Genomic DNA, 144,179 nt, shown 5'->3' with positions numbered 1-144,179 from the left:
TTTCCTGTAATGGTCTCTACGTGTTGAAGTGCTGTGTAGGCCCCAAACAGGTACTTCTCTAGGGGCGTGTATCTCTTCTGTGCCCCTGTAAGTTGTTTGGACCAAAATCCAATGGGTATTGCTCTCAGTCCCTTCTTTTCATTTGGCTGCCACAGACTCCAAGATATTGTACCATCCTGCTCCACTACATCCAGCTGAAATGATACTCCTTGCCTCACAGGTCCCAATCCTTGATGCTGCAAAATGGCTTCTTTAGCAGCCAGGAATGCGGTCCGCTGCTCTGAACCCCATGTGAACTCAGTCTTTTTCCTTGTGACATTGTATATAGGCCTCAGAATCAGTCCAAGATGTGGGATGAATGATCTCCAGAATCCCACAACTCCAATGAACTTCTGTGCCTCCTTTTTGGTAGTAGGTGGCAACAATGCCTGGATAGTTTGCACAACTGTCTCTGGAATTTTCCTCTGTGGCCCAGTCCACATCATTCCCAGGAATTTCACCTCTGTGGCAGGTCCTTGGACTTTGTCTCTGTTGATAGCCCACCCTCTGTTCTCCATGTGCTGTATCAGCAGGTGCAGTGCTTCAGTTACATCTTCCTTTGTTCCAGAGATCATGATGTCATCAATGTAGTGAAACACAGCGACTTTCAGATTTAGGGTGCTTAAATCTCGGGCAATCAGTCCATGACAAATCATTGGAGAATGAAGGTATCCTTGAGGAAGAACAGTGAAAGTGTACTGGCGGCCATTCCACACAAAGGAAAACTGGTTCTGACACTCTGGGTCTATTGAAATCGAAAAGAAAGCATTAGCCAGGTCTATCACAGCATGATATTCTCCTGCCTCTTTAGCAATTTTCTCAATGATTGAGATCATATCCGGTACAGCTGACTTTAATGGAGGTGCCACTTTGTTTAGACCTCAGTCTGAATAGACTGACCTTGAAGTACATCCATCCCAAGAATATTTTCAGGTAACTCTGATACCAAAACATTTGTCCAAAATCCTGGTCCCTTGCCAATAGCCAATTTCACGCTTGTCCTAACTGCTGGTGTGGTTTGCCCTCCCAAACCTTCTACATAAATCACTTCTCCTTTGTGATGGGAAGGATCTCCTTGCAAAAGTGTAACTTCAGCTCCAGTATCCACTAAAGCCATGACATGTGTAGGAGGAGACGACTTCCCCCACCATACAGTGACAGGTGCATATGGGCGTCGGTCTCCTGCTGTCACTGTTCTTATTGCTATTACAGGAGACCCACCTTCCCTTCATAAAGGATAAGGAACCTCCCAATCCCCTTTTCTAATTCTCTCTAACTCCTCCCCAGGATAAAGGGATTTGGGTTTGGGTTCATGTTCAGTTTTGGGAATGGGTTTGGGACTAACAGCAGGGGTCTGTTCTGTTGTCTCTAAATCTAGGCTGATGTTATCTTCACTAGGAGTAGTGTTTCTAACCCTGACAGTTTTCCCCACTAAATGTTTCCACCGCTTCAAAATTTCTGCAGTAGAGATGCCATCTATCTCACTTTTAGGTACTCCTGCCTTTAATAGGTCTACCCACATTTGTTTCCTAGAGATAACTAGCCTGGTTTTCTCTTCACCTCCTGTCTTCTCTCCCACATTCCCTTTCTTCTCTTTAAAAGTCCTTTTCAGCCTGTTCTCTGCCTGTCTGACCTTATCTACTGCCCTGACAGGTTTTGTTTTAGTCTCCTCTAGCTCCCCCAACTGGCTTAAAAGGGTTGTTGCTTCATGAATTTTGCTGTTTAAACCCAGGCCTCCCAGCAAAGACAATAAAGGAGCCCTGAGATTAAATGGTGCAGACTTCATTAGCTTAGAGCGCAGAGCAGACGTGAAGGGTTCCCTATCTGGACCCATCCATTCTGGAAATGTATTTAATCCGGTTATACAACCCATCTCACGTAACCTGGAAATACCTTCTCCTAATGTTCTCCACGAGTAGGTATTTTCCAGGTCACTAGGATTAGCGTACACTCGGACTATACCATCTCTCACGAGGTCTAAGAGTGAAAAATTCACACTAAACTCTCGGGCTTTTCGCATGGCCTGACGCAATTGTGGATCATGGGTTAACACTCCCAAAGCCACTGCTTCCTTGCCTGACAAAACAACACTGTCCGCCCCTTCATCCCACAAACGTAAGAGCCAACTCAATAGGGGTTCCCCGGACCTTTGTTTGTATTGTTTTGCCAGCTCATGGAGTTCAGTTTGTGTAAACTCCCTGACTTCTTCAAATTCAACATCACTGGGGTTGCGATAATGCACCTCCCCATCTGCCATATCCTCTCTATCATGTTAACTTTTCCTATGCTTAGTAATGAGAGGTCTGGCACACTTTTTCTTTCCCATTTGATGATCATCATCAGAAACATCAAATTCTATCTCCTCATCCTCACTATCATTGGAGGAGACATCCTCACAATCCCAGTTTTGGGATGTGACAATGGCACGTACCCTGGCTTTACTAACAGGTTTACGTCCCTTTCTTTTCCTTAAGGCATTAATTGATTTGGTCATGAGGGCTGCACACCGCTCTTGCAAATCATCAGCCCTACTAGCAGTTGAACGCACACACTCTGAAGCAACTGCTAGCTGGTCTTTCAATAACTTAACTTCTGCCTCTGCCTTCTCCCTTCTCTGTGATTCTGTATAGAGAGCATGAAGAAAATACCAGCCCACTGTGGAAACTGTCCTCTTCTCTGCTTTACTTAAATCCAACCCCTTAAGGCTAAAATCTACAAAATGATCTGAGATTTTATCACCCCAAGTCTTATTCAAAGGAGAAGCATACTTTGCAAATTCTTTAGCAAGAGACTCCCACTCATTGTCTATGGCCCAGATAGGTAAACTGTACATTTCCTTCTGGACACCAGAAACCTCTGCAGCCTTGCTTTTCCTAAACAGATTACGCAGCATTTTTTACCTAGCACAAGCTACACAACACACCACAGAAAACAGGTCTGTTTCAGTTGAATTCATAGCGCATATCGCGGACGAGCCCCCAATGTTTTGCGTGCGTTTATCTAGCGCGGTTACTTTGCGGTACAAACAAGGAAATTTAGACCTTTGTGGTGTATAAATATGCTTTACTATGCAAAAACAATCTGTACATACAAAACTATTACAATATTTAGGAGCATAATACAAGACTAGCAGATACAGATAAAGATAAATCAAATATACTTAACTAAAAGAAGTATGCAGCCATGGAGTCTCATTCCAATGCACATGGCTCAGGGAAGTCAGGTTTAGCTTCTTGCTTCATGGATGTTCCTGTGTGAGACTGACTTCTTGCAGCTTTGAGCAGTCATTTAGACTTGTGATTAAGGTATATACCATCCCACCAAACCAACACCATTTGTCCTGAGGACAAAAGAGCTGTTTATCCATTGTACAGTGACTTTGAAGGGGGGGGGGTAGGCTTGGCCAAACTTCCTTTCCAAATCTTTACAAAAGAAAGGTATCATTTAGTGAGTCACTGTTAAATATGCAATTTACACAACATACCTCTAGCATCATATACTACGTTCTTTGCTGTCAGTTCAACCCATGTGAGCTCATGTTTGCGGCCTAAACAGACCGCCACCAACTTGGGTATACTGTCAATGCCTACTGTACCTCTAGCCATCATGTACTACATTCTTTGCTGTCAGTTCAACCCATGTGAGCTCATGTTTGCGGCCTAAACAGACCGCCACCAACTTGTGTATACTGTGAACGCCTACTGTACCTCTAGCCATCATATACTACGTTCTTTGCTGTCAGTTCAACCCATGTGAGCTCATGTTTGCGGCCTAAACAGCCCGCCACCAACTTGTGTATACTGTGAACGCCTACTGTACCTCTAGCCATCATATACTATGTTCTTTACTGTCAGTTCAACCCATGTGACCTCATTTTTGCGGCCTATACAGCCCGCCACCAACGTGTGTATACTGTGAACGCCTACTGTACCTCTAGCAATCATATACTATGTTCTTTGCTGTCAGTTCAACCCATGTTAGCTAATTTTTGCAGCCTAAACAGCCCACCACCAACTTGTGTATACTGTGAACGCCTACTGTACCTCTAGCAATCATATACTACGTTCTTTGCTGTCAGTTCAGCCCATGTGAGCTCATGTTTGCGGCCTAAACAGCCCGCCACCAACGTGTGTATACTGTGAACGCCTACTGTACCTCTAGCAATCATATACTATGTTCTCTGCTGTCAGTTCAACCCATGTTAGCTAATTTTTGCAGCCTATACAGCCCGCCACCAACTTGTGTATACTGTGAAAGTCTACTGTACCTCTAGCAATCATATACTACATTCTTTGCTGTCAGTTCAACCCATGTGAGCTCATGTTTGCGGCCTAAACAGACCGCCACCAACTTGTGTATACTGTGAACGCCTACTGTACCTCTAGCCATCATATACTACGTTCTTTGCTGTCAGTTCAACCCATGTGAGCTCATGTTTGCGGCCTAAACAGACCGCCACCAACTTGGGTATACTGTCAACGCCTACTGTACCTCTAGCCATCATGTACTACATTCTTTGCTGTCAGTTCAACCCATGTGAGCTCATGTTTGTGGCCTAAACAGACCGCCACCAACTTGTGTATACTGTGAACGCCTACTGTACCTCTAGCCATCATATACTACGTTCTTTGCTGTCAGTTCAACCCATGTGAGCTCATGTTTGCGGCCTAAACAGCCCGCCACCAACTTGTGTATACTGTGAACGCCTACTGTACCTCTAGCCATCATATACTATGTTCTTTACTGTCAGTTCAACCCATGTGAGCTCATGTTTGCGGCCTAAACAGCCCGCCACCAACTTGTGTATACTGTGAACGCCTGCTGTACCTCTAGCAATCATATACTACGTTCTTTGCTGTTAGTTCAACCCATGTGACCTAATTTTTGCGGCCTATACAGCCCGCCACCAACTTGTGTATACTGTGAACGCCTACTGTACCTCTAGCAATCATATACTACGTTCTTTGCTGTCAGTTCAACTCATGTGAGCTCATGTTTGCGGCCTAAACAGCCCACCACCAACTTGTGTATACTGTGAACGCCTACTGTACCTCTAGCAATCATATACTACGTTCTTTGCTGTCAGTTCAGCCCATGTGAGCTCATGTTTGCGGCCTAAACAGCCCGCCACCAACGTGTGTATACTGTGAAAGTCTACTGTACCTCTAGCAATCATATACTACGTTCTTTGCTGTCAGTTCAACCCATGTGAGCTCATGTTTGCGGCCTAAACAGACCGCCACCAACTTGTGTATACTGTCAACGCCTACTGTACCTCTAGCCATCATATACTACGTTCTTTGCTGTCAGTTCAACCCATGTGAGCTCATGTTTGCGGCCTAAACAGACCGCCACCAACTTGTGTATACTGTGAACGCCTACTGTACCTCTAGCCATCATATACTACGTTCTTTGCTGTCAGTTCAACCCATGTGAGCTCATGTTTGCGGCCTAAACAGCCCGCCACCAACTTGTGTATACTGTGAACGCCTACTGTACCTCTAGCAATCATATACTACGTTCTTTGCTGTCAGTTCAACCCATGTGACCTCATTTTTGGGGCCTATACAGCCCGCCACCAACTTGTGTATACTGTGAATGCCTACTGTACCTCTAGCAATCATATACTACGTTCTTTGCTGTCAGTTCAACCCATGTGAGCTCATTTTTGTGGCCTAAACAGCCCGCCACCAACGTGTGTATACTGTGAACGCCTACTGTACCTCTAGCCATCATATACTATGTTCTTTACTGTCTGTTCAACCCATGTGAGCTCATGTGTGCGGCCTAAACAGCCCGCCACCAACTTGTGTATACAGTGAATGCCTACTGTACCTCTAGCAATCATATACTACGTTCTTTGCTGTCAGTTCAACCCATGTGAGCTCATTTTTGCGGCCTATACAGCCCGCCACCAATTTGTGTATACTGTGAACGCCTACTGTACCTCTAGCCATCATATACTATGTTCTTTACTGTCAGTTCAACCCATGTGAGCTCATGTTTGCGGCCTAAACAGACCGCTACCAACTTGTGTATACTGTGAACGCCTACTGTACCTCTAGCAATCATATACTACGTTCTTTGCTGTCAGTTCAACCCATGTGAGCTCATGTTTGCGGCCTAAACAGCCCGCCACCAACTTGTGTATACTGTCAACGCCTACTGGACCTCTAGCCATCATATACTACATTCTTTACTGTCAGTTCAACCCATGTGAGCTCATGTTTGCGGCTTAAACAGACCGCCACCAACTTGTGTATACTGTGAACGCCTACTGTACCTCTAGCCATCATATACTACGTTCTTTGCTGTCAGTTCAACCCATGTGAGCTCATGTTTGCGGCCTAAACAGCCCGCCACCAACTTGTGTATACTGTGAATGCCTACTGTACCTCTAGCGATCATATACTACGTTCTTTGCTGTCAGTTCAACCCATGTGAGCTCATGTTTGCGGCCTAAACAGCCTGCCACCAACTTGTGTATACTGTGAACGCCTACTGTACCTCTAGCCATTATATACTATGTTCTTTACTGTCAGTTCAACCCATGTGAGCTCATGTTTGCGGCCTAAACAGCCTGCCACCAACTTGTGTATACTGTGAACGCCTACTGTACCTCTAGCAATCATATACTACGTTCTTTGCTGTCAGTTCAACCCATGTGACCTCATTTTTGCGGCCTATACAGCCCGCCACCAACTTGTGTATACTGTGAATGCCTACTGTACCTCTAGCAATCATATACTACGTTCTTTGCTGTCAGTTCAACCCATGTGAGCTCATTTTTGCGGCCTATACAGCCCGCCACCAACTTGTGTATACTGTGAACGCCTACTGTACCTCTAGCCATCATATACTATGTTCTTTTTTTTTTTTTTTTTTTTTTAACTCAACATTTTATTGTTTTTCAAATACATTACATACTTATCTACAATACATCGACAACATTTACATCACCACTTCGCCCAGCCTCCCCCCCATCCCAGCAAGAAATAAACAAGACACACATAAAAAAAAAAAAAAAGAAAAAAAAAAAAAAACCCCTTCCTTTAGAGGATGCACACCATGTGATTCCCTTAGTGCACTCTGGCCTTCTGCCCAAGAGAAAAAAAAAAAAAAAGAAGGGATCAAAATACCTTCTTCAATTTCCATTAGTGCACTTTGACCTTCGGCCCGACAGGCAGAAGGAAGTTTGTACTCTCCCAACAGTGAATAGGAACATAATGTAACACAAAAACAAAAACAACAAAAACATAAGAGGAGGGGAGGTGGAACCCTTCCCTACTCCCCCCCATGTCATATACCGTGAACATTTCACTCAGTTCGTGGGACCACACACCAAAACACATTAATTGACCCCCCATGTCACCAGACCGCACAAATCCAAACTCATCCGTGAACTACTACCAAAAAAAAAAAAACCACAAGCGCCGACAAAGAAATCGTTCCTCCTCGGCACAAGGAAAAAAGTCCTCCCCCTTCCTCTCCCCCCGTCCTTGACGGAGGGAGAGAGGAAGAGAGGAGAAGAAAAAAAAAAAAGGGATGGGGGGAGAAAAATCCCTATCCCAGACAAGACATACACAACATATATTCCGGATAACCCGCCTAATTGTCAAACCTCCCAGAGCTACCTCCTCCACTGTCACACCAGGTATAGAGAGAGCAAGACAGAAGATCGCGGGAGAAAGGAGGAAAGAAGAAAAAAAAAAAAAATTAAGAAAGTTAAAATTAAAATAAAAATGACCTCTCACCCGCCCTCTCCAGCCCACCTCCCCCTCCCCCCCCCCGCGCCCGCCCCCCTAACCTACTGCCTGTAAGTATTCCTCTGAGCATGTGAACAGCGTCCAGGGTTGCCATCGTACCCTATGTCGCTCTTCCATACTTAACCGTGCTGCAGTTAATGATTCCATCCTCTGAATCTCCCTTATTTTGGAGAGCCACAAGCGTACTGTTGGGCTCTGTGTCTGTCCCCACATAGCTGGTATACAAGCCTTCGCTGCGTTCAATAAATGTATCAAAATAGAATTTCTATATCTTTTAATAGAGTTACTCGTACAATGTAGTAGGCACAATGCCGGATCTTCTCTTACCTTAATTATTGTTAATTTCTCAATTATTCGGGCCACCTCGTTCCAAAACTCCCCAATTGCTGAGCATGACCAAAACATGTGTAACAAAGTCCCCCCCACTTCTCCGCATCGCCAACATTTGTCCGAGTGTTTTCGATCCATTTTGTGCAGGATCCTCGGCACCCTATACCATCTGGTTAATACTTTATAACTAATCTCCTGATATCTGCTGGCAATTGATGCTTTATGAGCGAGTCTCAGGATTTTGTTTACTTGTTGTTGATTGAGAGAGACAGCAAGATCTTTCTCCCATTTCTGCACAAAACTCGGGCGGTGTAAGTCCTGTGTACCCCCTAAAAGCGAGTACATGTAAGATAGTACATGCGGAATTCGCTCCCCACCCTCACATATAGACTCAAATGGTGTTAATGACCTTGGGATATACCCCCTATTTTGTAACTGTTTACAATAGTGTCTGATTTGGAATGCACTAAAAATGTCCAACTTCCCTTCGGGCCATGTCATTATCTCTTCAGTAGTTGGTGGGTCACTTTGAGTCCATACGTCCCTCAGACGTGCTCTACCTGCCTTGGCTAGCTCTATGATTTTCCCATTGGTATTCCCAGGGATAAAAGAGGAATTTCCTACCAACGGCGTCAAGGGTGAGATCGAAGGTGCTACTGCTTGATGGTTTTGTAGTTTTGTTGCTATATGTAGCGTTGCCCCTATTGTCGGGTGGGAAAGTATTTTATCTGTTTTCAGAATGGGAGTCCATGGGGCCAATGGTGTAGGAGAATTCATAATCTCTCTTTCCATGTGTGCCCACTGTTTGTGTGATTGGTTACAGTGCCAATCATACACCCTCATAAGATGGGCTGCCCTATAGTACCGTAACAGGTCAGGCAATCCCACCCCTCCCTTTGCCTTCGGGAGGGTTAAGATCTGCATCCCTATACGGGGAGATTTTTTAGCCCAGATAAAATTTTGAAATAATCTTTTAACCTGAACAAAGAAAGCCATTGGTATTGTAATTGGCACAGCTTGTATAACGTACAAAAGTCGGGGCAACACATTCATTTTTAAAGCACTACATCGGCCGAACCATGACAATACCAATGTCTGCCATTTCTGTACATCAGTCCTCAGTGTCTTCAGAAGTGGGGAGAAATTTACCTCAAACAAATCCGAAGGATTTGAAGTGATATGTATTCCTAAGTATTCTATTGATTGATTATTCCACTGGAAAGGATCTTATATTTTCCTGCAGGTATGGAGACGTTTAATGCCGATGATTTAGATATGTTTATTTTAAAAAAGGATACCTCTCCATATTTACTGATAGCGTCTAGTATTTGTGGGAGTGTTTTTTCGGGTTCTGTCACAAAAAATAGCAGATCGTCTGCATACGCTGCCACCTTGTGTTGTCCCTTTGCCACATTCGGTCCCGCTATTTCCACATTTTGACGTATATTCCATAAAAGGGGCTCTAGCGCAAGAATAAAAATCAATGGGGACAGAGGGCATCCCTGGCGAGTGCCGTTTTTAATCTGAAAGAAGTCAGAATTCCACCCATTTACCCTAACCGCCGCCGAGGGCCTAGAATACAATGCCATGATGTAAGTCAACATTCTTTCTCCTAGGCCAATATGAATCAGGGTGGCCCTGATAAAATTCCAGGCCACCCTGTCAAAAGCCTTCTCGGCGTCTACGGCCAACAGCATCATTGGCACTTTCCGTCGTTGCGCATTGTATATTAGGTCCACTGCTCGGGTGGTGTTGTCCCTCGCCTCCCTTGTAGGGACAAACCCCACCTGATCATAATGGATTAGGCTCGGTATGTATGGAAGAAGCCGGTTCGCAATCATCCTTGCGAATAACTTGGTATACAAATTCAGCAAGGAGATTGGACGGTAGCTTCCACATATCGTTGCATCCTTCCCTTCTTTGTGGATAAGGGTGATGTACGCCCGTAGTGAATCTATTGGCATACTTCCTCCCTCCCCAATATAATTCAAATGCGCTAATAGAGGAGCTTTTAGGATCTCAAAAAATTGCTTATAATTTAGAAAAGAAAAACCGTCTGGGCCAGGGGCTTTGTGTGGTTTTGTTTGCGAAAAGGCCAACTTAAGCTCTTCCTCTGAAATCCTCTCCTCCATCACGCTCGCCTGGTCCGGGTCCAATGCCCGCATGTCCGAATTTTTGATATATTTGATCGCCTCATCTAAGCCAGCCCCCCCCCCCCCCCTCTGGCTGGCTCCGAGGAGGCGATGTCATATAGTCCTTGATAAAATCTGCTGAATTCCTCTGCAATTTCTGCTATTCCAGATATTTTTTGTCCCCCCTTTACACGTATATGGTTGATTACCGTTCGTTTCTGCGGTCCCCTTAAGGCTCGGGCCAACATCGCCCCCGGTTTGTCTGAATATTCATAGAAATGTCTTTTTTGTGCCACTAAAGATCTCATAACTTTCTCATATAGCAATTCATTGAGTTTTTCCCTGGCCTTCGTTAGGGGCGACAGTTGTATCTTCGCTACTGTTTTTTTATGCACTAAACTCAAAATCTCTATCTGAGCCAACAACTCAGCAATCTCTCTCTCTTTTTCACGTTTGCGTTTGGTACCCAACCGTATCATCACTCCTCTGATGACACACTTGTGTGCCTCCCAAATGCTCGATGGCGTCGCTTGCTCACTCGTGTTTTCCTGGAAATACCTTTCTAATTGTGTCTGAATCTCCGTTTTTGTGTCCACTGATTGTACTAAGAGTTCATTCAATCTCCATGTCGGTGGCCTTTTTGGGCCTGCTTCAAAATTTATTGTGATATGAATAGGCGAGTGATCCGACATGGAGAAAGATCCAATCTGAGACGACACTACTCTGGATAGCTCTGTCTGTGAAATCAAAATCCGATCAATCCTAGAATATCTATTATGTATTGGGGAGAAATACGTATAGTCTTTCTCCTCTGGATGCATAATTCTCCAGGGGTCAATTAAATTAAGCAGGGACAACTCCCTGCTGAGTTTTTTCAACCGAGCGTATGGTAAATGTGACGTTCCCATTGACGTATCCAACATAGGCTCGGCCGCGTAATTGAAATCCCCACCCATAATTAGCGTACCTTCTTGGAATTCAAGGATTATTGGTGTCAGAAGTAGTAAAAATGCCAGCTGGCTACTGTTAGGGAAGTATGTATTTACCAAAGTGATCATTTTATTCCCAATCTTGCCTTTTAACATTAAATATCTTCCCTGTGGATCTGAGCGCGTGTCGATATGGGTCCAAGCAACCTCTTTTGCTATAATAATGCTAACTCCCTTTGACTTTGCTATTGGGGATGGGGCATGGTATGCCCATGGGAAGTTCTTATTGTGTAACCTCGGAATTTTTTCATATTTAAAGTATGTTTCTTGAATAAATGCAATCTGTGTTCGACTGCGTCTCATATCCAGCAGCAATCGTGATCTTTTTTCGGGGGTCGAAAGCCCCCTGACATTTAGGGACGTAATTTTAGTACCTTGCATTCCTCCACCTACTTACCTGGTCCTTCCCTGTCTTATTTATGTTCCTGTCTTACTAAACCGGCAGGAATCTCACGACTCCCCTCCCACTAAAACTCCACTATATAGTACAGAGGGGACTAGGGCGGGAGAGGGAAGAAGGAGAGAGAGAGGGAAGGGACAAGAGAAGAGAAAACCGGGAAAAAGCAAAAACAAAAAAAAAAAAAAAAAAAGTGGGGTGGGCCCCCCCTATCCTCCTTCCCCGCTACCCTCCGCCTTCCGCTCCCCCCACTACCGGTGTGTCAGTGTGTTTGACTAACTTTGGTCTACTCTTGACCTTGCGTACCAAGACGCGTCCTATTTGGGCGGGCAATCAAGATGTGCGCCGTGAGGAGGACTTCTTTCTACCTTTACAAACAACACAACATCCACACAAAAAAAAAAAAAAAAGGAGGAAAAAAAAAAAGCAAAGACAAAAAGAAGAAAAAAAAAAAAAAAAAAAACAAGGGACAAAAATCATAACAACGGACCTCCGAGGGTCCGTGCGTCCCTGGGCGTCCGCCCTTCTCACACAACTGTATCGGGTGGGTTTGGATTTGGGGTGTTCTGGATGGGTATCATGCTGCGCTTAATAATAGATTATATCTCAACTCACCCCATTGTCATATATCACAACACCCATTAATTTATAAATTCCAAACCCATCTTATGACACCCCCCCTCCAACCCTTATCCCCAACCCCTTGTATGTATGACCCAGCAAAACCCCCTCCCCGTAATTACGGCCATTACAATTAACAGATAGCTGACACCTGTCTACCCATCAACTTGAATTAACATGACCCGCTATTATTCAACACATCCCAGCTTCGGCCCATCTGCATATCCACCCTCTCCCTCATGCTACTTAATTCCTCGAGAGCTATTCTACGCTGTTAGTACATCTAGCCAATCTGCTACCTCAATTGGCTGTATTTTTAAGAAAGAAAAAAGTCCTTGCAATTGATCAGGCCATCTCAAAATAAACATAGAGTCCCCCTTCTTTATCCTTATGTGGAATGGGTGTCCCCAATGGTAAATTGCCCCTGCTTTCCGAATTTCTTCAAGCAAAGGCTTGACCACTGCACGCATTCTTAGTGTCTTCTTAGAAAGGTCTGGCAGGATCCTGATCTTTGACCCTTCGTAATCAAAGGGGCCCCTATCCCACGCTTTCAACATAATTTGTTCTTTTTGAGCAAAAAATGAATCCTTGCTAATACGTCCCGGGGGAAATCCGCCCCCACACTACGGGGAGCTCTCACTCTATGGACTCTGTCTTTTTCAATGGCCTCTGTAAGGGGTCGTTCCAGTAGGCCATTGAATATTTCACCGAGCTTGCCCCTTAATTCCGTACTTGGGTTGTCTTCAAGGAGACCCCTGAGACGTATATTGTTCCGCCGTTGTCTGTTCTCCCCGTCATCCTGTTGTAATTGTAGCATGATAAATTTATTAGCCATTGATTTCTGAACAGCCTCAATATGTTCCACTCTCTTCTCTAGCTGACTTTGTCCATTCTCCACCACCACAATCCTGCCATCCAATTTATTAATCTGTCCCTTTAAAGAGGTTATTTCAGTAGTTAAAGAACTTACTATATTTGCAGCTATTTCCGTCAAGTCCTTCTTAGTAGGCATCATGGCTAGGATCTCCTTCCAGCTCTCTGGTTGCGTTTGCAGGGCTTGAGGTGATGGAGACTGTGCTGTTGGCCACACATCACATACTGTGGATATCTCATCCCTTTTTCCGCCTATAGGTTGTTCTTGGATTTCCTTGCTGTTACCTGTGCATTTAGCGTCCTTTTTTGCCGCCACCTCGGTGTTTGCAGCCGGTCGCTTTGGCGCCATACTAGCGCGTTCTTCCACCCCTCGACTCCGAGACCCCCGGAGGAAATATGTGGAGATATCCACGCTCTGGACCGACAGACCTTGGCTCCTCGCACCGGGCACTTCTCCAGCTTGCATGAGCTGGTCACGAGTAGGGATGATCGAACTTTTGAAAAGTTCGGTTCGACCAGAACACCCGAACTTCACGAAAGTTCGGTTCGGATTTCAGAACCCCATTGAAATCAATGGGACCCGAACTTCTGTAATCAAAAAACACCATTTTTAAGCCCTAAAACCCAATAAATGCCCCTAAAAAGTGCCTAGGGTTCTGGGTCATGCCCCAGGGACTATTAATCACACAAAAAAAAGTTCTTAAAAATTGTCGTTTTTGATAGATAGCCAATTATTGAAAAAATTAAAAAAAAAAAAAAAAAAAAGAGATTTCTTTGGATTTAGTGTCTGGGGGGTCTAAAAGGTGTACCTGTGAAGTTTCAGCTCTGTAGCATGTCCAGAACCAGAATTACAGCATACCAAACCTTCAAAAATGACTTTTTTGCTTAACCGCACCTTTCTTTTGCTCCTAATCAACGGCTCAGCCAATGTGTATGATGGGGACATAATGCAGTGCACTGGGAACAAGATTAGAGGTTTTTTTGGAAAAAGGTGCTGTCTCTTTAAATGTGCATATAATTAACGGGTGTATTTCCACAATGGGGCTTTTATTACCAAATGTTTCAAGAAGTCCAAAGATATATGTAATTGCACTTTATTTCATGTAAAATGGTGTTTGGTGCACTTTAACTTGAAATCTCACAAGAAACAAACATATATGCACGGATACATTGAGGGTTAGGGGTAGGGGCCACAATGTAGTGCAGAGTGAACAAGATTAGAGATGTTTTGGATGAATACTGTTGTCTCTTGACTTTGAATAGAAGTAAAGGATGCTTAAAAATTGGGCATTTGGTGGTGCGGACGATGCCTTGACACCATATCCCTATGAAAGTGCTGGTAATGAAAGCAATAATTGCCTTTGTAAGGAAAAAAATTACAATGATATGCATCTGTGTGACAGGTGCGCAAAAATTGTTGTTTGGGTGTTGGCGGAGCCATACCACTGTAAGCCCAAAGAGCTGGTGTTGAAGAAGGCATAAAAATTATGAAGGTGTGCACCTGTGGAACAGGTGCGCAAACATGGTAGTTTTGGTGTTGGCGGAGCCTCCCCACCATAACCCCAAAGAGCTGGCTTTGAAGGAGGCCCAAAAATTGTAAAGGTGTGCACCTGTGGAACAGGTTCGCAAACATGGTAGTTTTTGTTTAGCATAGCCTCCCCACCTTAACCCCAAAGAGCTGGTGTTGAAGGAGGCCCAAAAATTGTAAAGGTGTGCACCTGTGGAACAGGTGCGCAAACATTGTAGTTTTTGTTTTAGCATAGCCTCCCCACCTTAACCCCAAAGAGCTGGCGTTGAAGGAGGCCCAAAAATTGTAAAGGTGTGCACCTGTGGAACAGGTGCGCAAACATTGTAGTTTTTGTTTTAGCATAGCCTCCCCACCTTAACCCCAAAGAGCTGGTGTTGAAGGAGGCCCAAAAATTGTAAAGGTGTGCACCTGTGGAACAGGTGCGCAAACATTGTCGTTTTTGTTTTAGCATAGCCTCCCCACCTTAACCCCAAAGAGCTGGTGTTGAAGGAGGCCCAAAAATTGTAAAGGTGTGCACCTGTGGAACAGGTGCGCAAACATTGTCGTTTTTGTTTTAGCATAGCCTCCCCACCTTAACCCCAAAGAGCTGGTGTTGAAGGAGGCCCAAAAATTGTAAAGGTGTGCACCTGTGGAACAGGTGCGCAAACATTGTCGTTTTTGTTTTAGCATAGCCTCCCCACCTTAACCCCAAAGAGCTGGTGTTGAAGGAGGCCCAAAAATTGTAAAGGTGTGCACCTGTGGAACAGGTGCGCAAACATTGTCGTTTTTGTTTTAGCATAGCCTCCCCACCTTAACCCCAAAGAGCTGGTGTTGAAGGAGGCCCAAAAATTGTAAAGGTGTGCACCTGTGGAACAGGTGCGCAAACATTGTCGTTTTTGTTTTAGTATAGCCTCCCCACCTTAACCCCAAAGAGCTGGTGTTGAAGGAGGCCCAAAAATTGTAAAGGTGTGCACCTGTGGAACAGGTGCGCAAACATTGTCGTTTTTGTTTTAGCATAGCCTCCCCACCTTAACCCCAAAGAGCTGGTGTTGAAGGAGGCCCAAAAATTGTAAAGGTGTGCACCTGTGGAACAGGTGCGCAAACATTGTCGTTTTTGTCATAACCAAAATGAGGTTCTGTGAACGTAAAGAGAATGAGAGGAGGGTTTGAGGGTGGCACCATGGTCCAGGCTTAAACTGAGGCTCAACTGCCACATCACAACGATAGCCTAGTCTACAAGGTCTGCATCAGGTGCATCAAAGCTTGATATCCACGACTGATTCATCTTAATGAATGTCAAACGGTCGACTGAGTCGGTGGAGAGTCTAGTTCGATGGTCTGTGACGAATCCTCCTGCTGCGCTGAATGCCCGTTCCGATAGGACACTGGAAGCAGGGCAGGCCAACAACTCCATGGCATACTGGGCCAGTTCTGGCCAGTGGTCTAATCTTAAGACCCAGTATGCCAGTGGATCGGATTCGTCACATGAAAAGCCCTCTGTGTCACTTTGTGCCCTCACGTAATCGTCCACCATGTGATGCAGACGGTGTCGATGCGATGTGGCAGCTGAGAGGCCTGGGCGGTGAGGACTAAAAAAAGACCGAAAGGCATCCGTCAACCGCACGCCTTCTCCAACGCTCCTCTCGTGACCACCAGTAGAATCCATGGTAGGTTGTCCCCGCCCCTGCACCCTACGGGAGTCGGGGAACATGTTCACCAGATTCCTCTTGAGACTGTCCTCAAGGGATTTGATCCTGTGGACTCTATGGGTGGATGGGAAAAGCTCCGAGACTTTACACTTGTACCGGGGGTCAAGTAGGGTGGCCAACCAATAGTGGTTAGTCTCTTTAATGGCCTTGATTCTGGGGTCCTTTCGCAGGCTCTGGAGCATGATGTTTCCCATGCGTCGCAAATTAGCGAAGGCCTGAGAAGCTGACTCCTCGGGGTCACTCATAACGACATTATCTTCAACGGGCTCCTCCTCCTCCCAGCCACGTACTACTCCAAAGTGTCCCGAGGGAGTCAAACTAGGCCTTGCAGATTGCCGCATGTCTTCCTCCTCCTCCTCCTCAAACCCTGCAAAAGTTCCCGCAGAATCGTCCTCCTCCTCCTCTTCCACCCCTGGATCCTGCTCGGGCCTCTGGGAGCTAGGCATAATGGGGTCAGGATTCTCAGGATAAAGGGGGCCTTGAGAGGCAAGGAAGTCCTCCTCTTCCTCCTGCTGCTCTGCCTCCAGTGCCCTGTCCATAATGCCACGCAGAGTGTGCTCCAACAAAAACAGTACCGGTGTCACTGATGCATGCGCTGTCCCGGCTGACCATCCTTGTGGCCTCCTCAAATGGCGAGAGGACAGCGCATGCATCCTTAATCAAAAGCCACTGCCGTGGTGAAAAGAAGCCCAGGCGCGCAGAGCCAGTGCTGGTGCCGTACTCGCATAGGTATTCATTGAGGGCCCTCTGCTGCGTGTACAGGCGCTGCAGCATAGCCAAGGTGGAGTTCCAGCGGGTGGGCATGTCACAGATGAGGCGGTGTACCGGCAGGTGAAACTCGCGCTGCACTTCGGCCAAACGTGCAGTGGCACTGTACGACCGCCTGAAGTGACTGCACACCCTTCTTGCCATCCTTAGCACATCCTGCATTCCTGGGTACGAGTTCAAAAACCGCTGTACCACGAGATTCAGGACATGCGCCAGGCATGGCACATGGGTTAACTTTCCCTGACGAAGGGCGGCCAGGAGGTTTGACCCATTATCAGTAACCACCATCCCTGGCTGCAGCTGGCGTGGTGTCAACCACCTCTGGGCCTGTGCCTGCAGAGCCCCAAGAATCTGAGGGGCAGTGTGCTGCCTGTCCCCTAGACACACAAGCTGCAGCACTGCGTGACACCTTTTGGCCTGAGACATAGAATAGCCCTTTGAACGTTTACGTGGTATCTCATCATATTCAAAGGACCATTCTGCAGAGGAGGGCATGGAGGAGGTAGAGGAGGAGGAGCAGGAGGGGGTAGAAGTGATCGATCTACCCGGATCAGCGACACCAGAAGCTGTTTGCAGACGTGGGGGCAACACTGGCTGCAGCACCGAGCCCTGGCTACAATCCCTTCCACTGGCAAGCAGTGTCACCCAGTGAGCAGTGACAGAAATGTACCGTCCCTGCCCATGTTTGCTTGACCAAGTGTCAGCCGTCAAGTGTATCTTACGGCTGACTGACTTGGCCAGGGACGACACTACATTGCCTTCCACATGTTGGTATAGGGATGGCAGGGCCTTACGGGAAAAGTAATGCCGACTTGGCACCTGCCACTGTGGAACTGCACATTTTGCGAAGTCACGGAAGGGAGCAGACTCTACCAGGTTAAATGGTAATAGTTGCAGAGCCAGTAGTTTAGCCAAACTACTGTTTAGACGCTGGGCATGTGGGTGGCGGGGAGTATACATTTTTTTTCGTTCCAGCATGTGTGGAATCGAAATTTGGCGTCTAGATGATACAGCTGGTGGTGTGCTGGAGGTAGATGCGACACTGCCTGCTATATCATCATCCCTGCCAGTGGAGGCTGCCAACAGGTGACGAGTGACTATAGCAGGGCCAGGAACAGACTGATGTGCAGGTGGAGCAGGTGGAGCAGATGGAGCATGAGGAGGAGCGCGAGGAGAACTAGGAGGCCGACTGACCAATCTTTGGCCCTTTTGTGGGTTCTTTAAATGCTCCTGCCAACGGGCCGAGTGGTGGGTTGTCAAATGCCTGTTTAGGCAGCTTGTACCCAGGTGGTTGACATTTTTGCCACGTTTTATACCCTTCTTACAAATCTTGCAGATCGCAACTGTTTTATCTGCATGGGATGTCTCAAAAAAGGCCCAGCAAGATGAGGTGTGTATAGTGGCCCGGGAGACAACAGGTGCGGCCTTAGATGGAGTAGGCCGTCTGCTCTCCCCTCTTGCTTGCTCTGCCTCCTCCTCAACCTCAGACCCAACATCTGACTCCATCAAAGACTGAGCATCAGGCCTGGCCTGGGAGACAACAGGTGCGGCCTTAGATGGAGCGGGCCGTCTGCTCTCCCCTCTTGTTTGCTCTGCCTCCTCCTCAACCTCAGACCCAACATCTGATTCTATCAAAGACTGAGCATCAGGCCTGGCCTGGGAGACAACAGGTGCGGCCTTAGATGGAGCGGGCCGTCTGCTCTCCCCTCTTGTTTGCTCTGCCTCCTCCTCAAACTCAGACCCAACATCAGACTCCATAAAGGACTGAGCATCAGGCTGGAGTAGATGGCCGACACTGTGGTCAAACAGCTCAGCTGACTCCTCTGCCATGTCTGAAATTGGGTCTAAGGGAGGACATGAGGTGGACATGGACTCATCTGTATTTGTTCTGACAACTGCAGAAGACTGACCACTTTTCTCTGCCTGGGTCACTGTAGTTGCAGATGATGCCGATGATGAGGGTTTGTTCATATAGTCCACCACCTCCTGTACATACTGTGGACGTATAGCTTGGCCACTGCCGGAGAACAATCCAAATGGTGGCCTGGCTGAGGACTGACCACCACGTCCACCCCTGCCTCTAGACACCTTAGAAGCTGTGCCCCTTTCCGCAGCAGGGCCACGTATGCCTTTTCTTGGTCTACCAGGCATATTTCTCACTGATGCGTTGGTAACTGTGTGCGGTGAAAAACGCACACTGCTATGCGACCCACAGTTGTCGCTGGATACAGCACAGCAGATGTGTCACGCACAGTAGCAAAGCCTTTTGCACAGTGGACCTAACGCTTTGAACAACAGGCGTTAGGTTGTCACTGATGCGTTGGCAACTGTGTGCGGTGAAAAACGCACACTGCTATGCGACCCACAGTTGTCGCTGGATACAGCACAGCAGTTGCGTGTCACGCACAGTTGCAAAGGCTTTTGTACAGTGCACCTAACGCTTTGAACAACAGGCGTTAAGTTGTCACTGATGCGTTGGCAACTGTGTGCGGTGAAAAACGCACACTGCTATGCGACCCACAGTTGTCGCTGGATACAGCACAGCAGATGTGTCACGCACAGTAGCAAAGCCTTTTGCACAGTGGACCTAACGCTTTGAACAACAGGCGTTAGGTTGTCACTGATGCGTTGGCAACTGTGTGCGGTGAAAAACGCACACTGCTATGCGACCCACAGTTGTCGCTGGATACAGCACAGCAGATGTGTCACGCACAGTAGCAAAGCCTTTTGCACAGTGGACCTAACGCTTTGAACAACAGGCGTTAAGTTGTCACTGATGCGTTGGCAACTGTGTGCGGTGAAAAACGCACACTGCTATGCGACCCACAGTTGTCGCTGGATACAGCACAGCAGATGTGTCACGCACAGTAGCAAAGCCTTTTGCACAGTGGACCTAACGCTTTGAACAACAGGCGTTAGGTTGTCACTGATGCGTTGGCAACTGTGTGCGGTGAAAAACGCACACTGCTATGCGACCCACAGTTGTCGCTGGATACAGCACAGCAGTTGCGTGTCACGCACAGTTGCAAAGGCTTTTGTACAGTGCACCTAACGCTTTGAACAACAGGCGTTAAGTTGTCACTGTATTTTGCTGCCTAGCAAGCACGTATACCTGCTGTGATAGAGCAGCACTGTGCCACGTGCTCACTAAACAGAACCCTCACACTTTCCCTACAGAAACTAAATTTTCAAATCTAACTAATGTAGTACAAAGTTCCCTAACTACACTAGATATCCCTTTCCACTAAATAGAAAGCTCCATACAGCAGAAGACTGACACTGTCCCTTAAGTTTTTTTTTTTTTTTTTTTGTAACTCTAAGAACCAGCACAATCGCTGTATCTAACTACACTGGCTGTAAGCTAAATACAATTCTGCTATATGGAGCTTTAGAACCACTCGATATATAGGAAATGTAGTGTAGCAAGCAGGAGTCAGACAGAACTGCTTCAACTCTCTTCAACAGGCTCTGGATAACTGTGCTAGGGGTTAGGCGGGGCCATCTTATATAGTGTGGGGCGTATTCACTCCTGATTGGCCTCTGGTCCCCGTAGTCACTCCAATCACGTTCCTAGGAGACTCCTGCCCCCTCATTGGCTTTTGCAGACGTTTCTGGGCCAATCACGGGCTTTTAAAGCCCAGTTCCTGTCCCAGTGCATTTTGGGCGGTTCTGGTGGCCGAATACCGAACTTTTGCCGCAAAAAGTTCGGTATTCGGCCGAATATCGAACATCCAATGTTCGGGTCGAACCGATGGTCGACCCGAACCGTTCGATCATCCCTAGTCACGAGCACTGTTCAGGTATCCTCCTCTACTTACGCCTCTGAGGGAAATCCACCACCATTCATTCCTCTACAGCTAGAGGCTCCTTCGGCATGCTGGAGGTTAGGAGACTCTCAATCCTCTGTGAGGCTCCCACCACCTCCGCTCGCCGCTCTAGTCACGGAGTCAAGATCCGATCTAGCGCGGGGGTACCCTCGTGGCTTCAGTAGTGTATCTCCGCCGCCACTCGTACCCCCGCTTGCGGAGTTGCACGCCGTCCGGCTTCGGATGTCCCCGCGCTAAGAGGCGGTGTGTGAGCTCCGAGGTGAGCCGCTGGTCTCGCGAGGTTTCCGGGGAGGGATATACCGGACAACCGCTAATTACGGGCAGACGCCGTTGCAGAGAGCACGGAGCTCCTCAGCGAACCTCCTCACGGCACCATCTTCCTGCCACATATACTATGTTCTTTACTGTCAGTTCAACCCATGTGAGCTCATGTGTGCAGCCTATACAGCCCGCCACCAACTTCTGTATACTGTGAACGCCTACTGTACCTCTAGCCATCATATACTATGAAGTAATGTGAAATCAAAACAAAGGAGGTTTTTATTGAAATGCCTGAGATACAGCCTTGAACATAATTATTTTTGGTTTAAATCTGAGTACTACAAGCAACTACAAGGTGTAGCTATGGGCACGAAATATGCGCCCAGCGTTGCCAATTTATATATGGCTAAATGGGAAGAAGAAAGTATTTATAAGAATAAACCAGAACAATTATTGATGTACAAAAGATTTATTGATGACATCATAATTCTATGGGCTGGGAGCAAAGAAACTCTGTTGGATTATATAGAAATATTGTCACATAATGATAAAAATATAGCTTTATCTTGGAATCTGAGTGAAAAATGTATTACATTTCTGGATTTAGAAATTTGGCGAGATGGTGAATCTTTAAAAATGAAGACTTTCTTCAAGCCAGTTGATAAGAATAGTTACCTACCAATGAGCAGTTGCCACTATAGACCCTGGTTGATTAATATCCCAAAGGGTCAACTAATGAGGATTCGGCGTAACTGCTCAGATATGAATGACTATCAAGAACAAGCTGAAATCTTAAAAAATAATTTCTTGGAAAAAGGATACGAAGATTCATTCATTGATGAAAAAATAAAAGAAGTAGGTAAAATAACAGAGAATTATTGTTGTTGAAAGACACAAAGGAAGAACATGATTCTCCTTATCAAAATTCCGCTTTGATTTTAAATTATATTATACAACATAAAAAAGTGGAAATGATAATAAAGAAATATTGCAAAATTCTTTTAGCAGACAAGATTCTGGCGGAATTTTTACTATAATTTCACATATAGAAAAGCACCAATATTGAGAAATAGGATTGCTAAAAACATTATAGATCCACCCAAGAAAAATGAAGTCAGTTGCTTTCAACTAAAAGGTTTTTATCCGTGTAAACATTTTTATTCATGTAAAAGGACCAATTTTAATAAAAAGAAGAGAGAAGATTTTTTATCAGCAAAAACAGGAAGAAGCTATAAATTAAATGAATTCATAACATGTAAAACAGAGGGAGTTGTATGTTTTAGAATGTCCGTGCCACATTCAATATGTGGGCAGGACTAAAAGACCACTTTGGAAGAGATTACGTGAGCATGTTCAAAACATCCAAAAAGGATACCCTAAACATAGTGTGTCTAAACACTATGCCGAAGTGCATCACAAAGACCCCTCATCCCTCCAATTTTGGGGGATTGAAAAATATAAACCCCATTGGAGAGGAAGTAATAAAGTGAAAACATTAAGTCAGGCAGAATCCCGTTGGATATTTGAGTTACAGACACTGACGTCATCAGGATTGAACATAGAATTTGACTTAAACTGTTTTATCTCTGATTATTAATATTTTCTATATATATTTTCATTGGTTGGGTCCTTTTAATATGCTTTTTAGAGTTTTTACTGGTTTTTGATAGCTTGTTTCTGCGATTTATATTTGGCTCCACCCCCTTCCTATTTTATTGAGATTATAACCTGCCTTTCATCGCTTTGCATTCCGATATATGTTCTGCGATTTATATTTGGCTCCACCCCCTTCCAAATTATTGAGACTAAAACCTGCTGTTCATCGCTTCGTCATTCTGATATATTTATGGTGATACTTGGCTTTTATTAAGTTTATCTGGCTTTTATTAGGTCTATCTTGATTTATCGGGTCTTTCATCGTGTCTTTTGATGTTTTTATTGGTTTCTGATAGCTTGTGATATTTGGCTCCACCATCTCCTAATTTTATTGAGAGTATTATCTGCTGTCCATGACCTCCATTTTTTTACATACATCTATGGTTATACATAGCTTTTACTAGGTTCACCTTAATTGACCTTTACTGGTTGGCTCTGATGATTATTTAGAGCTTCGGGAGGAGTTAGCTGACATCCATTCAGTTTTACCCTTTATTATGACATATTTATCTGCCCTTTACCTCCTGCGGCCATATATTGTCCTCTTCATACTTTTGTGATTCGATATGCTGTTAGATACATGGTTTATGTATCTAGGCTCCTCCCCCATTCACCTTCACAAAATGATTATATATTTTTTATTATTTTACTGGTGATTTTATATACTTTTGGATGCATGTTCTATGGATCTAGGCTCCTCCCCTTTTTCACCTTCACAGTATACATGTAATTATTTTATATCTTTATTTGTACTTTAATGGTTTACTATTACATGTTTATGTTGTCTATTTGGAGACACATCATCTTCGGACAGATGTCTCTCACTTTTTTACTTATCAGGATTTAGCACATTGAAATGTTCTTAACCCATATAGTGATCGGTTTTATTACCAGGGTTTTTAAACTAGCATTATTAAACATTTTTAAATTTTAAATTTTATGTTGTATCCTGCATATACTGCATGATATATTTACAGTTCGTTTTGAAAGGTTCAGTATTTAAAGTTTTATATTATGCACCTGGATGGCACCTTTACTAGTTCTCCACGGGTGTTTTAATATATTTCCTCCTTTCAGTATATACTGATAACATCGAGGGTTTGTTTTGGAGGGAGAGTTTCAGACGGTCGAGGGACTCGTGGAATTTGCTGGACAGAGATCGGGTTCAGGCAAGTATTAGGGGGGCTGAGGGGAGCTGCTACACACAGAAGGTTTTTTATCTTAATGCATAGAATGCATTAAGATAAAAATCCTGAACTTTACAACTCCTTTAACTAGGTGACTCATTAAATAGGTGACTCATTCCAGGTAAGCAAGATAAGACATGTCCCCAATCTCCTTTGTTGTAGAGCATACACATACACAACTAAAGCCCCGTACACATGTACCGATTGTCGGCCGTAAATATTCAGCCGCCGAACGATCGGCCGATTGTAGGCTTGTTAGTATGATGCTTCCGACAGCCGACAGTGCATTTTCGGCCGAACAGAATCTGTTGTGCAGGCATTAAAATTTTTGTTGGCCAATACCAGAACGGCCGATTGTTCGCCAGTCAGTACAGATTTCGGCCGACAGACAGCAGATTTGCAAGACTGGGCATGCTCAGAAAAGAAAAAAAGACAAGGAAAGTTAACCATCACATGACATCACTTCTGCAGTCGGCTGTTGTTGGCCGACAAAATTCGTGTGCAGTCTTTTGCAGTTTTCAACAGACACGACAGCCCTGGATAAAAAAGACGGCCGATCGCTCGGCCGACGATCGGTACGTGTGTACGGGGCTTTAGACTACTATTGCGTGTTTATGTAATGGTACTTAACCACTTAAGGCCTGGAAGATTTTACCCCCTTCCTGACCAGACCCCTTTTTTCAACTTGGCACTTCATGATTTTAACTGACAATTGCGCGGTCATGCAATGCTGTACCCAAACGAAATGTACGTCCTTTTTTTCCCACAAATAGAGCTTTCTTTTGGTGGTATTTGATCACCTCTGCGCTTTTTATTTTTTGCAATATTAATAAAAAAATAGCGAAGATTTTGCGAAAAAATTACATTTTCAACTTTGTCTTTTAAAAATATCCAATATACTCAATTTATGTCATTTTTTTTGCCAAAATATATTTAGCTACATGTCTTTGACAAAAAAAATTAAATGAGCGTATTTTTATTGGTTTGCGCAAAAGTTATAGCGTCTACAAACTATGGTGTAAATACTGAAATTTACGCAGCTTTAATTTCTGACTGCCTATCTCATTTCATGAAGTGCTAAAATGGCATGGCAGTACAACCCCCCCCCCCCCAAACTACCACTTTTTGGAAAGTAGACATCCTAAGGAATGTTCTGAGAGGCATGTTGAGCTCATTGAATATTTCATTTTTTTTGTCACAGGTGTTTGAAAAATGACTAAAAAAGACATTTTGTTTTTTTTTTTTTACACAAAGTTGTCATTGAAATTATATATTGCTCACACATGCCATGGGTATATGTGTAATTACACCCCAAAATATATTTTGCTGCTTCTCCTGAGTACAGGGATACCACATATATGAGACTTTTTGGGAGCCTAGGAGTGTACAGGAGCCCGAAAACAAATCACCACCATCAGAATTTTAAAGGGCGTACATTTTTCATTGCATTTTCTCACTACCTATAACGGTTTAGGAGGCCCTGAAATGTCAAGATACCACAAAACCCCCCCAAATTACCCCATTTTGGAAAGTAGACACCCAAGCTGTTTGCTGAGAGGCATGCTGAGTCCATGGAATATTTTATGTTTTGCCACAAGTTTTGGGAAAATTACATTTTATTTTTTTTATTTTACACAACGTTGTCACTAAAAGATAAATTTCTCACACACGACATAGGTATATGTGGAATGGCACCCAAAAATACATTCTGCCGCTTCTCTTGAGTATGGGGATGCCCCATGTGTGAGACTTTTTTGGTGCCTAGCTGTGTACGGGACCCCAAAAATCAATCACCATCTTCAGGTTTTCTAATGGCGTAAATTTTTGATTTTACTCCTCACTACCCATCACAGTTTCGGAGGCCCTGGGGTCAAAATGGGGTCATTTCAAAAAGCCCCCCAAATGACCCCATTTTGGAAAAGTAGACACCCCAAGATATTTGCTGAGAGGCATGGTGAGTCCATGGAATATTTTATATTTTGCCACAAATTCCGGGAAATATATAATATATATATATATATATATTTATTTATTTTTTTTTACACAAAGTTGTCAGTAAATGATATATTTCTCACACATGCCATGGGTATATGTGGAATGACACCCCAAAATACATTCTACTGCTTCCCCTGAGTACAGGGATACCCCATGTGTGAGACTTTTTGGGAGCCTAGCTGTGTACAGGACCGCGAAAACCAATCAACACTCTCAGGTTTTCTAATGGCGTAAATTGTGCATGTCACCTCTGCACTACCTGTCACAGTTTCAGAGGCCCTAAAATTCCAAGATAGCACAAAACCCCCTCAAATGACCCCATTTTGTAAAGTAGACACCCCAAGCTATTTGCTGAGAGGCATGGTGAGTCCATGGAATATTTTATAGTTTGCCACAAGTTCCGGGAAATATATATATATATATATATATTTTTTTTTTTTACACAAAGTTGTCAGTAAATGATATATTGCTCACACATGCCATGGGTATATGTGAAATTACACCCCAAAATACATTCTGCTGCTTCTCCTGAGTACAGGGATACCCCATGTGTGAGACTTTTTTGCAGTCTAGCCGAGTACAGGACCCCGAAAACCAATCCCCACTTTCAGGCTTTCCAAGGGCGTAAATTGTTGATTTCACTCCTGACTACCTATCACAGTTTCGGAGGCCATGAAATGCCAAGACAGCACAAACCCCCCCAAATGACTACTTTTTGGAAAGTAGACACCCTAAGCTATTTGCAGAGAGGCATGTTGAGTGTTTTGCAGATCTAATTTTTTGTCACAAAGTTTTGGGAATTGAAAAAAGAGGAAAAAATGCATTTTCCTGTTTTTTCTTCATTTTCCAAAAAAATGAGAGCTGCAAAATACTCACCATGCCTCTCAGCAAATAGATTGGAGTGTCTACTTTGCAAAATGGGGTTATTTGGGGGGGGGGGGGGGGGTTGTGCCATCTTGGCATTTCATGGACTTCAAAAGTGTGATAGGTAGTAAGGAGTGAGATCAACAATTTACGCCCTTAGAAAGCCAGAAGGTGCGGATTGGTTTTCCGGGTCCTGTACGTGGCTAGACTGCCAAAAAGTCTCACACATGGGGTATCCCTGTACTCAGGAGAAGCAGCAGAATGTATTTATGGGTGTCATTTCACATATACCCATGGCATGTGTGAGCATTATATCATTTACTGACAACTTTGTGTAAAAAAACATAAAAAAAATAAATAAATAATTTTCCTGAAACTTATGTCAAAATATAAACTATTCCATGGACTCGCCATGCTTCTCAGCCAATAGCTTGGAGTGTCTACTTTGCAAAATGGGGTCATTTGGGGGGGGGGGGTTTGTGCTATCTTGAAATTTCAGGGCCTCTGAAACTGTGACAGGTAGCGCAGTGGTAAAATCAGCAATTTACGCCATTAGAAAACCTGAAGATGGGGATTGGTTTTAGGGGTCGCGTACACAGCTAGGCTCCCAAAAAGTCTCACACATGTGGTATCCCTGTACTCAGGAGAAGCAGCAGAATGTATTTTGGGGTGTCATTTCACATATACCCAAGGCATGTGTGAGCAATATATCATTTAGTGACAACTTTGTGTAAAAAAAACAACAAAAAAAAAAAGAAATATTAATTTTCCCGACACTTGTGGCAAAATATAAAATATTCCATGGACTCACCATGCCTCTCAGCAAATAGCTTTGGGTGTCTACTTTTCAAAAAGGGGTAATTTGGGGGGTGTTTGAACGGTCCCGGCATTTTATGCTCAATCTTATCCACACATCACCCACTCTTCTAACCACTTGAAAACCAAGCCTTTTCTGTGACTTTTTGTTTACATGAAAAAATATATATATTTTTTTACTAGAAAATTACTTTGAACCCCCAAACATTCTATATTTCTTTAAAGCAGAGGCCCTATAAAATAAAATGGTGGATGATGCAAATTTTTTTGTCACACGGTATTCGCGCACAGATTTTCCAAACGCAATTTCTGCGAAAAAAATAATTTTTTTTTAAAATTTATTGCACAAATACACTATATAATTCTAATTTGTTTGGTAAAATTTTAAAGATGATCTTATGCCGAGTACATAGATACCAAACATGACATGCTTTAAAAATTGCGCACGCCTGTGCAGCGGCAATAAATTACGTACATTTTTAAAAGTCTTTAAAAGTCTTTACAGGTTACCACTTTAGACTTACAGAGTAGGTCTACTGCAAGAATTACTGAACTCGACCTGGCGTTTGCGGCGATACCTCACATGCATGCTGCAATTGCGGTTTACATATGACACTAGACCAACGCTTGCGCGCAAGCACGGGGGGACAGGGGGGGGGCTTGATTCTTTTATTTTTTTTGCTTTTTTATGTTATTTTGACACCTTTCCTTTAATTTTTTTTTTTTTAATCATTTTTATTGTTATCACAGTGAATTTAAATATCCCCTATGATAGCAATCTGTAGTGACAGGTACTATTTTTAAAAAAAATTGGGGTCTTTTAGACTCTAGATCTCTCCTCTGACCTTAACGCATCTGACCACACCAAAATTGGTGTGATAAAATACTTTCCCAATTTCCCAATGGCCCTGTTTATTTCTGGCGAAACAGAAGTCATGAAATGCTTGTAGCTTCCGGTATCTTAGGCCATAGAGATGATTGGAGCCATTCTCATCTCCAATTAGCTCTATGGTTAGATAATTGAACCACCGGCTGCACTCTCGGGTTAACCGGTGGGACAGGAGAGCCTGAGAAAAACCATGGAAGGCTGCAGAAGGCGGCGGTGGGGGGGGGAGTCCCCTCCCACTGCATGTAAAAGCAGTCTAGCGGCCAATTACCTGCTAGGATTGCTTTTACATGTAAGCTGACCGCTGGCTGTAAAAAACAATACCAAGATGATGCCTAAATCTGCAGTCATCATACTGGTATAACAACTCAAAGTCCAGCAACGTACCAGTACATTGCTGGTCCTTGTTTGGCATATAGTGTAGGTTTTTTTTTTTTCATGCAGCCTGTGGGCTGAATGAAAAAAAAGAGAACCTATCAGAAATCAGCACAGGAATAATGTGTAGTATTACCCACCATTAACCGCCCAAACATCCACCCACTTAATTTAATGATGGGTATACACGACACTATTCCATGTATACCAAAATAAGATTTTAACTGCAGTGCTGAAATCAGAAAATCACCACAGCTGCTGCCAGCAAAGGTATCCATATATGCTGAGCGCAAACGCTGTTTGTGTCAGAATATATAAAATCAATGCCGTGGCAGCCGATGAGTACCTGCAAGAGAAACAGGTCACAAAAGAATGAAAAACAAACAAAGTACAGTGAAAGTACAGTAGGAAGAGTAGAAGAACATATAAAATTACTGACACAACAACTGTTTTTGGATCCTTTTATTTTCCTTTCTAACTGTTGTTTCTCGATTTGCGACTGCGATTTTCCAGCTTGGGTCTCTCAAAATGTCGATAGGCATCCAAAATCTTTCGAGACCCTGTGTTTGTGTGCCCTACACTGTGTCGTGCTGTACCCTACACTAAAACTCCACTAGTGTATGGTAGCGCTCGAAACATTCCCCGATGCAGAGACCAGGTTGGTCAGGACATTTGGGACAATAATAGCGGGTGTCACGCCTACATCCGCGCCTGCTACAGACACGACATCTTCTTTGGGGTCGTCTTTGGGTAGGGGTACTCGGGAGGACATATGGAAAATGTCTCTCATGCAGCCGGCTCACTGCATCTGGAAGGGGAAGTTGGGCAGGCATGCATCCTGGGTACAGGTAGGCAAGGATGATCGCTTCCTGGAATTCCCGGAAGGATCCAGTTCGTCCTGACGCCCTGTATAGGACAAAGGCGTTCAGCATAGCCAATTGGTAAACAGACACTTTTTTGTACCAGCGTCTGGCTTTACGGGCAACTAAATACGGCGCCAAAAGCTGGTCGTTAAGGTCCACCCCTCCCATATTAAGGTTATATTCGTGGACACAGGGGTTTCTCCATAACGCCAGTTGCCGTAGGAATTTGGATCGTCGTGTCTGCGTGAAGGGAGGACAGAACATAAACATCCCGTGTATCCCTCCACTTCACTGCAAGCAATTTGTCCGTTTTCAAGCAGGCTCTCGCCCCCCGACTAAGACGGGAATTTACAAGCCATTGGGGGAAGCCCCGGCGATTAGGTCGCACGGTGCTACATGCGCCAATTTGTAATTCAGAAAGATGACTAAATAGTGGCACCCTTGTGTAAAAGTTGTCCACGTACAAATGGTACCCCTTTCCAGATAAGGGTGACACCAAGTCCCAAACAATCTTGCCACTGCTCCCTATGTAGTCTGGGCAGTTGGGGGGCTCCACACAGCTATCTTTTCCCTCATAGACCCGGAAACTAACTGTATAACCTGTGGCCCTGTCACACAGTTTATACAGCTTGACTCCGTACTTGGCACGCTTGCTGGGGAGGTACTGTTTCATAGCAAGGCGGCCAGTAAATTTAATCAGGGACTCGTCAACGCAGACAACTTGTTAGGGGGTAAACAAGGCTGCAAACCGCTGATTGAAGTGGTCTGTGAGGGGCTGAATTTTGTGGAGCCGATCATATTCAGGGTTTCCCCGAGGAAGACAGATTTCATTGTCGCTGAAATGCATAAATCGCAGAATTTGCGCATATCTCGCCCTGGACATTGAGGCAGAGTACATGCACATATGGCGAACTGGGCTAGTGGACCAATATAGCCGCAATTCACTCTGTTTAGTTATGCCCATGTGGAGGGAAAGGCCCAGAAAGATTTTAAAATCGGAAACTGTTATAGGTTTCCAGCTGAATGGTCTGGCATGGGGCGAATTTGGGTTGGTGGCGATGAATTGTTGTGCATATAAATTTGATTGATCCACAATAGATCTGTAAAGATCTTCCGTGAAGAACAGCACAAAAAAGTTCAGGGGCGTAAAACCAGCTGTCTCCACGTGGATTCCAGGTTGGGCAGTGAATGGGGGAAGTACTGGCACTGTAGAATCAGTGGGTTGCCAATTGGGATATGCCAGCACATCAGGGAGGGCACTATGGGCTCTACGGACCTGTCTTCGAATACGCGGTGGCTGCGGGCCACTACTCGTGCTTGCCACCGCACCAGCTTCAACTGCACTTATGGGACTCGCCACGTCACCAAGTAATACTGCAGTGCTGGTTGTGCTAGGTCCAGGGTGTACTAGGCCGCTGGCGCTTGCCAGGTCGCCGGAAGGATGACCGGCACTAGTAACCACACTCTGCTCCATACGAGCACCCTGAGATTCCTGCATTCCCCATTCTTCCCTTCATACTCCCTCCCTATCAACACCATGTCTGTACACATTTCTATTCCAACTTGATTCCCTTTGGATCTCAGTACTTTTCCGGCACTTTCCCCTTCCTACTCTAGCCACCATGCCTGCAAAAATCCCCATCCTAATCCTTATACTAGTGCAAGAAAAGTATTGGCCGCAAGCGAACTCTTGATAATACCATGGACAACCAGGAACAAACAGGACTAACAATAAACCCCCTGGGAGCACCCATACATGAGCAACCCCCCTGTATACAAAAACAAAAAACCCCATCAAAAAATATAGATATATCCATACACCCAATTGGGAGGGACTAATAAAGGAAACACAATCCCAGTATGCTTCTCAGCTGGTCGTTTTCAGTTTGTACCATCTTAAGAACATTGCTATTAGAGCATTGAGATACTATACCAGTCGTGGATAGAGGTGGGTTGGGGGAGGTTTGGGCTGCTCCCTCCCACCTGCCTCCTATCCACCCATTAGCAGCCATGTGCTCCCAGAGTGGAGACACTCAAATTTAAAAGTGTTAGGGACTGCAGATAAAACAGGGTGCCGTGTCGTGGCTCTGCAGCTTCCACATGCGTTTGCAAATGCGTGTCAACTAAACCCCTGTTCTTTATTTATATTGAGACAGGTCTACTTGGTTGGTGGCAGACTGGAGGGTAAGTAGATCAGACTGGGGGCTGGCTGGCTTCCATGCACCTCTTTTATTCCTTTTCAAATATTTTTTTCCGATACAGGGATGGAGACGCTGGGCATACCTGCCGGTGTCTCACTCAAAGTCTCACATAGCCCACATTGTCCCAATCCCAGTAAGTAGTACATATTGGTGAGCACTATAGAAAATGAATATATAAAGGGCAATCACATCGCTACTCATAATAATGCGTGACATCCCATTCATAATTTAACCCCCTGGGTAGCCTAGTTTGACGCTTGAATATCCAGAAAACGTCTCTTTTACATAGAAGACGGAAAGCATCCCCACCTCTACGAGACACTCTTATCCGCTCTATGACTTGTACCTGAACCAAATAAAATTCACTAATCCTTATACTCCCTGTCACCAGTGACTGTGGAAACTTCACACTGGATCTTATGCAACTTGGATTCTGTGCCTCTCCACTCTTCCTCCAGACTCTGGGACCCTGATTTCTAAATGAAATGCAACATTTTTCACAGTCCATGATGATTTGGGGAGCCATGTCATCTGCTGGTGTTGGTCCACTGTGTTTTATCAAGTCCAAAGTCAGAGTAGCCCTCTACCAGGAAATTCCAGAGCACTTCATGCTTTCCTCTACTGACCAGCTTTATGGAGATGCTGATTTAATTTTCCTGCAGGACTTGGCACCTGCCCACACTGCCAAAAGAACCAATACCTGGTTTAATGATCATGGTATCACTGTGCTTGATTGGCCAGCAAACTCACCTGACCTAAACCTCACAGAGAATCTGTGGGGTATTGTCAAGAGGGAGATGAGAGACACCAGACCCAACAATGCAGACGAGCTGAAGGCCGCTATCAAAGAAACCTGGGCTTCCATAACACCTCAGCAGTGCCACAGGCTGATCGTTTCCATGCCACGACGAACTGATGCAGAAATTCATGCAAAAGGAGCCCCAACCAAGTACTGAGTGCATACTATACTATATATGGGCATACTTTTCAGTAAGCCAGCAATGTATTCGAATTTTCTGAGGTACTGAATATTGGGTTTTCACTAGCTGTAAGCCATGATCAAAATTAAAAGAAAGAATTATATGTTATCAAATAAGTCACGCGCTATCTACGGAAAGGTGTATTAAAAATAGACCCTTCCCGAGGGGCGTGGCCGGATGTGATCGAGGCAAGTCGTGCTTCTGAGGAGCTCCCGCAGTATCCTGCTAATTACCCTGTTTGGGGCTATCCTCCTGCCTACCTGCGGGTCATCTATCGTGGGGAAGTCCAGCTGCACTTCGGGGATGCCCACTTCGGCTTCGAAACCGCAGCGCGGGCAACAATCCGGTCAGAGGCAGACTCGCTCCACTCGCGGCCCGGGCCGAGGCTCCGCCTCCGCCATCTTGGATTTGTCATCCGTCCCTCAGCGTGCTTCTGGAGCGGGCGCGAACATGGATGCGGCGCAGCAGGGAGCGATTTCTTCTCCGGCTGTACAGGTACCTGTCCCCTTGCCCTCTACACCGCTGCAGGAGCAGGACCAACGAGCCATCACGGCCCCCATCCTGGCTGCAATTGACAGTAGCAAGGCGGCGCTCATGGTCAAGATAGACCACCTTGCCTCCGAGTGCACATTAATCAGGCATGACCTGGACAAAATGAGGGGCCGCATTACTACAGCGGAGGAGCGCATTTCCGAGGTGGAAGATAGTACCCACTCCCATGCCTCACAGTTGGCGGACCTACAGCACCTGGTCAAATCCCTGCAACATAGAGCTGATGACGCAGAGGACCGCCAGCGCCGCAATAATGTCCGGGTGGTGGGACTCCCTGAAGGGGCAGAGGGGACTAGGCCGGCCATCTTTGCTGAACAGTTCTTTAAACAGCTCCTGTCCCTTTCGGATCTCCCGCCTACCTATGTGGTTGAGCGAGCCCACCGGGTTCCGATGGGTGCCCGACCGCCTGGAGCTCCGCCGAGGCCTTTTCTGGTTAAGTTCCTGAATTATAGGGATCGGGACATGCTGCTATCGGAGGCCAGGAAACACCAGGATTTGCACTTTGAAAATACCCGGATTATGCTTTTCCCTGACTTCTCTGCGGAAACCCAGAGGAAACGTCGTTCGTTCACGGAGGTGCGCAAACGACTCAGGGATAAGGAGATTAAGTACAGCATGATGTATCCCAGTCGGCTCAGGATCCAATACAATGGCGCAGTTAAATTTTATGAAACGCCGCAGGAGGTTTCTGACTGGCTGGATGGTCTGCGCTGAAGTGCCGCTTCCTCTGCCTGTTTATTCCCCCTCCTGGATCGTGCATGTGGTTCTATACTGGCCGCATAGTGGGCCTGTGCCATCTCTCTGGTGCGATACCCTTCCCCTTCTGTTTCCTGCAATGCCCCTTGGCTGCCCTGTTGGTTCCGGGGGCTCCTCTGGAGTCTTTTCTATTGTCATCACCTAAGAGACTGCCGGACTTTGATCGCATTTGACACTCGTCCACAGTTCCAGATGTTGGGGAGTTCTGGGCTTAAGCCTCATACCGGCTGGATGGTTACTAGTTTTTGTTTTTTTTTTGTTGTTGCCGGTATAAGGGCATTGGGATTGTTTTGTTGGCAACTTGACCCTCTAACGTTTCAGCCTCAGTGGTCTTGGATCCTTTTGCTGCTACCTGCTCTCAGCTCACTACGCTATTTTTGGTGGAACATTTCTTTTTCTGCATCCCTGCTGACATTTTTTATTGATGCCCATGGCTGATGCAGTACGCTTCCTCTCATGGAATGTGAGAGGTCTGAACAATAAATATAAACGGGCCAGTGTATTTCAATGTTTGAAACAGGCGAAGCCGCATGTCCTCCTCCTGCAAGAGACTCACCTGGATGGTAATCTGGTGCTCACTTTGAAGAAACCGTGGATTCAAAAGGCGTTTCATGCCACATACTCCACGTATGCCAGAGGTGTATCGGTGCTTATCAGTAAATCTATTCCATGTTCCGTCCACCAGGTGATCTCAGACCAGGGGGGACGATATGTGGCTGTGGTAATGGAATTGTATTCGTTCAAATTTATTTTGGTTGCTGTTTATGTACCTCCTCCCTTTAATGTTCAGATGCTGTATGACCTGCCTGCTAAGCTCTCGGCTCATGCCTCCCTGCCTATGTTATTTATGGGTGATTTTAATGCGATTTTGGATGGGGCATTGGATACTTCCAACCCCACCCGACAGGCCTCGGTGGATCTGGTTGCCTGGGCGGCTGCTCAGGGCCTGGTTGAGATATGGCGTTGGAAGCATCCGGATGGTAGGGAGTACTCTCACCTGTCCACTGCGCACCGCTCGGCGGCCAGGATAGACCTGGCTTTTGGTAGTGCTCGTTTCCAGTCCCTCGTGACTGCTGCTGATTACTTGGCTGGGGGGGTGTCTGATCATAACCCGCTTCTCTTGACAGTGCACCTCCGGTTGGGGGCTGGAGAGCGGGGTTGGAGACTGTCTCCGGGCTGGCTTCAACAGGATCAGGTCACCTCCCACCTGGTACAGGCGGTCCAGATGTACTGGGCGAGCAATGTAGACTCTGCCGAGCCTTCGGTGGTTTGGGAGGCCTTCAAGGCGGTGGCCAGGGGGGAGTGCATCTCCGCTATTAAAACTGCCAGGAAAGATCATAATGGGGAGCTCCGGTCTATGCAGGAGGTGGAGAGGGAGAGGGCGCGGGATCATGCTGCTTCGCCATCCGAGTCCACTTATACCTCCTTATTGGAGGCGAGGCGTCTCCTCTCACTCCACCTGTCTGATCTGGCCCATACTGAGGCTTCCCGTTTCAGGGCTGCTGCCTTTGCACAAGGGGATAAAAATGGCAAATTCTTGGCTAGGTTGGTAGAGGATCAGAGGGCCCCTGTTAACATCCCACGCATTAAGAGTTCTAGGGGGGAAATGCTCACTGATCCGCGGGATATTTTGGAGGAGTTCAGGAATTACTTTGAGTCCTTATATGCCCCTGTCCACGACTATGACGATACTGTCATGGAGACTACTCTCCGTGGCCTGGCTCTACCTACCCTGACTGATGAAGATAGTGCCTTGCTAGACGCTCCGATCACTCCCCTAGAGGTGGAAGGGGCCATTGCCTCCTTCCCGCCGCAGAAGGCTCCGGGCCCGGATGGGTTCCCTGCGGACTTCTATAAGGAGTTCTCGGAGCAGTTGGCCCCGCGCCTGAGTGCCCTGTTTCAACACTGCCTGGAGGGGGGGGCTCTCCCGCCGTCCATGATGGATGCATATATGGTGCTCCTGGCAAAACCGGGGAAAGACCCTGAGGACTGTTCCTCATACAGGCCCATAGCCCTGCTGAACGCGGACCTGAAGGTCCTAACCAAGGTCCTTGCGAATCGTCTGGCGAAAGTCATACATACCTTAGTTGACCCTGACCAGACGGGTTTCATGCCGGGGAAATCGGTAGATACCAATATTCGGCGTCTGTTTACGCACCTCCAACTCCCGGTGGCCGCCTCCTCGCAACGCGTAGTGGTCTCTATTGATATAGAAAAGGCCTTCGACTCTGTCGACTGGACCTATATGCACACGGTCCTGTCGCTCATGGGTTTTGGCCCCAATTTCCGGACCTGGGTGAAACTGCTATATTCTTCTCCTCGTACGGCCATTCGCTTAGGTCTGTTGACCTCGGTGTATTTTAGGGTGGGTAGGGGGACCCGTCAAGGTTGCCCCCTATCGCCCTTCCTTTTTGCGCTTACCATCGAACCGGTTGCCATTGCATTGCGCTCCTCGCAGGGCTTTGAGGCGGTCAGAGTAGGCTCCATAAAGGAGTGTGTGGCGTTATACGCTGATGACATGCTTCTTTTCCTTAATGATCCTGGTCCTTCCTTACAGGCTGTCTTACGGATCTTGGATGAATTTGGCAAGTATTCGGGACTCCGGGTGAATTGGGGAAAGTCCTCGATGTTGTCTGTCACAGGAGTGCCTGGTGCACTAGTAGGAGATGGCCCCTTCCCGGGTTGGGTTGACACATTTACCTACCTTGGGGTCCGGGTAACTAGGCATCCGAAGGACTATTATCACCTGAATCTCCTCCCCCTCCTGCCTAGGCTTCAGCGCCTGGTGCAGGTGTGGAGGAAGATTCCACTTTCCCTATTGGGAAGAATAGCCCTCCTTAAAATGAAGTTTCTCCCTGTGGTTCTATATTTCTTGCGCCACTCCCCACTGTGGGTTCCAAAGACGTTTTTTAGCAGATTAGACAGTATTATCAGCTCCTTCCTCTGGTCCCCCGGGGTTCCCGGGATTGGCCTTCGGGCCCTCCAGGAGCCTTGGGGTAGCGGGGGTCTGGCTCTCCCTGATTGGCGGAAATATTATCTGGCTGGGCAAATGGTTTTTGCGAGGCGATGGCTACGGGCGGATGAGGAGGACTCGGCTACGGTCCTAGAGGCGGCGCACCTGGGTTCCTATGAAAGTCTCCGTCTGGCTCTCCACAGGGGGGTGGGTTCCGACCTCCCGTTGACAGCGTCAATGAAGGCTACCATTAGGGCGTGGAGCCAGACTGTACGACTGGCCTGCCCCAGCTATGTTGGCCTTTCCCCGTCTACCCCTCTTTGGATGAATCCAAAGCTCCCTCATTTTTACCGCTTACCTGACCCTATGGTGTGGGCTACTGTGGGGGTGAAGACGTTAGGGGACATAACGACAGAGGGAGAATTGCTATCATTTGACAACCTACGTACAAGACATGACTTACCCTCAACTCATTTTTTCAGATACCTACAGCTGCGTCACGCCTTTCAATGCCAATTTTCTGACGCCAAAATTGAACCGGTACCATCTGACCTGGAATTAATGCTAACTAATCCTGACCTTACCAAAACCCTATCTTCAGTTTACAAGGATTTATTCAGACTGACTCCACCAAGTATTGTGAAGTGTAGGGAGCGTTGGACTGCTGAAATTCCTGAACTTCAGGGGGAGGACTGGGATGACATGTGGGTTGACCCATTCAAACACCTCGTTGCTGCTAGAGACAAACTTATTCAGTTCAAGTTTCTCCACAGGATATACTACACTCCTGCTAGACTAGCTAAAATTTACCCCACGTCCTCCGCTGAATGCTGGCGATGCTCTGCCTCTCCGGCGGATGCGTCCCATATTTTCTGGGATTGCCCGCTGATTCAGCGCTACTGGTCGGAAGTTACCACCTGCTTAGGGGAGGTGCTGATGACTGCGGTCCCGCTGACTCCAAGTGTTTGTCTGCTGGGTTTGGTGGAGGAGGTGGTTCCCTCGGTGGCACATAGAACCCTTTTAACTATATTGCTATTTTATGCCAAGAAGGCCATATTGTTACATTGGAAGAAGGTGACCCCGCCTTCCCTGCTGTACTGGAAGGGTCTGGTGAATGCCGTGTTGCCCCTTTATAAGGAAACATATTTGTCCCGGGGGTGCCCCAAGAAATTTGAGAAAGTGTGGAGGGCATGGGTGGAGTCTCCTGTTACGGTACGGTAGATAGCGTTTGTAATTTATTATGATAATGTTCACCTAACTGTCTGATGCTTCCTTTATGTGTGGGCTGGGAGCGGGGACGGCTGGGCACTGGTACACCGGGGCTCAGTCGTTCCGGGTCCCATTATCCTGCTTTTTTGGAGGGAATCCGGCTGTGTTTGGGGGTTTGGTTGCCAGGGTGGGGGGGGGGGGAACTTTACCGTTTTGATGTTGCTGTTTGTGTGGCTCCCCCATGTTGGGGTGAGCTGGTCTATTGTTTTTGTATGTTTTGTTTGTGTGAAAACTTCAATAAAAAGAATTTTCCAAAAAAATAGACCCTTCCCAAATGCTGCATGTATCAGTACTGAAAACCAGGCAGTAAAAACTAGTAGTAGAGTTGGGGGATACTGCGCTTCTGGGAAGTATTGGTGGCGAATTATGAAATAAATATTTAGCCACGTGAACGGAAGTGGCGTAACGCGTAGGGACGCTATACCGGAAGTGACGTACGTGGAAGTGAGGACCGCGATCTCCCCTTACTCAACCTAAGGCGCATTGTTTGTACTACAAATGTGAGTGTTTTTAATCCAATATTGAAATAAAGTTGATTGTTTACGGCAATATTGCACTATTGTGAGCCCTTTTGATTTTGAGATCCGCTGGCCATTGAGAAAATATAGAAGGCTGATCCATCCTAGGCTATCTGAATACCACTATCCACTGAGAATCAGAGCAGGAGTGGAGAGGAGCTCCGGAAATTTGAATAAGGCGCATGTTCTGAGATATAGAGGTGAGCGATTAGCACACCCAGAGGGGTATGCAAGAGAGAAGAAGCACCCCATATTTTCTACACGGTGTTTAGGTGGAGGGACCTGGACACACAAGTTCATTTTTTTCACCTGAAAGAATTTGTTTAGTCACCTGTGACACTTTATAAAGGACTGAGTTATTTTATGCACAATTTATTTGTCTAATGCACTGCACTTTACTTGTCACCTGATTATTTATAAGTTATAATTTATTGAAATTTATGGAGCACATTAATGCACTTTACACCTGATGGTTTTATTTGGACATGAGAGCACTATTTCCTTTATCTTATTTATGTAAAATATTTATTGTAGCACCTTTTATAAACAAACATTGTTTTATTGTGCCCCTACCTATAAGGGACCCTAGTTTATACATTTAATCACTTTTCCACATATTTTTCCACATATTTTTTGTCACTTAAATATTTATTTCATAATTCGCCACCAATACTTCCCAGAAGCGCAGTATCCCCCAACTCTACTAAAAGAAAGAATTGCTTGAAATATATCACTCTTGTGTAACACATCTATATAAATATTTGAGTTTCACTTTTTGAATTGAATTACTGAACTAAATTAACTTTTTGATGATATTCTAATTTTATGCATTTTACTTTAGAATAGTTTTATTCCCCTTTTGAGGCTACATTGTGACGCACACAGAAGAAAGAAACATTTTACATACGGTAAATTGTTAGTGTATTAGAGTGAAAGAGTCAACTGTGACTCTTTTACAGGTTTGAGATTTCTAAAAATTCAATTTACATTGCATTTACATAATATGTAAACATGCACAAGGGTTCTTCAAAAAGTTTCCACACTTTTTGTATACATTTTGCAACCATCTTCACCAAAGCATGACAATTTATACTAAACTGTAAGGTCAGCTGGCTTGCCAGACACATTAGTCACATGATACTCTCAGACACGGCCAAATTCTACTCCTCCCACCCTCATCGTTTCCAACGAAAATATAAAACTTCTAAAACCTTTTGAAAACCCCTTGTATATATATATTATATATCGTAATATGTATATAATTACGGTACTGTGCAGAATTCCTGTACAGTAAGAATGCTTTCAAAATATATATATTTTGATTGTTTATTTTTATCAATTTACAAAATGCAAAATGCTTGAGGTGAAGCACCAATCGTCTCCATCATTTTTAAATAGCTAGGGAATGAAAAGAATACACAGAAAAAGACTGAGGATGTGGGAAGAGAGGAAGAAGCAAAAAGAAAACTGTGGGGAAGGGAGGGTACCCATCTGGGAGACAGCTCATTATTTCCATAATTAAGGACAAGAACAACTTATAGAAATCAGAGAAAGAACTGAAGTCTGGTTGAACTAGAGAAGTCAATCCAGTGGTCTGGACGTTATGGCCGGTCATCCACCCATCCTTCATTGGACTACTGTGTGATAGAGTGACCTTGCTCCCTTAGACTATATGCGTGTTTTATCTTTATTATTGTGAGCATATTTATTGTGTGCTTAATAAAGCTTTTGAATACCTTACTACACTAGAAGTCTGTGCTGTCCTCGCCTGACGCTGTTTTCTGTTTTGACAGGTGGAGCCCCCTCTCCCTGATTGCAGCAGTGCTCATGAATGTATGTGTGTATATATATTTTTATGGTTTTGTGTAGTTTGGGGATGTGTTAGTCGAGCCCTGGGGGAGAGGTTAGGGGTATAGGAGATAGAAGGTGTATGGCGATGTATGGTCACGCAATGTTTAGTGTAGGCATAGAAGAACCAGTCGGTGATCTGACTTAAAGTGGAACTACACTGCATCTGAGCACCACAAACCAAAAAAAACGATTTAATTAATTTCAATATTCAAAGTAAACTCACCCACCCATTAATGTCTCCGTGTTTTATTTTGCTGAAAAAACACTTTGAACCCCCCCCCCTAGCATTTCAGGCCGTGGCCATTTTGAGTAAGGGCCGATGATTCATGTAGAATTTACTTCCTGGAATCCATCTGCCCATAGCTCAAGCATGCAGACAGGAGGGTGTGCTTAGCTGAGAAAACCCCTCCTCCCCTCTTCCTCTCCTGAAGACTCCTGGGATGTATGACATCATTTGCCTAGGCCTGGAAATGAGTAAGTAACTGAAGCTGAAGAAATGTAAAAAAATGTTTAAAACAAGTAAATATGATATACTTGACTGAGGTATCGCAGATCCTGCGGCTGCCTTACCTTTTAAAACACCAAACCAACCACACCCCCCTTATACATTAAGAAGAAGACACCACTACCGTCTTGGATTTTAAAAGGCCATAGCAGCCATATTTATTACAACCAACCAAACAAAATACCATTATTCATTAAAACAAAGCAATACATAAAAAAAACATTAAATGTAATGACCATTTTAGGGTCTTGGAAGGCCACTTGACTTACCCCTGGCTGTATCTCTGATCCCAATAGACCTCCAGGCCCTCAGCCGCCACCACACCAGCTCGAGGACTATTCCCATTGGGATACCTTCCATACAGCCAACTGACGTTGCCAGGGTAGGTACACCCATACCTAAGATGGGCCCTACCCCTCCATATTACCTTTTAAACTAGTCACAGCCCTCCAAGACCCTAAAGACCCCAGCCACTGCTATGACAATGAAGAACAAGCAAATACAGTTCACAAAATAGCAACATGTGCAATTAAGATATATTTCTTTATTCTTTTTTTTTTTTTTTTTTTGGTTTTTATTATATTATTTTATTTTTTTTATAATTTTCAATTAAGCGCTTCTTCAGCACTCGTTTTTTTTTTTTTTTTTAGTTTACAGTGTACCTTTAAAGGGGCGGGCGGGAGGGAGAAGTTTTTCCCTTGCTGTCCTGGCTGCAACTGAATCAGACCCCTGGCACCACCCTAAATTTCCCCGCACTGACTCCACCTTGCCACACCCTGCCCCACCCTGCCCCACCTTCCTAAAATCCAATCACCAACCTGGACTTTTAACTTAAATAATTAACCCCCACTGGGTCGCAACCTGCCCTGCAAACCCAGTCATGTCCAGCCTTCCGCCTAACGCTATGCATTTATCTCCAGGCCTCCCCCTTGACTGAGGTATCGCAGATCCTGCGGCTGCCTTACCTTATAAAACACCAAACCAACGGCACCCCTTTTATACATTAAGAAGAAGACACCACTACCGTCTTGGATTTTAAAAGGCCATGGCAGCCATATTTATTACAACCAACCAAACAAAATACCATTATTCATTAAAACAAACCAATACATAAAAAAACATTAAATGTAATGACCATTTTAGGGTCTTGGAAGGCCACTTGACTTACCCCTGGCTGTATCTCTGATCCCAATAGACCTCCAGGCCCTCAGCCGCCACCACACCAGCTCGAGGACTATTCCCATTGGGATACCTTCCATACAGCCAACTGACGTTGCCAGGGTAGGTACACCCATACCTAAGATGGGCCCTACCCCTCCATATTACCTTTTAAACTAGTCACAGCCCTCCAAGACCCTAAAGACCCCAGCCACTGCTATGACAATGAAGAACAAGCAAATACAGTTCACAAAATAGCAACATGTGCAATTAAGATATATTTCTTTATTCTTTTTTTTTTTTTTTGGTGTTTATTATATTATTTTATTTATTTTATTTTTATAATTTTCAATTAAGCGCTTCTTCAGCACTCGTTTTTTTATTTTTTTATTTTTTAGTTTACAGTGTACCTTTAAAGGGGCGGGCGGGAGGGAGAAGTTTTTCCCTTGCTGTCCTGGCTGCAACTGAATCAGACCCCTGGCACCACCCTAAATTTCCCCGCACTGACTCCACCTTGCCACACCCTGCCCCACCTTCCTAAAATCCAATCACCAACCTGGACTTTTAACTTAAATAATTAACCCCCACTGGGTCGCAACCTGCCCTGCAAACCCAGTCATGTCCAGCCTTCTGCCTAAGGCTGGCCATACACTATACAATTTTCTTGTTCAACTTTCCTTTAGATTTACCAAAACCATGTAATATAGGGTCAAACCTAAACACTTTCAATTTGTATGCAGTCAGGCAGGCCCTTGCACTACATAGTTTAAGGTAAATCTAAAGGAAATTGAATAAGAAAATTGTATAGTGTATGGCCAGCCTTACGCTATGCATTTATCTCCAGGCCTCCCCCTTGACTGAAGTATCGCAGATCCTGCGGCTGCCTTACCTTATAAAACACCAAACCAACCACACCCCTTTTATACATTAAGAAGAAGACACCACTACCGTCTTGGATTTTAAAAGGCCATAGCAGCCATATTTATTACAACCAACCAAACAAAATACCATTATTCGTTAAAACAAAGCAATACATAAAAAAAACATTAAATGTAATGACCATTTTAGGGTCTTGGAAGGCCACTTGACTTACCCCTGGCAGTATCTCTGATCCCAATAGACCTCCAGGCCCTCAGCCGCCACCACACCAGCTCGAGGACTATTCCCATTGGGATGCCTTCCATACAGCCAACTGACGTTGCCAGGGTAGGTACACCCATACCTAAGATGGGCCCTACCCCTCCATATTACCTTTTAAACTAGTCACAGCCCTCCAAGACCCTAAAGACCCCAGCCACAGCACACGGGCATGACCCCTTATGGCCGTGTAGCCCTCCAAACCCGCAGAGCCCTGTGAATACCCTCCTGCAAAGCCTAAGGTCCACAGGTCAATGCCCACGGCGTTCAAGTGAACCCCATCCCCCCGCAGATAAAGGGCCGGGTCCTGTTCTAGCTCCAAATGGCGAACCGCCAACCCCCCATTCCGTACAATGAACTTGGCCACCGCCTTGTTGACTTTAATCCTGGCCTTGTTCAAACTGACTACAGACCGAGCCAGGCGCCAACAGGTCCTGGCGACAATGTCTGACCACACGACAACAGTCTGTGGAAACAGCATACGTAATCGTAGAAAATCGAGCTTTATGTCCTTAATTAGTTCCCTGGATGAACGGAGGCCCAAATCATTGCCCCCAGCATGTAAAAGGAGGACGTCAGGCGGCCGTTCTAAACGCGAACAGCGATGCACCTCGGGAAGAACCCGAGACCACAGCATGCCCGATACACCAATCCACCTAACTATTGCCTCGGCCCTGTCGAAACCCAATTGGCGACCTTCAGGTCTCACAGACGCCCTCCTAGCACCCCACACAGCGTATGAGTGTCCTAATATCCAGACCAAGGCATCGGAGGACCCTGTAAAACACAAAAAGGAATACATTCCAACATACATCCCAGTTAAGCAAGACACCCACATAGAGAACGAAATACACCGAGACCACAATCAACAAATACTAACGGAGGACCACCCCCAGACCCCTCTGGACTAGGAAAACGTAGCTAGTGTCCACCGCCGTACAACAGATGCGGTCGAACATACAAGCGAAAACGCTGGGACTCCCAGCGTCCAATCCTCCGTAGGGCCTGGTCACTAAGGCCCCAACGAGCCGCCTCCGTAGCAGCTCCTATGCGGAATGAATGGGATGAGTAATTAGTCACTGAAAAACCTGCCGCCTGCAAGCACTTACGGAAGACGGCAATGAATTGATAACGTGAGAGGACCGAGCCGTCAGCATGTGACAACAGAGGACCAGGGTGAGCGGAGCGCACCTGCAGCCAACGCCGCACCGCAGATACGGGGCACACAGGGGACCGTGGTATCATTCCCAATTCCACACATGCCCCTCGGCCCAGCTGGTCCGTTTTTGACCTGCGAATCCAGAGGAGGACCTTGTCTGGATGTAAACTTACGTCGGCAAACTGCAATCCACCATCTCCCCGCCTGGAATTACTCACCAATTCTCCGACACGGAGAGCATCGAAGAATGCTAAAATAAAGGCGGTCCGGAAGAGGTCCACCTCATGAGCAGAAGAACAAATGGCCGGCAAGCAGTCCAACAGTTGGGACAACATGTCAAATGAGACCGGACGCCTGTGATCGACCGATCGACTGCCTTTCCTGTAACCCTGCAAAGCTTTCATAATGAGGAAGTGCTTCGTAGCATCAACAACACCCGATAACTGGAAATAGAACAGCTGAACATTTTGCGGTTCAGCAAAGATACCGACACCTTCTGTTCAAAGTTCAGCCCAACGAAATAGAGAAGCAGGTGCAGCCGATCCTCGTCGCCCGAACAACCCCCCACCTCACTTACCAACTGATTACATGTCGACCAAACCCGTTCATAGGCCTTCCAAGTAGAGGAACAAACTGACGCTCGGATCAAGCTCGTCACGGCGGCAAGACGATGTTCCACAGATACCCGGGACAAGGCATTCCGTTCTGCTCCGCATCCGGTGCCAACTGCCGAAACCTGTCCCACTGGAATCGAGAAAGAGCGTCAGCGACCGAATTGTCAACACCCGGCACATGTACAGCATAGAAAAAGGAGTTAAGCATTAAACATCTTAAAACCGGATGACAAAGCAATCTAATAACCGGCGGGAAGAGGCGTTAATGCTATTGATCGACTGCACCACCCCCAAATTATCACAATTAAAACAAACTCTTTTATTCCGGAACTCCTGACCCCACAGTTCAACAGCCAACACGATGGGAAATAACTCCAACAACACCAGATTATGAATGAAGTCGGAACTCTGCCAGGAGGCTGGCCATTCGCCAGCACTCCATTGGCCCTTAAAATAAGCAGCAAAACCACCGGAGCCAGCCGCATCGGTATACAGTTCCAGGTCATAATTGGACACAGGAGCCTCCAACCAAACAGAACGGCCATTGAATGAACTCAAAAACCGCTCCCAGACCTGTAAATCATCACGATGATCCTTAGATAACCGAATGTAGTGATGCGGTGCCCTGGCACCAGCCGTGGCAGCTGCAAACCGCCTGCAAAACACCCGTCCCATGGGCATAATGCGGCAGGAAAAATTCAGTTTACCGAGCAGAGATTGCATGGCACGCAGCTGAATTTTCTTAGCAGCCAAGGCCCCCGCAATGTTCCCACGAAGGTCCAACAATTTGTCAATGGGAAGCAGGCATTCCATTGCCATTGTATCAATGACGATGCCCAGAAAGCGCAGTTCCGTACATGGACCCTCAGTCTTGTCGGGTGCCAAAGGCACCCCAAAGTAATCAAATAACTGTTGGACCGTAGCCAGAAGCGTCACGCACGTCACCTCACCGGGAGGGCCTATGACCAGGAAGTCATCCAAATAATGTATAATGGAAAAAAGACCGGAGACATCCTTAACAACCCATTCCAGGAAAGAACTAAACGTTTCAAACAGAGAACAAGAAATGGCACAACCCATGGGAAGACACCGGTCCACATAAAAATTCCCCTTGCCACACACAACCTAAGAGGTGTAAACTGTCCGGGTGAACCGGCAACAATCTGAAAGCAGCCTCAATGTCTGTTTTCGCCATGAGAGCACCCGACCCAAGCGACGAACCCAGGCCACTGCTTTATCAAAAAAGACACATAAGAAACTGAACACAAATCCTCCGCAATTGCATCATTCACCGACCCCCCTTGAGGATAAGAAAGGTGGTGAATCAGCCTAAACTTATTAGGTTCCTTTTTCGGAACCACTCCCAGAGGGGACACCACCAAATTTTGCAATGGTGGAGATGAAAAGGGGCCCGCCATCCTGCCCAACTGAACCTCCTTCCGAAGTTTCGCAGAAACTACAGAAGAATGTAATTTGGCGGAACTCAAATTCCCCCCAGGGAGAGGAACCACGGACAAAGTGCAGGGAATTCGAAAACCCTGCGAAAAACCAGATAACAAGAGTTCGGCGGCTTCCCTATTTGGATATCTACTTAGGAACCTGGCCAACCTTTCCACCCTCACTGGCGTCTGTCCTTTTTCCAGCGTCAGTGTTCTTGGCCCCCCCTTGTTTGAAGCATCGGGAAGATGGATGAGTTCCGCCGCAGTTTGAACACTCGTGCTTGAAGCGACAGGAAGCCCCGAATTTGCAAGTGCCTTAGTTGAACTGCCAACAGAGACCTTTGCGCTTTGCGGCCGGAGAGGGTGAGGAGGCAGCCCCTCCGACCCCACCCTGAAAGGGGTGATTAGTAGCCTTCGCCTGGGTCATCAGGCGCATCCACAGACTTATGTCCTTATGATCCCAGCGTAAAGAAGGCCGGACGGAATTGCTCGTCATAGCGCAGCCACGCTGTTCCCCCATAAACCCGATACGCTTCCCCAATAGAATCCAAATAGCAAAAGAGAGGGGAACACTGATCCGTCTGCTTCTCGCCAATGACACTGGCCAGAATGCTAAACGCCTGCAACCAGTTACTAAATGTGCGCGGAATCAAACGGTAACGGCGCTTTTCTTCCTCTTCCTTCTTGGATTCATCCGGCTTGACCCTGTCCAAATTAAACTTTTCCAAAGACAGTAGCGAAAATATTTCCACATACTCACCTCACCATATTTTGTCTCTTACTTCCGTCTTCAAGTGAGCTCCTAATGGGCCCTCGAAGCAAACATGCACTTCGCATTTTGCCGAATCGGCCAGGTGCACTAATTCCTTATCACCTTCAGTGGTCCCAGAAACCCCTTTTGTAGTCGGCGGCACCTCCGGCGAAGGCGTGGACGCGACCGCACTCACCTCAGTCATTTTTGCCGACACTGCTGGGGCCTGGGATCCAGAATGAAGCCCAGCGGGGGCTGCAACCCCCCCCAGCTGACGCAGCCCAAGCATGCACCGGCTCGCACCTAGACAACAATTCCTTAAAACCTGACAGGAGTGTGTGCAGTACCGACACGCCCACGAGCCCCCCTTCCGGGACTGAAGGTGTACTCAGTCCCCCCAACACAGGCGCCCCCCCACCGCTACCCTGGACCAACACCCCAGGCACATTCAGAGAGGGCCCCCCTATAGGAACATTGGACGAACCAGACACCGGAGACAGGGCAGAGGGAGCAGTGACAGAAAGCAAACCTGACATCCCAGAAGAAGAAAGGGCTGCAGGCCCACCCACATTAGTATAGGAACAGCCTGGCATAGAAGAAAAAGGAAATAGAGGAGGAGAGGGACAAAAGGAAACTGACTTACCAAGCTGACCCGGGGAAGCCCTCCGCTCAGCCGTGTGTCCGTGTCCCATCTGCGGAGCTGCATCCATGTCGACCTGCTCTTCCTCATCCGTCACCGAAAGTTCCCCCTCAAAACGCTCGCCGTCTTCAGCCGGATAGGACACTCGGCTTGGACCTGGAGAGCCACCGTCGTCGAAGCGCTGGGTGATGACGTCATCACCGTGAGCCGTCAATCTGCTTGGTCCAAGAGAGCCTCCGTAGCCGGGACGCAATGGTAACATCATCGCTGGGCGCCTCTTCTCGAGCACCGCTGCTGGTCTCCGCCTCCTCTTCTTCCCGCCGAACACCCCGCCGCAATGGGACAGCGGCGGGCGCCGCAAACCGGTCCGGATCAGCAGAAGGGACACAGGGGGATCTCCTGGCACCTCGGCTTCGTCCTGGGAAGGTCACGGCCGCACCTGGGGATAGGCCTGCGCCCGGACCCCGCACTCCACTCCCACGCTGGACCGCGCTCCTGCTGGATGGACCCGGGGAGCCAGTCGCCACGTCCGGAACCACAGGTGAGGGGGCAATGGCACATGAGGGGACCGCGCTCCGTTTTGCCAGGGCCCCGCCGATAGCGAGGATTCCTCCCAACCCCCCGCAGCGCCAGCAGGTGGCTTCTTACTGGCGGCAGAAGTTGAAGGGTCCCTAGGGGGGCTCCCAATGCGGCAGGGGACCCTAGGGGTCACTTCAGGGCTGAGGCGCTCAGGAGGCCTTGACCACCTAGGCCGTGTCCGTGTTGGAACAGGTGAGGCTGGTACCTGCCCGGACCCCTGTAGCAAAGCAGTCATTTGGGACTGCAGCCACTGCGGGCCATGAACCATGGCTGCGCTGTGAATTTGGGCTAGCATGGAATCCAAATCCGCCATAGTCCAAGAAAAAAGGAAAGTTCTGCAAAAAGGACAACTGTAAAAGTAGAAGTTTTTCCCTTGCTGTCCTGGCTGCAACTGAATCAGACCCCTGGCACCACCCTAAATTCCCCCCCCCCACTGACTTCACCTTGCCACACCCTGCCCCACTCTGCCCCACCTTCCTAAAATCCAATCACCAACCTGGACTTTTAACTTAAATAATTAACCCCCACTGGGTCTCAACCTGCCCTGCAAACCCAGTCATGTCCAGCCTTCCACCTAACGCTATGCATTTATCTCCAGGCTTCCCCCTTTCCTATCTATTTACTAATGCTAGCAGCATAGGATTAAAAATAGTCAATGATGATTTGAGAGAGTGAAGTTCTGCATTAAGACTGCCACAGTGTGATAAAGTTCAAGATATGGTAGACTCGCTCCACCCTCTAGATTTGTTAGACCAAAAAATCATGGCGTAGATAAGCTGAACCTTGTTCTGAGATAGTTAAATAGAGCTCTACTTAACACGGCAGGATGTCGTCTTTTTTTTTTTTTTTTTTTTTTTTTTTAGAGGGATATCCTCCCTAGTCAAGAATATTTCTTTGTGGTCCAAGAACGTAGCCTACAATGAGTATAGTTTATTAGAGGTAGATAATTAAGCTCATACATTTTATCTATGTGTGAAGAAATGTGCACACCCAGGTATTTAATCAAGTGGGATACCCATGCAGCGTTCAAAAAGTCATGAGGGTTGATTTACTAATACTGGAGAATGCAAAATCTGGTGCAGCTGTTCATTGTAACCAATCAGCTTCTAACTTCAGCTTGCTCAATTACACTTTGACAAAAAAAAAACTGGAAGCTGATTGGTTTATATGCACCAGATTTTGCACTCTCCAGTTTTAGTAAATAAACCCCATGGCTTTGAGGTGGCATAGAGACGTCTAGCCATTGAGACTTTGTGGTACTAATTTGGAAATTACTCAAGTGTCCAAACTCTTCTAATTATTTTAATATTGAGGGAAATTTTGAGGTTTGATACATACACTATATTGTCAAAAGTATTTTGATGCCTGCCTATGCACGTACAGGCCCCATACTCTGCCCCTACAGGATCAGGGTAATGCCCTTCTCTCCAGCCCAGTGTCCATTTTAAATTCCTCCTTTTTCCATCGTTATGCATCCTAGCCAAGGATAACTTGGCCAATGCCTTGAAAGCAAGCACCTACATACAAGGCATAACGATTAAAGACACTTAACACAAATTAAGACTTTTTGAAGGTGACCCTGTTGTATACATACTATATTGTCAAAAATATTGGGACACCTGCCTTTACACGCACATGAACTTTAATGGCATCCCAGTCTTAAGGCCCGTACACACGATATGAAAATCGGAAGGGAAATTTCTGCCGATTTTCTGATTGTTAGTGTAGTGCTTTCAACAGCCGATTAGGAATTTTCGGACGACAAAAACTGGATGTGCAGGCTATAAAATTGTTAGCGTACGTCAACACAATGTCCAATTTTCATTTAATTAGTACAGTTTTCGTCTGAAAAAAAATGTAAGAGCAAGACTAGGCATGCTCAGCAAAGAAAGAACACATACAAAACAATTCAACACATGGCATCACTTCTGAAGTAGAATTCTGTCGTACAGGAATTTTCGTATGAAAGTAACCTCTTCACTTTTGACATGAGACTACCATGCAAAAAAAAAACGGACGACAGATCGCTCGATAATCTGATCGTGTGTACGAGGCTTAAGTCTGTAGGATTCAATATTGAGTTGGCTCACTCTTTTCAGCTATAACAACTTCAACTTTTCTGGGAAGGTTGTCCACAAGGTTTAGTGTGTCTATAGGAATGTTTGACCATTCTTCCAGAAGCGAATTTGTGAGGTCAAGCACTGATGTTGGACGAGAAGGCCTGGCTCGCTGTCTCTGCTCTAATTCATCCCAAAGGTGTTCTATCAGGTTGAGGTCAGGGCTCTGTGCAGGCCACTCAAGTTCCTCCACCTCAACCTCGCTAATCCATATCTTTATGGACCTTTCTTTGTGCACTTGTACTATTGTACTATTTTGAATGTATTCACTGGCACTTGGGACAAACAAATACACGGGACTTTCCCTTAATCTTTGGTTTATTTTTTTCTGTCAATTTATTTCACTTATTTTTATTTGGTTGTAATGTTTTTACTATTTCCACCATGTAGGTCAATTAATAAAACATTTTGCACTAGTGATGGGCAAACACATTGGACTTTTATTGTAGGGTTGTTAATTTATTTAAAGTTTGAGTTTTAATATAAATTTATAAATACATAAGTAAATTTCAAGAGTAATAAAAAAAAAAGAAAATCACCCATCCCTCTGTAGCACTACCCCCTTGAGGGTTGCTGGTAATTGTATGTTCTTCTGTGCTGCATTGACCCTGTGAACCGTCCAGCCCTCCTGACACTCTAGTTTCAGACATGTTGTAAATACCTAAGTAACACACTGACACAATATGAATAAGTTTTAACTTTACTCAAAAGAAGAACTTGCAAATATGAATTAGTCAATTAGACCTTGGATAAACAGCCAGGGTTTAGTGGAACCAACAACAAAAATATAGTGAGAAACAAGTTTTAATAGCACAAAATGACACCAATAAACACAGTCTCTTGAAATATGTACAGCACCTTGCGAAAGTATTCGACCCCCTTGAACTTTGCGACCTTTTGCAACATTTCAGGCTTCAAACATAAAGATATAAAACTGTAATTTTTTGTGAAGAATCAACAACAAGTGGGACACAATCATGAAGTGGAACGAAATTTATTGGATATTTCAAACTTTTTTAACAAATAAAAAACTGAAAAATTGGGCGTGCAAAATTATTCAGCCCCCTTAAGTTAATACTTTGTAGCTCCACCTTTTGCTGCGATTACAGCTGTAAGTCGCTTGGGGTATGTCTCTATCAATTTTGCACATCGAGAGACTGAAATGTTTGCCCATTCCTCCTTGAAAAACAGCTCGAGCTCAGTGAGGTTGGATGGAGAGCGTTTGTGAACAGCAGTTTTCAGTTCTTTACACAGATTCTCGATTGGATTCAGGTCTGAACTTTGACTTGGCCATTCTAACACCTGGATATGTTTATTTGTGAACCATTCCATTGTAGATTTTGCTTTCTGTTTTGGATCATTGTCTTGTTGGAAGACAAATCTCCGTCCCAGTCTCAGGTCTTTTGCAGACTCCATCAGGTTTTCTTCCAGAATGGTCCTGTATTTGGCTCCATCCATCTTCCCATCAATTTTAACCATCTTCCCTGTCCCTGCTGAAGAAAAGCAGGCCCAAACCATGATCCTGCCACCACCATGTTTGACAGTGGGGATGGTGTGTTCAGGGTGATGAGCTGTGTTGCTTTTACGCTAAACATAACGTTTTGCATTGTTGCCAAAAAGTTTGATTTTGGTTTCATCTGACCAGAGCACCTTCTTCCACTTGTTTGGTGTGTCTCCCAGGTGGCTTGTGGTAAACTTTAAACAACACTTTTTATGGATATCTTTAAGAAATGGCTTTCTTCTTGCCACTCTTCCATAAAGGCCAGATTTGTGCAGTATACGACTGATTGTTGTCCTATGGACAGAGTCTCCCACCTCAGCTGTAGATCTCTGCAGTTCATCCAGAGTGATCATGGGCCTCTTGGCTGCATCTCTGATCAGTCTTCTCCTTGTATGAGCTGAAAGTTTAGAGGGAAGGCCAGGTTTTCGTAGATTTGCAGTGGTCTGATACTCCTTCCGTTTCAATATTATCACTTGCACAGTGCTCCTTGGGATGTTTAAAGCTTGGGAAATCTTTTTGTATCCAAATCCGGCTTTAAACTTCTCCACAACAGTATCTCGGACCTGCCTGGTGTGTTCCTTGTTCTTCATGATGCTCTCTGCGCTTTAAACGGACCTCTGAGACTATCATAGTGCAGGTGCATTTATACTGAGATTTGATTACACACAGGTGGATTCTATTTATCATCATTAGTCATTTAGGTCAACATTGGATCATTCAGAGATCCTCACTGAACTTCTGGAGAGAGTTTGCTGCACTGAAAGTAAAGGGGCTGAATAATTTTGCACGCCCAATTTTTCAGTTTTTTATTTGTTAACAAAGTTTGAAATATCCAATAAATTTTGTTCCACTTCATGATTGTGTCCCACTTGTTGTTGATTCTTCACAAAAAAATTACAGTTTTATATCTTTATGTTTGAAGAATGAAATGTGGCAAAAGGTCGCAAAGTTCAAGGGGGCTGAATACTTTCGCAAGGCACTGTATATGGATCTCTCAGAAAACTATATAATATTACTGTAAAGGGGAACCCCGAGCTGGCCTATACCACCTGATCCATTATGCTTCCGGTGGCCACTAGAGGCAGAGGAGAGCACCACATGGAGAGGAGCCATGATTGCCGTGCTGTGCAGGGGAGCAGACATTCGGGGGAACAGCTGAGGGAGACGCAGGCAGGAGCCAGTGACTGAAGGGGGACTGCCGGCGCAATGTGACAGACACCAGGCAGCGGGAACAGTACTGGAGGCGTGCGGTGACTGACTGACAGGACAGGAGACAGCAGAAAGGTGAGTGTGCTGAATCAGATGTTTGGCTGAGTGAGGGGGATCACACAGACAAGCACAGACAGCGTGTAGAGAGACTGACAGGGGGAGGCTGCAGGATCTTACATCAGACGAGGACAGACCAGGGCAGACAAGCAGTAGTTTTGACAGTACCTAGTACCTTGATACCTGCAAGTACCTTGGTACTGGGAGTAGTACCTTAGCAACCGGGAAAAATACCTTAGACTGGCCTGTGACTGACTGACCTGTGACTGACTGTGACCTGCGACCTGCAACTGACTGTGACCTGCGACTGACTGTGACCTGGGACTGACCGTGCTTAGCGACCGACCATGCTCAGCGACTGACTGCGACTGACCGTACTCTGTGACTGACCGTGCTCTGCGACTGACTGTGACCGACTATGACCTGCGACTGACCGTGCTCAGCGACTGACCGTGCTCAGCGACTGACTGTGACTGACCGTGCTCTGTGACTGACTGTGCTCTGCGACTGACTGTGCTCTGCAACTGACTGTGATTTGTGACTGACTGTGCTCTGCGACTGACTGCGACTGGCTGTGCTCGGCGACTGACTACGACTGACCGTGCTCTGCGACTGACTGTGCTCTGCGACTGACTGTGCTCTGCAACTGTCTGCGACTGACGTGCTCTGCGACTGACCGTGCTCTGCGACTGACTGCGACTGACTGACTGTGCTCTGCGACTGACTCTGCTCTGCGACGGACTGTGCTCTGCGACGGACTGTGACTGACTGTGCTCTGCGACTGACTGTGCTCTGCGACTGACTGCGACTGACTGTGCTCTGCGACTGACTGTGCCTGACCGTGCTCTGCGACTGAGTACCTGGGAGGACTGGTGAGTATCTTAGCGACTGGTGAGTATCTTAGCGACTGGTGAGTACCTTAAGGTTAGTACCAGGGGAGATAGAGATAGAGTAGGTTAGGAATAGCAGGTCGTTACTAATTATCCCCATAAGAGTAGAGGGTAATAATGTCCGACAGGATTGGGGATGCCACTCAGTGCACTTCTTGCTGCATGTATGCGTTCCTTGATGAACCAATCGAGGGCGAATACTGCTGTGCAATATGTGTGCGACTTGTTTCTCTGGAAGCCCAGATCCTGGATCTGGAGAACAAAGTGGCAACACTGCGTAGCATCAACAACCTGGAAAGGAGCTTGGACATTACCCATCAGGCGCTGGCAGGGGCCAGCATAAAGGAGGGAGGAGTAGAGGAGACGCAGGCATCAGAGGTAGGCAGTTGGGTGACCGTTAGGAAGGGTAGAGGGAAGAGTACCAGGGGGGCCAGTTCTGAGTTGATACACCCTAACAAATTTGCCAAGTTGCATGTTGATGGGGATATCAGCTCAGGGGTGGCAGTGCTGGAACAGGCGCCCTCCCCCCAGCTGCCAGGGGAGTGGCGGCTCCAGAAAGGAGGGGGGGCCGAGATTTAGGAAAGGTTAGACAGGTTGTGGTAGTGGGGGACTCAATTATCAAGAGGACAGAGAGGGCAATCTGTTGAAACGATTGCGGTAGCCGGACAGTATGTTGTTTACCGGGTGCTCGAGTTCGGCACATCGTGGATCGGGTAGACAGATTATTGGGCGGGGCTGGAGATGACCCAGCGGTCATGGTGCATATGGGCACTAATGACCAAGTAAGAGGAAGGTGGAGGATCCTAAAGAACTATTTCAGGGACTTAGGGAATAGATTGAGGAATAGGACCTCCAAGGTGGTTTTCTCTGAAATACTGCCTGTACCTCGAGCCACACCAGAGAGGCAAAAGGAGATTAGGGAACTGAAAAAGTGGCTGAGGAACTGGTGTAGGAAGGAGGGGTTCGGGTTCCTGGGGAACTGGGCTTACTTCTCAGTCGGCTGCCGGCTCTTTAGTAAGGATGGGCTGCACCTTAATGGGGATGGTACAGCTCTTTTGGGGAGAAAGATGGCCACCAAGTTGGAGGGGCTTTTAAACTAGGAGACGGGGGAGGGTTCAGAAGTAGAGTCAGTCAGTAGGGAGCAAAGGACAGAAGGCAGTATTAGAGTCAGCAGTGACAGTAGTTCCATAACGTCAATTGGGGGGTCTGTGCTGGAAAACCTCAGACCAAACAGGAATAAAAATAATCACCATTCACTATCAACTTCCACAAAACTAAGAGGGGTATATGCAAATGCAAGGAGCCTAGCTAATAAAATGGATGAGTTGGAAATGTTAGTACATGGGGAGGACATAGACCTTGTGGGAATAACGGAAACTTGGTTCGACCCCTCACATGACTGGCTGGCCAATATCCAAGGGTATTCGGTGTACATGGTAGGAAAAAGAGGGGGAGGGGTATGTCTCTATGTCAAGAATAATGTAAGGGTGATAGAGAGGAGTGATATTATGGAAGGGATGAGTATGGAGTAAGAATCCGTGTGGGTAGAACTCCATAGGGAAGAAGTAAAGGGAAAAGTAATTGTGGGGGTTTGCTATAGGCCACCCAACCAAAGGGAGGAGGTAGAGCTGGAATTTATATCACTGTTGGGTAAAGTGGCAAAACTGGGATCAGTCATCATATTGGGGGACTTCAATTATCCCGACATTGATTGGGAAGAGGGGACTACACACTCACAGAAGGCCCATCTCTTCATGGAAACCTTACAGGACAACTACATGTCTCAGTTGGTGGATTCTCCTACTAGAGAAAATGCAGTGCTGGATCTATTGATCACTAATGACCCAGACCTAATCTCGGAGGTAGGAGTCCAGGACAACCTGGGCTCTAGCGATCACAGGAGGATCACATTTAGCGTAAATAACAATATAACAAGGCAAGAGGGGAACAGAAGAACCCTAAACTTCAGAAGGGCAAACTTTCCCAAATTGTGCTCAATGATGGAAAGGGTAAACTGGGACCAAACCCTGGGAACACTGACCACGGAGGAAAAATGGGAATGAAAATAAATTTTGAAAATGAAAATAAAGGAAATAAAGTTAGAAGAGACAAAGCCAAACCTGGCTGGCTAAACTGTAATATTAAAAAACTTATTAGGGGTAAAAAAATGGCCTTCAAGAAATATAAATCAGAGGGCACAGTATCGGCTTTCGAGCAATACAAGGAGGCAAATAAGAAAAGTAAATACGAAATCAAAATGGCTAAAATCAACTTTGAGAGACAAATAGCGGAGGATAGTAAAAAGAACCCAAAGAAATTCTTTAAATATATCAACAGCAAAAAAACTAGGGCAGAGCATATTGCACTCATAATTAACAATGATGGGAGGATGGTTACAGAGGACACTGAAAAAAGCAACCGTGCTGAATGCTTTTTTTTCCTCAGTCTTTACACAGGAAAGGGAGGGGTACACTGACCATGACTGTATGGTTAGTAGTAATACACAGGACTTGCCGCTATGGCTAACAGAGGGTGAAATCAGGGAAATGCTTGATAAAATTAACACAAATAAATCACCAGGCCCGGATGGCGTACATCCGAGAGTACTCAAAGAACTTAGTAAGACTATATCTAGACCACTGTTCCTGATCTTTGCTGACAGTATTATGACAGGAAATGTACCAGGGGATTGGAGGAAAGCTAACGTGATACCAATATTCAAAAAAGGGCAGAGGCATGTCCCGGGAAATATGGGTCTGTCAGTCTAACATTGATGCTAAAGACAACAACATCATCAGCAGGAATCAGCACGGGTTTACAAATGGGCGTTCTTGTCAAACCAATCTCTTAACATTCTACGAGGAGGTGAGCTGTGAGCTAGATAGGGGGAGACCAGTGAATGTGGTGTACCTGGATTTCGCTAAGGCGTTTCATACAGTTCCCCACAAGCACTTAATTTATAAAATAAGGTCTGCAGGCATCAACCGCAAGGTTTGCTCTTGGATATGGAACTGGCTAAAAGGGCGTGCCCAAAGGGTGGTAATAAATAGCGCATACTCAGATTGGTCTGAGGTGGTAAGTGGGGTCCCCCAAGGCTCAGTCCTGTGACCAACACTGTTCAATTTATTCATAAACAGCATTGAGGATGAGATCAGTAGTTCTATATCAGTTTTTGCAGATGACACAAAATTGGGAAGGGCAATAACTGCACAGCATGAAGCAGATATCCTACAGAATGACCTGGACAAAATAACAGAGTGGGCAACGACATGTCAAATGAGGTTTAATGTGGAGAAGTGTAAGGTTTTGCACTTGGGGACTAAAAACATAAAAGCACAATACACTTTAGGGGGGGAACCTTTGGGGGAATCAAAAATGGAGAAGGATCTGGGAGTCTTGGTAGAGGATAGACTAAGCAATAGCATGCAATGTCAAGCGGCAGCTGCCAAAGCCGGCAGAATATTATCATGCATAAAGAAAGGGATGTATTCCAGAGATAAAACTATAATGCTACCACTTTATAAAACTCTGGTCTGACCGCATCTGGAGTATTCTGTCCAGTTCTGGTCGCCAGTCCTCAAGAGGGATGTGTTGGAGTTGGAGAGAGTCCAGAGAAGGGCAACTAAACTAATTAGGGGATTGGAGGACCTTGATTATGAAGAGCGTCTGCAATCGCTTGATTTATTCTCCCTGGAGAAGAGACGCCTGAGGGGGGACATGATAGCAATTTATAAATATCTCAATGGTGATCTCAGCATAGAAAAAAGCTATTCAGTCGAAAGGATTGCATGAGGACTCGAGGGATACAATGCAATTAGAGGAGAAGCGTTTTAACCTCAGACAACACAGGGGGTTCTTTACTGTTAGGGCTACAAGATTGTGGAATTCTCTACCACAAGAGGTGGTTTCTGCGGGAAGTATGGTGCTTTCAAAAGACTCTTAGACGTACATCTCAAGGATCAGAACATTCAGGCGTATGAGAGATGATTACGGCCACACACACCTACATAGTAACACCCATGCGATCTGATTCCTGTCTGAATTCCCAGTTCGCACTGCGATCTGTGAACCGATCTGGGGGTGTCATTAACTTTGTATTGACACCTGCAGCGGTTTGCAGAGAGCAGTGGGAACTGCCTGCAAGGGAGATGTGATGCGGGAACCCGCACTGGAATCGCGCAAGCTGGTTCCTGCATTGCAATAGTGTGAGCTCAGGCTGACTCCATGGATAAATGCAAAAAATGCCAAGTCATAGTGACACCTACAATATCAGAATGTTTTCAGGTTATAGTAACCTTAGAACTCAGATAAGGTTAATGTTTGCATTGAACTATACATATATTGTGCCATGACTCACATCCATATCTAGGAAATATTAAAGGTTAATCATACAAAATGCATGTACTGAAGAACATTTAAAACCCTTGAAATGTGTCATGCTTTTGTGTCCTCACATTGCTATCTATAGGATTAGAAGAGCTAACCCTAAATGTTTTATGCACATTAAGAACACCACTATCCTTTACATTATCCTAATAGGGTTTAACCACTTCTGGACCGGAAGGATTCGCCCCCTTAATGACCAGGCCATTTTTTCAATTTGGCTCTGCTTGAAATTAACTGACAGTTGAGCGGTCATGCAATGCTGGTCCCAAACGAAATTTACGTCCTTTTTTTTCCACAAATAGAGCTTTCTTTTGGTGGTATCTGATCACCTCTGCACTTTATTTATTATTTTTTGTGATATTATTAATAAAAGAGCGAAAAGTTTGAAAAAAATGACATTTTCTACTTTTTCTTATAAAAAATATCCAATGTACCTAGTTTTTTTCATATATTTAGGCAAAAATGTATTTAGCTACATGTCTTTGACAAAAAACATCTCAGTAAGCGTATTTTCATTGGTTTGCGCAAAAGTGATAGTGTTTTCAAACTATGGTCTATATACTGGAATTTACACAGTTTTTACTTTCTGACTGCCTATCTCAGTTCTTGAAGTGCTAAAATGGCAGGGCAGTACAAAACCCCTCCAAATTTCCCCTTTTTGGAAAGTAGACATCCTAGGGAAATTTTGAGAGGCATGTAGAGCCCATTGAATATTTAACTTTTTTGTCACAGGTGTTTGAAAAATGACTAAAAAAAACATTTTTTTTTTACACAAAGTTGTCATTGAAATGATATATTGTTCACGCATGCCATGGGTATATGTGTGATTACACCCCAAAATACATTCTGCTGCTTCTCCTGAGTACAGGGATACCACAGGTGTGAGACATTTTGGGAGCCTAGCTGTGTACGGGACCCCAAAATCCATTCACCACCTTCAAGCTTTCTAAGGGTGTAAATTGCACATTTTACTTCCTCACCACCTATCACAGTTTCGGAGGCCCTGAAATTTCAAGATAGCACAAAATCCCCCCAAATGACCTCATTTTGTAAAATAGACACTCCAAGCTATTTGCTGAGAGGCATGGTAAGTCCGTGGAATATTTTATATTTTGCCACAAGTTTCGGGAAAATTTTATTCATTTTTTTTTTACACAAAGTTGTCACTAAATTATATATTGCTCACACATGCCATGAGTTTACATGAAATGACACCCCAAAATACATTCTGCTACTTCTCCTGAGTATGGGGATACCCCACGTGTGAGACTTTTTGGCAGCCTAGCCGCATACAGGACCCCAAAAAACAATCACCACCTTCAGACTTTCCAAGGGCTTAAATAGTTGATTTCACGCCTCACTACCTATGACAGTTTTGGAGGCTATGAAATGCCAACACAGCACAACCTCCCCCCCCCCCGGAATGAGCCCCGTAGACACCCTAACCTATTTGCTGAGAGGCATGTTGAGTGTTTTGCAGATCTCACTTCTTGTCACAAAGTTTTGAAAATTGAAAAAAGAGAAAGAAAAATGCATTTTCCTTAATTTTCCAAATTAAATGAGAGCTGCAAAATACTCCGCATGCATCTTACCAAATAGCTTGGGGTGTCTACTTTTCGAAAAGGGGTCATGGGGGGGGGGGGTTGTGCTATCTTGGCATTTCATGGCCTCCAAAACTGTGATAGGTAGTGAGGAGTGAAATCAACAATTTATGCCCTTAGAAAGCCTGAAGGCAGTGATTGGTTTTCGGGGTCCTGTACGTGACTAGACTGCCAAAAAGTCTCACACATGGGGTATCCTCCTACTCAGGAGAAGCAGCAGAATGTATTTTGGGGTGTCATTCCACATATACCCATGGCATACGTTAGCAATATATCATTTTGAAGACAACTTTGTGTAAAAAAAAATATATTTTTTTTTCAATGGGCTCAACATGCCTCTCAGAACATTCCTTAGGATGTTTACTTTCCAATAAGTGGTAATTTGGGGGTGGGGTTTGTACTGCCCTGCCATTTTAGCACTTCAAGAAATGAGATTGAAATGAGATTCAGAAAGCACTTTTACAACTGTGTGTAAAAAAAAAGGAAAAAATTAATTTTCCCGAAACTTGTGGCAAAATATAAAATATTCCATGGACTCAACATGCCTCTCAGCAAATAGCTTGAAGTGTCTACTTTGCAAAATGGGGTCATTTGGGGGAGTTTTGTTTTATCTTGAAATTTCAGGGCCCTGAAACTGTGATAGGTAGTGAGGAAGTAAAATAAGCAATTTACGCCATTAGCAAACCTGAAGGTGGTGATTGATTTTTGGGGTTCCGTACACAGCTAGGCTTCCAAAAAGTCTCACACATGTGGTATCCCTGTGCTCAGGAGAAGCAGCAGAATGTATTTTGGGGTGTCATTTCACATATACCACTGGCATATGTGAGCAATATATTATTTAGTGGTATTAACCACTTCAGCTCTGGAATATTTTACCCTCGTCATGATCAAGCCATTTTTATGCTATTCAGCACTGCCCCACTTTAACTGGTGATCTTGCAGTCATGCAATGCTTTAAACAAGCACAATTTATATAATTTTCCCCCCACAAATAAAGCTTTCTTTTAGTGGTATTTAATCACTACTGGATTTTTTATTTTTTGCACTATAAATGAAAAAAAAACATACATTAAAAAAAAAAAAAAAAAATATATATATATATATATATATATATATATATATATATATATATATTTTTTACTTCTGTTATAAAACATATCCAATAAAAAAAATGTTAAAATTAAAATTTTTCATAAATTTAGGCCAAAATGTATTCTGCTACATCTTTGGTAAAAAAAAAACAATCCCAATAAGTGTATATTGATTGGTTTGTGTGAAATTTATAGGGTCTACAAACTATAAGATATATACTGGAATTTTTTTTTTTATACTAGTAATGGCAGTAATCAGCAGACAATCTGACACTAACTGACGCTGTGAGATTTGGCTAACTGCCACTGACATCAGCAGTGACAACAATACAATGATCAGTGCTAATGTTACACTGTACTAATGACACTGGCTGGGAAGGGGGTAACATCTGGGACAATAAAAGGGTTAAATGTGTGCCTAACACAGACATCCCAACCTGCAAAAACTCATTTCATGTAGGTGGCACTCTGTGCCCCCCCTCCCCCCACCAATTTAACACAACTAGAGGATGGTACTGCTGGTGGGTACAGCTGGCTGGTACTGCTGGTTGGTACTGCTGGTGGGCACAGCTGGCGGGTACTGCTGGCTGTTACTGCTGGTGGGTACTGCTGACTGGTACTGCTGACTGGTACTGCTGTGGGTAGTACTCACTGCTGGCTGATACTGTGCTGGCTGGTACTGCTGTGGGTACTGCTGGCTGGTACTGCAGTGGGTACTGCTGGCTGGTACTGCTATGGGTACATCTGGCTGGTACAGCTGGCTTGTACTGCTGGCTGGTGCTGCTGGTGGGTACAGCTGGCTGGTACTGCTGATGGGTACTGCTTGCAGTACTGCTGGCTGGTAATGCGGGTGGGAAATGCTGGCTAGCACTGCTGGCTGGTACTGCTGTGGGTAGTACTCACTGCTGGCTGGTACTGTGTTGTCTGGTACTGCTGTGGCTACTTCTGGCTGGTACTGCTGGTGGGAAATGCTGGCTGGAACTGCTGTGGGTACTGCTGGCTGGTACTGCTGTGGGTACTATGGTGGGTATTGCTGGCTGGTACTGATAGTGGGTACAGCTGGCTGGTACTGCTGGTTGGAAACGCTGGCTGGTACTGCTGGTTGGAAACGCTGGCAGGTACTGCTGGTGGGTACTGCTTGTGGGTACTGCTGGCTGGTACTGCTGGTGGGAAATGCTGGCTGGTACTAAGTGAGACTGAGTCCCCTCACAGGCTGAGTGCATTTGATATCACTCAACCTGTGACTCACAGTGTCAGGATGGAGCCGGAACTATACAGGAAGCATCAGCTCCGATCTGACAGCTCAGCTGACAGCCAAGATATCACGCAGCATTTGCGGGTGTCAGGGAGCCGCAGGCCGCATGCGGTAGACTCCCTCACCTCATGGGAGACTTGGGATGTCTGCTAACAATGTTCATAATGTGCAATGTGTGCTGATATTACTAAGCAAAGCAAAGCTAAGCTTTGCAGGGAAACACAAAAACAGGCACATTGCCGCTGTCGGAAGAGAGTTTTGTGTTGTTTACATATACAAAGCTCCCTCCTGTCACTCGCTCCGACGATCGGCGAGTCCCAGCCATAAATCATTGGCCGGGAACTGCTGATTGTCATGTGCTGAAGCCAGTGACAGCACAGGCGGGCACGCGTGCCTCCTACCCAGAAATGAAGACTCACGTGTATACACCCACATGACCCGCACAGTAGCAGCAAAATGAGTGCACGGTCGGCAAGTGGTTAAACCCAAAAATAAAAATGTAATATATTGCAGCTTACCAATCTTTAAATGCAGGGCTGCATTTGTTTTCTTGTTTGAGGGCTGGTTCACAAGAGAATTGAGGTCTGCGTTCCTGTGTGATTCCTGTGCATTCCCCTGCAGTGTGATTTTGCAGCCCATTCATTTGAATAGGCTGCAAATCTTATCGGAATACACAAAAAGTAGTGCATGCACTTCTGTATTCAGTACTGTGGTAGCATGCGATCTGGTGCCTACAAGCGCACTGTGTTTGTCATCTGTGTCTGGGAAGCCATTAACATTGTATTGGCACGCTCTGCAAATCGTAAAGGTGCGAGAAATGCGCCGGAACATGCCTTTCCGCACCGTGTTTTAGAGTGAGCCGAACCTTAGACTTTTTCCCCTTCTTCTCACCTAGTAATCTGGCCAGTAAGTCTGTTATTTTTCAACTTCCTTTAACAGACAAAGCTATCCAGCAAAAGTAGCAGTAATATGGTTGAGAAAAAACACTGAAAGGGGTGCTTAAAATAATTAGCTTTTTAAAATTCATGTAAAATCTTGATCCCACAAGGAAAAAAACTGTTCTGTTGCTATAACTGCTTAACCACTTCTGGACCGCCCACCGCATATATACTGCACCAGGGCAGCCCAGCTGCGCAAAATCACGAACATGTACGTGATTTCGTGCGTGGGTTTTTGGTGGCGCGCACGCGCCACCGAAGTACTGCTTCCACTGTGATTGGACACTGAGGGAGCCAATCAGTGGGTCCCTCTTACCATTTTGTGGAATGACAGAACTGTGGTCTGCCTATGTAAACAAGGCAGACCACTGTTCTTCCACAATGTCCACCGGGTACCCGCGATCGCTCCCTGTGGAGACAGAACGGCAGTCTGCCGTTGCAAACACAGGAATCCTGTGTTCCTCTTATTAAGGAACACAGGTCTCTGTGTTCATTCAGCAATCCCATCCCCCACACAGTTAGAAACCACCCCCTAGGGACACATTTAACCCTTTGATCGCCCCTGGTGTTAACCGATTCCCTGCCAGTATCATTAGTACAGTACCAGTGCATATCTTTAGCAATGATTTCTGTAGTAATGTCACTGGTCCACCCAAAAGTGTCAAAAATATCAGTTAGGTGTCCGATCCGTCTGCTGCAATGTCTCATTCCCACTAAAAATCGCTGATCGCGCCATTACTAGTAAGAAAAAATAACTAAATAAATAGAAAATAAATAAATATTTTCCCTAGTTTGTAGACGAGATAACCAGAAATATGTAGCAGAATACATATTGGGCAAAAATGATGAAAAATTTAGATTTTTTAATTTTTTTTTTATTGGGAAGGTTTTATAGCAGAAAGTAGAAAATATTGTTTTTTTTTTTTTTTTTTAGAATTGTTGCACTTTTTTGTTTATAGCGCAAAAAATAAAAATCGCAGAGGTGATTAAATACCACCAAAAGAAAGCTCTATTTGTGGGAAAAAAAGGACATCAATTTTATTTGGGTACAGCATCACACGACCGTGCAATTGTCATTTAAAATAATGCAGTGTCGTATGGCCTGTTCATTAGGGGGTAAAACCTTCCGGTCCAGAAGTGGTTAAACATCCTTCCAGATTGACAATGTGTGAAAAACAAATATATTGTAGTGCAAAAGTTGAACCAGTATTTACAACCTATGAATAATTCCTGGGTAGGGAACCAGGCTGTGGTGATTCAATAAACAAATGGCCATAAAGTGGTTCTAAAGTCAGAAGGTTTTTTTTATCTTAATACATTCTATGCAAGATAATTGCCCCGTGATTCGGGATGCCAATATGTAAACAGAGCCTTAACCTCTTCCCTACCGGCGCATTGTAAAATGACACTGGCAGGAATGTCTCCTTCCTCCGGGTTAACATCATATGACATCCGTCCGTTCTCACCGTTCTCCCGCGCCCCCCGGGGGCGCGCAGCGCGGTGATCGGGGATGAGGCGTGTCCCTCGGGACACAGCCCATCCCCAATCAGTGTAAAGACCCAATAAAAATGGCTCTTTACCATGTGACTGGCTGTGTCCAATCACAGCCGGCCACATGCACTGTTCCTGTGCACGCCAATCGTGCACGCCCCTAGAGGTATGCAGAGCTGCAATCAGGGATGGAGAGTGTCACTCTGACACAGTCTATCCCCGATCTGGGAAAAGAGCCAATGAAATTGGCTCTATACAAAGTGACCGGCTGTGTCCAATGACAGCCAGTCACAGGTGTCAACAAAGTGGATAAAAGGGGTGCATAAACTGCGCTAACCAATCAAGTGTATAAGCTGCTGACACAAACAACTGACAAAAAGGTTGTTGCAACAGGAAATAAAAGTGCAGCGCTAATGGGTAAGGAACTGCAACAGTTCTCAATACAAACAAATAAAATGACATATGTGATCAGTAAATGTGAAAATCTGTAACTGAATGCAATCAAAAAAGTCCATGTAGAATTCACAATGTAAGTGCAAGTGGAGTAATCCAAAACAGAGAGGTGAATCTTGATACTGATATCCCATCACCAACACCAAATAAAATTGCGCTCACCACATGCTGTTGACCCTGAATACCATATAGCATGAGGGGCAAAAAGGCTGTTAGGATGGTATAGGATTCCTTAAACGATCTGCAACCACGGATGTCTCCCAGGTGTATATCCAGCAGGGTAGGTAGAAGGGATCACTCACAGAAATCCAGACCCATGTGGAAATAAACCAAAGGAAACAGACATAGTGTAAAACCCAAATAAAAAGTTTATTAAAAAAGGGGAATAACACTCACAAAATTTCCAATGGTAAAGGCAGAAACAAATGCAAGTCTGGCTAAACAGGCACGATCCTGATGTATTCCATTCCACAGGACATTCTCAAAGGATTTGACCGGGGCCTTTAAAAGTGTGATAGGTTGTAATGAAATTAGATATGAAATTTATGCTCGTAGAACACCTGACGGTGCTCCTTGCATGTTGGGCCTCTGCATGTGGCCAGGCTGTGTAAAAGTCTCACACATGTAGTATCGCTATACTCAGGAGGAGTAGCAGAATGTATTTTGGGGTGTAATTGCAAGTATGCATATACTTTGTGGGAGAAATAACTTGTTATTATGACAATTTTGTGTAAAAAAAAAAAAAAATCTTTATTTTCCCAAGAATTGTGGTAAAAAATTACAACTTCAAAAAACACACCTTGCCTCTTACTAAATACCCTGGACTGTCTACTTTCCAAAAAGGGGTCATTTGGGGGGTATTTGTACTGCCCTGAATTTCAGGGCCTCAAGAAATCAGGCAATCAGGTGTGATCAATTTTCAATGATTGGCATTATAGCTTGTAGACTAAATAATATCCACTAATTTGGGTTATTTTTACCAAAGATATGTAGCAGTATAAATTTTGGTCCAACGTTATGAAAAAAATGACTTATTTGCAAAAATTTTTAATCGAAAATAAATCAAAATGGTTTTTTTTTTCAACATTTTCACTATTTTTTCACTTATATCACAAAGAAATAAAAAACCCAGTGGTGATTAAATACCACTAAAAGAAAGCTCTATTTGTGTGAAAAAAATGATAAAAAATTTGATTGGGTACAGCGTTGCATGACTGAGTAATTATTATTCAAAATGTGAGAGCGCTGAAAGCTGAAAATTGGTCTGGGCAGGAAGGGGGTGAAAGTGCCCAGTATGGAAGTGGTTAAGAACAATGAGAATGATCACCCATCTGGGATCAGTAACGTTACATTACAAAAAATAATAAAGTACAGTATGTATAACACACACTCCAGGGACTCACTAAGCTGAACATTTGATACTCTGTAATATTCCCTCCTTCTTATCTTTACTCCCTCCTCCAAGCTAAGTGTTCTCAGTAAAACATTAATGCACCCATACGTTGGGCCTCTGGCCTTTGTCACTGATCTCCACCTATAGAATGACGTCACCACTGTACAGGAAACAGTATATCAGCAGCTGCCATAGTGCACACAGTCAGAAGTGCAGAAGAAGAAGAAGAAGGGAAACATCGAGAATATACAAGGGAAGGTCCAGCAAATAAGGAAGATAAAAACATGTATTTCCTCCCAGAGTTCTCCAAAGAAACATGGATTCTGCTAATCCTTTTGCTGGCACTTCTCACTTTGTGAGTATATCATTGTTTCCTAACTAACCGATTACTCTCTGCAAATGTGTGCTTATTTTATTTATATAGTCTTTGTATAATTCTTTTTTGCTGTGTACTTAAAACGATGACTGTTTTATGGCTCATGCACACTGCAGAGCAAAAGAAGCTAAAAGAAGCTGCTCCTACAGGCTTTGAGCTTTTTTGAGCTATTTTTTCTGCCTGGAAACTCCCCTCCATGTTAGGCAATGTGTCCATGCACACTATGGCTTTTTCAGGAGTTTACAGGCATATGCTCTTACAGGCAGAACCCCCCCCCCCCCCCCCCCCTAACAAACTAGCGTTTTTGAGAGGAGCTTTCGAGCAGAAAAGACGCTTAAGTGCCCAAAAATGCACAAAAATATGGAAGAGCATGAAAAACCATGAAAAAGCTCAAAGAAGCTCAAAAACACACAAAAAAATTAGGAAAAGTTAACTAAAGGGAGGGTTTGTGAAAAAAAAAATGCTTATGCTCAAAGAAGCTCAAAGGAGCTTAAAGAAGCTCAATAAAAATGTATAAAAGAGCCCAAATGAGTACAAGCTTCTTTAAGCTGAAATAAAATAATTATTTTATTTTTTGAGCTGCAGTGTGCATAGCTGCTCAAAAGGCATTGTTTTTACATTCAATTTTGACCTTTTTCCCAAATCAAAAGCATGACATAGAGCCCGTGTATGGAAGTAATTTATTCTTGTTGCCTTTTAAACACTGACTACATAATGACACTTGAAAGTTGTCTGGTTGATAAAGGCAATGAGAATTTTATTTTTATATTAGAACAAATGTTATACACGAGGTTCAGATCCGGTTCACACTGGGGCGACTTGTCAGGCGACCTGCTCGCCTGACAAGTCGCCGTGGGTCGCCTGCCATAGATTAGCACAGGACCCGTTCTAATAGGAGCGACACAAGTCGCTCCGACTTAGAAAAAGGGTCCTGAGCTACTTTGGGGCAACCTGGAGCGACCTGCATTGACTTCAATGATATGAAGTCCGTGCATGCCGCTCCGAGGTCGCGGTGCTAGCGTTGCACCGCGACTTCACAGGTCGGCCCGGGAAGTCGGGTCGCCTGTATGTGAATGGGCTCTAATAGTGACACTTGCATATATAAACAAAGCATCCTTCGAAAAAAAAAAAAATCAATAGTGCCACAGCCCAGTATAAACAGGACTGTCAGCTCTGATTGAGGGATTAGTATATTGAATATTGTTAGCATTTACCCCCTACCCACACTGAGCGATCCTAAATGCACTTCAATGCTCAACACCAGAATTCCATGTTATTCTATCGTATGCGTTCACATCTGAGCAATGTGTTGTTGCTAAACGCTCAGAAAAAGTAGAGGAACTTTTTGTCTCCATGCACACTGGGCTAAAAAAAAGGGCAATTCCCTTGGCAGAAAATTAGTGCTGCCAATCAGTGCCTCCTCATCAATGTCACCTATCAGTGACGCCTACCAGTGCCAATCAGTGCCTCCTCTCAGTGCCCCTCAGTACCGCCTCTAAGTGCCCTTCAGTGCCACCTATCAGTGAAACCTCATCAGTGCCCCCTCATCAGTGCCCACCAGTGCCGCTTCATTAGAGTCTATCAGTGCCCATCAGCGCCTCATCATCAGTGCTGCCTCATCAGTGCAACTTCATCAGTGCCCACCAGTGCAACCTCATCAGCGCACATCAGTGAAGGAGAAAAATTACTTGTTTGCAAAATTTTATAGCAAACTATGAAAAACGTTTTGGGTTTTTTTTCTGGCCTTTTTTAAATTTATTTAGCAAAAGCAAAAAAAAAAAAAAAAAAAAACAGTAGTGATTAAATACCACCAAAGGAAAGCTCTATTTGTTTAAAAAAGAAATTATCAAAATGTAATATGAGTACAGTGTTGCATGACCGCGCAAGGGAGTAAAAGTGCTCAGAAGGCAAGTGGTTAAAATATGCCTCTTATCCTAATGTGCCTGGACACATAAGATAACATTGAGCTGCTTCTACAGGCAACATGCAAAACTCTTGTAGAAGCAGCCATTTTTAAGCCAGTGTGCATGGTCCCTTAGGGGTATGATCGCCTGTTTTGGCCTCTATAGAGACTTTAATTTGAGCCCCTGAAAAATGCCAGAAAAAGAGGACCTAACAACCATCTCCTCCTTCTAATAAATAGATTTCCGTTGGCTAAATAAAAAATGTTCAAGTGTAAAAATGCTCAATTTAAAGCAGAGTTCCGCCCCCCCCCCCCCCCACGGAAAAATTAAAAGTCAGCAGCCACACATACTGTACTGTAGCTGCTGACTTTTAATATTAGAACGCTTGCCTGTCCAGGGATCCAGCCATGTCGGCACCCCAGCTAATGTTTCCATCAGCTCTCGAGTGCTGCCACCACCATATCCTGTAAGGGAAACTGGCAGGGAAGCCTTGTGGCTTCACAGCTGATTCCCTACTGCACATGCATTAAGAGCACTGTACTTCTTGAATGGCCCGGCAGGCGGGAATGAGGAGGGGGGGCCGAACTTCTGAAGGACCTCAGCGTGGCGAGGTCTGATGGAAGTGGGGAGAGGTACCTGTCAAAAGGAGGTACCTGCCCCCCCCCATGAAAGGTGGCAAATGTGTCACTGAATGGCCAGCAGGCAGGAAGGAGGAGGGGGGCCGAACTTCTGACGGACCCTCAGCTTGGCGAGGTCTGATGGAAGTGGAGAGAGGTACCTGTCAAAAGAGGTACCTGCTCCCCCATCCCCCATGAAAGGTGCCAAATGTGGCACTGAATGCCCTGGCAGGAGGGAAGGAGGAGGGGGGCGAACTTTTGACGGACCTCAGCTTGGCGAGGTCTGATGGAAGTGGGGAGAGGTACCTGTCAAAAAGAGGTACCTGCTCCCCCCCCCCCCCCCATGAACAGTGCCAAATGTGGCACTGAATGGCCGGCAGGCGGGAAGGAGGAGGGGGGCCAAACGTCTGATGGACCTCAGCGTGGCGAGGTCTGGCGGAAGTGGGGACGAGTACCTGTCAAAAAGAGGTACCTGCTCCCCCCTCCCCCTATGAAAGGTGCCAAATATGGCACTGACTGGCTCAGCAGGAGGGAAGGAGGGGGGGGGGGTCGAACTTCTGATGGATCTCACCGTGGCGAGGTCTGGCGGAAGTGGGGACGAGTACCTGTCAAAAAAGGTACCTGCTCTCTCCTCCCCCCGAAAGGTGCCAAATGTGGCACCAGAAGGGGGGAGGAGACAGATAAGCAGAGCTTCCACTTTTGGGTGGAACTCCGCTTTAAATGCACAAAACAATGATTTGGGTTCCATTCACACTAGGAGCAGAAAAAAACGCCGGTAAAAGCAGCAGAAAAATGCTCAAAGTAGCTCGTATTGCAGGAGAGTTTATGGGCATTTACATTTATAAACGTTTTTCTCCAAAACATTCCCCTCTGCTCATTTTTCACTATAATCAATGCACACTTGAAAACATCCAATACTCCTAAACGTGCACATTTATGAGCTTTTTGCATTTTTTCTGCCTGAAAACTCCTCTCAAAAATGCACTTTTGATGGATTTTTGTTCTGCCTATAAAATTTCCTCTTAAAATATGCCTCTAAAAGCCCTAATGTGCATGGCCACATAGAATAAAATTAAGCTGCTTCCACAGGCAGGAGAAAAAAAGAGAAAAAAAACTTAAAAAACTCCTGTAAAAGAAATGTTTTTTAAGCCCAGTGTGCATGGACTCTTAAAAGTGAGATAAACACACTCACACTCAATAGTGAACACAGGCTTACTGCTCTGACCTTGTCTTTCTTTTGCAAAGGGAATCACGCTGTATAAAGTTTGTCACTGAATATCGGTGATGACCTTAATGGACAGCATTGTCTTATATAACAAAATTTTATGTCAACAAAATTATTGTTAAACCACTTCTGAACTGGAAGGTTTTACCCCCTTAACCACTTTAAGACCGTAAGGATTTGCCCCCTTCCTGACCAGGCCCTAATTTGTGATTCGGCACTGCGTTCTTTTAATGGACAATTGCACGGTTGTACCCAAAAAAAATTGATGTCCTTTTTTCCCCGCAAATATAGCTTTATTTTGGTGGTATTTGATCACCTGTGCAATTTTTTTTTTTTGCGCTATAAACAAAAAAATAGTGACAATTTTAGAAATAAAACAATATTTTTCACATCCTGCTATATGACATTCTCAAAAAAAAAATTGCATTTTTTTGCGGGACTGAGACATTGCGGTGGACAGATCGGGCCCATAACTGCCATTTTTGACACTTTTGGGGGTACCAGTGATATTACTACAGTAATCAGTGCTAAAAATATGTACTGTTACTGTAATAATGACAGTGGCAGGGAAGGGGTTAACATTATGGGGGATCAAGGGGTTAAATGTGAGCCTAGGGGAGTGATTCTAACTGTGGGGGGGGGCATGGCTTCTGAAATGACCATGGAGACATGTGATCCTATATAGAAGGATCACATGGGCTCTGTGATCATTCCAGGGAGAAGAACAGTCAGCTGTGTTTCTCTCAGCGGGGAACAATCGCGGGTGTCAGGTGGCAATCGGAGCCGTCTGCCCACTGCATCGGCTTCCCCGCTCCTTATTATAGGCTTACCTATAGGTACAACGTACAGAGGGGGATTTACAACCACTTTAAATGTGTCCCTAGGGTGTGCTTCCTAACTGTGTGGGGGATGGGATGAACACAGAGACCTGTGTTCCTAAATAGGAGGAACACAGGATACCTGTGTTTATTACTGACAGAACAGCCATCTGCTGTGTTTACAACGATAGACTGCCATTCTGTCTCCACGGGGAGCGATCACGGGTGCCCAGCGGACATCGCGGCCGCCAGACCCGCTGATTGACTCCCCCTATGGACAGTCGGCGCGTGCCCCCACTAGCTGTCCCCTGAAAACGACGCACAGGTACGTCAATGCGTGGGACAGAGCCGACCTGCTGCAGTATAAGTACAGCGGCTGGTTGGCAAAAGGTTAATTACAGAGAGGGACAGAGTCAATATGTACACAGGGAAGGGACAGACAATCCATAAAATGTATTCTATTCTTATCGTTGTTAGTGAGACATGCCGGAGCTTGAAGGAAATTATAAAAGCATAGGGCATACATGACAGGGGTTAAATTAATTGTTGGGATCTGAGAGGTCAGGACTTTTACCTTATTGGCAGAGCAGACAAGGCGATGGGGAGGAGCAGGAGAGAGAGTAGTTGGAGGGGAGGAGTGAAGGGGCTTCACTTGCAGACTGGAGATCATAGAAGAAACGTCCATCCCACCTGCCCTGGTGATACCGTTTTCTGTTGTTCTGCTAAGGAGCTTGGACATTGGCAGTTGGGGTCCTTGACGAGGGTCCAAAATATGGTGTCGAGCGAAAAAATGGTGGGACCCTACTCAGGTATGGAGTCCTATGGTTGGTCTGGTCCAGTCTAGACCGACCGAGTAGTGTAAGGTGGTAGGGGTCTGTAGTCAGTTAGGGTAGTTCTCAAGGCGGTGTTTTGGCGGCTGGGGACAGAACCTAACTTAAGGGTACCACAGACTTCAAAGTTGTGGGAGATGGTATCGTCAGGGATCCGCAACCATTCTTTGATCTGGATTGGTTTGACTGTTTTATGTTTTTCTGTTATTTATGGCTTTGTTTAATAAAAGGCCGTTTAATCCCAATGCTGAGTTAGTGTTGTAATTTAAAGGTAAATGGGGGGGGGGGGGGAGGTGTTGGGTACTGATCCAGGTAATATGGCTAAACAGGTGGGATCTGAACTACCCTGGTCATGCCAATTCACAAGAGAAATCCCAACCTTAAAAATAGGAAGAAGTGAAGGTACCATCTTATAATGAACTTGTAATATCTGTTTAGAGGGAATACATGGAAATTAGCAGCACACGAGTACCAAAGACGCACATATCCGTAGTCTGAGAAAATAACCTGAAATCTTAGTAGATACGGTATATTCTATGGAGATAGACCTAAATAGAAATTCCATGTTAGCTGTAGGCTCATTTGTAGAGGAACTGCAGTCTGCTCTCATAATTTGTAATAAAAACATCTTTGCCATTCTGAAGCTTCCCTCCAACCACTTTGCATATTATTTTATCCATACACAGTATTGTGATTCTGTACTTGCCAAATATGCTGCCTCTACTAAGTCTGGCTGCAGCCATTTTAACTGTGGGCAGCTGAAGCTGCTGCCTGTTCACAGAGGCACACAGACACACACACACATACTGTATATACACACACATACCTATATATACACATACAGTATCTCACAAAAGTGAGCACACTCCCTGCTACAATGTAAAGTAGTAAATGTACAGCTTGTATAACAGTGTAAATTTGCTGTTCCCTCAAAATAACTCAACACACCATTAATGTCTAAACCACTGGCAACAAAAGTGAGTACACCCCTAAGTGAAAACTCCAAATTGGGCCCAATGTTTCAATATTTGTGTGGCTACCATTATTTTCCAGCACTGCCTTAACCCTCTCGGGCATGGAGTTCACCAGAGCTTCACAGGTTGCCACTGGAGACCTCTTCCACTCCTCCATGATGAAATCACGGAGCTGGTGGATGTTAGAGACCTTGTGCTCCACCACCTTCCATTTGAGGATGCCCCACAGAGACTCAATAGGGTTTAGGTCTGGAGACATGCTTGGCCAGTCCATCACCTTTACCCTCAGTTTATTTAGCAAGGCAGTGGTCATCTTGGAGGTGTGTTTAGGGTTGTTATGTTGGAATACCGCCCTGTGGCCCAGTCTCCGAAGGGAGGCAATCATGCTCTGCTTCAGTATGTCACAGTACATGTTGGCAGTCATGGTTCCCTCAATGAACTGTAGCTCCTCAGTGCCGGCAGCACTCATGCAGCCCCAGACCATGACACTTCCACCACCATGCTTGACTGTAGGCAAGACACACTTGTCTTTGTAATCCTCACCTGGTTGCTGCCATACATGCTTGACACCATCTGAACCAAATAAGTTTATCTTGGTCTCATCAGACCATAGGACATGGTTCCAGTAACCCATGTCCTTAGTCTGCTTGTCTTCAGCAAACTGTTTGCGGGCTTTCTTGTGCATTATCTTTAGAAGAGGCTTCCTTCCAGGACGACAGCCATGCAGACCAATTTGATGCAGTGTGCAGCGTATGATCTGAGCACTGACAGGCTGAACCCCCCACCCCTTCAACCTCTGCAGCAATGCTGGCAGCACTTATACGTCTATTTCCCAAAGACAACCTTTGGATATGACGCTGAGCACGTGCACTCAACTTCTTTGATTGACCATGTTCTCAGTGAAACTTGTCCTGTTAAACCGCTGTATGGTCTTGGCTACTGTGCTGCAGCTCAGTTTAAATGTCTTGTTAATCTTATAGCATAGGCCATCTTTATGTAGAGCAACAATTCCTTTTTTCAGATCCTCAGAGAGTTCTTTGCCATAAAATGCCATGTTGAACTTCCAGTGACCAGCATGAGAGAGTGAGAGCGATAACACCAATTTTAACACACCTGCTCACCATTCACACCTGAGACCTTGTAACACTAATGAGTCATGACACCGGGGAGTGAAAATGGCTAATTGGGTCCAATTTGGACATTTTCACTTAGGGGTGTACTCACTAGTGTTTCCAGCGGTTTAGACACTAATGGCTGTGTTGAGTTATTTTGAGGGGACAGCAAATTTTCACTGTTATACAAGCTGTACACTTACTACTTTACATTGTAGCAAAGTGTCATTTCTTCAGTGCTGTCACATGAAAAGATATAATAAAATATTTACAAAAATGTACATACAGACAGACACACTCACACCACTGCTTGCCAGCACATTTCTCCTCATGAATCTCTGCAGTCTCCTGATATTTCCACCCTCATCCAGCCCCCTCCAGCTTTGCAGCTCTCAGTGGCTCTCCTATGACTCACCCCTCCTCCCTTGCTGGCAAACTCTCACGAGAGTAAGAGAGAGCTGGGCATGATGTCATTAACCTAGGCTTTTTACCAGACAAGGAAGAGGAAGTGGACTGTATTAGGTATTTACTGGCAGAAGAAAAAAAAATGTTTTACTATCCAAAGTTAAAACAACAAGGACAGAGAATTTAATAGATGGAAAGATGAAAAAATTACGGAAGGTCCGCTTTTGTAAAATCTGGACCAAATGAAAAGTAGTGCCATTCCCCGTGGCAGCAATCTGTTGGTATTGCTTATTTTTTAACCTGGCCCAAGAACCCAAATCGCCGCAAAATGCGAGACGCGTTTGCGATTCCTGGTACTTTCAATGGCACCCCAATCGTGGGGTGATTTTGACGCAATTTTCGCCCGACGAATTGCTGTAAGATTGAGCAAACAGAATCGCCAGACGCCTGTCGTCCAAAAGAATTTCCGAACCTTCTTTTGGGTGACAGGCATCCCATGATTCTGTTTGCATGATTTTACAGCAATTGGGGCACCATTGAAACACGCCTCTCGCGTTTTGCGGCGACTCAGGATCATGGGTAGAATCACGGCACCTCTGCCCATGACATGGAACGCCATGGTGTGAAGTGAACAGAGCCTTAAAATCCAACCTCAGACAAAATCTTTGTTGTAGTTTTGGATAGAGTGGGGAAGGGTTAAAGTGACACTAATCTCTGGTTTAAAAATATAAAACTCTGAGGATGTATCCCTAAAGCGATTGTAATAAAAAACTAAAAAAAGAAGAAGAAAAACAAACATCTCTATACTTATTTGCTCTGTGCAATGGAATTACGCAGAGTGGCCCGAACATCCTCTTCTTGGGTCTCCCACCGGCGCTCCTAGCTCCTCTTTGTCTAGTGCCAAACGGGAAGCACTCGTGCGCGCTTGCTCCCGAGCCCTGCTGCTGCATTCATTTACATAGACAGCAGGATTCGGCCCCGCCCCCCTACACCCTCATCTCTGGAGTTGATTGACAGGAGCAGGAGCCAATGGCTCCCGCTGCTATCAATGTGCCCAATAAGAAGGGAGACAGTGGCAGGAGACGCTGTTCTCATGCACGTCACTGGATCAGATTGGGTTTAGGTAAGAGTAAGGGGGGCAGGGGGATCCATCAGCAGAGTAGGTTTTTTACCCTAATACATAGAATGCATCAAGGTAAAAAACCTTGAGGCTTTAGAACCACTTTCTTTTTTAAACCAGGATTGCTTTTATTGAACAATTTTGTGGTACAGTTTTAGCAAAGGAAAGACATGACAAAACATATCAACCTAATAACAAAATGCCACCATACATAGGATGCGTGGTGTATATGCAAAGGAATGTCAGAAAATAGACAGGTAACACTCATAACAGCCATGGCTGCCAGATCTTTGCATATTTCTTAGGACAGTTCCTGCTGATATACAGGGCCGGATTAAGAGCATCATGGGCTTGGTGCTGAGGATTTTGAAGGGCCTTAAGGGCCGTGCCTTGGCATGCACCCAGAGGAGGAAGGGTGCAGCCATGCATGCCTAATTCAACATGGGATGCGGTCTCTGAAGCCCATAAACACATCCATGCATCGGCAACTGTCCCTCCTTGTCCGGTCTTCGCGCTGTGTGGGGAGGTTCTGAAGGTGCTGCCTGGGGAAGCGAGCATAGAAGCCAGACTTCTGTGTTTACAAGTGACAGAAGAGCGGTAACAGTGAATATGGCCAACCCAGGGCCTATATAAAAGGTAGGGGCCTGGAGCTGCAGCTCCAATAGCCCCTACGTTAATCTGGCCCTGCTGATATAGGTCAGCTTATACATAGGTAACACTGCGTCAATTGCAGACTCCCATGAGGCTAGAGATGGGGGAGGGGGAGAGGCACCAACTACAAAAGAATTTCTTACTTAGCGTGCCTCTGTTCATTATCCTGAATGCCCAATAAGGTGAGCTCAGAAGTCTTAGAACCACTTTAACTCAAAAAGCCCCCTCCAAATGTCCAAAATCCTTTTTTTTTTTTTTTTTGGATGGCTAAATTAGTTCCCTATGATCCCTCTTGATTGCTCCTGAGATGGACTAGATACTATGGATTATAGACTATGGGATTTGTAGTGTGCATAGAGGAATGCACATGACCACAACTAACATCCACTGTGCATTATAAACAAACTGAGGGGGAAAAGGAGAGGTTCTTGAGCTCACAGAAGACATTACAAGGAGTCAGAGAAAACACAATAAGAAACAAATACATGAAATATAAATTAAAGGGCCATTAAGCAGTGGATGTGTATTAATTATATCTATAGAAAAGGGGTAATGTTTGGTATCACTTTAAACTGAACTTCTGTCTTGTTTTTGCTGTTTTGGGACAATTTCTAACTATTTCTTTACCCATTGACGCCTGACTTTTCATATTTACTCACATCTGTCATCCGCTGTTTTTTTTTTTTCCAGCTATGGGATTTGGCCTTACAGAATTTTCAAAAATCATGGAATACCAGGTCCTAAACCCCTGCCATTTATTGGGACTTTTCTTGAAAACAAAAATGTAAGTATTTAATCTTAATCTTTTTTTGGCAAAGTTTTATGTTAACCAGATTTAGAAATATCTCTAAAACCAAAGGGCTTGCTTACATATTTGTGGTGACTGGGGTTTTTCTGCACTGGATAAACGCAGTCATTGCAAGCCCAGATCGCAAGGATAACTTGCCACAAATGTGTGTCAGTGTTTAATTGTAAGTCTTGTAACCTTGCTGCACATTTTCACTGGCAAGTTGTACAGTTGCAGAGCACATAACCACTTTAAGACTGGAAGGATTTGCCCCCTTAATGACCAGGCCACTTTTTTCAACTTGGCACTGTGTGACTTTAACTGACAATTGCGCGGTCATGCAATGCTGTACCCAAACAAAATTTATGTCCTTTTTTCCCACAAACAGAGCTTTCTTATGGTGGTATTTGATCCCCTCTGCGCTTTTTATTTTTTGCGATATTAATAAAAAAATGGGAACATTTTGAGAAAAAATTACATTTTCTACTTTGTCTTTTAAAAAATATCCAATATACTAAATTTTTGTCATATATTTTGGCCAAAATGTATTTAGCTACATGTCTTTTTTTGGTTTGCGCAAAAGTTATAGCGTCTACAATCTATGGTGTAAATACTGGAATTTATGCAGCTTTTACTTTCTGACTGCCTATCTCATTTCTTGAAGTGCTAAAATGGCAGGGCAGTACAAACCCCGCCCCCAAATTACCACTTATTGGAAAGTAGACATCCTAAGGAATGTCCTGAGAGGCATGTTGAGCCCATTGAATATTACATTTTTTTGTCATTTTTTTGTCATTTCACATATACCCATGGCATGTGTGAGCAATATATCATTTAGTGACAACTTTGTGTAGAAAAAAAAAACTTATAATTTTCCCGAAACTTGTGGCAAAATATAAAATATTTCATTGACTCACCATGCCTCTCAGCAAATATCTTGGATTGTCTACTTTGCAAAATGCTGTCATTTGGGGGGGTTTAGTGCTATCTTGAAATTTCAGGCCGCCGAAACTGTGACAGGTAGTGAGGAAATAAAATAAGCAATTTAAGCCATTAGAAAACCTGAAGGCGATGATTGGTTTTCGGGGTCCTGTACACAGCTAAGCTCCCAAAAAGTCTCACACATGTGGTATCCCTGTACTCAGGAGAAGCAGCAGAATGTATTTTGGGGTGTAATTTCACATATACCAATGTCATGCATGAGCAATATATAATTTAGTGTAAATAAAAACAAAACAAAAAAAACAAACAAATTGTAATTTTCCCGAAACTTATGGCAAAATATAAAATACTCCATGGACTCAGCATGCCTCTCAGCAAATAGCTTTGGGTGTCTACTTTCCAAAAAGGGGTCATTTGGGGGGTGTTACATTGAACTGTCCTGGCATTTTATGCTAAATCTTAGCCATGCATCACTCACTTTTCTAACCACTTGAAGACCAAGCCTTTTCTGTGACTTTTTGTTTACATGAAAAAACATATTTTTTTTACTTAAAAATTACTTTGAACCCCCATACATTATATATTTTTTTAAAGCAGCGACCCTACAGAACAAAATGGTGGATGTTGCAACTTTTTTCGTCACACGGTATTTGCGCACAGATTTTCCAACCACAATTTTTGCAAAAATACACTATATAATTCCTAATTGTTTGGTAAAATTTAAAGGATGATCTTATGCAGAGTACATAGATACCAAACATGACATGCTTTAAAATTGCACATGCCCGTGCAGCGGCAACAAACTACGTACATTTTATAAAAGCCTTTAAAAGTCTTTACGGGTTACCACTTTGGACTTACAGAGGAGGTCTCCTGCAAGAATTACTGCCCTCGACCTGGCGTTCATGGCGATACTTCACATGCATGCTGCTATTGCTGTTTACATATGACACTAGACGCTTGAGTGAGCATTTGTGCGCAAGCACGTGGGGACAGGGGTGCTTGAATATTTTTTTTTTTATTATGTTTTTTTCTTTTTCTTGACACCTTCCCTTTCATTTTTTTTTTTTATTATTTTTATTATTATCACAGTGAATTTAAATATCCCATATAATAGCAATCTGTAGTGACAGGTACTCTTTTTTTAAAAAAAATTGGGGTCTTTTAGACTCTAGATCTCTCCTCTGCCCTTAAAGCATCTGACCACACCAAGATTGGTGTGATAAGATGCTTTCCCAATTTCCCAATGGCGCTGTTTATTTCTTGCGAAACCGAAGTGATGAAATGCTCGTAGCTTCCGGTATCTTAGGCCATAGAGATGATTGGAGCCATTCTCGTCTTCAATCAGCTCTATGGTTAGATAATTGAACCACGGGCTGCACTCTCTGGTTTCTCGGTGGGACAGGAGAGGCAGAGAAAAACCATGGATGGCGGTGGGAGGGGGGGTGTTAGCCGACCACTGGCTGTAAAAAACATTACCAAGATGATGCCTGAATCTGCAGGCATCATCCTGGTATAACCACCCAAAGTCCAGCAACATACCACCAGTACATTGCTGGTCCTTGTTTGGCATATATTGTAGGGTTTTTTTTTTTATGCAGTCTGTGGGCTGAACAAAAAAAAGAAAACCTTACAGATTCCTTCATCCACATCGATCAATGTGGATGAAGAAATATCTGCCAGAAAATGTGTAGTATACCCATCATTAGACCGCCCAAAACATCCACCCATTTCTCTAATGATGGGCATACATGATGAAAGCCATGTATGCCTGTTTTTTTTTAACTGCGGTGGTGAAATCACCTCCTACAACGCTGCCATCATAGATTTCCATATATGCTGAGCGCAAAATGCCGTTTGTGTCAGAATATATATAAATCAGTGTGGCAGCTGATTGGTGTACCTGCAAGGCAAACTGGATAGATAGAACAGTAAAAATAAAACATTACATTGGTACCTGAAAAGTAAAAAATGGTTACAAATGAAAAACAGTAACAATAAAGTACAGTAAAAGTAGAAAGAGTAGAAGTAGAAGAGCAGAGTAAGAACAGAAAAATAACTCAAACGACAACTATTTTTGGCTTTTTTATTTTATGCTTTTTTTTTTTCTTTTTTTCAACTTTTTTTTACACTTTTTTTTTTTTTACACTTTTTATTTCTTCAACTGTAAAACGTTCTAGCTTAGGGTCTCTCAAAATTACGATAGCCATCGAACATCTTTCGAGACACTGTGTAAGTGTGCCCTAGACTGTGCCGTGCTGTACCCTATGCTAATACTCCACTAGTGTGTGGTAGCGTTCAAAACATTCCCCGATGCAGAGACCAGGTTGGCCAGGACAGGTGGGACAATAAGTGCGGGTGTCATGCCTAAATCCGTGCTTGCTACAGACACGACATCGTCTTTGGTGGTATGTTTGGGTAGGGGTACTCGGGATGGCATAAGGAAAATGCCTCTCATGCAGCCGGCTCACTGCATCTAGTAGGGGAAGTTGGGCAGGAGCACCTCCTGGAACAGGTAGGCACTGATGATCTCAACCTGGAATTTTAGGAAGGATCCACTTCGTCCTGATGCTTTGTATAGCACAAAAGCGTTCAGCAAAGCCAATTGGAATAAATAAACAGACACTTTTTTGTACCAGCGCCTGGCTTTATGGGCAACTAAGTATGGCGACAAAAGCTGGTCGTTGAGGTCCTTTCCCCCCCCCCATATTAAGGTTGTAGTCGTGGACACAGAGGGGCTTCTCCAAAACACCAGCTGCCGTAGGAATTTGGAACGTCGTCTCTGTGTGAAGGGAGGACAGAACGAAAACATTCCGTGTATCCCTCCACTTCACTGCAAGCAATTTGTCAGTTTTCAAGCAGGCTCTCTCCCCCCGACTAGACGAGAATCTACAAGCCGTTGGGGGAAGCCCCAGCGATTAGGTCGCACGGTACCACATGTGCCAATTCTGAATAAGGGTGACACCAAGTCCCACACAATCTTGCCGCTGCTCCCTATGCAGTCTGGTCATTTGGGGGGCTCCACAGTGCTATCTTTACCCTCGTAAACATGAAAACGAACTGTATAGCCTGTGGCTCTGTCACAGAGCTTATACAGCTTGACCCCGTATCTGGCACGCTTGCTGGGGATAAACTGCTTGAAAGCAAGGCAGCCAGAAAACTTAATCAGGGACTCGCAGGAACGCAGACAACTTGTTTGGGGGTAAACAAGGCTGCAAACCGCTGATTGAAGTGGTTTGTGAGGGGCTGAATTTTGTGGTGCCGGTCATATCCAGGGTCTCCCCAAGGATGACAGAGTTCATTGTCACTGAAATGCATGAACCGCAGAATTTGCTTGTATCTCCCCCTGGCCATGCATGCAAAAAACACGCGCATATGGAGGATTGGGTTAGTGGACCAATATGACCGCAATTCACTCCTTTTAGTTATGCCCATGTTGAGGGATAGGCCCAGAAACGTTTTAAACTCAGAAACTGTTATAGGTTTCCAGCCAAATTCTCTGGCATGAAACGAATTTGGATGTGCGGTGATGAATTGACCAGCATATAAATTGCTTTGGTCCACAATAGATTTGTAAAGATCTTCCGTGAAAAACCGCTCATAAAAGTCAAGGGAAGTAAAATTGTTTCCACCTGAATTCTGGGTTAAGCAGTGAATGGGGGAAGTACGGGCGCTGTAGAATCTGTGGGCTGCCAATTAGGATATGCCAGCGCATCAGGGAGGACACTATGGGCTTGACGGGCCTGTGTTTGAATTCTTGGTGGTTGTGGGCCACTACTAGTGCTAGCCACCGCACCAGCTTGAACTGCACTTCACGGACTCGCCACGTCACCAAGTGTTACTGCAGTGCTGGTTTCACTATGACCAGGGTGTACTAGGCTGCTGGTGCTTACCAGTTCACCAGAAGTTTGAGCGGCACTAGTACCAACACTCTGCTGCATACGAGCACCCTGCGATCTCTGCACCTCAGCAACTCCAGGACGGGGTCAGAGACGCCTGACCTTAACCGGGACCCCTCCATCGTCGGAGCTATCTGTCAGGGAGCCACTGCTCTCTACAGGTTCCTGCTTCTGCCAGTGAGGCTTCCCCATTGCTCTCATCTGACAGTATCCTGTAGGCCTCTTCATTAGTGTACCTCCGTTTGGACATTTTAGTCACTAAATTTATCGGTACCTAGTGTGACTCACAGGTAAAAAAGCACCTGGTTGTCGAGGGCTATTTGAAACGCTAAAAAAAAACTGCTAGTGCTAACAGAGATCAGGCCTCAGAGATCACAGCTAACGCTGCGGTTTTGTGTGATGTGTTTTTGGAAGTGACAGTAATCTATTGATTACTGCACTTGCCTGGGTGGGGTGGGGTGGGCTGGGCAGAGGGGCTAAACGCAGGTGCTGGCAGGTATCGTGGCGATCCTGCTAACGCTGCATTTTGGGAACCCTAAACTATTGGGGACACTAGTATACAGTAGTTCTGATCAGATCAAAGATATTGATCCATTCAAATACTATACTAGTAATGGAGGTGTTTAGTGTGTGCATGTGTGTGTATGTGTGTGTTACTGGTATTTAAAGAGTTCAATTATATTTCTAACTATGCGGCGGGGATCTGCGCTGCCCTAGACTGACGCTAACTAGCGTTAACGCTGACTAATGTCACCTGTGACACTAATAATAGTGATCAGAAAAAAAAACTGTACACTATAAAAGTGACATTGTGACAGGGCAATGAAGGGGTTAACTGGGGGTGATCAGGGGGTTAAATCTTTATTGAGGGGGTGGCGGGTATCCTAAACCTATTTGGGACAGAAACTAACTGTCGCAAGGCACACTATTACAGAAATAGAAAAACCACTATATACTGTATATAGTGTGCACTGTGACAGGGGGTGTAGGGGTTAACTGGGGGGTGATCGGGGGGGCCTAGCTAGGTGTGTGTATGTGTGCTGTTGGTGTACTCACAGTTAGATGTTCTCTTCTCTCACGCTGGAATCAAAAAGGACTCCAGGAGGGAAGAGAACACCATTTCCTGTGCCTGTGTTTATAAAATGTAGGCACAGTTCGGTCTGGGATTGGTCAGAACCAATCGCCAGGCCCAGGCCAAAAATCATTGGCCTGGACCTGATGACTGATCGCTTCTGAACTGAATCAGACCATCGCATAGACCTACGTCGCTTTGCCTGTACGAGCCACCCTGCCGCAGTAAAAAAGGCAGCAGGTGGTCGGAAACTGGTTTTTGTAGTATAGCTGTAGTAAGTTTTGTAGTATAGCAAGGAGTAACCATCTGGTCCCGGGGGCCTTGCCTGTCCTTGAATTAGCTATAGCCGTCGCTAGCTCTGTCGACTTGAGAGGCTCTTCTAGAGGCGCCAACTCCTCCTCCGAGAGGCACAGCAGGCCCGATTGTTGTATAAATGCCTGGATGGCAATCCATTTATCTGGGTCCTCAACTTGTGAGTTCTATTGTGGAAGATTTTAGAGCAATGTGTAATATTTCTGAAAGACCTCCGCTATCTCTTCAGTCGCGTGAACTTTATTCTGGTTGACAGAAAGTATCTTGGGTATGAATGTCTGGGCCTGTTGGTTCTTAAGAGGTCACGCAAGAATTTTCCCACATTTATCACTGTGATCATAAAAAGTGTGCTTGCACTAAGCCAGGGTAGCTTTGGCTCTGGTCAAAGCCAATGAGCGCAATTCATCTCTGAGGGCAGTGAGTTCTTCTGGCCAGAGATTTCTAATGGGTGGCTTCAATAATTCAGATTCTATCCAACAGCTCTGCCACCTGTTTTGTTCTCTCCTTTTTAAGATGAGAACCTAGTTTGATCAACACTCCCCTAATGTACCTCTTCTGGGCTTCCCATACCATCAAAGGTGGGCTGTCTGGAGTTATGTTGGAGGTAAAGAATTGGCGAAGCTCCCTCGAGATTTCTGCCGATACATCTGATCTTGGATCAAGGAATCGTTTAGCTTCCATCTCCATTGTTTCTGTATTGGTGGCCGTAAATCCAGATCCATTAGAACTGGAGCGTGATCTGACTAAGTGATAGATCCAATGGATGCTGAAAGAACCCTGGACAGAAGTGACTGTGGAAGCATAAATAAATCGATTCGAGTGTAAGAGTCATGAGGCGGAGAGTAGAAGCTGTAGTCCCTCCTGTTCAGATTGAGTATCCTCCAAACATCCATTAGTTGGAATGCTTGGAAATTTTTCTTAAGCCATTTCAGGGTCGCATAGGAGATATGAGATGCACCGCTCGAGGCATCCAGGGTGAGGTCTATGGAAAAATTAATATCCCCTCCCAGAATCACTGCGCCTTCCGCAAAGTCTCTCAATTTGGTCATGATTAGTTCTAGGAAATCAATCTGATTCGAATTCAGTAGGTAGAGGTTAACCAGTGTGACAATATTGGAACCTATAGGAAGAGAAGAAAGGCACAGAGAAAACCAAAGGGGGGTAGAGAAGAGTAGAGAGAAAACAAGAAGGAAAGAAGAAAAAAAGTGAGGAAACTGAGGAAAGAGCGAAAAAGAGCAGTTTACATATACATATACCCCAAATCGGGTATACCTATATGCCTGTGACATAGGTGAGAACTAATCTCGAAACACCCAGAGAGCCAGTCCGCTCCGCCCCTCACGACGGAAGTGGAACGGAGTGGATGGACAGATGTTACCCAAGATGGGAACGAGGAAGGGCACGGTATGAGTCAGAGGTGCTTGACCCCGGCCATTTCCCAATTTAGTATAAGCTACATGTATAGGCTTCTTAGAGCCTTGAGCAAAACAAAAAAAAAAAAAAATCCTTAAAACCCATGGAGAAAGAGATGAACTCCCCACCGAGAAAAAGGGAAAACGTCCCCCAATTCTCAGTTGCAAATACCGGGGAGGCCAGAGCGCATTAAATACACTATCAATCTAAACGTAACTCTAAACGTTATCTCCCAAATATCCAGCAGAGGAGCACCTACCCCACACAACAAAATTAAAAGGGGGGGAGTGGACAGTTAAACCATCTTGTATAAAAGTTACAAACAAGCCTCTATAACAGTATATATATGTCTAAAGAACTGTGAGCACATTACCATTGACCTCATTGACAACGCTATCCCACCGCAGCTTGGCAGAGGAGTGTGGCACAGAGGGAACTGGCTCCAACAGGACTGCAATGAAATACGGGTATGGGGCTTGCTGGAAAGCATGCATGAGAAGGATGGGGGAACAAGAGTGGGGAAAAAAAGGAAAGGAGGGGGAGGGGCGGGGGGAGGGGGAAGAAGAGAGGGAGGGGAGGGGGAGGGGGAGGGCAAGGGAACAGGAAGGGGAGGGAAGGCGGAAAAGGAGGAGGAAACAAGTTCCTTACATCCCACCTGGATGAAGGATCAGAGCCACAGTTACCATGCCCCAGGACCGAAGCCAAAGCCACAGGCTCTGCATACCACAATAATTTCAAATAATAAACATCAATTAAAGGCCCTCTGTAGACCTACACCCCACCACACAACATCCATTCCTGGTCTATTAAGGTGGGTCAAGTCTGGAATAAGAAATCCCCCACCACGATCCATTATTCAGGGGCAGTCTCACGGGGAACCGGGAAGCCAACCCAGAGCCCCCAAGCCCCCATCCACAGGAAACAACAACAAAAGAGATCCTTGGCAGTACATCCAGCTCAGCCTCCCAACCCGACCGTCCTCTGGCTCAATCAAAGAGAGGTTCGAAAGGTCGGGTGATGGAGCATCATCCATCACCACAGTTGTGGGCAGCAAGGCCCCCGAGGAGGACAGTCCCCAATAGGGACACAGGGCTGCAGCCATGCGCCGCAAGCCGGGTCAGTACAATCCAAAAAGTCAAGTTGCAGTACTCACAGTTCAGTTTTTAGGCTTTTCAGGATTCCGATGGGATCTCCATTGCCTGGACTCTGGTCATCCTTCTTCCCCTTGGTGGATAATGCTGCAGGCCCGGCCGGAGGCCACGGGACCCTGGACGGGAGTCACGGCTCGGGATTCTGCTCAGCCAATCCGGCAATGGGATTGGCTCTATTTACAGGAATCGGAACAGGTCCGGCAAGTCAGCATGGCGCCTCAGGAGAAAAGACGAGCCTCCTCTGGGGATGGTCAGCTACAGGGGAAATCCCCAATGTAATGTGATCTCCGGCCGCCTAAGCTTCACCAGAAGAAGCTTCAGCATGGCTCTGCGTTGCAGGGTGGCCCTGGATATATCTGGATAAACTGAGATTTCTGCCCCATCAAAATCAATCGGTCCCTTGAACCAAGCTTCCCAAAGTACCCTCTCCTTCTGGGCGTACCAATGCAGGCAGCAGATCACGTCCTGAGGGCGAACTGGATCTGTCGCTTGGGCCCCAGCGCCCTGTGAATTCTATCAAACTCCAGGTTTGTCTGAGGGTCAGGATCCATCAGCTGATGAAGGATCGCACTCCCCATCTCAGAAAGGTTTTCCGCACCTGTTTCCTCTGGTATGCCCCGGAGCCGCAAGTTGTCCAGGTCCTCCATGTGGAGCTGTGCTTCTGCCAGTTGGTCTTGATGTGCCACCTGACCCTGTTCCAGTTGGGACACCCGGAGTTGCAAGGCACCCACCGCAGACTCCCCTCTGGACAGACGTTCGTCCAGGTGTGAGATCTCAGTACGAATTTGCTGAAAGTCCCAGTGGTGTTGCTCTGCCAGCTGGGCCACCATTACCTCCAGGTCCGCCTTGGGAGGCAGCACCCTTAGCAGGGTTTTAAAGTCCGGATTCTCAGCTGTGGAGTGTATAAAGGAGCCTTGAGAGGCAGACAACTGTCCCGCTGGATCTAGGGAGGCCGACCTTCCAGCCAACGGGTCGACCATGGTATACTGCGAGGCCGCCATCAGCGTGGGAGGTTGCTGACCAGTAGGCCCCAGCGCGCTAGGTGGACTCGGCAGTGGAGTCCTTGGGGAAGACCCTAGGGAGTCCGGGAAGAATTTGCTGATAGTTGCTGTAGAAGGCACCTTAGATGTTCCTCTGGTCTTTCTCCGTTTTTGAACGCTCATGGCAGCCGAGAAAGAATGCGAAAGAGCAGGCTAGGGTGGCCGGGGAACGGGAGCTCCATCAGTAAACGTCCTTACTCGGCCATGTCCAAGCCATGCACCCTAGTAAAGGGAATTTTTAAGGCGTCAGCATATCTAGACATTTTGGACAATTTCATGCTCCCAACTTTGTGGGAACAGTTTGGGGATAGCCCCTTCCTGTTCCAACATGACTGCGCGCCAGTGAACAAAGCAAGGTCCCATTGAGAAGCTTTCTCTTGACTTTCTGTCCTATAGTTAAAACTGGAAATGAGAGGACATCCCCCCAAAGTGAGGGAATCCCTGGTTATTACCAGAACTAGTGTCCCCATTGAAAGATTTCCCCTTTATTCCTTTTCTGGTGACATTTTCTTTCACTTTCGTGATAACAGTAAACAGGACAAATGAGCACTCCTAATGGGGGCACAGACAATAAACAATAGGAACAGTTATTCTAATGCCTCTTCACTCTTTCCAGAATTTAAAAAAAAAAATGTTTTGTATTTAGTTATACTGCAAAGCTGAACTCCAGCCTTACCTTCAGTCTTTCACAGTTCTGTAGGCTCTTCTTCAGTACCGAAATAGCTTGCTCCGACTACCGTACACTGTAAAAACTACACATTTTCTAATAAAAGCTACAGCAAGTCAGATAGAGCCTGCATTCGTTCCTGGCTGGAGAATGCCTAGCATCATTCAGCCCTTTCTTCCCCAGCCTTAATGTCCCTGGCTCACTTCTTTCATGAACTTAATGAATTCCAGGTCAATCAAACAATGGACTCAGCATCAAACGTGGGCAAAGAAACACCCCTGCCCTTAGTTCCCGTTCACAATGATGCAGTGCAGGGAACCACATGTGATTCGGACAGGAAATCACATGTGATTCTTTGCAGTGCGATTTGAGCCCATTCATTTTGTACGGCTCAAATCTCACCGCACCCACATGAAAAATGTGCATGCACCTTTTTTTTTGCCGCATTGGAAACAAATTTACATGGGTGTTCACACCCATGTGATCCAATTCAGCCAATTGCACTGCGTTTTGCGAACAATTTTTGGGGTGTCGTTAACTTAAAGTGGAACTTCACTTCACTTTTTTACATTTCTTCAGTTACTTCCTGGTCTTTTGCCTAGGCAAATGATGTCATACATCCCAGGAGTGTTCAGGAGGGGAGTGGAGGAGGAGGGGTTTTCTCAGCTAAGCACACTCTCTTGAATGCATACTTGAGCTAATGGCAGGAAGTAAATGCTACATGAATCATGTGCCCTTACTCAAGACGGCCACTGCCAGAAATGCTAGGGGATGATTTTCAATGCGATTTCCCAGCAAAATAAACCACAGAGACATGGATGGATGGGAGAGTTTGCTTTGAATGATAAAAATGAATTAAATAGCATTTTTGGTTTGTGGTGCTCAGATGCAGTGAAGATCCACTTGAACATTGACACTCACAGCGGTTCGCATGAACAGAGTGGGTTTGTCATGTGGTGTGGGAAATGCACAGGAATTGCTGAAAATCCTGCACCACACCAGTGTGATCCTGGATTTCAATGTTCTCAGTCTGATGGCCAGCATCATTCAACCCAATTCTTTCTAAACCCAGGCTATCCTGGACCCTTCCCCATCTGTTATTGGACAGTGAAAGGAGAAGTAGCATAGCAATGAGCTCATCTCTCTGCTTTCCTCTTCTTATTAGCATGCTTCTTGTCTCTCTGTGCTGCTTCTTCCTCTTACACTCCAGCCCTACTTTACAGGGGCTGCAATAGGCTGAAACCGATCAAATTAAAGTACTTCCATTAAAAAAATAAAATTTTTAAGATATTAATATTTAGAAAACTGCATAATGTGTTTTTTTATATCGGACTAAAGTGCAGCATTAACTTGTTTATACGTAAAATATAGATTCTAACTTATGATTACAGTACTTCAAACTATATATTTTGCACTCACTTTTTGTGAACTTCTCTTTTCCAGGGTCTTGCTGAATTTGACATGGAATGTTTTAAAAAATATGGCAAAATATGGGGGTAAGTTTTCTTTATTGTTACCCAAATACATTACCTTGCAGAAACAGCTGAGCAATGGTTATGTCCCTCATTGGTCTTTGAGAGTGTAGTGACAGTTAGGAGGGGTAGAAGGAGACAAGGCAAGGAGGCCGGTCCTGGGCTGGAACACCCCAATAGATACGCCCCGTTGCATGATGTTGGGGAAACCAGTCAGGGACCAGCATTGCTGGAGCAGAGCGACGCCCCTAGCTGCCAGGGAAAGAACAGGCCGGGAGAAAGGGAAAGGAAAGACAGGTGCTGGTGGTAGGGGACTCAATCATTAGAAGGACAGACAGTGCAATCTGTCACAAAGACCGTGAGCGCCGAACAGTCTGTTGTTTACCAGGCGCTCGGGTTCGGCACATCGCGGATTGGGTGGACAGATTATTGGGTGGGGCTGGGGAAGACCCAGCTGTCATGGTACACGTGGGTACCAATGACATAGGCAGAGTAAGATGGAGAGTCCCAAAACGATTTCAGGGACTTAGGCGCTAAGTTGAGGAGTAGGACCTCCAAGGTAGTATTTTCAGAAGTACTACCTGTACCTCGAGCCACACCAGAGAGGCAGCGGGAGATTAGGGAAGTTAACAAGTGGCTGAGGAGCTGGTGTAGTAAGGAGGGTTTTGGGTTCCTGGACAGTCGGCCACCGGCTCTATGGTAGGGACGGATTGCACCTAAATGGGGAGGGTGCAGCCATACTGGGTGAGAAGATGGCCAAAAAGTTAGAGGGGCTTTTAAACTAGGTGATGGGGGGGAGGGTACAGATGTAGAATTAGCCAGTGGAAAGCAAGATTCAGAGAGCACAAATGGGGACATTAGCGGTAGGGTGTTCGGAGCTCCTAAACCCAGGGTGGGTATGGGGAAAAATCACAAGAGCAGCCTAAAAACATCAAATGAGGATATATGTAAACGCCCAAAATTACGAGGTTTGTATACCAATGCCAGAAGCCTGGCCAACAAGATGGGAGAGCTGGAGCTGCTGATGTTTGAGGAGGATTTCGATTTTGTGGGAATAACTGAGACTTGGTTCGACAGCTCTCATGACTGGATGGCGACCATTCAGGGGTATTCCTTTTATCGCAGAGATAGAGAAGGTAAAAAAGGGGGAGGGGTATGTCTGTATATTAAGAACAGTGTACACGTAAATATGAGGGATGATATTAATAATAAGCTATGGACGAGTCAGAATCCCTATGGGTAGAACTTCAAAGGGAAGGCACTGTGGGGAAGGTAATATTGGGCGTATGCTATAGGCCCCCCAACCTGAGGGAGGAGGGGGAGGCAGACCTCCTTTTACAGATAGACTGGGCAGAAGGAACCGCGCATTCAGCCAAGGCTCGGCAGTTCCTAAATGTTTTGCAGGACAATTTCATGGGTCAGATGGTGAACGCACCGACAAGAAACAATGCGGTATTTGACCTACTGATTACCAACAATACAGACCTGCTCACGGATATAGAAATACGGGGCAACTTAGGAAACAGTGACCATAGGTCAATTCGTTTCAGTATTAATTACAGTAATAGGAAACACAAGGGTAATATAAGGACACTGAATTTCAAAAGAACCAATTTCCCAAAACTGCGCTCTCTGCTAGAAAATATCAAATGGAATAGAACCCTGCGAGCAAAGAACATGGAGGAAAAATGGGAGTGCTTCAAGAACATACTTAACAAAGAGATTGACCAGTGCATTCCAAAGGGAAATAAATTTAAAAGAGCAAAACTAAACCCTGGGTAGCTAAACTCCAACATAAAAATGCATATTAATGCTAAAGAAAAGGCCTTCAAAAAATACAAGACTGAGGGGTCATTGGCAGCATTCAAGCATTACAAAGAGTGTAATAAGAAATGTAAAGAAGAAATCAAGGCGGCTAAAATAGAACATGAGAGACCTATAGCGGAAGAGAGTAAAAAGAACTCCACAAAATTCTTTAAGTATATAAACAGTAAGAAAGCGAGGCCAAAACACATTGGCCCCATAAAAGACGATAAGGGAGATTCGGCCACAGAGGACAGGGAAAAGGCGGTAGTGTTAAATAATTTCTTCTCTTCAGTCTTCACAAAAGAATTGGGGGGCTACATTAACCCAGCTTGTAAGGCCAAACTAAACAACACACATCAGGAAGTATCGCCATGGCTAACAGAAGATAGACTTAGAACTAAACTAGAGAAACTTAACATAAATAAATCACCGGGACCAGATGGCTTGCACCCGAGGGTTCTTAAAGAGCTCAGCCAGGTGATTGGCAGACCATTATTCTTGATCTTTAAGGATAGTTTACAGACGGGTATGGTGCCAGCTGATTGGAAAAAAGCCAACGTGGTACCAATATTTAAAAAAGGGCCGAGATATATCCCGGGGTAACTATAGGCCGGTCAGCCTAACATCAATAGTCTGCATGATTTTGGAAGGGATGTTAAGGGACCACATACAAGACTTTAGTAATGAAAATGGTATTATTAGTAGTAATCAGCATGGATTCATGAAAAATCGTTCTTGCCAAACCAATCTATTAACCTTCTATGATGAAGTGAGCTGCCACCTAGATAAAGGTAAGCCTGTGGATGTGGTGTATCTGGACTTTGCAAAGGCCTTCGACACCGTTCCCCACAAATGCTTACTGTTCAAACTAAGGAAGGTAGGTATGGACCATAAGGTGAGTACCTGGATGGAGAACTGGCTCCAGGGGAGAGTGCAAAGGGTGGTGATTAATGGGGAGTACTCGGATTGGGTGGGTGTGGAAAGTGGGGTCCCTCAGGGTTCTGTCCTGGGGCCAATCCTGTTTAATTAATTCATAAATGATCTAGAGGAGGGTATATCAAGTAGAATCTCAGTATTTGCGGATGATACTAAACTAAGCATGCCAATATCTTCTATGCAGGATGTGGAAACCTTACAAGCGGACCTGAACAAATTATTAGGGTGGGCAACTACATGGCAGATGAGGTTTAATGTTGAAAAATGTAAAGTAATGCACTTGGGTGCCAGAAACCAGAAAGAAAGCTACTCACTAGGGGGGGAACCTCTGGGTGAGTCTAGGATGGAAAAGGACCTGGGGGTACTGGTAGACAACAGGCTTGGCAGTGGCATGCAATGCCAGGCCGCAGCAAGCAAAGCCAACAGAATACTGGGATGTATAAAAAAGGGGATTCACTCCAGAAATAAAGAGATTATTCTCCCTCTCTACAAGACTCTGGTTCGGCCACACCTGGAGTATGCTGTCCAGTTCTGGGCAACGGTCCTCAGGAAGGATGTGCTGGAACTGGAAAGACTACAGAGAAGGGCAACAAAAATAATTAGGGGAATGGAGGACATCAGCTATGAGGAAAGACTACAAGCACTGAACTTATTCTCTCTGGAGAAGAGACGATTGAGGGGGGATATAATATCAATGTACAAATACTGTACTGGTGACCCTAGCATAAGGAACAAACTATTCAGAGAAAGGGAATACAATAAGACACGTGGCCACTCACTAAAACTAGAGGAAAGGCGGTTTAACCTTAAAGTACGTAGGGGGTTCTTCACTGTCAGAGCAGTAAGCAGTAAGATGTGGAATTCTCTTCCGCAAACAGTCGTATCAGCAGGGAGCATCGATAGTTTCAAAAAACTATTAGATGTGAACCTTAAAGACCACAACGTACAGGGGTATACAATGTACGGTTAACAGCAAACAAACACACACATCATAGGTTGAACTGGATGGACTGATGTCTTTTTTCAACCTCACTATGTAACTATATGTAACTAGTGCTTTGCTTCTATCCACAAAAGAGAGAACACATCATGTACATTTTTTGAATCCCAGTCTAAATTTGCTTACTGGATCCTATAGAAGGCTACAAGTGTCTACAGATATTAGATGACGATCTCCTGGATCAGATGACAACTTAACGTCTATGAGGCAGATGCAACTGGCTAAGGCCGATCATAGTAAGCAATTGGGTTTAGTGTCCTGGCTGACCACTATGAGATGCATAATAGTGATAATAACTAGACTTGGTGACATGGAGATGTTTGAGATACATTTATGGATGTACAGACAATTTTTTTTTATTCTTTTTTTTTTTTATGTTGAGATTTTCCAGCATTCTGATCATTAAGTGTAGGTCATTATTTGCAGGGTTTACCTTCAATACTAGGTTTCAACCTGAAAGTGTAGTTCCTGCTGAAGGCACATTGGAGATGTAACACTGATGGGTCAAAAGCAGGGATCTAGTTTACACACTATGAGGAAAGCAGCTTTAATTTTTACATATCCTCAGGTATCCACAAAACTTGATTTTTTTTTATTATTATTCATTACAAGGCCTACTAGTGTGCCAATTATTCATTCATTCATTTATTCATTACAAAGCCTACTAGCTTTGAGCATTCTGTAGCCAGTCAGAGAAAGAAAATTGTGCATAGTACATAAGCATCATCATTTTAATGTGAAAATTTGTGTTTTTATTCACACAATGCTAATTTGTGGCAAGAAATATGGGCACAATATGAAACAACAATGTGTCAGGGACCATGAACCAGGCAGAGACAGAAAAAGCCGTAATCAGAAAGCCAGGAGTCAGCCTTGTAAGAAGCCAAAAATCAGGAACCAGAAGAAATGTCAGCCAGGCAAAGCCATTACAGGAACACAGCAGAGACACACTTTAGATGTTGACCAGGTGAAGGCAAGGAATGAGCACAGCAGTTTTTAAAAGCAAAAAGGGGCTGGCTGTAGGCTGGTCTAATGATACAGGCTAACCAGGGGAGTCACTATGGAAACTGTGAGTGGCTGGTAATTAACTGACAGCTGAGCAGCCTTGCGCACTGAGAAGAGAGCTGCTAGAAGTCCAGCCCTGTCCAGCCCTGACACAATGCTAAGCTGTGGTGATAGTTTAACAAAGGGATATCTGGGATTGTGTGGTCATTGATGGAATTGAGATAGATAGAGGACTTGAAGCGCTTTGTAGTTTCAGGTTAGATACTGTATATATCACCTGATTGTTTTGAAAGTGTTTCTGACTATGTTTGCTATCGCATAAAAGTTTAACCTCGTTGAAAAATCACTGTGTGCTGGATACTGGGGATAAAATTGTTAACTATGTCGCTACTGATAAAAAAACTGAGAATTGTATCATACTTACTGTAATTTTCTTTTCCTGATGCCTATCCATGGCAGCATACGTCTGATAGTAGCCCTGCCTATTTCCGCCCACAAGACCAGTGCATAGCTATAAAAAGTTAACACCCACACAACAGCCCATTACATTGCTAGGACCAAACTGGGTGGGTTTGGTATGCTTCCATAGATAGGCACAATTTTCTGTTTTCCTGGTGCCTCCATGGCAGCATACGTGTGATAGATCAATAACTAGCTATCAGGGTGGGAAACTTCAGCAAAATTCCATCATAAGAAAGTGGGTAAGCTACAGGCTTCCTGCAAAAGACAGGTGTAGTGAGGACTACTTAGCCCATCAGTAGTGCTGAGTAGTGAGTAGTGCCTATGATGTTCAGATGCTGCTGGAGGAACGTAAAGCAAATACTTTCCGTGTTTGCAGCCCAGCCATACAGCGGGACCTTAGAATGAACTTTAGGAACCGCAAGGTGATTGTGTGCTAGAGCCTTCTACCATTGTTAGTTTCTAAGGAGCTAGGTATAGCTACTTTGGCTAGCTAATGACTATTTGCAAGTGTGCCATCATTGATCTGGATGTATTGAAGGAGTACTTCACCCAAGACGGACAAAGCAATCTCACTTCGGGATAGGCAAACAAACGCCCACAGGCTCTTGATGCCATGACAACAGCAAGGCTGTGAACTTCCTGCAGCTTGAAGAGTTTCCTCAATATTTTTTATACCAGAAGCTGGCTTCGGATAAGGGCGAATGTCTGCCTGGTAGAAAAACAATTGAGCACCATCCCTGATACCCTCCCCATCTGCATCAACATGCAAATCACCAGAACAGGCCCCTGGAGTGCACCCCCTCAAGGGGACATGCCCCCAAAGCCTGCCCCAAAAATTTCAACGCAGATGGAAAAAGGACAACAAACAGCACCCAAATGCTCCCGCAGCAAGTGTGATAATCCGGCTACAATCACCCCAAGCCCCTGGGAGAACACAGGGAAAGTGAGGATAGAAGCCTAGGCGGTAGCCTTGCCGATCTGAGAAACTGTAGTCTGCAGCCAAAAACTCAGGATGCACGCATAGATTTAGTAGAGTGCATCTTGTCAGGACAGGATGGAACCTGAACTCTAGACCATGGAGTTGGTTGATGGTCTGCTGAGTCAACTTGACATGATGGAGCTAGAAAATGGAGCATCAGTACAGAATCCATCTTGAAATACAAGAGGAAAGTAAAGGCTGAGAGATAAAGTTTCCAACACGACCACATCCAACCAAGGGACAGAAACTTCCTTTGGGTGAACTGGATGCAGATCAAAGAACTAAATAAGAGTTTCATGTTTGAGGAGACAGATAGAAACTAACCAGAGCAAGATGGAGAACTGGGTTCCAATAACCTTGTCTTATTTTAATCCTGTGAAAGATTCCATGCCAGACAAGGTCACCAGTCTTGAACAATCACCTCTCCAAGTGAAGGCTACAAGTGAACTGCTTAAGATCCCACAAAGTCACATGGGCAGCAATATTAAGAGCCAAATGCTCACCTAGGCCCAGCTGCAGGAGAGGACTTATCCAGCGAAGAAACTTTTTCAAGGGATTCCTAGACTCCGTGATGCCCGGTCTCAAGATTTGAGCTTCAATTATCAAGCTGTCAAAGTCAGCTTTGAAGCTGGATGGCAAAACACATTCCTTGGGAACAGATAATCCTGATCCAGTAGATCCCTTGGAGCAACTGTCTGGCACTGCTTTTAGGTTGGCATACCACATCTGCCTGGATCAACCTGAAACACCAGAATGTTTTCAATTTCGAACATGCAAGACAAACAAGGGAAGAAATTCATTAAAGTTACAGGAGCATCCTATCAAAGGACCATTGCACCTGAGCCAAAACTATAGCCTTTAGTTTGACCTCAGGTGCTCGATAGTAAACCTCTGAAGTTTCCCTACCTGGGACATACCTCCAGGAATAGCTCCAGGGGTAGAAATCAATCTCACAGGTTTAGGCACTGCTTTCAAATGATGTCTGCTTGCCACAATATATACCTGGAATGCTCATGCTGGACAAGGCTGGAGCCTGACGTTTTACCAAGCATACCAATCTAGCCTTTTGCTACTGCAAAACTCTGGATCCACCTGAAAATTGAAGTACGCCACCTTCATGGCATTGTCCAGATTATATAAAACAGCCCAGAACTTCTGGATGTTACCTTGGTAAACAAGACACCAAAGACAACCAAGCCCCTTGATATCAAGGGTGTCTAGGTCTCTTCCCCAGAATGATCCACTGTCTGAGGTGTCTTTCCATGGGGATTGATTAAAAAAGGAAGAGAAGACTTCCTTGCATGAGAGTCAGACCCCTGAGCCTCAGCAATAGGGAAATCACCTGACCAAATGCTGAGTCTACTTGCCCCTCAAAGAATAGAGTCCTGTAAAAGCCTGGGATGAAACCAGGCCAAATGAATTGCGACACATGAGGCTACCCTCATACAAAAGTGGAGATCCACTCCTGGCACAGAAAGCTTGAATCTGAGACTAGAGTGTGTATGAACCTATCAAAATTACTGGAATATCTGGAGGACCCTGTCAGGTTGCTCAATAGAGCCTGCATCAATTATTCCCCATCTAAGGATCTCTCTATGAGAATATTTCAGGAAGACAATGAGGCTAGTACTGGGTCCAGCATCCTAATACATGAGGTGCTGAACAATAGACAAGGGGTAGGATCCCAGAATGGTAGTGCATTGGTCGAAAAACAAGGCACAGAAATTTCTTAAGGGATGGGAATAGAGATGGGCCCAGGCGCGCCTAGGACCGCAGCCCCAAACCACCCACCTGACCTCACCAGGAAGCCCAAACCACACACGGCCAACCACAGGCAGCGAGACCCCCCCCCCCCTGTCCGGGCAGCTGCAGATTGGGAAGTGCCCAACTGCCCACGACCAGCGACGCTGGCAGGACCGCGCGGGTGGGCCGGGACCAGGACCCTGAATACGGTGAATAAGCTAGAAATAAAGAAACTATCAGTGCAACTTCTGTATACAAAATAATAAAAAATTAAGTTAAATAAAGTGAAATAAATAAATAGGAAAACTCCGGCAGCTCTCATTCACTGTGTTTTCACTCCACAACCCAAATCAATAATCAAAAAATAGTGCTGCGCCAGATATAACACTACACTCTCCTCTGTGATTAAATAGCAAAAAAGTCATTTGAATAAATATACCAAAATTAACAAAGGTCATAAATTCATGTGGAAAAGGCATCCAATAAAAAATATTTAGATATTGCAAATAAAGTGCATCTGTGCAAAAAGTCCCAGTGATAATTAAATCCACAGGATCCAGAAGATTTCCTGTAGTTTCAAACACCTCCGTGGTGAACAATCAGGTGCTTCTATAACCACCACCAATAATCAATCAAGCCTCTCACCTTCCTATCTGACCCAAGAGTCACCTATGGGTCAGATAAAGCAGTTCCCTTCCAGGATATGGATGGATGAGTCAAAATAGAGGATTTGAAGCTGACAGGCTATCCACAGGGACCAGACCAGATCACTCATGTGCAGTAGGGACCTGCCCGTGAAGCCGCAAGGCTTTACTGCCGGACGGTTCCCTGACCAGCAATGGCGGCAGGAGCACCCGACACCTGATGCAAACATCGGCTGCGGTGCTGACATTGCTGGACTCCAGGACAGGTAAGTGTCCTTAATATTAAAAGTCAGCAGCTACAGTATGTGTAGCTGCTGACTTTTAATTTTTGGAGAGGGGGCGGAACTCCACTTTAAGGCAATCTTAACACATTATTTATTTTGCAAATGCAGCTTCACCCAGGATTCACAGCAATTCCTTGCGGCTAAGCAGAATGGGCCGAAGCTTCTGTCTGCTTTTTTAAGGCAGTCCTGACGCGCTCTTTAGGCCATAGTGTTAGCGTGTGCAGTATGGAAGAGGATTTTTTCTACCTTGAACTGGATTTCTGGTGCTCCTCTGATGCATAATCCTGTTAGTGGGACAACCTGGGCTCCTTAGCCAAGAGAAAGGTCAGTTAGCACCTGAATGCACTCATTTAGCAGCAAAATACCTACCTGGTCTGATAACCCTTACCTATAGGAACTGTGCGGATCTTTGTTATGCAGTGAGCTCATAGTGCAGGGCAGCTGAAACACTGATATTTAGTCAGGTATAATAATAATGCCACACTGAGACATGAGTATGGACATATCTTTTCGCTAGGCAGCAGGAAATGGCCCTTGATGTAGGGTTTGCGGCTATGGGCGTGCTGGTATGCAGTCCTATCATGTGAGCGCCCTATCTGGAAGCCGCTGGATCTTTAACCCCATTTTCTTCAACTCTTCTGCCTGCCTCCCACTTCTGACGAACTTCTCACCTTGCCCACTTCCAAGATGGCTTCCAGCTAGTCTTGCCCAACTCCAAGACGGCCACTGGGGGAATACTTGCCCAAACCAAAGATGGTCCCCATGTGAGCTCTATCCACTTCACCTATTTAGCATAATGCATCATTCCCTTGAAAGTAGACACTTAGCTTTCTCTTCCACAATTGCCACTAGAATGCATACTGGAACATAGTGCAGGTGCAGCTTATCCAAGAGGAGGTGCAACACACAACTTATGAGACCATTCACAGATAAATTTCCAAAAATTAGAAAACATACTTATCTTGGAAATGCGGTGTCACAGTTCAATTGATCCACTCGCTTCTGGGAGGCAGGCTCCAGACATGGACAGCTCTTCTGAAGAACATAGCCCTGGCTGCAATGCTATATGTTGGGCTAGTTAGCACCCCATTTTTCACCCCAAAAGATCCACAGAAGGGGTTCCCTACCTTTTTAGAGCCCCAAGGTCAGGGACTGCGCTACAGGAGAGGCTTAAACTGTGCGGAAAACCACCAAAGGTGGCAGGTAAGGGTTTCTTCTCTTCACACTGGCTGTGAGTTCCGTGAGGACAAAAAAGGGAATGGGCTGTTGTGTGGGTGTTAACTTTTTATAGCTATGCACTGGTCCTGTGAGCAGAAGTAGGCTGGGCTACTGTTATGCATATGCTGCCATGGAGGCACCAGGAACAATTCTTAAAGTAGAACTACAGGCAACATTTTTTTTTCATTTTGGATAGAGTTTTTTTCACCATATGTCCCATTGCAGGGATTTCCCTTCACTTCCTGTCCCCCTTAGCCAAATAGGAAGTGAGAGGAAATTCTTGCAAATTAAGACGATTCCTTGGGGGCCCCCTGGACACCAGAACTAATGTTCGCATTGGAAGATTTCCTCTCTATTACTTTCCTGGGGACAACCCAAAATTTGAGATTTTCTTTTACTTTCACTTTCAGTGATAATGGTAAAGAGGACAAATAGAGAGGGTGAATCTCCGTAACGGGGGCACAGACAGCAATAAAAACGAATCCACCTCCACTCTATCCAAAACTAAAAAAAACAGTTTTGACTTTAGTTATACTTTATAGTGGTTGTAAAGGCAGAAGCACATTAGGATAGGCCTTCTGTGTCTAGCAGCCCCCCTCAGCCCCCCTAATACTTACCTGAGCTCAATCTCGATCCAGTGATGTTGCAGGAGTGTCTTGGCTGCTAGAGAGTGGGGCAGGGCCTAGACGCAAGTCCGTGTCTGAATAGCAAAGCTACTTGCTGTGCGGGCACTCGATAGAAGAGAGGGACCAGAAGCGCCGAAGAGGGACCGGAGCAGAGGAGGATCTGGCTCCTCAGAGCAGGAAAAAATACCATGTGACAGAACCAACCCACACTGTGCTTGAGTGGTTCAGTCAGTATACCGCTTCCTCCAGTCTTGAACATAAATATCAGATATTATAGCCGCATAAAATACAAGGCTAGCCGACAAATAGCTTGTATGAGATTATTGAACAAACTCACACAGAATATACTGTATACCCCACAGGAGGACATCTCCCTCCTAATCATATTACCCTAACAATACAAACTGTAACCAGAAACATAATTAACATGTGCTAATTAACTAATCACTTAAACCAGCCTGGATGACTAGACTATTCGACCCCCTACAACAGTGAAAACAAAAGACACATTATTACAAGTACAAACACATCCCACAAGGGTTTGCTAAAAGAGAAAATAGGTGTTCCAATTATCAATTAATCATGGCATCCACATCTAAGCAATGCTTTGATTAATCAGGAATTACAGACACCATGGCAATGGTCTACAACAGGCTATATGGGAAAGCTCATACAATGTCCCATTTGAAGTAATCCAAACCACATTCTCAGTGTCTAAGTAGCTGTACATCATTTTCTCAGTCACCCTGTGCCCCTAATAGACACAGGGTGACTTACACATAAGAGGAGCATGGGGAGCTGAAACGAGGGTTTCCCAACCTCTCCAAGGGAAGATGGGTTCCACAGCCCCCCCAAAGTGACTCCCGTCACATACCATGTTTGTTATTTTTACCAAAAAAAAAAAAGAGACTTTACAATCACTTTCGCAATGTACAAAATGCTATGTAACTTGGGCCAAGACACGAGTAAATTTGGATTCAATGTTAACGCTTATATGGGAATGGGAAGCAGGATGTCCCTTTTTTGTTAACCCAGATAAATAAACCTAACAAACTTTAAATGTTTATAAATAAATTAAAATAACACCAGACAAGAAAACGGTTTGGACAAAGGCCGCGGCTGTTTTTTATTATTGACTTTTAAAACGAATATAATAAAACATACTTTATACTTTGTTTAAAATCCACTTTAAAAACGTCCAGAACCAGCCCAGCCACCACGGCTCGGGCTGACAATAAATAACATCAAAAATAATTTTATTTCCAAATACCTTTTTTTTTTAATTTTTTTTACAATCAACATTTTCCAACAACACACTAGACCATTATCATAAAAACAATTTCATCCACCGAAGCACTTTAGCTAAGGCGATAGCAACAAGTCAAATAATTTATAACTGGCCGCGACAAACTAAGTTTTTTTTTTTTTTTTTTGGGGGGGGTGGGGGGGGGAGAGAACTGCTCCTGAAGCTCCTGAGGTAACGAAGTGACTCGGAGCCCCGCAGTCACCCTTAAATAGCCCTGAATTACAACTGGCTGGGGCTGGTTAGCCCCCAGAAGCGGGAAAATTCAGGCGGGAGCCGGGCTGCACGCGCTGATCTGCCTGGAAACAGTGCTCCCATGAGCGGGAAAACCATGTTAAACTTGAAATCTGCCCGGAGACCTACCACTCCTGGGCGGGAAGTTCAAAGCTGATATAGCTCGGGTCAAAAGTTCAGCCTGTCATACACTACACAAGAAGTAGGCCTATTTAACTGAGCCCAGACCTAATAAAATCTTCTTATATAAATCATTAACCCCTGCTCCCATCCCATAAAGAAAATGTAGGGTTATAAAAAACCCCATTTTCTCTATATTCTCTTAACTTGAATATGCATGCAAGAACTGAAAATAAATAACATTTTATTTTTTTCTTTCTTATTAGATAAATATGCAATCTTATAATATTTTACCGTAGCCAGAAGTTGGTCTGCTCAAGGTCGCATTCTGCAGAGTGATTTACTGGTGTGTGGTGAATTGCTTGATTAGCCTGTGTTGTACATTGATCTGAGTAGCTGCAGATCGAATTACATTCACACATAGCTGAATACGATAGGCATACTCTTTCCTCTTTCCTAGCAGATAGGAAGCCTTTTGGGTCTTCATTTAACAGCAATCAACATGTGAACAAGCCCTGTGTAAAAAGTTGGCTATACATGGCTCAAAATTCTGCTGATTCTTAGTGAAAGGGCAAAAATTGAACCATGAGTGGCCAGCTTAACAAAGGTTAAATTTTTAAATTTGAAGAAGCTATCGGCTGAACAGTGACTTCATCCAACTAGTTACAGTCACTGTTCGGGTATTCAGGTAGCTGTGGTTGCTGTAGCTGTCTGAATACAGTAGCCATCAGTGCAGATTCCTCCATACTCGCTGTGTATGTTAGACCTACATGTTTCTGTAATATTGTTGTCGATCATGTCCAATATATCATAATGTTGTTGTTGATCATGGCAAAATTATCAGTAATCAGTTAAAAGCACAGATCAAATGCATACAAATATTCAGGTGATTCAAAAACGTAGGAATCATAGATTATCCCAATTAGGTCATCAAAAGCTAGGAGATAATTGTGTTTCGATAGGGAAGTATGAATAGTATTATACATTTGCAATTTCTCTTTGCTGTTGTTTAGGTATTTCATGAAGGTCCTTCCCATAGATTGTGTGCCTCAACCACAGTGTTTTGTTTTGTTTACCACTTGTCGACCGCCAGCAGTACATATACTGCGGCAGATCGGCTCTGTCTTGCGAAACGACATGCATGTACGTCGCTTTGTGGGACAGCGAGTCGGACACGCATGCACCCATTCGCCACAGGGGAAGCTGATCTGCTGGGCCGGCAGCCGCGATTACCGCCGGACACTCGTGATCGCTCCCCGTGGAGACAGAACGACGGTCTGCCGTTGCAAACATGGCAGACCACTGTTCTGTCAGCAATGAACACAGGGCTCCTATGTTCCTCCTATTTAAGAACACGGGTCCCTGTGTTTATTCCATAAGCCCATCCCCCGCACAGTTAGCAAGCACCCCCTAGTGACACATTTAACCCTTTGATCGCCCCTGTTTTAAACTTCTAACCTGCCAGTGTCATTAGTACAGTAACAGTGCATATTTTTAGCACTGATTACTGTACTAATGTCACTGGCCCCGCCAAAAGTGTAAAAAATGTCAGTTAGGTGTCCAAACTGTCCGCCACAATGTCGTAGTCCCACTAAAATCGCTGATCGCTGCCATTACTAGTAAAAAACTAAATAAATGAATACAAATTACATAAATCTTTCCCCTAGTTTGTAGACGCCAAAGCTTTTGCGCAAACCAATCAATATACACTTATAGGGATTTTTTTTACCAAAAATATGTAGCATAATACAAATTATCCTAAAAAGATGAAAAAATTAGATTTTTAGATTTTTTTTATTGGGAATGTTAAATAGAAGAAAGTGAAAAATATTGTTTTTTTTTTTTTTTTTTTTTTTAGCATTGTCGCTCTTTTTTTGTTTATAGTGCAAAAAATAAATATCGCAGAGGTGATCAAATACCACCAAAAGAAAGCTCTATTTGTGGAGAAAAAAGGACATCAATTTATTTATTTGGGTACAGTTAAAATAACGCAGTGCCGAATCGCAAAAAATGGCCTGGTCATTAAGGGGGAAATACTTCCGGTCCAGAAGTGGTTAACTGTGGTGTCCTATATTAATTGGTAGTGTTGGTGTTCAGTTGGCATCAGTGGCATCATATAGGTGCCTTTAATTCAATACCTATATGTGCATGGTGTCCTGAAATGTCAGAGTAGTAGATTAGCTGATATTGTTGCTGGTACGTTCCCAGTATGACCTACAGGACCATTTATTGTGTTTTGAGCCTTGTACAATTAATGTCCATTACACCTTTTGTTATGTATATAGATGTGCCCCTAAACTATTGTATGTATTTATTTTTTCTTAAAGGTTACTGGGTTTCTGAACCTACCACAGACTGAGTGCGTTGGGCCGGTTGTCCGGTGAGCCATGTAGTGTCTCAGTTATCTGCTCCTGAGGCTGAGTGCGATGGTCTAGTTGTCGGAGATCCATGCTGCGTCTCAGCTACTATTTGAGCCTGGTTAGGCCTCGGCCTGATTGTGTGGTACAGTTCTTCACAATTTATTGGTTCTATTTCCATTTGTATTATATTTATTTTTTCTACATTCTGGATTTTAGGCAAACTGTTTGCAGTGTATAATATAACTGCAATCTTCCCACTGACCTTGAGAAAGTGTAGTAGTTGCGGAAGTACTGCATTTTGTGAGCTAAATCATGCAGTCCAGCCTACAAAATGGCTTCCTTGGTGTCAGGATCTGATTTTGAAAAGTGTCTCAAGAAATGCCCATGCCAGACAAATCACAGTAGCTGCTCAGGTTTAAATCTTCACCATTAAGGGACACTTGGAAAGAAAGTTTTGAGTCTTCTTGGCTGCTATTAGCTGCTTGAACAATAAATTTTGAGTTATTCATACGAGGGGTGTCTATTAAATAACGAGACTGATTAAATAACTCACCTTTATTTATATATATATTACAAATGTGATGCTTGTCCCCTTAAATACTTTCCCCATTTGCACTAATACATTGCTGCATTCTTGTTTTCCACTGGTCGAAGGCATGGAGAAAATAATTTTCTGTCAGCTGTTTCAACACATCCGCAGTTTTCTTCTTTACAGCATCAACTGACTCAAAACTTGTCCCTTTAAGCACTGAATTAACTTTTGGGAAAAGATAAAAGTCACATGGTGCTAAATTGGGCAAATATGGAGGATGTTCAAGTGTAGTAATGAGCTTGTCGGTGAAAAACTGCTTTACAGAAAGTGCTGTGTGAACAGGCGCATTGTCCTGGTGAAGAATGAAACCATTTTCCCACAGTTGCAGCCATTTTTTTTTTTCTGACTCTTTCTCTCAGCTTTATCAAAACTTCCTTATAATAATGCTGGATAACTGTTGTGCCTTCTGGAACTCATTCTTTCAAAATGACACCCTTGATATCGAAAAACACAATGAGCATGGATTTGAATTTTGACTTGCTTTTTTCATGGGACAGGAGGATGCATTTTATAATACAACTAAACTAATACTATAAATAAAAACCAACACCAATTAATATTTTGGTATAAGTAAATGGCCGCGGCACTTTATTGGTTATAAATAAATTAAATAATTATTTATTCAAAATTCTATCAAATAAATTTCAAATACAAAAAAATTATAAAACATACATCTGTATCGCTCAGTCCCAGAACTCGAGCGAAAATAAAAACATATTTAAAACCACCAAAGTCCCCCCTTGATTCAAGGGTGACTCTACCACATAAAGTGCCAGCGACGGGTGGGGGGGGGGTAGGGGAGCTCGCCAGGCAGTCACTTCCCAACTGAGGGGCTTACCTCAGGGACCCCCTATATAAAGCCTTGGGTCAGAAAGTTCTAGAGGGGCGTGCGCTGCTGTAAAGCCCGCCAAAACTGTGAGGGGCTACCTTATTTCATTTAAAGGGCCAGTGTCCTAAAATTAAATAAAATTCTGACACAATTTTTTTTTTTTTTAATTACATCCCCTGTCCCATGTGCCACCTATACTTGTGCCCTCTTACCATTCTTGGTGATGACGGTGTTTTCCAAGCAAACTTAGCATTTTGTTTCAGCACACCACAGAAAACACAACCAAACTATATGGCGACTCACAATCAACTGAATGTCATAGAGTGTTGCTGCTTATCATGCAGGTTCAAACATGTTCAAGGTCACCACATATGCAGTTATAATCGGATTTGACTGCTTTGTTTACTAGGTGGAATCACAGTCTCATTATTTATTAGACCTACTTCGTATTATAATTTTATACAGTTCTAGGTAAGTTAAATCTGATCACTAATGCATACAGTAGGCCAAAGACAGTCTACATTTTCTGTAATTGCTGGCTATCGAATTGAGGTTTCTCTAGTTCATGTGACATGAGCTCACAGATCATCTTCAAATTTTATCAATGTTTTTTTTTTCTGCAGGTTTTTTGATGGTAGACAGCCAGTTCTAGCTGTTATGGATCCAGCAATCATAAAAGCCATTCTTGTAAAGGAATGTTACAGTGTTTTCACCAACAGAAGGGTAAGTGATTGTACTGTACATAAATCTTACTACAGATTGTAAAATATTTCCATAGTGTTTCCCTCAGCCAAGGCGACAGCTTTTTCAGCCTGTTTTACTTATTCTCACATCTATTTTTATCAATTTTATAAATCCTGAAAAATATTAATTTGAAATGACATTTTAGGGCCTCATGCACACAGAGCATGCAATTATCCCCTCTCAATGCCAGAACCCCTGGCAGGAAAAAGCTGCTTAAAAATGCAGTAAAATTTGCTTATTGCACATGCATCCAGTATTGAGTGTTAATGCATTCTGTTGGTCAGTATAAAAATGTATGAATCTAGCATTTAGGCGCGTTTGTGTTTTTTTTTTTTTAGCCTCAATACTCCTGTTCAATAGGCCTGTAAACGCCCATATGTGTGCATAGACACATCAGGGTTTATTTACACTGCAAGTGCACAGTGGATTTGTCTTTAGTAAATCAACCCGAAAGGCTTACATAGAGGTGATTTTTACAGGCTGCGATAAAACGCTAATTTTTGGGAACAGTAGCATTTTGTAACCTTTGTGTGCATGAGGCCTCATGGCGAATTCTAAAATCAATGTATCTTTCTGCAATGCTGAGATAGAGAAGTAATTCTTTTTCATAAGCAACTACATTGATAAAAAAAAGAAGTTTTTGGAGCTATAAAGCCTCTCCTTCAGGTAATATGACAGATAAAATGCAGAAAATTGCAGAATCTGCATTTTTGCCATTTTTATAATTTTACCTGCCATAATACTAGACCTTATAGTTCTAAAAGCCTGTATTTTTTAGTATTTTAGTAAGCTGCTAAAATGTATCATTTTGACCATTCTTTTGCCTTGTCTACCTCTGTCTTTATTCCTGGCTAGCATGGTTGCTTTCTGAAATGCTTAAAGTATAACTAAAGGGAAGTTTAGTGTTGAATAGAGTGCATAGAGAATAGAACACTTGTAAAATTGTATTAGTTTAAAATAGCAAACTTGTGCGCTAAAATAAGGTAAACGACACCCTGGATCTGAATGCGTAAATAAATACAAAACAATCGTGGAACACCACAGAGAAAGCAGCCGATTTGGTAGTGTCACCACATATCCCAGTAATATTAAGAAGCAAAAAATCCAAAAATTTTTTCTTTTCCTTTCCCTGTCAATTAAAATGGTAAACAGAACAAATAGAGAGGGCAAATTTCCTTATGGGGGGGCACAGATAGCAATACAATTTTACAATTAAGAAGCAAAAAATCAGCGCTCCACTCTTTAAGATGAACCACTCTGACTGTATCCACACGAAAAAAGAAACTGGATAATTCTAAAAAAACTAAACAATGCATAAAAGGTGGGATGATCCAGAATAAATATAAATAAAAACAGAGTCGGGGATAGTGTAAATCTAAAACCTTCCAACCTCAATTATTTAAAATCTTCCGAGATGTCTAAAAGCACATAGGTGATGTGGGCGGTGATAAAGGAAATAGATCCAAATAAAATTCTACGTGTAGTCAATCAAAAATTGATAATAGATAAAATGAAATTAATATACAGTAAATATCAGATTAATTAGTGAAATGTGCAAGAGATGTGCAAAAAATGAAGTGATAAACCATCAATACAATGATTAGAAACAGCAATGAATAATCGGTGTCAATCTAGACATACACTTGTGAATAAATGAGGTAGATATAAAAAGTGCAGTAGTGCTACATAAAGTGTAGAAATGTCCATACAGTCCTTCCAAATATATTTAAGGTGATTAAAGTGCAAAGTGCCCGGGAAATTCAATAAAAATTCAGGTGAATAAAACAGCGTGATCAAACTTCCAATCACAGCCAGGTAGATGTGCGCAGGTGAGCAAGCAATCCGGCATTAGGTGAAATGGCCGCTCACCTCCATAACACTCAAGTCGAGCGTTTTATGATGCAATCTTAGCTCTTCTCGGGCCTTTTAATCTTCAGAAATAGACTCGATTTATCTCCAATGGCTACAGCTTACTCTTTCCAGAAAAAATCAACTGGTCCCGACTTGGGTATATCTCAATCTCCCTCGGTGCCTCTATCAAGTGCTCAAACAAGGAAAACTCTCATGGTGTAGCATATCAGGGTATATGTTTATTAAGTAACAGATACAGGTCACTTACTAGAAAGCAGTAGTTAAACAGCGAAAGCAGCCGCCGATGCGGTGAGTTCCGATGCTTCCGGTCTCAGGCGGAGACCGGAAGTGACGTCAACACGGCTTGTTTCTGACGCGCTGCACTACAACACACGTAGCTTTTTCAAAGGGGAGCACTTGATAGAGGCACCGAGGGAGATTGAGATATACCCAAGTCGGGACCAGTTGATTTTTTCTGGAAAGAGTAAGCTGTAGCCATTGGAGATAAATCGAGTCTATTTCTGAAGATTAAAAGGCCCGAGAAGAGCTAAGATTGCATCATAAAACGCTCGATTTGAGTGTTATGGAGGTGAGCGGCCATTTCACCTAATGCCGGATTGCTTGCTCACCTGCGCACAATCACCTGGCTGTGATTGGAAGTTTGATCACGCTGTTTTATTCACCTGAATTTTTATTGAATTTCCCGGGCACTTTGCACTTTAATCACCTTAAATATATTTGGAAGGACTGTATGGACATTTCTACACTTTATGTAGCACTACTGCACTTTTTATATCTACCTCATTTATTCACAAGTGTATGTCTAGATTGACACCAATTATTCATTTCTGTTTCTATTCATTGTATTGATGGTTTATCACTTGATTTTTTGCACATCTCTTGCACATTTCACCAATTAATATGATATTTACTGTATATTAATTTCATTTTATCTATTATCAATTTTTGATTGACTACCCGTAGAATTTTATTTGGATCTATTTCCTTTATCACCGCCCACATCACCTATGTGCTTTTAGACATCTCGGAATATTTTAAATAATTGAGGTTGGAAGGTTTTAGATTTACACTATCCCCGACTCTGTTTTTATTTATATTTATTCTGGATCATCCCACCTTTTATGCATTGTTTAGTTTTTTTAGAATTATCCAGTTTCTTTTTTCCTGTGGATACAGTCAAAGTGGTTCATCTTAAAGAGTGGAGCGCTGATTTTTTGCTTCTTAATTGTAAAATTGTATTGCTATCTGTGCCCCCCCCCCCCCCCATTAAGGAAATTTGCCCTCTCTATTTGTTCTGTTTACCATTTTAATTGAAAGTGAAAGGAAAAGAAAAACCCAAATTTTGGGTTGTCCCCAGAAAAGTAATAGAGGCAAAATCTTCCATTGGGGGACACTAACTCAAACCCAAATAATTCCCCTAATTTGCAGGGATTTCCTCTTACTTCCTATTGGTCGTGGGACAGGAAGTAAAGGTAAATCTCCGCAATGGGACACAGATGGCGAAAAAAATCTGACATGGGGTTATGACCCTTTCATGCTCTATCCAAAATGAAAAAAAAAAAAAGGTTTTGCCTATAGTTCTAATTTAAGCTACACAACAGCATAAGCAAATTATCCAGTTTATCTAATGCTACAGACCCAGGTATGGCATTTCTCTTCTTTTACTGATCCCCACATTACAACTGCAATTGGCATTCACTATTGGTAATGAATAAAAGATGGCTTTAGCTGCAACTGGCAGCCAGATGAAGACAGTTGCATGTGGAGTCCTTCCTTTGTGAATAGGAAAATTGGCACACTAAGTTTACTTTTCTTTTGTCCTCAAAAGGATATGATTTATATTTTCTCACCTCTACATTCTACCCAATTTAGAATTTTGGATTAAACGGACCTTTAGAATATGCGGTATCAACTGCTAAAGATGAACAATGGAAGCGAATACGAACTGTGCTGTCACCTACATTCACCAGTGGAAAACTTAAACAAGTGAGTCCTGTATCCTGTATACATAATGTAGATATAATCCACCACATCTTTACCAGTGCAATAGGAAAAATAGCAGTGCCACAAATATGTTCTTCATCAGTCACAATGGCCTATTGCTGCCAGGTAAGCAGGTGGAGATTGTCTTTCCTGACTACAAAACTGTCTAAACTGTCGCCTCTCTGAAAAGCAATCCACATTCGGATTAACAATCCACATTTCAGAGCCATTTGACTGCCTCCTCAGAGACTGTTTTAACCCCATAATTGCGGCACAAATGCGCCGCAACCATGTGAATTGCACACAGTTGCAGGGAGTTTATGGCTCTTCCTCATTTGCTTGAATGGGTCCTTTTCCACAGGCTTGCTACCCACCGAGTGTGATATGTCAAATCATTTTTGCCACCAGTTGAAGGGAACTGCGCTATGTGAACACCCTTATCCGCTGCCATTACAGCTTAAGAGGGGTGGAAAAATTTGGCTGAGCCATTTACTATATTTTTTATGCAGCCCTCAACCACAAGTCTTAACAAACCTTTAATTTCACCATAAAAACTGTTGTCAATAGAACCAAGAAAAGCATGTCGAGATCATTTCTAAAGAACAGATATTTTCAGCTAGCTGCCTGAAATTAGTTAGATAGGGGTCTGATAACCCTGTAACACAAGGTTTGAAATTTGGTCTTCAATGAACATTTTTGATTCATGGCAAGTGCGCCATGGTGCTTGGGGCTATAGTTGTGGATTGAAACAAATAGATCAGTAGACTAGCTGCCTGACAAAGCATTTAGGCAATATACTGAGCTGTAATGAAGTGAATGTGTGCTGAGCATGTATGAATGAATTATTCTATTATTCGCACCACCGTTGTATTTACACTGTTTTCTGCATGCAATGGAAATTTGAAAGTCTAGTTCTTGGTATCATATTGTAGCTAAAAAAATAAATAAATAAAATCTTGTCATCTCCACAGATGTTCCCAATAATTAAAAATTATGGAGAACTTTTAGTGAAGAATATCCAGAAGAAAGTTGATAGCAAAGAACTTATAAACATGAAGGAGTAAGTATGTGGTGTATGAATACTTGAATACCAACCTAACAGATAATATTGTTTACAAAAAGGAATAGATATCCACCCATTAAACATTATATCAGAAAATTGATAACAAAGAAAAGTTAATGATGATGAAAGGAAATCGACCACACTAATTTGTAATATGACTTGGTACTTATTTGCTGCTGATGTGTAGTTAACATCAGTTTACATTGAACTACAATCTGTCAATAGAATATTTTAATCTAGACTGGATGGTGTTAGTATCTGTTTTATGCATCTGCACTTGAGTCGTGTTATTAATGGCTAGATTGATTGATAGGAAAGAGGTGTATGCATATGGGGCTAATGTAAGATTTATTTATTTTTTAACACAAACCAATCTAATTCTGTAGGAGTATAGGATTTGAGTGATACTGGTTGATATATGGGCTATTTTTAGATTACTAATGCTTTGTTATTTGCCTCAGCATCTTTGGAAGCTACACCATGGACATTGTTCTAAGTACATCATTCAGTGTGAATGTGGATTCACAGAACAATCCCAACGATCCATTTGTGACCAATGCCAAAAAGCTTTTCTCATTCTCCTTTTTCAATCCATTGTTCTTAACTACAGGTAAATTATCCAGTCTCCTCTTCACAAAAATGTGTTATCTTAGGCTGCAATCCAAAATATTAGCAGGAATTTGGTCCATTTTGCAGAACTAACCATTTATTATATCTGTTTTTTCTTGCAGTGCTATGCCCATTCCTTATACCTCTATTGAACAAACTGAATTTCTGCTTCCTTCCTATAAGCGTTCTCAACTTTTTCCAAGATGCCATTAAAAGTATCAAAAAAGACAGGCAGAAAGGTATTCGTTCGGTAAGTAAACTTTAAAATTAAGTAGTTTTATCTAGTTTCTATTATAAAATTTAGCAAACAGGAAATGTTTTCCTTTCATTGATGTGCGCTGATGAGGCTGCACTGATGGACACAAATAGGCAGCATTGATAGGGTGCACTGATGGGTACTGATAGGCTGCACTAATCAGAACTGATGAGGTGGCACTGATGGGCACCGATGAGGAGTCACTGATGGAGCTGTACTGGTATGCAGGCACTGATTGGCATCACTGATGGCCACTGTTGGGGCTGCACTGATCATCAGGACACTGATGATCTGTGCCCTGATTATCAGTGTAGATTTCTCCTTTCACATTGGCCGGTTACCGGCTCGCTGTCACAGCACGAGGAGAGGAAATGCTGATAACCGGCAAGTACGTTTACATTGTGATCAGCTGTGATTGGTAGAGGACCACTGTGATTGGCCCTTTACTCCAATCTATGATCAGCTGTGTCCGAAGGACACAGTTATCACAAAATGCGCCAGATGCGCGCCACAGCCAGTGGGAGGCGAAGGCGTGGTTCTGGGAGGACATCAATAGACACCCTCCCAGAACTGGATGACTGCGCTGTAGCCATTATTCGGCTGTAGCGTGGTCAGCAAGTGGTTAATTAGCTGGGGAGGATGGGGCAGTTTTAAGCTGTGAACAAATTAAGTTGGCTGTATGCATGACTGGATTGTTCTTTTAAATAATAATAGTAGAAGAACAAGGATGCAGTTTTGTATTCATCTTCTGTTTGCACAGTGAATTTTTTCTGAATATTTAAAAATGATTAATGTTGCTAATACCTCCATTAGTATATGCTGCCTGCATATCTGTACATGTTCAAAAGAAATTAGACACAGCTATTGCAGACCTTCTCAAGAGTCTTATGGGAAAATCTTGACATTTCTTGGCAGAACCCCATTTGTACGTGAGAGACATAAGTGATGTTGATGGCTTTTGTAGGTCATAAAAAATTAATTCTCAAAGGAGTTACATACATACACTATATTACCAAAAGTATTGGGACGCCTGCCTTTACACGTACATAGATTTTAATAGCATCCCAGTCTTATTCTGTAGGGTTCAATATTGAGTTGGCCCACCCTTTGCGGCTATAACAGCTTCAACTCTTCTGGGAAGGCTGTCCACAAGGTTTAGGAGTGTGTCTATGGGAATGTTTGACCATTCTTCGAGAATGGCATTTTTGAGGTCAGGCACTGATATTAGAGAGAAAGCCTGGCTCTCAGTCTCCGCACTAATTCATCCCAAAGCTCATCTATCGGGTTGAGGTCAGGACTCTGTGCAGGCCAGTCAAGTTCCTCCACCCCAAATGCGCTCATCCATGTCTTTATGGACCTTGTTTGTGCACTTTTGGTAATATAGTGTATGTATTTAGAACGGGAGGTTTTATTTTAAATGTTTGATAATATCTTAACTGATATCCAAAAGCAATGGCTACCTCCCTGGCCATCGATGTACAGTTATGAAAAACTTAGTGAGAGGAGATATCTCCCCATCCTCCAGCAGGTCATCAAGTGCCAGTACCAGCTATATTTCTCAATGACAACCAACATGTGTAGTATTTTAATCTTTCCCTCTTCTCCCATCTGACTACCCTCCCAATCATAGAAAGATTTTCCATGGGTGAGAAAATATCTGTTTGAATTAATGAACACCATTGACAGCTGTTACTGCTCTCAGCATCACAGAGGTCCATATTTTTACAAATGATTCTCAAACCAGTAGCCTCATGTATGATAAGTGATCCTTAAATTGCTGTTCTTCAAGTCATAAAATAACTTTTCTGTGCATGTGATATAATATATCAGCTCAGTATTATCTTGTTTTCTTTTACTTAGGATCGGGTGGATTTTCTACAACTCCTGATTGATTCTCAGACCAAAGAAGGGACAACTTTAGAAGAGGAGAATCATGGTTACAAAGGTAAAACTAATTATTTAAGCTTTTGAGAACTAGAAGCACCATAGACTGCATATTACTATGGAGTTAATTATACATTTTCTGCAACAGCAATGCAGTTTTCATTGGATAGAAGGTCACAACTAATCTAGTTGAGGAACATCAAACAACCGCAATTATGCATTAAATGAAAAAAAAAAAAAAAAATGTGATATAACAAAATTAATGGCTATACTGGTGTATAAAAAGATGAAAGCATGTGTGTTTGCAGTGATTCAGGTTCTAGATGTTTCCTGGCACAGAGGATTTTAATAGCAAAGAACAGCCATGAGATGGAATGAAGTGGCGTTTTTGCAGCGAGACAAACTCTAGCATCCGCTTCCTGGCTTAAAGCACTATTGCAGTTGTTTGATGCTCCTTGAAGTGGAACTACAGTACACCGCATCTGAGCATCACAAACTGAAAATACTATTCAAATTAGAACTATAGGGAGAACTTTTTTTTTCATTTTGGATAGAGTAAGGGTGGGTTATAGTGAAGTTCCGCTTAAACTAGTGTACTTGTGAATACCTTCTAGCCAGTTGTTATTTCCTTACTGCTACCCTGGGCATTACTTCCAGCCCATGGGCTGCAGTTGGAGGCCCCTGACATATATGATAGATTCCTGCAGCTTACTGGGTACCCATTAATTGACCAAAATGTGGATATCAGACAGGACAATTTGATGGATCAGGTTTGTTGGCAGGATAAGGTACAGTACTGCTGTGAGTTGAGGATCGGAGCTTGGTTTTAGTCTACCTAACATATGTCTAGGGTACTGCAAAAAGCACTTTTTCTCCAAGCTGTAAATCCAATGCCTGCAGCCTCTTCTCCCTCATGCACCAATGTCTGCAGGTCCGCTGATGTCATCAAATACAATACAGAGCCCATAAACAAGCTTTTATTTCTTGCTGTGTGGGTGCAGCTCCACTGTAAGGGAGGATTATTGTTTTAGCAGGAGATAGGCTTTAAATAATTCATGGAGACTTTTAAGTAGGGATAGACCGATATGTTTTTTTCAGGGACGATATCGATACCGATATTTTGGTCACAACGTATCTGTATTGGCCGATATTTTGTACATTTTAAAGTTTTGAAAAATGAAGACAATTTTTGACACAAATCTGGTACTGAACAAGTTAATATTTGTTTAATGCTTAATGGCTGGCAGGCTGACACCCTGTGGTGGATGGCTGGCAGGCTGACACCCTGTGGTGGGTGGCTGGCTTGCTGGCACCCTGTGGTGGGTGGCTGGCTGGCACCCTGTGGTGGGTGGTTGGCTGGCTGGCACCCTTTAGTGGCTGGCTGGCACAGGGGCTGTGGGTGGCTGGCTGGTACAGTGTTGGTCGCTGGCTGGTACAGGGACTGTGGGTGGCTGGCTATCTGGCACCCTGTGGTGGATAAAACCAAGACAGACAGAGGCGTCTCTAAGTGTAGACTTTATGCAACAGGTGCTGTGGGTGGCTGGTACAGGGCCTGTGGGTGGCTGGCTGGTACAGTGCCTGTGGCTGGCTGGCTGGTACAGGGCCTGTGGGTGGCTGGCTGGTACAGGGCCTTTGGGTGGCTGGCTGGCTCGCTGGTACAGTGCCTGTGGCTGGCTGGAACAGGGCCTGTGGATGTGGGGGGCTGGCTGGCTTGCTGATACAGTGCCTGTGGCTGGCTGGTACAGGGCCTGTGGATGTGGGTGGCTGACTGGCACCGGGCTGCTGTGGGTGGGTGTATGGCTGTAATACACTCCCACGAGACTAGTTCCGACTCCAGACGAGGCTGTCCAAGGTGAGGGAGGCGGCCTAAGAAGGCAGAATGACGTCACAAAAATATTGGCAATATCGGCCAGGTAAAAAGTGCATATTGGCCTTGCCGATAATTGGTCTATACCTACTTTTAAGGTACTCTAAGATTATACAAGCCAGTAGGTAAACATTTCTTAAAAGAGTAATTTATTCATACAGTTAATGGCAGCAGTAAAAGCTGCTTTGCAGTATGGGTTTGAATACAAACTCTGTATTTAGTTAGGTTGCAGGTACAAGGGGGTTTCAGAACAAGCTGTGCTGCAGGTCTGCAGAAGCAGATCTACGCAGGTATCAGATGGACAATTTTCACAATTTCCCTTCCACTTCCTTTTCATCTACATGTAAGCTGAAAAATGTCTAGCCCTCCTTATATTTGAAGTTATAATGTAATATTGCATCGATGATTACCAGGTAAAACTGTTCTTTTTTCATAGCACTGAATGACACTGAGATAATGGCCCAAGGACTTATCTTCATCATGGCAGGCTATGAGACAACTAGCACTACCCTTATGTTCATGGCCTACCTCCTGGCAACACACCCTGATGTCCAAACCAAACTGCAAGAGGAAATTGAGACCCATTTACCTAACAAGGTAAACCATAAAGACTTTTCTTTGCGTTTCTATTTTCAAAATACACTAAAGTGTGTTTTCCAAAGAAAAGGCACAGCATTACATCCTGTGTCTGGGAAAAAAAAAAATATATATATATATACTTATATAGAATAGAGATCAGACATATTGTAATATTTATGTGCAGATTTTTGCCTTTAGTGGTTTAGGACAAATATCTACATAGAGAATTAAAGTGATTGTAAATGTTCACTTTATAAAACTACACATTCAGTTTAAAATTATAATGATACGCAAAATATTTTTGTATAGATATATAAAAAAATTATAAATACCCATTTTCCCTTTTTTATAAGTGATTGCATTCCTTCTGTTCTCAGCTGCATAGGAGCTATGGGAGGAGCAGCAGTGCACTGAGCTTCCCAGTGAATGGCTGTACAGCAGGGGCGTGTCAAGACAAGTCTGATCATTGGAGGAGAGCAGGCTGAGTTCCCAGCATAGCTAGAGACCTGACTATGGTGTGCTCTCCTACTTAGTGTGGTCAGTTTTTAATAGGGAAGCAGAGGGACTAGCAGGAACACCAGGGGTTTCACACAAAGGAAGCAATACAAAGAGAACAGGATGCTTGCTCATACAAGTACATGATACAGCAGGCACAAATCAGGAATATGAAGTGTTGGGGTAATGAATGCTTTGAGCTAGCCATAGTTTGATCGAAATTAGGCTGGTTCAGCAGGGACCAGCCACATTGCGATTCATGTACGGCCATCCCCGTTTGACAGAAGTTGATCATCAGATCTAGATTAGAGGAATGTTGGAAAACTCAGTGTATTCTGACAGCAGAAGAGTCCTGCCTCTATTCACCTTTTATGTGGATGGAGGAATTTTTTCCTTTTTTTTTTAGATCAGCCCACTGGGGATTTGTCAATCTGCAGGCTGGGGGCTTAATGAATAAAAAACTATCAGTGGGTGGGCAGCTTTAGAGAGACTAATGTTTTCAGCCTCAGCAGATGGATGGATTTCAATACACTTGCACTGACAGAAGAAAAGTAAATCACAAGCACTGTGTAGCTCCCCTATAAAAGTAGAGTCTAAAAGGCGCAAAGGACACTGGGAAATGTAGCTTAATATGTCATTTGTGTAATATTTAATGTGTATGCGAGACTCCAGCGCAGCTGCACTAATATGGAAGTCAATGAACAAACATGCAGAGAGGTAGGAAGTTAAAATGTTTTAATTATTATATACAGTTATTTAAGGAATTGTTAAACAAATTTGTATGCAGTTCCACTGTGTTTCCATTATGACTTTATTAGCATTCTTTAGTTTCACTTTAAGCTGATATACTGTATAACTAATACTATGTTGGAATAAGTGTCCTGGCACATTAAGAAGGTTTTTTTGTACACAGGCTCCTCCCACTTATGAAGCTCTAAAGCAGATGGAATATTTGGACATGGTGATTTATGAAAGTCTGCGACTGTACCCTGCAGCTGGGAGACTTGAAAGAGTCTGTAAGAAAACAACAGAGATCAACGGAGTAACCATCCCAGAGGGAGTTGTGACTGTGATCCCAACTTATGTTTTACACCGGGACCCTTCACTGTGGGCTGAACCAGAGGAGTTCCGACCTGAAAGGTTACTTACTTTTGCTACATATAATGGAACTGACCGGTTTTCTTTAAAGCATGTTTTCAGATTCCTAAAAACAATATTAAAGTAGTTATCCAGGAGAGAATAAAATAATTTAATCTTATTCTTATAAGCCTAGGTTCACAGAGGTGCAGTGTGGGGGAACCGCATGTGATTCGGACAGGAATCACACCACATTCCTGTTAAAATCACATGCCATTATTTTCAGTGCGATTTGAGCTCAATCATTTTGTATGGCTCAAAACGCACCACATCTACACCACTACTTTTTACTGCTTTTGCTGTGTTTCTCGCATCTCTTATAAATTTGAACTGAGGCTTAAAGTGGTTGTAAACCCTCACCTATACCCAGTGAAGTGAACAGCCTCAGATGATACACACAGCTGAAACAAATCCTCCTTCATAAGTTTACATGAATATCTGCTGTCTTACCCTTTCTACACTCCTTAGAAAGTGCAGATCGTGAAATCTTTCTTCCTCTTCCAGCAGTGACTGTGAAGTCTAGGTTTACACTATGTGAGAACTGATTGGAGGAAAGGCACACCCCTCCCCCCTTCCACATAGGCATAGAATGAAGAAACTTGCAGAGCTGCAGTCTTAATAGACAAGCTCTCTGCTTATCTACCCCTAAACTCCCTCCCTGACACAAATTTTCAGCTCATGTTATCTCGTGCGGTGGAGAACTTGTCAGAAATGACCCTGCTAATAACACAGGAATGGAGCAGCAGAAAGGCAGGGCACTAAGAGCTTTGAAGAGAGATGAGTAAACACTACAGATATATGTGCTTAGGTCAAATTTAATGAATGGGGTTTACAAGCACTTTAACCACTTACGGACCGGAAGGTTTTACCCCCTTAATGACCAGGTAATTTTTTGTGATATGGCACTGCGTTACTTTAACTGACAATTGCGCAGTCTTGCGACGTTGTACCCAAATAAAATTGATGTCCTTTTTTCCCACAAGTAGAGCTTTTTTTTGGTGGTATTTGATTACCTCTGTAATTTTATTTTTTGCACTATAAACAAAAAAAAAAGCAACAATTCTGAAAAAAAGACAATATTTTTTACTTTCTGCTATAAAACAATCCCAATAAAAAAAATTTAAAATATCACATTTTTTCATCATTTTAGGCCATATGTATTCTGCTACATATGTTTGGTAAAAAAAATCCGAATAAGTGTATATCGATTGGATTAAATCATTTTTATGTATTTATTTTTTTACTAGTAATGGCAGCGGTCAGCGATTTTTAGCGGGACTGCAAGCAGATCGGACACTTAACTGACACTTTTGGGGGGGACCAGTGACATTACTACAGTAATCAGTGCTAAAAATATTACTGTACTAATGACACTGGCAGGGAAGGGGTTAACACAAGGGGCGATCAAAGGGTTAAATGTGTGCCTAGGGGATGCTTTCTAACTGTGTGGGGGTTTTATTCACTGGATGAACACAGAGACCTATGTTTCTAAATAGGAGGAACACAGGATCCCTGTGTTCATCACTGACAGAACAGTGGTCTGCCATGTTTACATCAGCAGACCACCGTTCTGTCTCCATGGGGAGTGATCGGGCGTGCCCGGCGGACATCGTGTCCGCCGGACCCACTGATTGGCTCCCCCTCTCGCGTGCGCGAGCTCCCAATAACTGCTACATGAAGCAACATAAGTGACAGAGCCGACCTGCGGCAGTATAACTATGGCAGCTGGTCGGTCAAGTGGTTAAGCATTGCTGAATATATGGCACTTTCCTTCTTAACCTACAGAAGGAGATGGTGGCTTTAAAATATAACTAAAGGCAAACACTTTTTTTGTTCTGGACAGAGGGGAGAGAGATTAGAACACCCATTATGTTTGCATTGTTGTTTGTGTTTCGTTTGAGGAGATTCCAAAATTTGGGTTAACATCAGAACAGGAATATGAGGAAAATCTTCCAATAAAGACACTGAAGGAACAACCCCCCCCCCCCCCAAAGGAACTCAGATTGCAAAATAAAGCTGACAGGTGTTATAACCCTCCCTAACCCTAACCCTCCCTAACTGACAAAATTGACATTAGTTCAATTTTCAGAGGTCTATGACTTGACTTGATCACCAATGCTAAGAGAGGCCACATGCTAGGAAGTGTCTGTCTACTAAAATATCTATTTTTTGAGGCAGAAACAGTTTTTGCTATTCAAGCAGAACTTTGTTCAAGTAAGCCTGTACTTTGACTATAGAAGGCAAAGCAACAGGTTCACTGTTCAAAGCCAAATCTAACCCCCACACCAGCAGCACTACATTCCTTTTTCTTACCTCTGTATTTGTCTACAAGGAGTGAGTGAAGTTGGCCCTGTGTATGCTACAAGTCCCCACTTACAGCTTACAATGCACTAAGGACTTTCTTCCCACCCCGTACTGTGCCAGTCACCAAGCACCAGAGTAAAGCAGACCATAGATGAGTCATTTTTTTGTTCAGCCAGCTGGTGATGTGGATCATTCGGAAGTTGGATTTTTTTACATTTAGGGATTTTTATTTTTGGTAGTATCAAATCTACTGAGATTTGAAGGACATGGGGCTGTATCTACTGTATATGCAAGGCCCCCACCATATTTACAGGGCCACAGAGACATATTGATGAGATACTAATGCTTTGTTTTTTATAGATTCAGTAAGGAGAATAAAGAAGCCCAAGACCCTTACACCTTTCTTCCTTTTGGATTTGGGCCCCGCAACTGCATCGGGATGAGATTTGCTATGGTCAACATGAAGTCAGCCATCACTTTGCTAATACAGAACTTCAGTTTCCGAACTTGCAAGGACACTCCAGTAAGAAATCACTTTTATTTATTTTAAAAGTAAATGTGTTTTAATTGTACAAAATAAAATTACCATTAGCGATTGGTGTCACTTTTCTGAAATGGGGATACTTACTGAATAGTGATTTCTATATGGATAACAGCCTTTTAAATTCTGTAGAAGAAATAAGAGATCATGTAATATTAGAATTTAGTTTATTTGTTCTGTTAATTCTGCCATTTGTATTACAGATCCCCCTGCAAATCGACACCATAGGGTTTATAAAGCCAACAAAACCTATTATACTCAATCTGGTGCCCAGAGAAGACCCAAAGACAGGAAATTAGGTCCAGAAGAAATGAAGAATGAGTGACGTGACTCAGAATGAACATTTTGAAAATCAGCACAGCATATAATACTTTTTTTTATCTTAGATAAAATATTGAGATATTAAAGTTATAGGAGCTCATTTCCTTAACTCTTTTTTTTCCAGCACTGGCCAACAGTATATGTATTGATTAAGGTCTAACAGATGGTTATTGTGTGCATTGTATTGTCACTTCCCTGGCTACTTACAAATGTAAACACATTTCCCTACACCAATACAATAAAAAGAAATAAAGAGCATATTACAGGAGTTTGAGTGTTGTGGGGCTTTCTTGGTGGCTAATGCCGTGGCTAAATTTGGTATTAGACATTTGTGTTTATAAATAATAAATGATGTTGATATTCACTTTAATTTTCCAATCAAGAAATTCATGTATATTTTGAATACTCAATTCATGGACAGATGAAATAAGTAAACAGGAGTTAGCTTTTCACTTGATTGGGTATTTGAAGTCAATATTTCCACAAGTTACAGTGCGAAGATTCTCAACTTCTCTTGTTTTAAGTGTAAGTTCACCTTTACAGAAAATCTTTAAGGTGAACCTACACTGGACCTTCTCCCCAAAATCCAAAATTCAAAATCCTCCTGGATTTCTCTCCTCTTCTCCGGCGCTGACAGGATGGGCTAGTAGGGGTTCTGATTCAACAATGCCGTCCATGTGGCGGCACTGACCAAGTTGAATGCCTCCTATCCCTACACACTAAGAGGTGAAGCGGCGACCCCGATGTCTCACAGTGGGGGATTGCGGGACTCCAGTATTGCAGGACCCAGGGGATAGGGACGGGGTCCAGTGAAAGTGCACCTTACAGATTTTCTGTAAAGGTGAACTCACACCTTTTTTTTTTTTTTTTTTAATTCTTTTTATTTCAATATGTGCATAAAAAAGAACATTCCAAACGTCCTTTCAACAAAGGGACAAAACAATATAAAATAAAAAAATTATACAATATCCAAATAATTATCTGTTTACTTAGTATTCATAATCTCTTTATGCCAAGGTATATCCATTTAGCTTAATTGATCGCCGTTGTCCTGGTGTGCCCCAACCCCTTACTCCATTGCATTCATAGATTTATTTCCTCATCATACTATGTGCATCCCTCTATATCCTCTTGGTTATCTCCTTATATTCAACCATTGGTTAATGTTGATTGACACCAATTATCCCAAATTTTATTATATTTCGTTGAGCATCCTCTATGCATATACAATACTTTTTCAAATGGTAAAATCTGATTTACCGCTCTTATCCAGTTCTTAACAGCAGGGGGCTTCATTTGAATCCACTTAACTGTGATTGTTTTCCTTGCCATAAACAGCGTTTCTCTAAGCATTATCTTGTGATATCTAGACCATGTTATTTCATCTAATATACCCAGCAAACAGGTTTCTGGGGTCAAAGGTACAGGCATATTCAGGACAGAGGATAATATTTGAATTATTTCCTGCCAGAATCTTGATATCACTGGACAAAACCACATAATATGTATAAAGTCTGCCCGCTTAGCACTGCATCTCAAGCATTTAGGAGATGCAATGCTTTGCATTGCATAAAGTCTACTTGGAGATAGGGATGGTCGAACATTGGCTGTTCGAGGTTCGGCCGAATTTAGAACTTTTTGCCCAAAAAGTTCGGAATTCGGCAACCAGAATCGACCAAAATGCAATGGGACAGGAAATGGGCTTTAAAAGCCCATGATTGGACCAGAACCATTAGCAAAAGCCAATTGAGGGGGCAGGAGAATGCTAGGAATGTGATTGGAGTGACTAGGGGGTCCATAGACCAATCATTAGTGAATACGCCCCCCAGTATATAAGATAGCCCCTGCCAAATTCCTAGCATTCTTATACGGGACATGGAAGAGAGTGGAATGCTGTTCTGTTACTTCTGTTACAAAGTGTTACAAAGTGTCATTTAGCAATTTTTAGTGTTAGGAAAGGGATATCTAGTGTAGTTAGGGTGCTCTTTTACACTTTAGTTAGCTTTAATTTATTCCGTTTCTATAGGGAAAGTGTTAAGTGTAAGGGGACTGTAGTGTAGTGTAGGGTTAACTGACAGTGACTGCTATGGCAGAGTGACAAAACCCTTCCATATCAGGGTGACCACTATAGAGAAAAGCTAGTTTCTCTTGTGTCACTTTGGCTGCAGTAATATTGCTTCGCCCCCGTCAGCATTCTTTTTGGCTGAAGGCGTCCATAGGGATCTTTTGAGCACATGTTTGGAGTCAGGCATGACATCTGAACATGTGTATAGGGGGTATATATACACACCCATGTATGTATATATACACCTAGACATATATAGGTGTGAAAGGAGCAGAAAAAACTACTTGCGCTAATGAAATAATTAACACCAATATAGTTACGCTCCTATCACACCTATATATGTCTAAGTGTGAAATACATATAAGTATGTGTGTATATATACCACTATACACAAGTTCAGATGTTTTGCCTGCCTCCAAAAACCCCCAAAAAATGCCTGCAACAACACACTTGGGCGTTGTTGTTTTTTTACGCTAGCGTTTTTTTGGGCATTTTTTGGGGTTCTTTGGAGGCAGGCAAAACATCTGAACTTGTGTATAGTGGTATATATACCACTATACACAAGTTCAGATGTTTTGCCTGCCTCCAAAGAACCCCAAAAAATGCCCAAAAAAACGCCTGCTACTAAACCGGCAAGGTGTGAAAAGCGAGAAGCCACTAACCTGTTTTCTCTAACTGACCTAATACAAACAATCTTTTCTTTTTTATGGTTCTGGACATGCTACAGAGCTGAAACTTCACAGGTATACCTTTTAGACCCACCAGACACAAAATCACACAAAAAAAGTTCTTAAAAATTGTAATTTTTGATAGAGAGCCAATTATTGAAAAAAATAAAAAAAATTTAGTATCTGGGGGGTCTAAAAAGTGTACCTGTGAAGTTTCAGCTCTGTAGCATGTCCAGAACCATAAAAAAAAAAAAAAGATTGTTTGTATTTTGTCACTTATAGAACAGGTTAGTGGCCTCTCGCTTTTCACACCTTGCCGGTTTAGTAGCAAGCATATATATACCACTATACACAAGTTCAGATGTTTTGCCTGCCTCCAAAGAACCCCAAAAAATGCCCAAAAAACGCTAGCGTCAAAAAAAAACGCCCAGGTGTGTTGTTGCAGGCATTTTTTGGGGGTTTTTGGAGGCAGGCAAAACATCTGAACTTGTGTATAGTGGTATATATACACACATACTTATATGTATTTCACACTTAGACATATATAGATGTGATAGGAGCGTAACTATATTGGTGTTAATTATTTCATTAGCGCAAGTAGTTTTTTCTGCTCCTTTCACACCTATATATGTCTAGGTGTGTATATACATATAAGTATGTGTGTATATATACCATTATACACAAGTTCAGATGTTTTGCCTGCCTCCAAAGAACCCAAAAAAATGCCTGCAACAACACACCTGGGCATTTTTTTTTTTTGACGCTAGCGTTTTTTGGGGCATTTTTTGGGGTTCTTTGGAGGCAGGCAAAACATTTGAACTTGTGTATAGTGGTATATATACACACATACTTATATGTATATACACACCTAGACATATATATGTGTGATAGTAGCAGAAATATATGCTTGCGCTAATGAAATCATTTACACTAATATGGTTACGCTCCTATAACACCTATATATGTCTAAGTGTAAAATACATATAAGTATGTGTGTGTATATACCACTATACACAAGTTCAGATGTTTTGCCTGCCTCCAAAAACCCCAAAAAAATGCCTGCAACAACACACCTGGGCGTTTTTTTTTTTGACGCTAGTGTTTTTTTTGGCATTTTTTGGGGTTCTTTGGAGGCAGGCAAAACATCTGAACTTGTGTATAGTGGTATATATACCACTATACACAAGTTCAGATGTTTTTCCTGCCTCCAAAGAACCCAAAAAATGCCCAAAAAAACGCTTGCTACTAAACCGGCAAGGTGTGAAAAGCGAGAAGCCACTAACCTGTTCCATAAGTGGCAAAATACAAACAATCTTTTTTTTTTTATGGTTCTGGACATGCTACAGAGCTGAAACTTCACAGGTACACTTTTTAGACCCCCCCAGATACTAAATCCAAAGAATTTTTTTTTTTTTTCTATAATTGGCTCTCTATCAAAAATGAAAATTTTTAAGAACTTTTTTTTTGTGTGATTTTGTGTCTGGGGGGTTTAAAACCTGTGAAGTTTCAGCTCTGTAGCATGTCCAGAACCATAAAAAAAATAGATTGTTTGTATTAGGTCAGTTATAGAACAGGTTAGTGGCTTCTCGCTTTTCACACCTTGCCGGTTTAGTAGCAGGCGTTTTTTTTTGTGCATTTTTTTGGGTTCTTTGGAGGCAGGCAAAACATCTGAACTTGTGTATAGTGGTATATATACCCATATACACAAGTTCAGATATTTTGCCTGCCTGAAAAGACCCCAAAAAATGCACAAAAAAACGCTTGCTAATATACCGGCAAGGTGTGAAAAGCGAGAAGCCACTAACCTGTCCAATAAGTGACAAAATACAAACGACCTTTTTTTTTTATGGTTCTGCACATGCTACAGAGCTGAAACTTCACAGGTACACTTTTTCGACCCCCCAGATACTAAATCCAAAGAATTTTTTTTTTTTTTTTTTTTTTTTTCAATAATTGGCTCTCTATCAAAAATGACACTTTTTAAGAACTTTTTTTGTGTGATTAATAGTCCCTGGGGTATGACCCAGAACCCTAGGCACTTTTTAGGGGCATTTATTGGGTTTTAGGGCTTCAAAATGGTGTTTTTTGATTACCGAAGTTCGGGTCCCATTGATTTCAATGGGGTTCTGAAATCCGGCCAGAACTTTCGGGAAGTTCGGATGTTCTGGCCGAACCGAACTTTTGAAAAGTTCGATCATCCCTACTTGGAGAGAGATATGATTGATGTAGCATATATAATTGTATTAACCTATTGTTTGCTGCTGGCGATACATATAAATGGGATGAACAGGCTTCTTTCCAATATTCGTCAGTTAAATTGGGAATTATTTGCTGCCATTTTGTTCTTATTGCCAAGGGATTCATTCCTGAATTAACCCTGGTTAAATGTGCATATATTTTAGAGATTAATCCTTTAGGGCCCTGGGACCTTAGGATACCAATCATTGGATATCTAGAGATCCCAGGTCCCAAAACTCCAAATTGCGCATGTCGCAACTGTAGGTATCTATATAATGAGGTATGTGGTATATCATATTTCATTTGTATATCTGAAAAAGAGTACATATGTGTTATTTCATATATGTCTGCAAGGACTGATATCCCTTTTTGTTCCCAGAACTGATACTCTACCAATTGTATCAGTTGATTAAACATTGGGTTTCGCCATAGTGGGAGATCCATGTTTATTTGTGTGTTTCCCTCTATACGTTTTGCCTCTCTCCATATTGTACGAGCTAATGTTAACATTGATATTTGCTTATATTTTAATTTATTCAAAGGTGCTTCTAGGGCTGTAAGTAAATTATCGATTTGTAAAACATGAGCCAGGTGTGATTCTACCATCTGTAGTGTTACTGGTACTATCCATCCTGTGAGATGTTTAAGTTGTCCAGCGAGATAGTATCTGTATATATTAGGAAGTGCCATACCTGCTTCTGTTTTAGCTCTCTGAAGTGTGGTTAACTTTATTCTATTTCTACCCTTTCCCCAAATAAATGTGGTAAATAGGGCATCTATTTTTTTTTTTAAATAGTTTTAGGGACTATAACCGACATATGTGAAAAAATGTATAAACATTTCGGTAATAGGACCATCTTGATTACATTTATTCTCCCTGAAACTGAAAGTGGTAATTTAGCCCAAGTAGCTAATTTAGTTTTAATTGTTGTCATGAGTGGATTAAGGTTAGCCTGTAAAGCTGCTTGTGGTAATCTTGTAATATTTATTCCCAGGTATTTGAAAGAGGACACTACCTTTAATAAACTTGAATCCTTGCTTAGTGTGAGTAGTTGTGGTTGCAATGGCATAAGAGAGGATTTTTGCCAATTAATTTTAAGGCCTGAATAAGAACCAAATAGTTCTATTATATGCATAGCTGCTTCCAATGATCCATGTGCATCATTTAAATATAAAACAAGATCATCAGCATATAATCCCACTATATCTATCCTTTCTGCCAATGTAATGCCCCGTACAGAAGGGGTTTGCCGAAGTCGAAGTGCCAAAGATTCAATAGCTACTGAAAATAAGAGTGGTGATAGAGGGCATCCCTGCCGGGTGCCTCTATATAATTGTATGGCCTTGGTTAAAAAGCCATTTACCAACAGCTGAGAAGTTGGATTTAGATACATTATTTCCACCCAAGTACAGAATTTCTCCCCAAATCCAAATGCCCCAAGCACTGCCTGCAAAAAGGGCCATTCAATAGAATCAAAAGCCTTTGCTGTATCAAAAGAGGCCAAGACACTTGAGTCTGGTAGTTGATCTCTAAGCTGAGCTATAAGTTGTGTTCTTCGAAGATTTATAGATGTGGATTTTCCTGGCATAAATCCAGTTTGATCTGGATGTATAATATTAAGTATTACATTGTTTAATCTATGGGCCAAAATTTTTGCAAGAATTTTGTAGTCTGTATTTAATAATGATATGGGTCGGTATGAAGCACAATCTGTTACATTTTTATCTGGTTTTGGAATTAGTACTACTGTAGCTAAATACATGGATTCAGGAAGTCTTTTTACTCTGAAAGCTGCATCAAATACTTGAACTAGCACTGGGGCAAGAATATCCACGTATTTACTATATACTTCTAACGGAAGTCCGTCTGGTCCTGAAGCCTTTCCTATTGCTAGACTTGTTATTGCTTTTCTTCTTCCTCGCTTGGATTTTCCTCTAATGATTTAACCTGCTCGGTCGTTAAGGCTGGAAAGTGTATTTCACTCAGATAAGTTGAAATTTCATCTGCATTATACGTAAGAGAGGTGGCATACATATCAGTATAAAACGAGTGAAAGCATGACATAATACCAGCCACATCCCTTACGCATTCCCCGTCAGGGCGCTGTATATTCGTTATAACTAAACTTGTACTTTGTTGCTTAGCCATATGTGCTAAAAGACGACTTGAAGTATTCCCTTGTTCAAAGTACTTCTGTTGATATTCAAATTGTTTGTATTTAGCTATTGCTGCTATATGTGTAGTATATTTTCTTACTGTCATTTCCCATTTTTCCCTATTTATTTCAGTTGGTGTTTTCAAAAACGCAGCTTCTGTATCTCTACATTGCTCTTCTAGATCTTCCGTTTCCTGCCTGGTGGCTCTTTTAATATATGATATTGTTGATCTAAGTGCCCCCCGTAGATATGCTTTCAAGGTATCCCAAAAGATCAAATCTCTTTGGGATCCATGTATTTCTAAAAATATCTGCAATTGTTCAGGTATACGATCGTGCGTTCCAATCTGTGATAACCAATATGGCTGAAATTTCCAGTTTTGCTTCATTCCCTCAATTCCTATTGCTATATTTACCAGGAGTGGTGAGTGATCAGACACTCCTCTAATCAAATATTCAACAGAGACAACCCTAGAAATAATTTTATCATTTCCCAGCGCCAGATCTATTCTTGACAGACATCCCCTTCCTGGGATGGCCCAAGAAAAAGCCCTGGTCTGGGGATTAAGCATTCGCCACAAATCTCTCCATCCAAATTCTTCCCCTAACTCATGAAACATAAGTGGTTTTCAAGTTCTTTTTAGGGGGGGTCCATGCCTGTCCACCAGCGGAAGATTAAAGTCTCCCAGGCATAGCACTAATGCCTCTGGGTATAAACTTGCAAATAGCATAGCTTCTTTAATTACACTTAATGTAGCAGGTGGTGGATTATATATACCTAAAATAACAAATGGTATATCATACACTTGGGCTCGTACAAATACATATTGCCCTTCAGGGTCTACCTTTTTTTGAAAGCACTTCCATGGCACCGACCTATGGACAAGCAATGAAACCCCCTTGCATATGTTGAATAGCTCGAGTGTATTGACCATTGGATCCAGGGTTTACACAATTGGTTTGTTGTATCTGGGATCATATGTGTCTCTTGCAGGCATATCATTTGTACTTTAGTTTGTAATATATTTGTAATTACCTGGGATCTCTTCTGGGGGGTCCCTAGACCCCTAACATTCCATGATAGGAACCCACATTTTGTAGTCATCTTAGAGGTTTTTTTCTATATATAGCTGTAGGTTCACTTCCCAAAAGGGATCCCATATATCTAACCGTCTATCTATGACATTTATCATGACAATACCCCATAGCAATGTACTTCTTATATTTTATACCAATATAATTATTGAGGTCAGTTGGGCACACCAGGACACAGCGATCTTCAAAAGTAACAAGAAAAAATATGAAAAAGAAAAAAAAGAGAAAAAGAAAAAAAAAAGTCACAAACAAAATTACCAAAAAAAAATATTTTTTTTTAAAAAGAAAAATCATCATGCACATATAGCAAAATTTTGACCAATAGGTCTTACTCCAAAAAAAAAACCAATGGGACATTGTCCGAGCATAAAATCATTTGCATGCAAGGACAATATAGCTGCGACCTCCACTCAAGCTCCCACCTTACTCTCAGAAAAATGTCATGTTTTCCTCTAAGAAATGAAAAAGGAATTTTGCTAAGCCATCAAAAAAAAAAAAAAAAAAAAGCCTCAAAGAATTACCAGGTGCGGGAAGAGGGAGGGAGGGAGGGGAAGAGGAACCCCAAAAAACAAAAACAAAAAAAAAAACGCACAAAAAAAAAAAACCGCACAAAAAAATAAATAAAATATAAACAAAAAAAAAAACCCATAGTTCCTTGACTCCCAGTCCCTTCACTCCCCCCGCCTCGTCATTCCGTCTTCCACATGCTTCTTTTTTTTTCTTTTTTCTTGTATCCTTCACCAGGAAAAAAGAAAAAGTTTTCATTACAAGGAAAAACAAAGGAAACTAGCAAGATTCTTCTTTCCGTTCACTTTATAGTTCCTTTCGAACAAAGCCATTCTTGTACACTCTCCGGAGTATTAAAGAAATATATTTTCCCATCTTCCTCCACCCTCATCCTCGCAGGGTATGCCATGGAGTAGCTAATGTGTCGTTCTCTTAATTTTTTTTTAAAAAAGGTAGCTCAAAAAAGGTAGCTCTCAATTTTTGTAGATCTATTGAAAAATCAGGGAAAAAAAACACTTGTGCGTTTTCATATTGAATGGTGCCCTTTTGTCTTGCTTTCCGTAGTATAAGATCCAGATCTTTACAATTCAAAAATCGTGCAAGTAAAGGTCTTGCAGGGGCTCCAGGGGCTGGTAGTTTTGCAGGAATTCTATGGGCTCTTTCTACTGCAAATGCTGTGGAGAAAGTAGTATCAGGAAATAGGGTTTTAATCCATGTCTCCACAAATTTTCCAGGATTCTTCCCCTCAGCCCTCTCCGGTAAGCCCACAAATCTGATATTATTGCATCTTAATCTGTTTTCTAAGTCATCAACTTTTTGATTAAGGTATGTTACTTGCTTTTCAGCTGCCAATATACGATTTGGCACTGGAGTGTAATTATCCTCTAATGAGGATATCCTTTTTTCAGCCTCTGCCATCCGCTCTCTCACAGCCTGCAGATCATGGTGTATTAAACCAATATCCATTCTAATTTCCTCCATTTTAACAAGTCAACATAGTATTACTTGCAGTTATAGCAGCCATAAGTTGAGAATGTACCTGTTCAAGTGAGAGTTTTGCTGGTTTCTCCGCCGGCTTGTTGCTCTGTGTATTGCTTCCTCCACTCCGTGTGTTTGGAAGGCTCCGACCTACTTCCTGCTTCTCGGTCCGCACAAACTCCTTCAAACGTTCTGTTGCCGTAGCGGGACGTTCCTTACTTGTCTCCTTAATTATATTGTCCGGTATGTATCGCAAGCTGTCGCAATACTCGCATGGAGGTCCGGATCAAGGTGGGTATCAAGGTGCACCGCATGGAGCTCGAGTGGAGGCCTGCAGAGCTTCGATCACATGCAGCCAGCCATCTTGCTGGCAAACCACGCCCCCACTGAACTCACACCTTTAAATGATGTTGTATCCATGATACACCATACAAGCCAATAGAGATCAAGGACTGCAGCAAGAGTAATAAGTAAAATGAGAAAGTCAAATAAGGGTAAATGAGACCATGTGACAAGTAGAGTATTTTTAATGTTGCAGGGATCTGTACTTCTTCATTCAAGAAAATATTGTGATTCACTTAAAGGGTAGAAATCCATGACTTCAGTGCATCACAGAGCATCCTCAGTCCTCTAGTGACTTCTAGGGTAAAGCTGGCCATGCATGGGACCAGCCAAACCTTCAATGTATGGCCACCGTGGTTAAACAGTTCATCCTCCATGTTGGAGAATTTCCTCTCAGTCAGCGTTGCAGGCTATAGCAGGCTGTAGATGAAAAATAGTATATTGTTTAAATAAATAAAAATGAAAAGCTTAGCTATCGACAAGAAAGTATTACATAGAAATAGACAAAGCTTAACAGCTGCGTAAAATCACAGACAAAGCTTAACAGTAACAATCAAAACTATCAAATGATAAAACCTCTGCATCATAGAAGACAAATCCCTTTAGAACTATAGACAATACGTTCAACCATCAGAAACTGGATAGATATTAACCAACTAGCTTATACAATATTACCACTGTCAGTGGATTAACAATAGCAGATCTCTCAGGCCCCCTCAAGAGCCTCCCTAGATGTCTTTCCCTGGGGTCTTCTAAGTTTCTTCCTGAGGTTCTGTCAGTCAGGTCTCTCTCTCTCTCTCTCTCTCTCTCTCTCTCTCTCTCTCTCGCATTTTTATCCTAGTTCCTTCCATTTGATATCATTGAGGAATCTCTGACTAATCCAAACTACACAATCCCAACTTTCTCATGAAAGTAATTGGATGGAACTCCAGCCCCCTTTGATGTTATAACAACTCAATTTTTCTATCCAGTTAAAATCACCCCCTCCTATATGGAGACAGGAAGTCTAGTGCCTGCGTAGTGCAGCGGCCTGTCTGATTTGATACAATTTGAATGGGTTGTTCAGGTGTCTCCCCCTTTTCTATAGTTCTGGTAAATCCAAAGGAAATTGTACAGAGATTGTACAATCAGATTGTATGGTGTATGGCCAGCTTTATACAAGTACATAGGAGGAAGTACATGGAGACACTCAGCTGTCAGGCCCCTTTCACATTCCTGCATGCATTTTTTTTGGGGCATTTTTGCTTGTCACACATAAGGCAGCCTATTCACTTGAATGGGCTGTCCTACGCATAATAATTGCCCCAATGAAACTCGAGAACTTTTTTTCTTTAGAGTGGAGCATGGTGTGTTTTTTACCATGCCTTTTAATGGGTTTGCAGCGTGTTTCTGAAATTGCAAGCCAAAGCATGCATTTTCTGTTCTGTTTGTCATGCATTTGAAAATGCACAGATGTGAATGGAGCCTTATTAGTCTTGTGTAAACAAACCAGTTTCAGTTTCAAGCCTCATTCACACATAGTACACCTTTTTTGTCTAGTTTTTCCCATGACACGCATAGGGTAGCACATTGATTTCAATGGGCTGTCCTACACGTGGCAAAGTAGCTCATGGGGCATTTTAGTGTGATGCTGGTTGCATGTTTTTTACTGTGCATTTTACTGTGTTTGTAACTCTTTTTTTTATGTGGCAAAATGTGTAATTGCTTATGCGTTACAATCTCTGTACAATACCTTTAAATTTACCAAAACTTTATAATAGGAGGACTCACATTCTATCCAATCACTCTGTATCCTATCAGGTAGGCCCTTGCATTACATAGTTGATAGTAAAAGTAAGAAAAGTAAGGAGATCTTACGGATGGTATAGTGTATGGTGAGCTTTACAGAACCCAGGACACACTTCACCTGTTTTCAATATTACAGCTATCCACAAAGGCTGTTATTTAATCGCTCAGCTCCTGCAAACTCGGCCTAATGAACAATCTATGGAAGATGTATTTAGTGAGAACAGTGATCACTGATTGATTGCATAGGAAAACCATGCAGCTGAGGAGGTGGGTGGGAGTGATATTCTGGAAGGGAAAGGCAGATGCAGGGTGTGTGCTAATCAAGTCAGCTAATGAACTCCTTCATGTCAGTTTTTTACGTCCCAAGGTCTGTCTAGGAAGTAATGGAGAAGTTTTAGAACAAACTGGACACAGAGGTAATTGCTGTGTAGGATAAATAGAAAGCTTTTTTATTTCTGCTAAAGAGGTATATTAATGCTATATTGGTACATAGGAGAGCTGGAATTTAGAAAAAAAAAAGGTGAACTTATGATTCAAACTCTGTCTCCTGACATCACACATGGACATTTGGATAAACTGTCAGCCAGCTAAAGCCCCGTACACACGTACCGATCGTCGGCCGACGGAACGTCCTACAAATGTTCGCGGCTGGTGTGTTTGTTGTTTGTCTGTTGAAAAGTGCTCAAAACTTGCCCAGGACATTTGTCTTCCGACAGAAAATGACGTCACTACGTTCCACGCACGTTCGCCGCTACAAAAGAGGAAGTGAGTGTTTGGCCGTGACCCTTCTGGGCATCTCGCGCTGATTTCGGTAGCATTTGTTTGGTTGACGACATTTCGCTATTTTCCGAGACATCGTTCGAGAATTTATTATGGCGACCGTGAATTCGTCCGTTGCTGTCGTTAGTGTTGGAGTTTTGGCTCTGAGACGACGTACGAGCAATAGGAAGAAGAAGCGGACCTCCTGGACGAAAAATTGGTTGCTTAACCGTGATCAATTTTCTCATATGTCCTTGCTGAGGGAGCTCCAGGAAAATAATCCTGATGACTTCAGGAATTATTTGAGGATGACGGATCCCATCTTTTACCGTCTTCTTGCCCTGGTGTCCCCCTATATTCTGAAGCAGGATACTTGTATGCGGCTTGCAATTACTCCTGAGCAAAGGTTAATTGCGACGTTGAGGTATCTTGCAACAGGGAGAAGCCTGCAGGATCTGAAGTTCACCACAGGCATCTCCCCCCAAGCTCTTGGAGTCATCATCCCTGAGACCTGCTCTGCCATCATCAAGGTCTTGCAGAAGGACTATATCAAGGTATGTTTGATTTTTTACATTACATTACATGTATTACTAGTTTCACCTGAATTATGATGTTTTTGGATGTACAGCAATTGACACAGGCCATTATTTGTAAACTACCCTCTGTCCGCATGCACATAGTAGTAAAGATGTAGATTATCTTTAACCATTTGTAAAATTACCCACTAACCACCCCACCATTCTCTCCTATGTGTCCCTAAACGCATTGCCTGTTAACAGTATGTCGAATTTATCTAATTTTATTGCTTTCCCTCAAACAATTATTCCTTGGCCAATGTTTTAGTACCTAGTTAATGATTTATCTAAAATACATCAGTCCATCCATTCCCACCTATGATTCTGTATGTTTATGTAATGATGTTAAAACCTTCACTGACCACAAGCCCTTATTGGTGTATAAATGCCCAGTTTTACTTACCCATCCCCCACCCACATGCTAAATCTCAAAGTCAGCATATACCAAAGCTCAAGTTCAGAGGTCTTCAAACTATGGCCCACCAGTTGTTCACGAACTTCAATTTCCATCATGCCTAGTCATGTCTGTGAATGTCAGAGAATTACAAGGCCTCATGGGATGTGTAGTTCTGCAACAGCTGGATGGCCGTAGTTTGTAAATCTCAGCTCTAGCTGGTGAGTATAATGGGCCATACACACTAGAAGATTGTCAGAACAATTTATCCTTCCGATTTACCAAAACCAAATAATATAAGGTCCAACAAACACTTTCAAATCCTATGCAATCTGGTAGGCCCTTGCACTACATAGAAAAGGTAAATCTGCACGAAAAAGTCTTCAGAGAATCTTCTAGTGTGTATGGCCCTTTACAATATAAGAACAATAGGAGGTTGAAAATAAATGTATGTAGATGTTACATCCCCATATCCAAACCTTTGCCTTCCTGTTGTATATTTTTTTAGCAAGTTGCATAAGCATTTAACAGACAACTGTGTGTGTAATTAATAATGTGATGTGCTCAAGCACTAATTTTTTTTTTTTTATTTTTTCCCCACAGTTTCCTTCAAACGCAGAGCAATGGCTGGAGATTTCTGATCAATTTCTGGAGAAGTGGAATTTTCCCAATTGTGGGGGTGCTATTGATGGGAAGCACGTCCGCATTGTCCCCCCTCCGAATTCGGGCACATTTTTTTATAATTATAAAGGTTTTTTTAGTATAGTCATGCTAGCCATAGTTAATGCAAACTATGAGTTTATTTTTTTGGATATTGGCAAAAATGGCCGCAATTCGGATGGGGGAGTTATTGATCAGACGGAGTTCGCTCGTCGTCTAAAGAACGGCACTCTGAACCTGCCATCCAGGGAGCAAACTGTTGAGGGTATGAGCTTTGTGTTTATCGCAGATGAGGCTTTTGCGCTTGGGGAGCATCTCATGAAGCCCTACCCTCAGAGGAACCTCACCCCAGACCAAAGTATTTACAACTACCGGTTGTCCAGAGCTCGCAGAGTTGTGGAGAATGCCTTCGGGATAATGGCCAACCGGTTCCGGATATTCCTGACGTCCATAAACCTGGCACTGTACAAAGTGGATAATGTGGTCTTGTGTTGCTGCATTTTGCACAACTTCCTACGCAGGAATGCACAAAATTATGTATTGCAGCAACTGGATACTGACCCTGCTATGCCAGGTACAAGTGGAGAGGCCCAACCTTCTAACCAAGTGGAGTCCATGACGTCAATGGAAGTTGGACGGTCAGCATTGGCATCACACAGGGCCCGTCAGATCCGCCAGGAATATCTGGACTATTTCGTGGGGAGAGGAGCTGTGTCCTGGCAGCAATCACTGTCACACACCCATTAATCTTGTTAAAGATTGGACACACAAGATAAATGTCAGAGATATATTATTTTTCAACACATTAAACAAAAATTGCAATGATTCTGTATTGTGGATTATAATCATTTGGGCACATATGCCAAACACAATTATTTGGGTTAATCATGTGTTATATATGTGTGACTTTGGAAGGGTTAATACATTCATCAGTGTGTTTCTTGACTGTAGTCTCTCACCAGCTGATCCAAAGTGATGATGGCCATGTGTTATTTTTTAGCCAGTGGTGTAAATACAAGGGCCTTCTGCACCCCACAAAATGTACACAAACCCTGTCACATTGAGAACTAGGTCACACCCAAGGTTCATCTAATGTCACCTTACATTGGTGTTCATTGTCCAGAAGTTGCCCATACTATATATTTCATATAATACATTAGGGTATTAACAAAGTACCTACACCTGTTATGTTGTGTTCATTTATGACATCCTTCTCACTGCCCACCAATGTTAGGATATGTCAGTGTTATGTGAAACTTGATCATTGTTCATCTCAAAGTGTTATATATATAGGTAATGGAAAGTGAACTAGAGCAACGAACAAGCAATACACTATAGATTACACTGATCTCCCTACACTGATTGCTACTGGCAATATCAATGCCATATTGAATCCTAGGACTGCTAGTACCTTGAGTGTTGAGTCACACTTATGCGATGCGGGAAGTCTGCGACTTTGCAGCCTTCCAGCATTGCATAAGGGTGACCCGCCACTTACTTTTTGCACAGGATTGTATTCCACAAGTGTTAAGCACTGTGCGATCCAATCCAGATACATCAGAAATAAAGGGTCATGTGCGACTTGTATGCGTGTTCAGTGCGAATGTAGCCATACAAAGTGTATGTCTCAATTCACACTGCACATCTGATGGCATGTAATATCGTAGCGCACTGCTCCTTTATTACATGCGATCAGATGTTCATGCGAAAATCAGCTATACAGTTTGTATGGCTCAATTCGCACTGCACTCGCACAAAAGTCGCACATGATGCATTTATTCAGCCGCATCAGGATAGGATCGCACAATCGTTCAAACTTGTGTGATCCGATCCTGTGTGAAATGTCAGATCGCACTGTGATATGCGTTAAAACTGGGGGTATCTTTAACATTTCATTGACACCTCCAGCAACTCGCATATGGCAGTGTCCAAAATGCTTTCATTAACATGTAAATATGGGAATAGGACAGCCATCATACATTTAGTGCTTCTTTACACAGCTTTAGACCTCGACCCCCCAACGAAAGTCTAATAAAGAATTGAACACACATTGTTGAATGTAAAAACGTTTTAGTATCAAACATTCACAGGGTTAGGGTTAGGGTTAGGGTTAGGGTTAGGGTTAGGGTGTTGTAAAGTGCTTTTCCCAAACTTGGGTACACTCTTTAACATCTGAGTGTAATTAAAATGCCCTAAAACATTATAAAAAATTTGTAACATCAGGAACATCCCAATACAAACATTAAAAACCTAGTAAAATTGTGGCTTAAAATTTGCCAATCATGTCCACAAAATTGCGCATTTTGATTTGTAATGCCGTTGCAGTCTCCTTTATTTGTTCCAGGTCTGCGCAGCATTGGAGAGCCTCACGGGTCAATTTGGCTAATGTGCAACTATGTAAAACATGGTCTGTAAAAAATAAAAAAAAATGAGTCAATGTGAATCACCTACATGAGGTCATAATAATAGAGAAACATTTGGTGTCCAGGTAATCTTAAATTCCTCTCGAGTTAATACCTACCCTGTTCTTATGCTCTTTTGCCCTAGGCTCTTCTTCTTCCTCCTGTCCTCCTCCGATGCTGTTGCTGATGATTCTGCCGGTCTCCTGAGCTTACTATATATTCATTAGGGGTGTGAACGCATGATGACGTCATTGTGAGGGCATGGTTGTAATGTATATATATTAAGATGCAGAGACCAGAGACGGGCAGAATGCACGGCAACAGCATTGGAGGAGGACAGGAGGAAGAAGAAGAGCCTAGGGCAAAAGAGCAGACAACATAAGAGCAGAAGATTGGACAGCAGAAGACTGGAGAGGAGAAGATCCAAAGAGCAGAGTGGAGAAGACCGGATGAAGATCTTTAAGAACATTTCATAAACGTCTCCTGTCGTTATTCACATACACTTCCATTTATGTGGTTAATGTGTAGGGGTACTATGTACCCCATACCCATTCACATAGTGATTGGGGTCTGGGATCTGGGGGCCACCCTTTGTTAAAGGTTGCTTCCAAAGTCCTAGGAACCCCCTGGCCGCATGACCCCCCAAAACCACCAGACAGGGTTGTGGGGATGAGGCTCTTGTCCTCCTCTACATGGGAGTAAGGTGCTTTTGGGTGTGCGGTGCAGAGGCCCCCTGGCCCAAAGCAACAAAACCCCCCCATGTTGAGGGCATGTGTCCTGCTGTGGTCCAGGGGGTGTTTGGTCCGCTTGCTCGTTCTCTTTCCTGGCCTGACAAGCTGCATGCTTGTATAAGGGTCTGGTAGGGGTTTTGGGGGTAACCCACGCTGTCTTTTTGTTGTGGGCATACCCTCAAACTCAATACCACACACAAAAGGCCTGGTTGTGAACTTGGGGGGACACCCACGGTGGGTTGTTCAATTTTTTGGTGTAGTTCCCCCTCAAAAATCTTCACAACGCAAGTGGCCCCGCAAGTCAGAGCATCCTGATCCGACTTACGGTGCGACTTCCATTCAAATAAAGAGGCTCCCATAGGGAACTAGTGTTGTAAATTGGAGGCTAAAAATAACACTGATAAAAATCATTCTGCAAAAACCTACGTGGGCACACAATTGGCTCTTGGACACTTGGTCCTGGTTCCTCCACAGTTTCGGAACTGGCTTCCATGCTGCTTGGCAAGTTGCCAGGAGATCGGGCTTCTGACCTGGCTGGGGATGCCACATCCTGGCATGATGCAACATCTGCAATGTAAATTTGTAAGGGAATACAAGAATATAAGGTTAAACAATCATTGCAAATACACATATTTCTATGATCCCACTACACAAAAATCTGTGACTACCAACCTTCTTGTTGCTCTGGTGTCTCATCACTTGTTGGCTCCACCAGGATTATTTCCGGAATAATGTCTTCATCTACATAATACAAAACATTGGCCATATCATAAAAGTCACAAGAGGTACATTTGTTAGGACATGGTGCCCTGCTTGATAGCTCTTTTAGTAACAAATATGAAGACATGTACATGGTTATCTACGAAAAATATGGTACATTAATGTTTGACAGTGCATAGGAACCAATTACCTTTAGTGGAATCTGTGCCACCTTCTGTGCCCATGTCCTCATCTTGTTCGGCAACTGCCGATGGAGCTGCCAGACCTCTCCTCCTCCTTTCCCATAGTTTGGCACGGAGTTTACGTTTTTCTCCTATTTAAAGGTTTGAATAATAATCTGTGATTAATAGGAATGTTTGCTGAGAAGATTCGTGCAGGAAAGAACGTTCGTTGCAACACAATACATATATTTTTAACTATGGCTTCCTGACTTTTAATGTCATATACTAAAACATCAACAATAGATCGATCAAATCACGACATGACAACTAAAATGAGTAATCTAACTTTTTACATAGACATTATAATCTAGACATGTTAATACAACATACACAAAATTATAAAAAACATATTGCATGATTAAAAAAATAAAGAAAAAATAAAACTTACTTTTTTTCAAAATCCGATGGATTTGGGAAAGCTGATCCTGCTCACGGTGTTTGAGGTCAGACCACCGTTTCCGAATCTGATCTTTCGATCGCTCGACACCGAATTTTTTGACCAAACAGGCCACCACCTTGTCCATGATGCCATCTTTCCTGGCATTGGGCCGATCGTAATTTGCCAACTTTCCATCGTAATCCATTTTTTCTAAAATGGAGACCATCTCCACCATTTCTGGCTTTCACATGGGTGTAGCCCTTGATTTTCGGGTGGCCCAATCACTTCGGCCCCCACTAATTGAGCTCCCAGATTGTTGAGACATGGTTCGTAATTAAACAATGATTATTCCACTGCCTCAGGTGTGAGTGTCGCATGTAGGCCTGATCTTCGGCACGTACACACCCCTGCACAAGCCCGCCACTGGAGGAGGAGTTGACGCCTGCGCTGTATTTAAAGGACGCCAGATCGTTCGGCCGACGATTCGCTAGCGGACATATCGAGAGTTGGAGCACGATCGAGCGGCGAATCACGACTTTTCCCCACAAACAAAGGTACGACTCTTTTAATAGAAAGTGTGTGTTTTGGGCCCTATACAGCTTTTATTAGGAATATCTTTATTATGTGCCAAAATACATGCTCTTTTAATATGTTTTGTGTTGTTTTGTGTCTTGCAGGCATATACTGTCCTGCAATATGGTGGACAATTTCACCACCCACAACTTTCTCATCAGTTTCATTGATGAATTCAGGCAACTGCCCTGTTTGTGGCAAGTCAAGTCCGCAGATTATAAAAATAGAAAACTCAGAAAACAGGCCATGGAACATTTGGTGGCCTTCTACAAGCCCGTCTGTCCTGGGGCAAATTTTGAGTATATCCGCAAAAAAATAAACAGTATTCGCACTGCCTACAGGCGGGAGTTAAAAAAAATAGAGGAGTCCACCCAGTCTGGAGCAGGGGCACGGAATGTATATGTACCACGGCTGTGGTACTTTGATAACATGCGGTTCCTGGCAGACACCATGGAATCCAGGCCGTCAATTTCAACACTGCCTTCTACTTCGGCAGAGGGCTCAGTGTCGGTAGATCCAAGCCAGGATGAGGATTTCCTGGAGGAGAGTTTTACTCAGGTATGGCATTTCACAATATATTGTCTGCTAAAATGTAATCATGTAACAAAATTATAAGCTAAACCATAATTGACCCTTTAGGTAAACGGGCATAGCAAGGGGTTGGCATGACAGGCAACCGCCAGGGGCGCAGGCCAAGGGGGGTGGGTCACAAAAACATTGGCATTGTTTTATTCTTTATTTTAACAATCCACTCAGCCTGCACACCCCAGAACCCCCAGTTTGCAGGCGGATTCATGCAGGTGTAAAACATTGAGAGCTGCTTCATGCAGGTGTAAAACATTGAGAGCAGCTGAGCCAAAAGACCAGGAGACTGAGACTGCCTCTCACTGCATCCCCAGCACACCTCTGGTCTTACAAACACTGCTGCATCCCCAGCACACCTCTGGTCCTAACAAACACTGCTGTAGCCTCAGCATTCCTCTGGCTCAACCTTTTTTAATACAAAACTAACAGCTCCTGCAAATGATCCATCCATCCTTGCTTCCATGTCTCTGGTCTCTCACTCTGGGTCAGCAAGGCAGGTGGCTTCCTTATTCATGTTTCCCTGCACTGCTTCACCCTCAATGCCCTACATCAAGTCCTCTGCAAGTTCAGGCCCCTCTCTCTCTGCAACCCCCTCCTCTCTCTCTCACACCCCCTCTTTCTCTCCCTCTCTCTAGCTCTCAACCCTCTCTTTCTTTTTCACACCTGAGACAATGATTGCCCACTAGAGAGCTCTACACTGGGCAAACAAGGGGCAAATTAGAAACTTTTAATGCCCTTTAATTTTTTTTTGGGGGGGTGGGTTACAGTTTTACATTGATCTTGGGGGGGGGGGGGTTGTTGCCAAATACAGCTCCTCAACAAGGGCACTGGAGACCCTAGATATGCCACTGTATGTAAAGTCTGCTATTTGTTCACAATAATATAACAAACATGCATTTTTATATACACTATAACATTCTAATCAATTGTTCATTTCATCAACAGGGAAGTGTCACTGAGGAGGAGCCAGGTTGCAGCCAGGAGCCTGGGGAGCCTGCGGAGCCTGAGGAGCCTGCGGAACTCTTTCCACCACCACCTCCTCCTGCCAAACGGAGGCAAAAGAGGAAGCACGTGGATGACATCACCGACGAGTTTATCCAGGAGGCCACCATAGCCCTACGTCGGAAACCGGAGGCCAATGAGTCCTTCGGCAACATGACGGCAAAAATTTTAGATAAGGTGGACCTCAGGCAGTGTCAGTATGCCAGAAAAATTATTCTTGATGTGCTGCAAAAGGCTGAAAACGGCATACTTAATGAGCACAGCCATGCATGCCAGGAGCACCCGTGCCCTCCACCTCCACCTCCACAACACCCACCACCTCGCCAAATGCCACATGGCCAGTGGCAATATGGCCAGCAGGATCCAAACCTGCCCTCATGGCAACCTGATTTCAGTTACCAGCAACTTTAATTTTTGTAACCCCCTATTATTTATTTTACCCCTGTTTGCCAGTTTCTAGTTTAATTTTGTCCAAATGGACCTTTTTTATGTTTAGTTATACGGAAAGTATTGATGTTTGCTTTGTTTTTTTTTTGCTGAGATCCAAAAAATAAAGAAAATTGAAAATAAAAAATGGCCTATCTGAATTTGTTAACATGTTTAATATTGTGCATAACCTGAAAAATATGTTTTAGACATTAATTCATACAAGAATAAAGGGTCATATCAATAGTTAGATCTTTGGTGTGAAAATACAAAAATAATGGTGAAGAGTTCAAATTATTTAATTCTAAAATTTGATAGAACAGATAGAATAGACAAACATTATCTTCATCATAACAGAACACATGCCTTTTTATTAGAAAAGTATGGCATTATGAGCAGCATCTTCCTTCTTCTCACATTTATCAAGATGAGCATGTGCTCCGCATTTCACCTATTTCTTGGACTTCCGCGAGCCGAAAGTTCTTTCTGAATAAAATGTTGAGTTTACTAGAGAAAATTCTTCCGGGAACTCATTTGGTTTGATCATGCGTGTTGGGATTTGTAGCTGTGTGTCGGCAGAATTGTGTACTGACAGGCGAACAATCGTCCGTTCTGGTGTCGGCATACAAATATTTTCATGTTTGCAAGAAAGACTTTTGTCCGCGGATTGTGCGCAGACATCTGTCGGAGGCACCATACTAACACGCGTACAATCGGCAGATCCTTCGTCCACCGACGTTTGTATGCCGACGATCGGTACGTGTGTACGGGCCTTTAAGCTGGCCATAGATGGATCCAAATTCAGCCTGTTCAGCAAGGATCATTCAAATTTTTATCCATCTATGGGTAGGATGGTGTGTTGCGTTTGATAAACAATATTATTTTTGTTATATTAATCAGACATAACATTACATGTTCATAGACACACAAAATCAGGTTGTGTTTGATACTTGTCAAACAAATGCTGTTGGATACAATGGGAACTTAGATACCATTGTTGTATTCAGTTGACAGTTTAAACAGCCTA

At 43.6% G+C, this 144,179-nt stretch overlaps 1 protein-coding gene across 1 annotated transcript; it reads left to right on the top strand.

Moving 5' to 3' along the window:
• Window positions 1-67,478: 67,478 nt before the first annotated feature.
• Window positions 67,479-121,870, top strand: LOC309554878 (cytochrome P450 3A24-like). The gene is made up of 13 exons (XM_082256602.1): window positions 67,479-67,660; window positions 78,028-78,121; window positions 90,064-90,116; window positions 106,857-106,956; window positions 110,722-110,835; window positions 111,804-111,892; window positions 112,357-112,505; window positions 112,627-112,754; window positions 114,621-114,705; window positions 116,948-117,108; window positions 118,499-118,725; window positions 121,387-121,549; window positions 121,771-121,870. The coding sequence occupies exons 1-13, from the start codon at window positions 67,590-67,592 to the stop codon at window positions 121,864-121,866; spliced, it is 1,530 nt and encodes a 509-aa protein (XP_082112728.1). The 5' UTR covers window positions 67,479-67,589; the 3' UTR covers window positions 121,867-121,870.
• The last annotated feature ends 22,309 nt before the right edge of the window (window positions 121,871-144,179 follow it).

This window comes from Pelophylax lessonae, assembly GCF_965119305.1.
Source record: "Pelophylax lessonae genome assembly, chromosome: 1".
NCBI classification, from domain to species: domain Eukaryota; kingdom Metazoa; phylum Chordata; class Amphibia; order Anura; family Ranidae; genus Pelophylax; species Pelophylax lessonae.
Note: the sequence above shows the minus strand (reverse complement) of the source record. Positions and strands in the feature narration are given on the sequence as shown.

What these genes read in the sequence shown, in the direction of transcription:
- LOC309554878 (XM_082256602.1), top strand. Translation starts at nt 67,590, where the DNA reads ATGTATTTCCTCCCAGAGTTCTCCAAAGAAACATGGATTCTGCTAATC. An exon ending in AAATATGGCAAAATATGGGG is followed by an intron (nt 90,117 to 106,856) that starts GTAAGTTTTCTT and finishes TTTTTTCTGCAG; the next exon opens with GTTTTTTGATGGTAGACAGC. An exon ending in GGAGAATCATGGTTACAAAG is followed by an intron (nt 114,706 to 116,947) that starts GTAAAACTAATT and finishes CTTTTTTCATAG; the next exon opens with CACTGAATGACACTGAGATA.